Here is a 125,473-nt window from a genome sequence, read left to right on the forward strand (position 1 = left end):
ACAAATATAATATCACATAATCCTTACTCATTTTAGAAAGGTGGTTGAGAACTTCTTTTAGTCTACCATTAAAATAATTTATTTTGATGGAGGAGGTCAATACTAAACTCTAACAAGTTACTTTATATCATGTGTTATACAATATCTTAACTCACTACTGCACACACATACTTCAACTAGTTGGTTTTGTTGAATGAAAACATCAACAAATAATTGAAACTAGTCTCACCCTCCTATACTAAGTCTTTATATAATTGATCTCTTGGTCAATAGTCATTTAAACTATCGTCTATCTTATTAATTGTATACTCACCCAATTATATAATACAAGTCACTATTTGAAAGAATATTTTATAAATTCCTGAACATTCAAAAACTCAAAAGTTATTTATGTTATTCCTAGCTATGCTCGTATGCTTCGTATAAGTTAACATTAAGTTTAAGGTTGTGCATCTTCACTGGGTATTGAATATCATACTTTTCAGTACTTTAATCTTCAAACTCATAAGGTCTTTATATCACGTCATATTTATTGAGACTAGTTTTCCCGTCAGAATCTTGCTCGTTTAACAATACAAACTATTATAATAATCATCTATCATTGGGTTCATATGAGTACACTTCAAACCCCCTTAAGTGCACCTCTAACAATATCAACAAACAATTCTTCTCTAGATCTATACTCAATTATTACATCAATTTAGCAACACCTCATCCCTTCTATGACTTCTCTATCCATCTCTCCGCTAACTTGAAGTGTATCAACCTGATTAGGTATGTATTACTAACTCATCACTAATTCTTATTTTATCAATACAAATTAATAATAGCATCGTGCCTAAACATCATATGATAATATATTCAAAAAATAACATATTCAAACAATACCAAATCCTTAATCTCCACAGTACCACAAACTTTTCACCCGACTCTTCTGAACCCACAAGCATCACCCAAGTCGAAAAATCTTCACATTGGCATAAAACCATATGTGAAGAATACAATACCCTACTTCACAATATCACATAGATCCTTGTACTATTTCATCATATAAAATATCATTGGACGTAAGTAGATCTAAATTAAACAGAATCCTAATTGATCCATTGCTAGATACAAAGTATGTTTATGATCCATTACTAGATACAATCCATGTTTAGTAGCTAAAAGGTTTCACCAATAATCTAAGTGTTAATTTATAAAGATATTTAATCTAGTTATTAAATCGACGATAATTCGACTTATCCCGAGGATGTTTACCATTCAAAACAAACATGTATGTCAACTAGATATTAACAATACTTTCTTATAAGAGATCTTAATTGAATATTTATTTATGTAGCAACGTCGTCACTTTATAAACTTTGTCTATACTCAATATTCAAACCATATATTATAAATTATGAAAAGCTATTTATAAACTTTGTCGAGCTTTTGAGAGAGCCTAATGTACTGAACTTGATTCATTTTTACTATCAGTCAACTTTGTTAATTCTAAATCCCATAGCTCTTTATTCCTACGATAATAAAAGAACTGTATTATGTCTACTGGTTTATGTGGATGATAATATCATAACAGACAATAATTCTATGGAGACCAAATAATTCTTTAAACAATTGATAAATCAATTCTCGATAAAAAAATTAAACCTTATCTATTTTTTGAGAGTGTAAATAATGTTTATATCTTCTAGACTTTTCTTATCTAAAAAGAAATGCATTCAAGATTTATTATTAAGAATGAACATACAAAATACCAAAGAAGTTACGATCCCACTCTTCTCCATTAATAAATATTTAGTTTCTTATAATATTTATCTCTTATATATTTAAATATTTTATTTGTAATCAACAAATTATGCATCGACCCTCCATGTGCATTGGTCATTACTAAAATATTTTCTATGATATTTAAAAAATACTTTTAATTGTGCACTTCTTTATGAATACTTATCCTTTCATCTTCATACAAACAATACTATTTAATGAGTATAAGTAATGTTTGTATCTTTTAGATTTTTTATTTAAAAAAAGTATATTCGGGATCTAGTAGATAATAAAAGAGTTACCACCCTACTCACCTCATTGAGTCTCTTAAATTATATGATGATAGTCTATTATAGATCTGATACAATATTTATAAGTATTTGGTTTCTTATAGTATTTATTCTCTACATGTTGAGATATTTTATTTACAATCAATAAATTATTATAATTCATGCATCAACTTTCCATACGTATTGGTCATTACTAAAATATTTTCTACGATATCTTATAGAAACTTTCAAACATAGACTTCTTCATAAATACTTATCCTTTCATCTTCGTACCTTTGTCGATGTGAATTAAGTAAACAATACTAATAATAGAACATCTACATTAGCCCATCTTATTTTTCTTGGAGCAATCATAACTAATCAAAGTTTCAAGAAATAAAACACAAGATCTACAACTAAAAGTAAATATCGAGCCATCACTATAGAACTCAATTAGGTTACCAAACTATTACACGGACTTGATATCACCTCCCTATCCACTCCAATAATATATTATAATAATATTGGTGTTACCTATCTATACTCGCAACCGATGTTCTAATCTCGCATGAACCATATTACCAAAAGACTTTTGCTTTATTAGATATCAAGTTATAAAATATCAATTATAAGCTTCTTATATTCATACTTTTAACTAGTCGATTCTCTCACAAATTAACATCTTTAATGAAAGCTTAGGTGCAGGATCATATTAAAAATAAATACTGAATGACAATTTTACATTCCTTCGATATATGATCGAAAAAAATTTCTTCTTAAAAACTTATATAAATAAATATTACTTTAAAAAATAAATTGATCGAACTAAATTTTTTACTTAACAGAACGAAATCAAGAATATCCCTACAATTTATGCACGAGTATTCAAAGGCAACGTCTGCAAGATTTACAAGATTTAATTTGAGCTGGGATTGTATCTTTGTGTCGGATTTGAGTTAACTGGGAGCTCTAATAGGGATGAATGCTTAGATAGTCCAAGTCAATAAAAATAAGAAGAAAGCTAATCTAATACTAACTAATTTTTCCTGCCATTTGTAGGTTGAAGGTAGCTTTGATCCCATTGCCACAAGTCACAAAGTATATATCTATCATTTTGACTTCAAATATTATCACGATGAAATATTAATTTGAGCTGTCCCACCTTGATATTTATTTATAATGAGAATCACACAACTTGACATTATAAAACAGTGTCGACATAACGTGTTCTTATTTAAAATCTTGTATTACTTGATGTACTTTTGCATAGTTTTGCCATATATATATATATATATATATATATATATATATATATATATTTGACCAAGTACGTGGATTTCTCGTTTGACTGGGTTTGATGAGCAGACACCAACGACTAATGAGACTGTTCTCTACATCCTGAGGAGGAAGACGCAGAGCTCAGGGCCGCCACTGATGTCGCTCCCCTTGTGCCTCAGTGAGTCTGGATTGATCAAGTAGAACGCTTCGGAATCTTTGCTTCCGACGACTCGCTCGAACTTGGCTCTCATGTACATAACCTCAGACCCGGCTGCTGCTCCACCTGATCCATCACACAGCTTGGCTGGTAGAAGAGGAGGAGACGGAGGCGGAGGGAGTACCCCGGCGCCCACCGACACAGGTTGGACCATGCTCAGCACGTGGAGGTCTATCTTGGTGCAGCGGCGCGAGACGGCGTAGCCGCACCGGTGGCCGTTGCAGTACATCGTCCACAAGGGCTCATCCCACAGTGGACTGTGCTTCTTGATGCTCTTGCTGGTGGCGGCAGCGGGAGAAGGTGAGGCGACGCGGTCGCACTCGAGGAGGATCCTCACCATCCCGGAAGCCATCTCCTTCACGAGGTCGCACGTCAGCATGGCCAGCTCAACCAGCAGGACCGGCTCCGACTGCGACTCGCTTTGCACCGCGAAGCTGACGCGGCCCTTCTTGTGGCCGAAGAACGTGCCGGCTACCACTCTCCCGCGGCCCGAAGACAGCGTCGCTCGAGGTCGCACGACGGGCAACGCCGGCCACTGGCACGTAGGGGAGATCAAGGAGTGGATTCTGGGGAAGAGGGATCGGACCATGTCGATGACGACCTTCACGAGACTGAAGGACCTGGTCGGCCTCGCCCGAAGGAGCGGGAGGTAGTGGTGCGGCGACAGCGAGCCTTCATGGTCTTCAGAGGCAGAGCTGGAAGAGGCGCGCATGGTGGCGGCAGCAACCTCCGCAGTGCCCCTCAGCTTTGGCCTCCGAGGTGGTGGGGGCAACATCTGTTCCAGATAGGGCGATATGGCAATTAGAGTGGCCCTGGTGCTGCTGCATGCATGAATCACCCAAGTGGAGTGCAATGGAAGGAGGGCCAGGAGTGGGCATGCGCTACGGAAAGAGACGACACAGACATGATGGCCTTTTGAAGATTTGCAGCAACAACGAGAGAGGAAGGGTATAAGCTTTTGGACATGATGGCACCAACAACAAAGAAGAAAACCTTCACAAGTCAACTTAATCCATATCTTCTCATTACGTGTTCTATCATGTGTTGGCCTAAAATTATTGGAGATGATACACTGTGATGATGCTGTTAACAGTGACAGGGCTCGTTTGATTAATGAGGCTTCATGAAACAGGCAATCGGAGTGACGCAGGAGATGACACCGAGCTCTGCTCCTCGCTTCTCTTCTTTGCCTTCTCTGTTCTTTTACAGGTAAAACGGGCAATAAAATTAATACCATCTATTTTTGTGAGACTTAAAAAATGCTATTATATTTATTAATAGGGGTTTATAGATGATTAAGCGAGGATAATTTGAGCAAAATTCCGATCGCTTCTGTCCCCATTTAATGTCACGGGAAGTGAAAGCGTGAACTCACCTCCGGTGATCAGATACCAGCATCCCTTTTCTTCTTCCCGACGCAACCCTCGGTCATTCGCACCTCCATTTCCCGCCAAAATCTGAAACCCTAGCCCCTGGTTGGGGGAAATTCTGGCGGTGGCAGCGATGGCGCCGCCGGAGGGGTTCAGGACGGGGGACGAGGTGGAGGTGAGCTCCGACGAGGACGGTTTCCGCGGCGCCTACTTCGAGGGTCGGGTGGTCCGCTCCATGCCCAAGCTCCGACGCTACACCGTCGACTACGACGCGATCGTGGACGACGCCGACGAATCCCGCCGCCTCCGGGAGATCGTCGACGCCCGGCACGTCCGCCCCCGCCCGCCGCGCCGTCTCCCCGGCGTCGGACGGTGGGTCGCGCTCCACCAGCTCGTCGACGCCTTCCACAACGACGCGTGGTGGATCGGGGTGGTGTCGGCGGTGCCCACGGGGCGCCAGAGGAGGTACCGCATCTGCTTCCCGCCCAGCCGGGAGGAGATGGAGTTCGGGACCGATGAGCTTAGGGCTCATCTCGAGTGGGTCGACGGGGAATGGGTTCTTCCCAAATCGCTGGCGCCAGAGGAGGTACCCCCCTGTTTGTTTCTGCTTCCTTCAGATCGTGCTTGTTCTTAGGTCCATTGAAATGTTCCGATCAAATTTATGGTCTCCTCTCCTTTCCCCTTCTTTAGCTTTACTTTTAGACCACAGATAATGATATTCTTGGATTATTGGACTTCCAGAGGTAAGAAATTGTGCTTTTTTAGAAGACCCAAAAAACTCTTGTGGGTTTTTTATTGCAGGGAGTGCCAAGGACACCGTATGGTATAGGAACTCAAGTAGAAGTTGCACGTCTCAAAGAAAGTGTTCCTGTTGCTTGGTTCTCTGCTGTTGTTGTCAAGACAATTTGGAACAATTGTTTCTTGGTGGAATACATAAACTTAAGAAAAGACGATGGTAAAGAATCGATCAGAGAAATTGTTGATTCACAGCATGTCAGGCCTTGCGTGCTCCATGTTCCCATTGTCAAATTTGATCAGCTAGATGGGGTTGAAGCATTCTATGAAAATGGATGGTGGCCTGGGGTGATAACTAAGATCAATGCCGAGTCATGGTACACAGTGAAGTCCATACATTGGGATAAGGAAAGAGAATTTTGTCACACAATGCTGAGGCTCCGATATGATTTAGTTGATGGGCAATGGACCCAGAAACCTCAGGTAGGACATTTTTTCTTAAACAACTTTAAATTTGGCTTTTCCTTTTGTGCTCCATTCTGCATTATCAATTTGGGATCATATTAAGTTATTTATGCTTGTGAAACTTTCCAGAGAAATATCTGATGATGCATATTGCTTTTTCTTTGATTTAACCCTTAAATGCAAATTTGCAAGTGAAAACATGTAATACCTTGTTCCCATGTTTTGCTAATCAATTAGTGTTGTATGAATTCTAATATCTCTGCAGCTTGTTGTTCTTGATGTTGTTATATTGTTGCTTATTATGACAGTCATACGGTAGTAGGTTGTACATCAAGTCACATTTCTCATTACCAATCTGAGCAGTTAAAAATACACATGTTGGCTTTGTATAGCAATTGATTCCTTGAGTGGTCAGGAATCACTCCTGCTGTTTTATTCTTTTGATATGGACCTTCATATGAAGATGGATTGTTCAGTGGGAGTTTCAGTGACACCTTTTGTGACTAGATAATTCTTTTTTCTATTAAGTTTGGACTTCATAGATATACTTCAGGTGTCTTCACTTAGGATCCAATTTGGTCTTAGGCCATTGCATATAGTTGATCTCACTTTAAGATCAATGTCATTATAAGTCAAGGAACCTTCACCCACCACTTTGTACCATGTATCATATCTCTCTATGAATCAAGTTTCCATGTCTATGGACATCTAGTGATCAAAGATTTGAAGCTAGTTTTATAGGCATTTCAGATCTTTTGTTTGAAATAATGGAGAACCACTGTATCATAATTTGATGGTTCTAGACTGCTGATTCATGGCATGAGTTGATAAATAAGGCTAGGTTTAAAATATAGTTCACTTGTTGGAGAAAGAAACAACTTATCTGCTAGGCCTTAATAAACAACGATCAATGTTTTAATTTTTACTTGATATAATCCTTTACAAATCATCATACAACGTTGATGGACCACTACTACACCATATGTTCTCGTCTTGTTAGTACAAAGCATGTTCTTTTGCTGCATTGGACCACCAAATAGCAAGGACGAATGAAAAAGAGACAGGGTGGTGATTTTTCTGGGACTTTGGAAGTTTGGAGGTTCTAAGTTCTTACAAGGAGAATGTTCCAAAATCAGAAAAGTTAGTTGTTGAACCTCAGAGCAAGGTTTAAAATTTTGTACCATACCGGTGTATCGAGTTTTACTCGGTACGGTATGTTGTACCAAGCGGTATACCCAAAAAAATATATAATTAATATAAAATATATATTTTTTAAATAAAAATATAAAAATCAATATATATAAATATAAGAACAATATTAAAAAAATTAAAAATCAATTGTAGCCTTGGCGATGTCACCCCCTCTTCTCCTCGTCGCCTCGTTTGCAGCATTCAACGAAGAAGGTGGTGAAGACGTTGAAGGCTGCAGACGTCTCCGGCTTTCGACGAAGAAGAAGGCCGTAGAGTCATAGACGAGGTGATGAAGGAGACTGTCTCTTCCGTTGCTATAGCTACCGCCTCCCCTGATCCCCGCGCCTCCGGATCCTCCTCTTTATGACTCTCCTCGTTGTTACCTTCTGGATCGAGATCGTCGAGGGAGGGCGATGCTGAATCAGGATTGAGAAAGGGCATGGAAACAACTTCGCATCGAGGTTCTCCCGATTCTCCCTCTTCTTCAAACTCCCTCTCCTTCTTCCTTCTTCGACACTTCTCCCTCAGCCTCGTCGTAGCCAGGCCACTATATTGAGCGGACCACCCAGTAGTGGGCAGTCCGCGTATTGGTTCACGGGCGAACCGGTACATATCTACGGGCGGTACGATTCGAAATCGCAAACCTTGCTTTAGAGTCAAATTAAAAGGAGAGGGAGTTTGTTAGTACAGTCAATTTGTCTGCTTTCCTAATATGATCCTGTTTATTTCAAGCAAAAGGAATTCTAACAATTAATATTACAATAGATAATTATGTCTGATAGTGAGGGTTACAGGCACAATGGTCTCATTCAAAGGTACTGGTTACCTTTAGCTGTTTATAAATGCTTGCTCTCTGTGAACATATATAGCTACTTCACAAAGACAATGAGTGATAAGAGACATGTAAGCAAATTCTAAATGGAGAATTACAGATGATACTAGAACATGTGAAAATCATATTGACCTGAAAGTTCTATTTAGAGGCAATATAGGTTTAATTCATCCTTTTAATGAGGAAAAGCATGGCAATTTGTTTTCTTTTTAAAGGGAAAGTCAATTGTTTCACTTGATTGATAGTTAGCTATGACTATAATATCTATTAGAAGTGCTTGTGAAGATTTATCTGTAAATAAATAAAAAACTACTTCGTTAATTTTTTAGGTTTTCTACAGTATATTCTATGACTAATAAGGTCTACCTGTTTACAAGATGAATAGAATGAATTGTCAAATGAACAGAAAACTTTATCTAACAATAAAAATCTATTGTGATTATGCTCTCATGGTCTTAGATAAATTCAAGCATCATAATTGGGTACCCAACTCATTAGGGATACAAGAAGAGAACCATATATAACTGCTTATTTGATTTTTCCAATTTGAGACTGTTGAAACAGGGTTTTTCTTCCAAATGGGTTGATCCTGGTGTCATAAATGGTGGATTTCTATCAAAATGCAGTAAAGGGGTTGCGGCAGAAGTGATTTATAAAATAGAGTAATAACTGAATTTTCATTTATTGGAGAGGTATTTAGTATAGCTCCGTAGCCAAAGGGGGGGGCCGCAGTTTTCCTTGTTTCTTCTCTGTCCTAGAACATCGGGTAGTGAGAAACTAAAGGGCAAAACTTGGCACCATGGTGAGAATTGCTTCTTTGCAAGTTGGATAATCATAGTTTGAGGTATAGAGACACTCTCTGCATGTAGGGGTAAGGCAGTGTATATTGATATTCCTTGGCATTGATGGGATTCTTGTGGACTAATTTGCCTCTTTCTTTTTAGGCTTGTTAGAAATCTTACATGAGCTTTCTCAGAGCTTCTACAAGGATAGACAGAAAGAAACCACAACTTGTGGCCAGGAGATCCATATTCGTCACTGTAAAATTAATGATGGATGTAAGAAAAACATCAAAGCATCATTTTTTTATTGTCTAATCAGAGCTGCCATGCAGTCCATCTACTACAAACATATGATATTTAAATTGCAAATGGACACAGAGTTGCAGAAGGTCTTTTCTTGTTTGATTTAGAAGGAGTAATCATCACTTAACCATTTCTCTTTGTTTTGGTTACCGAAAGCCTGTAATGTACTTATTTAATTTAGTGTAATTTAGTTTCTTTCTGTTGTTGAGCTTTCATTAGTTTCCCATTTTGTCTATATGGCTCATTATGTTTTGAACTGGTTGTGCAAATATTTAGTTTTTGACTTTTAGTTGAGCAGTGAGCAGTGCTGGAGCCTCATAAAGAAACCCTAAAGTATTTAGAAAATACAGATAATTATGATAAACTCCTCTTACCATCCATATTATGTCTAGTTTAACAAAATTCACATATCATGCAGTGTCTGTCATCTACAAAGTCTGACATGATATAATTGTTGGATTCTATTACGATGACATGTCTCGTGGTGGGTTTACTAAGCAGAATACTAACATGATTTTATATTAATGGACATAAATAATCAGTACCAGCATTTCTGATGTTATTCACATTTTGCCAATATGAGTTAAAGGATCATATGCTAAATTTATCTGTACAATTTTCATACAAAATTCAAGCATGCATTTTTCTGGTTCATCCAAGTTTTGCGATATTCAAGGCCCTAACATGTATCCTCAGTTGACTTGTTTAACTGAAATTTTCAGAACATGGTGATGATGGACATCGGAAGAGGAAAAATGGTGGAGGTTAGCAGTGACGAGGAAGGATTTTTAGGTGCTTGGTTCACAGCAACCGTACTCGAATCAATGGGAAAGGACAAGTTCCTTGTGCAGTATCATAATCTGAAGACGGACGACGAAACCCAGCTTCTGACCGAAACTGTGGATGCTCTGCACATCAGGCCCACTCCTCCTGAGATTCCTGTAGATGGCGAGTTTAGGAACCTGGAAGAAGTGGATGCATCCCACAACGACGGCTGGTGGGTAGGGGTGATATCTAAGGTTCTTGACGGTCGTAGGTACATGGTCTACTTCAGGCCATGGAAGGAAGAGATGGAGTTTGGGCACGACGATCTGCGGCTTCACCAGGACTGGATCAATGGACGATGGGTAAGGGCTTCAACAAAATTGCTTTGACTTGATGGGATGCCTGTTGTTTACAGCAGGATTTTGGAAAGCCAGGCTTAGTGAGAAGGTGTATGGTGCTTCAGTTGCATCTTCTGAACCATTTTACTGATAGAATGAGAGAACGAAGAATGAAATTATAAGGATAAAGCAAAAGGCACACTTCAAGTAGTATCATGTGAAGTCTATTTATACATAATGAAAGAGGATATTTCTTTAACTGATAACAAAGAGATTTCCTCATGCAGTTGAGGAAATCTCATCTGATATGCAGTTGAGAATATTTCTCTCTTATCAGAGAAAATCTCTCTGTTATCATGTCCTCGCAAGATCGAGCTCCTATCAAGGATACCGATCTTGGATCGATGAAACAAAAATAGTTTGCGTGCTAGAGGCTTCGTGAGTGAGTCTGCAAGTTGATCAGCCGTATGAACATGAGAGACACGAAGTTGATGTCTGACAACTTGATCTCGCACGAAGTGAAAGTCGATGGCGATGTGTTTCATGCGCGAGTGGAACACTGGATTGACACATAAGTAGGTAGCTCTAACATTGTCACAATATATTGTGGGAGTATGAGTAAAGCTGACTTTGAGTTCCTTGAGGAGATTTGTGATCCAGTTGAGTTCAGCAGTAGTGGTAGCAATAGCACGATATTCAGCTTCAGTTGTAGACCGGGCCACTGTCTTTTGCTTCTTAGAACTCCAGCTGATTGGATTAGACCCAAGAAAGATGACATATCCTGACGTGGAGGTTCTATCATCAAAGTTTCCCGCCCAATCAGCATCAGCAAAGGCATGGAGATGAAGTTGAGTGGTTTTGCGGAGAAAGAGACCATGATCAAGGGTCCTTTTAAGATATCGCAAAATTCGTTTAACCGCAGACCAATGTATAGCAGAAGGTTGGTGCATGTATTGAGACAATTTATTGACTGCAAATGAGATATCTGGACGGGTGAGAGCCAAGTATTGTAAGGAGCCAAGTACTTGCCGGTATTGAGTTGAGTCCGTGATAGGGCTGCCATCACATAATTTGAGTGATTCACCAGTAGAGAGAGGAGTAGCAACTACTTTTGCATCCTGCATATTTGTCGTTGATAATAAGTCTTGAATATACTTTCTTTGAGAGAGAAAGAGACCGGAGGATGTAAATGTTGCTTCCATTCCCAGAAAGTAGCTCAATGGTCCTAAGTCTTTGAGGGAGAATCGATCAGCCAATTGATTTAAAAATGTCTGAACCTCCAAGGGATCATTGCCTGTAACAATAATATCATCTACATAAACTAGAAGATATATTGTATTGCCATGATGTTGTCGGAGGAATAAAGAGGTGTCAGACTTGGAGTTGATGAAGCCAATTGATATCAGAAACGATCCAAGTTCAGTATACCAAGCTCTGGGAGCTTGACGGAGACCATAAATGGCTTTTTGTAATTTGCAAACATGTCTCGGATACTGGTGATGAACAAAGCCAGGGGGTTGCTGCATAAAGACATCTTCAGTTAGAGTCCCCTGTAAAAAGACATTGTTAACGTCCAGTTGTCGTAAGTTCCAACCTCTGGAGATGGCCAAACTTAGAATAAGCCGAATTGTTGTGGGTTTAACTACAGGACTAAAAGTCTCTGTAAAATCAACTCCAGGTCGTTGATGAAACCCTTTGGCTACTAATCGTGCTTTATATCGAGCAACGGACCCGTCGGGGTTTCGCTTAATTCGGAATACCCATTTACACCCGATGATATTTTGTGCAGGATGAGAGGGTACAAGAGTCCATGTGGAGTTATGTAGAAGAGCATCATATTCTTCACACATAGCTTGACGCCAATGTGAAGATTTTTGTGCTTGAGTAATTGTGGTGGGTTCACTGGTCTCAAGAGAAGAATTGGTGATAGTATGGAGGTCGAGAACCTGACGTGGTTTAAAGATATCACTTTTTGAGCGTGTTGTCATTGGATGGCTAGGAACTGCAGGTTGTGTTATTGGTAAGAGTGGTGGAGAGGCATCGACAGGATGCAAGAGAGGTTGAGATACATCGATGGCACTAGGTAAAGAAAGTTGTTGTGTTTCTGAGGATACGACTTCAGTGGTAGGGGATACTTGTGAAGAAGGGAGGGGAGAAGGAATGGGGGGAGTGGAGAGTTGTTGAACCGGGAGAACAAAAGAGTATGGATCTTCAACAATAGGACTGGATGGTGTGGGAGGAGGTTCGTTTGAGGGTATACTCCAGGAATGAATATTTGTCGGAGTGGTATGAATGGTAGGAGATTCATGGTTTTGAAATGGAAAGGCAGATTCAACAAAAACAACATGCCGTGAAATAAAGACTTTTTGAGATTGTGATTCGTAGCACCGAAAGACATTATGCTCAAGAGAATATCCTATGAAGATGCAAGCTTTAGATCTTGGCGCTAACTTGTGTGGGGCATAGGGACGTAGCCACGGATAACATAAACAACCAAATATTCTAAGTTTTTGAATGTTTGGGGATTTGGAAAATAGTTTTTCAAATGGAGACTGGTATTGAAGAACTGGAGTGAGCAAACGATTAATAAGGTAGACAACAGTTTGAAAGGCGGCAGACCAAAAAGTTGGTGGCATGGAGGCTTGATGTAGAAGTGTGAGACCAGTTTCTACGATATGTTGATGTTTACGTTCAGCAGAGCCAACTAGTTGAGGAGTGTGTGGGGGTGACTTAAGGTGTTGGATGCCACAAGTTGAGAGGTAGGATGTGAGGGCTTGAAATTCACCTCCACCATCAGAGTAGACTGTTTTAATTGTAGACTGAAAGAAGTTTTCAACTAGCTTTTTAAAGTTGGTAAAGACTTTTGAAACTTCTGATTTATGACGAAGAGGATATAGCCATGTGTATTTAGTAAAATAGTCGACAAAAATAACATAAAAGCTAAACTTGTGAAAAGAAGTGACAGGAGCAGGGCCCCAAACATCAGTATAAATAATTTCAAATGGTTTAGAACATGATATAGAGGAAACACTGAAAGGAAGTCTATGACTTTTATTATGAAGACAAGCATCACAATAAGTGGCAACCCTATTATTTGTAAGAGTAGGAAGAGAATAACGAGAAAGTAATTTATTTTGGATAGGGAGAGAGGGATGACCGAGACGACGATGCCACACATCGATTGAAGCTGCAACGGAGGAGTAAGCAGTGGGCTGTTTTATTTGTGGAAGTGACGGCCATTCATAAACATTGTCCTTACTCTGGCCTTGGACCAATGATGCCCTCGTGCTCAAATCCTTAACAAGAAAAGAGTTAGGAAAGAATTCAATGGAGGTATTATTTTGTTTGCAAAATTGAGAAACGAAAATGAGATTTCGTTTAATGTAAGGTGCACATAAAACATCATCGAGTGTAAAGGTTGTGGTAGGTGAATTAAGCAATGTAGAACCCGTATGAGTTCTACATAAAAGTGGTAGGGGATACTTGTGAAGAAGGGAGGGGAGAAGGAATGAAGAGGAGGAATAGTTGGTTTGGAGCTCATAGGTTCAGAAGGTGTCTTGGTCAAACCTTTGTTGACAATCTTGTTATACGAATTGCCCCTCCTTTTTTGAGTGACTTGAGCTGTGATGGATGGTATCAGAGCGGCGTTCTCCTCTTTGAGTCTTTCAACCTCACCCATCAGCTTCACGTCAGGCCATGGAAGCTGCTGCTGCATCATCATCTTCCCACCTTTCATCGCTGCCAGCGCCTCGTCACTGACCCTCTGCTCCAGATCTGCCAGATCTGCTCTGCTTCCGCGTGCTGGTCCATCGACCAGCTCCTGGCCTTCTCCCTCCAACGCCTCCGCCACCGCTATCCTCGACTCCGACAACATTATCCTCACTGCTTCCGAGAGGACCTTCTAGGTGCAGGCCTCCCAGCAGCCAGCATCCTGCTCTGCCTTCGCAGAGACAAGCAGCCTTCGATCTGCAGTTGTCTTGCACAAAGCTGATCACGCCACTGGCTGCATCACTGCCCAGAGTCCCTCCTATAGAACTGCTGCATAGAAATCTACAGCTTTACACCATCTTGCATAGGTCTTTTCCTTCAACGAAGACCTTATTCTTTCACAGATCTTATTTGCCACAACCTCATGTGACATTGATCTATACTAACACTTCTTTCTCCCTGATCATATCTTCCATATGTCATCATCATCTACCTCTGATGCTCCCATTACTGTTCCCGCAGGGAACCATAGTATCTTCCCACATACAAATCTTATCTCCATAAATGCAGCAACCCTCATCCCCTTCAAATTATCCAACGGTGGTAACTACGCATCATGGCGTGCTCAATTCTCTAATATACTATTTGGCTATGATCTTCTAGGCTATGTCGATGGCTCTCTTCGTTGTCCACCGGCGATGCTCAACATCCCAGGCGCATCCGATCCAGTACCAAATCCGGATCACAAACTATGGTTACGCCAGGATCGCCTCATTCTTCAAGCAATTCAAGCCTCGGTCGCTGGATCCCTTGCCCCACTCATTTCTTCATGTGACACTACTGAAGCTTGGCGCAAGTTGCAAACCACCTTGGCCAATCGTTCTCGCACTCGCATTCTTAGTCTTCTATCCAGCCTCATGAAGATAAAACAAGAGGGAAGTAATATTGCTGATTATCTACATAACATAAAGGTTATCATCGATAACTTGGCCTTGGTAGGTCATTCCCTCAGTGATGAAGAAGTTACTGTTCATATCCTCAATGGCCTCGGAGACGAGTACAAGGAATTGGCAGCAGCAATACGGGCGCGTGATTCACCAATCACATTCGAAGAACTTTTCGACAAGCTGATTGACTTTGAGATATATCTCAAGCGCGAGGACAAACCGCCAGGACCATCCATCACAGCTCAAGTCACTCAAAAAAGGAGGGGCAATTCGTATAACAAGATTGTCAACAAAGGTTTGACCAAGACACCTTCTGAACCTATGAGCTCCAAACCAACTATTCCTCCTCCTCATCCTCAACATTCCAATCACAACAACCAAGGTGGGGCAGTGCTGATGAGCAGCACTAGAGATGCTGTAGTGGAAGGGAACGGACGTTGGCGCAAAGTGGCAACACCAATGATGAATTGGCAACAAGAAGAGAGCTTGCTCTAGGCAAGTGGCTCTGATACCATGATAGAAATAATAGAAGATAAGAACAATAATTGAAGAATGAGGCGATCCTGGCGTAACCATAGTTTGTGATCCGGATTTGGTACTGGATCGGATGCGCCTGGGATGTTGAGCATCGCCGGTGGACAACGAAGAGAGCCATCGACATAGCCTAGAAGATCATAGCCAAATAGTATATTAGAGAATTGAGCACGCCATGATGCGTAATTACCACCGTTGGATAATTTGAAGGGGATGAGGGTTGCTGTATTTATGGAGATAAGATTTGTATGTGGGAAGATACTATGGTTCCCTGCGGGAACAGTAATGGGAGCATCAGAGGTAGATGATGATGACATATGGAAGATATGATCAGGGAGAAAGAAGTGTTAGTATAGATCAATGTCACCTGAGGTTGTGGCAAATAAGATCCGTGAAAGAATAAGGTCTTCGTTGAAGGAAAAGACCTATGCAAGATGGTGTAAAGCTGTAGATTTCTATGCAGCAGTTCTATAGGAGGGACTCTGGGCAGTTATGCAGCCAATGGCGTGATCAGCTTTGTGCAAGACAACTGCAGATCGAAGGCTGCTTGTCTCTGCGAAGGCAGAGCAGGATGCTGGCTGCTGGGAGGCCTGCACCTAGAAGGTCCTCTCGGAAGCAGTGAGGATAATGTTGCCGGAGTCGAGGATAGCGGTGGCGGAGGCGTTGGAGGGAGAAGGCCAGGAGCTGGTCGATGGACCAGCACGCGGAAGCAGATCTAGCAGATCTGGAGCATAGGGTCAGTGACGAGGCGCTGGCAGCGATGAAAGGTGGGAAGATGATGATGCAGCAGCAGCTTCCATGGCCTGACGTGAAGCTGATGGGTGAGGTTGAAAGACTCAAAGAGGAGAACGCCGCTCTGATACCATGATAGAATGAGAGAATGAAGAATGAAATTATAAGGATAAAGCAAAAGGCACACTTCAAGTAGTATCATGTGAAGTCTATTTATACATAGTGAAAGAGGATATTTCTTTAACTGATAACAGAGAGATTTCCTTTGAGGAAATCTCATCTGCTATGCAGTTGAGAATATCTCTCTCTTATCAGAGAAAATCTCTCTGTTATCATTTACATGTATATATGTAACAATCACCCATCTACTTCAATGATGATCTACACCTTATCTGGTTCTATCAACATGAATCGCATCTTCCTTTTGCTCTTTCTACTAATTGGAGGATAAACTTGAGCACTTTTGATATGACCGCGATCAACTTTCTTTGTTCGAGTTCTTTGAGGTGGTGTGGGGGCTCTCTCCACGACCCAATCATGTGTTGCCATGTAGTTTTATATGAAATCTAAGAACGATCTGGTGGAGGGTGTTAAACGGAGCCTTCTTTTAGCCCATCGTTCCCGGTCTATCTCATCCGAATCCGATCCGATAACAACTGCCAGAAGCCATGTCAGCTAACACATTATAAGTAGCAAGATTCTCGTATAAAGGTTAAATAAATTCTTTGTTCGCCAATATCAAAAGAGCGTCTGTAGTCCAAAGGTTAGGATAATTGCCTTCCAAGCAATAGATCCGGGTTCGATTCCCGGCAGACGCATTACTAGTAACTTTTCGAATTTTAATATATATATATATATATATATATATATATATATATATATATATATATATATATATATATATATAAAGAGTAAGGCAAGATAAAATAATCTGTGTTTCATTTAAAAGCTTTTTATAGCTTCAAAAACTCTATTTCATGACCCGGGTTTATATAGTTATACATTATATTTAGATTGAATCACTCTTTTCCAATAAACTCTTTTAAGAATCAATAGTTAATTTGATTTATTCTTCTACATGTCTTTAATATATTTCACCTATGAACATCTTTATAATTTTTTTGATAAGTTTAATTCTAACATTCTCCCTCCTTAAAGTTATTCTATTATCAAGTTTCTTTCAAAGTTATTAAAATATTTTTAATTTTAAAAAAATTATATGTATATCGACTACTCATTCACTTGTTTTGTGTAACTCCACTTCTTTGTTTTTTATATGGTCTCTTATAAAATAAAATCTTGTGTCGTTATGTTTTGATTTTTCATGATAGACTAAATTCTTGACTAAGATAATAACTGATTTGCTATTAACATAAATTTTGATTGACTTCTCCTACGACATATGAAATTCTTGGAGTAGTTTTCTTACTCAAACTGTATGGCAAACATAAGAAGATGTTGTATATTCTGCTTCACAACTCGATAGAGTGATGATATATTATATTTTTTTAAGACCATGTGAATATAGCTTCACCAAATAAAATACAAATCTAATTATACTTTTATGATCATCGTAGCTTCCGACGCAATCATTGTCATTATATATAATGAGCTCCAACTTTTTAGATGATGAATAGAATATGTCATATTTAGTTGTCCCTTTAATATATCATAAAATTCTTTTGACGACCTTTAAATGAAATGTTCCAGGAGCTTCCATGTATCTACTATTAAACCAACTCCAAATAGTATACCAGGTCGAGTGCATATCAAATATCTTAAACATCCAACTAGACTTTTATAATAAGTTGGATTAATTGATTTGCATTCACCTTGGTCAACTTGGTACCATATTTCATATGTGTATTTGTAGAGAGATAAATACTAATTTGACATCCAGTTATAAATTTTTTTATTTTATTTGAGTTGCTAGGGAGATAAGTAACATTTTTATCTCTAATCGAGCAATTGGTGTGAATATTTCATGGTCGATCCCATATTATTGTTTGTATTCCTTTACAACCATTCAGACTTTATATTTCTTCATTTTGCTTGTGCATTTCTTTTTGTTTTGAAGATCCACTTAACACCGATTGATTGGTGGTCTTTAGAAGTGTAGTCAACTCCCATGTATTATTTTTATTAATAGCATAATTTTTCTCATTCATAGCTTGTCAATATTTTTCTTCTCTATAAGCTTATTTGAAGGTTAATGGATCATATCCTATAAAAAGATAAAATAAATAAAACTCATCATCGTTAATATCAATCATTCGAGTCACATCATATAGCTATTGATTCATTCTTATCCTCCTATAATTTGACTTTTTGAATCATTTGACCTAACCGATCTAGGTGATGATTTAAGTAAAGACTCTTCGATCTTGCTTGTATTATATCATCTTCTTCTAAAGTTGTTGCTTTCTTATGCTGCTCATTATATTTTTAGTCCCAAATTTGTTGTTCATTAAATGCTAACATCTTTTGACATCACAATTTTATTTGTGATAGGATCGTAGAATTTATAACCATTGGAATTCTCAACATAATCTAACAAAATGTATTTTTAACTTTTATCCTCAAGTTTTGCTCTATTTTCTTTTAATATTTTAGTAAATGTAACACTTGTGAAAATTCTCAAATAATTGGCTCTTGATTTCTATAAGCTTCACTTCTTCTAGTGTAACATTATCAATTCGTCTAAAACCTATTAAGCAAATAAATTACATAAATAACAATATCTCTTCAAATTTTTTTAGGAATTCTTCTTTCCTTTAACATGTATCGAACCATATTAAGTATAGTTCTAATTTTTCTTTCTAAGACACCATTTTATTGAGGTATGCATGACATCTCCCCAAGCAACACTTCCAAAAATTCTCAAATGATCAATTCTAAGTTTATGTAAGCTCCATACTTCTTTTGGTATAATATTGTCAATTCATCTTATCGAAACCAATTAAGTAAATAAACTACATAAGCAACAATATCTCCCAAATTTTTTTAAGAATTCTTCTTTCTCGTGAGATGCATTAGACTATATTAAGTATAGTCATAGTTTTTCTTTCTTAGATACCATTTTGTTAAGGTGTGAATGACATAGTGAATTGATGTAAAATTTTATTATTTTTATAAAAAATTTTAAATTCATTTGATATTATTTAATACCCCTATCTATTTTTAAATATTTAATCTTATAACAACTTTATCTTTCAATCAAATTCTTAAATTATTTAAATTGTTTAAAACTTCTTTCTTTTCCTTTAACATGTAAACCTAAGTTTTACCACTATGATCATTAGTGAATGTAAGAAAATACCTACTTTCTCTAAGTGATACTATATTGATAAGATCAAAAACATTGAGTGCACTAGATCCAAGTCAATGTCATGTTCCTTTTGTTCTTCTTAATTTGAAAGACTTTCTTTCTTGTTTTCTCATAATATATATTTCATATAATTTTGATGTGTGATCAATTCTTGACAATCATATCACCATATTATACTTCTCTAGAAATTTTATAAGCCTTAAAATTTAAGTGAACATATTTATGATGTCATAATATAGAATTGTCCTCAATATTAGTTTTAAAACAATTTGATTGATAAAAAATACATAAATATAAAGAAAACATTATATTCTTCATTATTTTTTAGATTAATGTTTAATTCTTATCACGAATTAAAAGAATCATATCTTTCATCTCAATATCATAACATTTTTAAAGTAATTACCCTGAAATAAGTTATATGTATTTTAAAAAAATAGTTGTTTGATGTTACACATGTGAATTAAAACTCTTATATCTAGATATAATGTCATAGATCAATCTTCTTTCAAATTATCATAAGTCATTAGTAAAACATAATTTTTGTTCTTCTCTTTTTTAAATAAAATTTATCTTATCATATTGATTGTTAATATTATAATAATATTCAAAGGAGTAGTGCCCATACCTTTTGAAAACATAACATTATATTTTAGATCTTTTAAAATTTTTGTCACGTCCACGGCCTCGACCACAAGCTCCACCACCTTCATTGTTTCGAGATTCTTGATTGATCTGATTTTTGTCACCTCCTCCTCTTTGTCTACGACATCTTTCTTTTTGAGATTTTGATTTACGTTTGTTTAAAGGAGTAAACTTAGTTTATAATGCTGGTTCTATACATTTTTCTTCTACTCTTTTTTTGTAAGCTTTTGTTCATGAATTTAAAGAGAACCCAATAGTTATTTTAAAGATATTTGTTCTAAATATTTAGACTCTTCAATTATTTGTTATAATTTTTTAAACTCAGCTCTTAAAACTTACAAACCAAGCTTTTTTACCTTATCCACGCTACCAAATACTTTTTGAAACATTTCCTAAGCCTCTTTTGAAGTATTTACTAAAACGATGATCTCAAACATTGCTCTTTTTCTGTTTGATTTGATTCAACAAATCCTTCTACAAACTTCCATATAAGAAGCTTAGAAAAATCTTCATTTGGATATACTTCATTTGAATATATCATATGAATATATATTATAATTTTCTTTTGTCAATCTAAAAATTTGGAGTTGAATGGTACTTAAGAAATACGTCATAGCTAAACCTAAGCTCTAAAACCAAATATTGAACCAACTAAAGAAAAGAGATGGAACTATCACACAAAAAAAAGAGTAGAACAAAGTAAAATATTTTATATTTCACTAAAAAACTCTATATATTTCATGACGTAACATATGAGATTTATATAGACCGCAGATACAATATGAATCACTCTTTTCAAAAAAATTATTTAACCAATAATTAATTTAATTTATTTTTTTATAAGCCTTTAATATATTTCATCTCTTGATACAATAAATATCTTTATATTTTCTTAATAAATGTAATTCCAACACCAAAAACTTATTATCGGAAATGTTACCTTAATTATTTTTTTACTAAAAATAATCCTGAGCTTCTTTTAGAATATCAAGAATCTAAACATGAGGGCAAAAGATCAAAGAACATGAACAAAGGTCATCTGCTCAAGAACATGCCAAAAGTTGCAAGGACAAGTAGTTGAAGGCAAGAACAAATAGCAGGAGCTTCCTATCATTTACAAAATGCATGTGTTCTGAAAGGAGTTGTCTGCTCATATGTACAAACCATAATAACGAGAAAACACAATGCAGATATCGGCCTCCGAAAAATAAAAGAAGAAAAAGGAGAAATAAGTCGTTTAGAATGAGGTCTGATGAAGGTTACTATCTCTGGGATTGCAGGATTTGAGTTTGAATCTTCAGAAGTCTGCTCGCTTTCAAATGGTAATCTCATCAAGAAACTGGTTCCCCGTTACTGCAATCACAAGTAAACATGCCACAGAAATTAGTAACAGAATAGTATAGTTCAGACTGTTCTTGCCATGATCAGTAGTTGCATTTATCGCTATGTGGGTGGAACGATACAAACTATTTTAGACATAACTCTTCCAAATAAAGATTTAACATAGATAATTACAAACAGTGAAAGCAAAAGAGCATCATACTTTGGAGTTGCTGAGTAAGGCATATTACGGCCATTTTCCGAGGCCTTCTTGTGGATTCGAACGGAGATCAATCCACTGCCAATCCTTAGGGAAGATTCAGGGGAACCATGAAATCCAGCAGTAGAATTGCCTCCAGAGAAAGCTCCTGTCAGAACCATGCTCCTATCAGAACCATGACAATAGTATGAATAGAAGAAGCTTCACCAAATAGATGTTAGCTGTGCAGGATCCAAGTACATCATAACTTGCAATAGCAGAGCTCCTATAAAGTTTAAGTATCGACACGATTGAATGATTAATAATTTAGGTGACAAGTAAACCAATTAGTGAAACATATAATGCCATTATTCCACTGATCTCCACGGGTTCATAATCGAGATTTTTGTCAGTTATTTAATGATTATATTGGAAAGGCATAACCCCAATATCCTGGAAGCTTGTCGAACTTTTCATCATAAACTTCTGCAACTAAAGAATACAGAACCTACCACACAAAATGTCCTATTCAATATGCAATCATCAAATAACTAATTTTTAGTATAAAAATAAAAACACTTGATCCAAAAATGACTGTTTCATGATCCATAGTGCACAGGGTAAGCAATATACCATTTTGCGGACATAAATAGAAAGATACCACAGTTTAATCCTAAGAAACTATTTTAATATTTTCACCTTCAGTGCTTATTGCTATATAAACAACCAAAAGTCATAAACCAAGACACAAATGGTGGAGACGCAAAACAGATCGAGCTTGCTTTAATTTATTTCCAGCCTACATTGGACCTGGCTGTTTCTAACTTATATAATCATGCATTCAGCATAATATTCATGAAACTGCATAAACTAATGAGCAGTTTAATGTCATTAACTAAATTCAAGTCAGCTTACATCTCAATGCACCAAGATCAAACTTAATTAAACCTTAACCCAACCAAATATTAACAAAGATGAAATCAAACTAATAAGCAGTTTAATGCACTTAACTAAGCCAAATCAAGTTGCATCTGAATATGCTAAAATCTAAATCAATTAAACCTTAAGAAATTGGGAAAAAAATTGATACCAATATCATAAATAATACATGACAGTAACAAAAGGAAAGCTATGGTAGTGAACATCATTAAACTCGATACATGATTGAAGAAGACACATAAACAATCTGAATCAATTGTCAGCCATAATTTGGGGTTAGATATTGCAAGGAAAACAAAAGCTATGAGCATTGACACCATAGATGGCTGTTTAGGCATCTGAGAAAGGTTAACCATCTTTATCCCATAGCACCCAGATATTATTATTGGCTTAGAAAACAAAAATTGAACATTGATTCTGTGTCCAGCTGCACCACTTTCAGCTGCCCCTTCTTTTGATAGGACCAGAGTAAAATCATCCAAAACCATTCTTAGAATAGTTAAAGACACAAAATCCACAAATGCCTATTTATTAAGCTCAGTAAGCTTAAACCATATTCAACAAAGTATAATATAGTCTTTGTATGGTGATTAAGTTGCCGGTCATACATGTCATTGGAAAGGCTTAAAATTAGACAGATGGCCCAAGTACCACATGGAAATCTTTAAAAATAAACTCCTCTATAAAATGAAAAGATTCTATTGAATGAATGGGATAAAAACAGACAAAAATTTGCAGCAGGTAAGCCATATCGACCAAATTAACCCAAACGACGTAACTGAATATAACATACAGTTATAGAAGTTGCAGGAAAAAAGATAATAAAATCGCAAGTGTTGATCAATATATGGATTCTAACAAACATGCACGACGATATGCACCAAGGTGGTCTTAGATTCATAGCAATTCTTTACTCCTGTCAATTATCATTTCTAAATAAAATTTCCTTCAAGGAGGATTTCAATTCTATACTAGTGAAGCCGAAGCTGTATTCCCATTTCCAAAATAGACAAAAGAAACTTCTCAAATGACAGAAGAATCGTTATCTAAATATTAATGTCATATTCCAAGCAAATATATTTTTCTTCATATTGTTATTATACATATCTTCTTGATGATGTCATGACTTGGTCACTCCGGAATAAAGCATAAACTATTGGTACATAGTTTTGCATATCAATATACATAAACCTTTCTGTTAAAATATCCTCACTGTCAATTCACAGTGACCAAAAGATGGAGTGATCGACTCATTTGAAGACCAGGTGAAAATTTGTTTCTTGTTTTATTGACTCTGATTAATCATGTTATTCTGGTGCAACCTTGGACTTGATTTATGGTAGTATCACTCTCAACATCCAACACACAGAAGAAATAACAGATAAAGAGGGAAAGGAAAAGCACAAAGCTTCAATTTTTCCTATTCTTGTTCAATATTGTGTTGTTAGATCAGCAAGAATCTCAGGTTATGTATGTATGGATATCAAGCAGAATAAACAAGTTATTCTTGTGCCTAGTGGTGGACTAGTCGACAAATTCCTTTTCTGCGCCAATGCACATAGACGATGACAATTAGTAGAATACTCTATCTGTGCTATTTGAAGGGATCCAACATCAACATTTGATAAACAAAGGACATGAATATATATGTCAAAGAGGAACGAATTCTTCAGAAGATTGTGTACCAGTTAGTAGATACAATTTGCCAATCGTGGTATTATAAGTAACAACTTTCCAGATAATTCATGGGCATCGAAAATCAAGGATGCAGTATACCTTGCCAGATTATAACAAGGCAGAAAAGAATGGTAACAACCAAGGCACACAAGTTGCCATTAGAAGATGTCGACTTGGCATTCTTCATCTTCAGTTTCATTCGCTCGATCCTTGCCCGCTTCATCATGGCAAGCTCAGAGATCTCCCTTATCAGCTTCTGATCAGCAGCATCCAAAGGTGGTGACTTGGGAGGCCGGGGAGGTTTTGGAGGCTTCTTACAGCCCTTCTTTTTAGTCTTCTCGGCTCCCACCTTCTTCTCCAACAGGTTTGGGCCTTCCTCTCCTCTGTCTCTCTTGTCCACTGAAGCTTCAGCATTTGTCAGAGGAAGCGCAGAACAACTTGTCATAATGTTTGCTGATTTCGCAGCTTCTTCAACATGCATGAACCCATCGATGCCCATAAGACCACCCCATCCCTTATTCATCACTCTTCTCCCCTGCCCCGCACTCAAGTCCACATCTTTTGCTCCCTCTCGTTGGTTGATTAGTGCATTCATGCCACTTTCCAGATCCACAACAACATCTCTCTCGATTGATCTCTGTGCATCCATGATAAACAAAATTCAAAACTACTAATCACAAAAGAGGCTTCTTACTCCCTTATCCTTTAAAGCCGCAACGCAACCTATACAATATCGTCAGCATATCTACGAATAACCATTTAGAACGCCGCCAATCATCTCAAAAATCACATCTTCCTGCATAAATCAGTTAAATTTAGAATCATGCCCCAAAGAAAGACAAACTCTAATGCCTGAAATCGAGAATTAACATCCCAAAATCTCAAAATGCAGCTGATGCATCTCCTAGGAAACCCAATGTTCTTCCTCAAACCGAAAAGACCAGATCTTTTATCTTCGAAAAAAAATATATCTTTTATAGGAAAGGGAAAAAGAAGGAGCTTTGCAAGACAAACGCCGCCAAGATGCGTCAAATCGGACAAGAATTTATGCAAGAACAACCCCCCTACCAAACAACCAAGTTAGATCGGCAGCTCATACCATTTTTTCCCCATGAAACGAATCATTCGATCAAATCCAGATAATGGCACCAGCATATCGCCCACTCCACACAAAAAACGACACAACTCCTCCTCAAATCCTAGAGAGAAAGGGCGAGAGATTAGGGTAAAGAAGACGAATGGGATTAGGGTTTCCGTACGAGGAGGATTCGAAGGTGTGTCGGTGAGGCTCAAACAAAGTAAATATAAAGACGGAAAAATAAATATAAATTATGAAAAAGAGAGAGAGAAGAGAGAGGCGATGAAATAGCAAGGAAGAGGAAGCCAGCAGATGATCCGCGGGAACTCGGTGATCTAAACCGGTTCCAACGACGCAGATGTGGACATCGGATCCCTTATAGGAATGTTCTCAAGTTTTCTTTGGATAACGCCACGTGACACACACTGTCAGGTCAGCAGCTGTGGATGCTAAGAACGTGCCATGTTCCGACATAAGATATATATATATATATATATATACTCGATTAAATTGATTAAAAAATGTGCTAAAAATTGAACGTTGACTTGAAGGAAGTTTGACCGCTCCTGCTCACATACCATGTTCTTCCCTCTCCTGTTCAAATCACTAGCCGTTGAGCTTTCCTTGATGGGGAGCTCCCTCCGTCGCAATAAATCTCCACAAGGATCTCAATGGATCAGCAGAAAATCTAACAGAAAATTCAGTAATAGATTTTGGGGGGATCTACCGGTCAATCTAAGAAGCGCCGACAACGTGAGCCGCCATGTCGAATCCAACTCGATGCGCGGCGTGTCGGTATCTGAGGAGGAGATGCTGTGAGGACTGCGTGTTGGCGCCTTACTTCCCCTCCGCCAACCCCCATAGATTTGCCTGCGTTCACAGAATCTTTGGGGCCAGCAACGTCGCTCGAATGCTGCAGGTTTGTGTTCTTCCTCCAACACTTCTCCTTGTGGTTGCAATCACCAGTTCATGATCACAACTACCGTGAACTGCTGCAATTTCTATGTTATTTTGATAGAATTTGCTGCACCTCTAAGACTTATTTAATTTGATACAAGGGAAGAATTTAGCAAGGTTCAAATATAAGAAAAAGAAGAAAAAACTGATGTGAGTCCATCAAAAAATGATGTTGCTAATGATGATGGTGTTTTGGAAGGAGCTTATATCTGAATTAATATTAGCAAAATTAGTGTAATTTTAGCGGTGGTGAACACCTGGTTTTCTCCCAGTAGTGATTAGTTTCTTAGTCCAAGTTAGGCTGCTAATGTAACAATCCAACTATCTCAATGCGATTTTTTTCATTAAAAAGAAAATATATTACTTTGCAAAACGGATTCAAAAATCTCTCTTTACATCAGAGTATAAAGATAAAATGAGTCATTCCGGTCCCGACAAACTAATTTTATAGGTTAGACATTTTGCCAACTAGTTAATAATCCTACTGCCTTCACATCAGAGTACAAAGATTAAAAGAATCATTCCGGTCCCAAAAACACTAATTGTATCGGTTTGACAATTTGCCAACTAGTTAACAATCCTATTACCTTGCCAGTATACTTGTGAGAATTTGAAGTCCACAGTATGTCTTAGATGTATATCGTCGTCTTTGGATCTGCTTCAACATGCATTCTTCGCATTTTTATCTCTTAAAAAGATACTGGAGACCTTCCCTGATTGCAGCTGCCTCACTGTATTGTTCTATTGGAGAACCTGCAATCAACCAACAAGTAGTTATCAGTAACATCACTAATAGAATAACGTATACCCTCTTCATGATGACAATTCAACCTTGCATGTCTAGAATTCTGTGGGAAATATTTCCTTATAACCTTAAAGACACCCTTACCAAGTCATAAAACTAACAGTAAAGGCATTGAAGTTGTGTGCCACATTTTAAGAAGATACTGACATCAGAATGTGCATCTCGCAGCAAATTCCAGTGGAGCACAGAAGACAAGCCGCAGATGCCATTGCGATGGAGGCCTACTGGCGTGTGCAGGATCCGGTTTATGGGAGTGTTGGGTTCATCTCAATGTTGCAGAGGGAGATTAGTGTCGTTCAACGTGAGCTAGCTGAGACACAAGCTCAGATCACCATGTACGCCTCCCAAGCACAGTCCCAACCCAATCAAATAGCTGCGGCCCAATGCTTGGTGGAGGACGGGCATTTGGTTCCAAGTCAACCACCCTTCCCTGGTCTCTACCAGCGAGATGACATCTCACAGGAGACCCTGCGAAGGCATTTTTAAAGGCTCTTATAAGATGATGCAAACCAGAATACCTGTTTTCTTTTTTATTCTTCTGACAATTGTTCTAAGATGTTGTTAACCCTCAAAGCATGAGCAGAAGAAATAAACAATAACAGCTTGTTGATGCTAGACCAAAAGCATTGCACTGAAGAAATAAGCTGAATGAGTGAAGTCTCAAGATAACAATCGAATCTACTTTGTCATAAGCATGCCGCTATATTCTATTCTACGAGTATTTTCAGAGAAATTTGGGCCAAATAGAAGTACAAGGAATCCATGGTTGGATACTCTTTCGAGAAGCATATTGTATGACTCCCAGTCTAGATAAATTGACAACGTCATCCAACATATTTCTGGTCCTAAATATCAAATCAAATTGTAACTAAAATTGTCATGACCCATGACCCATCAACTTTGTTTAAATTGAATCACTGGTAAAAAATACTTTTGTCTAAGTTAATGGTAGGAATTCATCTAATCCTCATAAACCCATTCAAGCCTACTCCCACTTTTGATGTGGGATACATTACAATCTTCCCCATTCAAGTGTCAAGAACCAACATAATCCAAAATCAAATCCTATCATGGTGCATGAGAGGTCCAACACAATGGTAGATCCATACCAAGATGTACCATACAAATCCATCCACAAATAGTCCTTTTCTACTCAATCCCCTCATCATACTCAACACTAGGTCGACTCTAATATCTTAATTTTGTTGAGCCTACACCGCTGGATAAAGATACATAAACACAAATTAATGGTTGCAGGCACATGTAAAGCTTATAAGTCTATTCAAATCTTTTCTTAATTTCAACATAGCACTAAATTAAGACATTAGAAAAATTGCAACTTCCCACTAATATTTCAAAATTATCATGTTTAAATGGAGTAATGACAGATCAAGTACCTCAATGAAAGAAAATTTAATTTAAACATTGGGCAACTCTTCTACCAAAACTGCTTCCTAAAGGAAGAGATATGTCCCTAGGCTGCTCATGCGAAGAACACAGTTCATGATAATTGCCAATGGAATTTTCCACAAAGCAACACAAAGTTTAGGGAAGGGGAACTCAGTCTTCCCATCACAGAATTACTATCCATCCTAACCAACTCGATGGCTGGATCCAACACCAGCAGAACAAACTGGAAATGCAAAAGTCACCCATGCCTAAATTTCTTGTCTGATGCTTTCAAAGACAATTTCCACCTTAAGTGACATATCCAACCAAATGAACATGAAATCAGAACCAAACATCCGGTCGATGACCTTCAGATATTCCCTAAAAGAAAAATGGAAAAGAAAAAAAGGATCTTTTTTTTTTTTTCTTTGGAAGCATCTCTACAGCACACTAACCCTAAAAATCTACTTATTTTCCACTAAATTTGTGAAGAATTTCCATCCAAGATCAAAATTAGCAACGAAAAGAACGCACATAAACTCTCAAACTTAAAAGCCTCAAGTCGCAGACAGGGATCGAGTGCCATGAGACCGATCTCAAGCAAAAGGAATCGACATGATAACGAAGGAAAGAAGGCAGGGACGGACCGATCATCTCGGCGACGAGCTTGAGCTCGTCCTCGGCCTCCTCGATAAGCTACTCGATCTGGCCGCAGCGACGGCGCTTCTCGACGGCAGACGTCGAGGCGGTGAAGCTCTCAAGAGGGTGGACGGCCTGGATCTGCTTGACCGTGCGGGTGTGCGTAGGGAAAGGAGCAGTCTCCGATCGGGCTATTACTACTCATCCCAATTTTTATACTTTCACAAATTATATTAATTTTTTTTTTTTTATATTTATAAAAATAAAATATTTAATTCGATTACTTCAATAAAAGTATTTTTTTTAAATTTTTAATCTTATAAAATTATCTTTCTAAAGGTGCCAGTTAATATTCTCCTCACTCCCTTGGAAGCCTCCGTGGAGTCTGTTATCGTGATGGCAGTAAAAACATGTCTCATGTTGGCAACAGGCAGAGAGAGGGCAGAGAAAGGGCACCATGAACCCATGGCACCCCCTCACATGGATCTATTCTCAACCTCCTCAACATCCATGTGCTGTGCAGTTGACACAGTTACGTCTGCTTTGTTTGTTACCCTCACCTTTGCCTTCGGACCCAGCCATCCAATGCCTCGAACGCTTCTCTCTCCTTGCTGTAAAGTCGGATTCACATGAATTCTATCCACTTGCACATGTACATTTCCTTCCATCACTCAAACAAGGGGAATCCAAAGACTCTCACGAGTGTAAGTAGATGATGATGATTGTTCCAATTGACCTCCACCCTGACGGATGTGGCTCAAACAGATGTACACATACATAGAGTTATGTCCCAATCCACCAAGACCAATATACATATTATCTTTCCATAAATTACAGCGGTAACTCAGTTTCTTGATCGATGAAATAGGTGGAATGCAAATATGAAATGGTGTGGGTAACATGTGAAGTGGAGCTCCTTCGAAAGAGAAGAAAGGAGAAAACGAAAGCCAGAGAGTAGTGCACATACTAAACAAAATGCGGAGCTACCGGCGACAGCAAATCAAAGATTAGCAGCAAAAATAGAGAGGAGAAGAGGAGGACCTTCGGCGATCGCATCCGATTCATATCGGCCCCTCCGTTTGAGCCGGTGACGGGGCTCCGCCGACGGCAGAGAGGGCCTCTGCGATCACGCTCATGGCCCGGACCTGCATCTCGAGCGCCGCGATGTAGTCCGATACCTCCTCTAGAAGCGATGGCAAGGGCAGCTTGCGGCAGCCGGGGACCAGCCGGCCTAGGACCCTCGCCTTCGTCTTCAGGGCCGGCGGCTTGCTCCTCTCCGCCGCCCGGGCCGGCCCGACGGGTTTCGGTCGGCCGGCCCGCGGAAGGACCCTGCGCTTGAGCGTCCGGCCGCAGAGGATCGCGCGGCTCCACCGCGTCCGGCCTCGCGCCGCGGCCGCCAGCGCCCGGTCCGCCGCCTCCCGTACGGCGCGGCTACGCGAGTGGTCCGTGGCCGCTGACGCCGCTCCCGTAGCAGATGATCGGCGCACGCGCCGGAGGGCCTCGATGAGCTTGGAGGAGTAGGTCTTCTGCTCGCCCTCCGTCTTCCACTTAACCAGTGATGGCTCCGCCCGGCGCTTCCGCTTCCTCTCCCTTCTGCCATCCTTAGCTGCCGAATCCCCGTCCCCATTCGAGATCGTCATCCCAAGCCTCAAAGACCTAAATCCCTTAAGATATCCAGCCAAGTTCCAATCTCCTGCAACACCAAAACGATCAAATCGATCAACAAACACCCAGGTCCCGTGGCCATATCCTCCATCAAGAAGAGCTCGATTCACCGGACGATACCAAGATCCAAAGAACCGAAAGCAACAGAAATCGATTAGGGTTCTTACCTCAGAAATCCTCCAACGAAAGGGAAAGGGAAGGAAGTACAAATGCGGGATTCAGTTCCGATCGACCGAACTGGCCCGGAAGAGAAGGGGGAAGGTAAGCGGACAGCGGAGGAGGCTGGCGGGGCAGTGTTATATAGGAAAGGGCGGGTGGTAACAACAGGACACGTCACGACGAGCCTCGGCGCCTGTATTTATCTCTCACGTTAATTGACCATTTTACCCGCGCCGTCGCCTCACCCAACGCTCCGCAGCGGAGCAAACGATCTCCTTCGGCCGTTCCCTTGCCATCACATGGCCCAGATCGCGCCATTAGGTCGTCGACGGCTGCGATGTGGCCATCGACATGGCAACCTCCCTGATTCTGCTGTCACCAGTTAAGTTGACCGTTGCAGTAATACCCAAGTAGTAAACATGATTTATCTCTTCACAAGTAAGTAGTAAATCAATATATTCTGAGATCAAGTTTGCGAGACTGCCTTGACTCCCTGATATGCTTCCTTCTTTACCAAGCAGATTTGACCGGCTTTCGTTGTCCCTGTCACTCGCTCCCGACTGTTGCATAAAAGTGAACAGGCATTACGAAAGTGCGCGAGTACGGCAACAGAGGAGTGTGCTTTTGCTGATGGCTTCTTTTCATCTGCAAGCTTTAGAAACGTGGGTGTTGCAGTTGCTGCAATCAATGTGGAAGTGGATTGCCGTCATCAGGTGAATTGGATGAGACTACTCACTCGTGAACACTTGAAATCAGGTTACCCCTTCCATGTTCACCTCGCATACCGTTTCCTGTAGGCCACCGGAGAAGGCAATGTGGTCTCCGGTTCCCTTGTGTGAGCAATTAGCAGGTTTCCAGACAAAAATGTCAGTAGTCAGCTTAAATGTGTCTGGTGGTGGAATGAGTTCATACATCCTCCCTGCTCCAGTCAAATTGTCTGCAGTGGATGATCCTCACCCTGTTGCAATTCAAATTGGATGATCCTCTCGTCTTTTCTTTGTTCTCGAGCTCATCTCCTCTCTAAATCTTTAGCAAAGTCCAGCTCTGTTACCTTATCTGAAAACCACATCGTGAAGGAAAACTAGCTAAAGGAGAATGTTGCTGTTTAGCTGCATTCTTCCATCGATTTACTGCACCAAGTTCAGATGACCTTACAGAACACGATGTTTGAAACTGTGTGATACAGTTCTGACATATCAGCGTCGGCTGCTAATGGCTTTGACCATGGTGAAGTACCAACAGGAAAAGCTGTCTCCATGTTTCGATGACTCAGGTGATGATGATAAAGGATATGAATCTCCACATCGATGGGCATAACTTGCTTCACCTGATACTTGGAGATGAGTTTGCCAAGGAAGATGAGAAAGCACAACTCTGGAATCTCATGATCAGAAGCTCAAACCCACCTGCAACATCAAGCAAATATTTGCGAGTTACTGATCGAGTCAGCGAGACAAGTTTGTACAAACCTCCATTATTAACTCTGTCATGATGAGAATCAGAAAAAGGAAGAGCAGCTTCTCTCAAGAAACTGTTTTGTTCCCATTGATATCCATGAAACTTTATTGGTTTGTCAAACCCAATCTCTCATTTCAATATAGCAGCAACTTTGGCTGGTCATCCTAAAAGGATCACCAAACTTATATCTGGTGTGATTCATATACCAAATGGGATTTCTGATACAACCAGACAAAACATAAATACTGCTCTGTAGCTTATACTGAGATAATGCTACAGACTTGGTCATATCTGCTGTGTCAATAATGGAGAAAAATATATGATATACGATCAAGTGAGATTCAAATTCAGCAACATCTAAGTTGGCAGATTCAATCAGAGTCAGATAAGAAGAAGGACAAAAGAGTTTTGTATTTACTTCTTTTCTGATGGGTGCTGACAAAAGCCATGGATAATAAAGTGATCATTACTCAGCCAACTTGTTTGATATGCAACAAAATTCACATGCATGGCTATCTCATCTGCCGAGGCAACAGTCTTGCAAGGTAAAGACTCAGTAGCTTATTTAACCCATGAACTGTGTCAGTCATATATTTACTTCACAGGTGAAAATACCATACTGTAGTGAAGCACAAACTCCAAAAATGGTGGATCCAGTTTTCTCACATAATCATATCAATAATGTTCTTTTCTAAGTCCATATCTACCCACTAATCACAAGTAGTCTTCCACTCTATTTTGTTTCCATTGCTTGCAATGATTAGCTGGTGATGGAGACACACAAAGAGAAGTGGAGCTGAAAGCATACAAGCTCCATGTGATGGTCTCCATGACAGGCCTTTTCTTCACCCTCCTCCTGCATGATCATGTTTCCTTTTGCCTCACCCTGTTTGCTTAACTTTTATTTTATGTTCTTCTTCCTCATTGGCAAAGAGAAAAAAAAGAAAGAAAGAAGAAATGCTGTCATATTCCAGTTCTTGACATTTCTTCCTTTTCATGAGTAGAGAGGATTCCTTCGCATTGCCCACAGAGAAAGACATCTCTGAAGCTAAAATCTAACCGGATAATATACCCCCAAATGGCAGAAAAAGAAGATTCATGAAGGACCACATTCCCATGGTAATGTAGATGTTCTAAGCTGGTCCGAAGCTTTGTTTTCTCTTACGTAAATAATCCAAGATTAATCTTGAACATGACCATAAACCTAAAAAATCACTGTGAATATGAAGGAGATCGATGTCTCATCTCGTTCGGGCACAGAAACAATAGTTGCATGCATGCTTATACGCTTCCGATGAACATAACATCATGGTTTGCTGAATTGCCAAAGTAGTTTCTGAAATTAGGGTGGAGATCATCTGCTTGGAATCTTTTTACCTCTCGACATCTGACATTGTTCCTTTGGGAAGGGACGAAACCCATTCCTCAGTCGTCTGAGGCGACAGCCACCGAGACAGTACCGCATAGGAGACAACGTTGGGACAGATTAATCTTCATCTTTTCTCCCTCCATCGATCGGTCACAAGGCCCACCACAACCTGTCCGTCCATCCTCAACTGAGCACTAGAAATCTCTGACTGCTGTGGCTGAGCTGAAAAACTAGGGTTCTTGACAAGCTTCAAACAAGTTTCCACTCTCGGTGAGATCGGAAGCTGTGGCAAGCAGGGATTTCTTTTCAGACCCACCTCACGTCACAACTGGGAGCTGCAACAGTCCAATTCGCAAGCTTTGCAAAGCCAGATGAAGCTGGTATCTTATCATCACCAAAAGCCAAGAGTGATCATTGGCCTGGAGCCTACCGGTGCCAGATCTCGAGAGCCAAGCTGTACCACATATATCAATGGATGACCGATGGAACATTTGCTTTGTTTGTTGATGTTAAACATAAATCATTGTCGCATATGATCCCAACAAATTTTCCTTCGCAACTCCCGCAAGAACAGTTGTAAATGCAATAATACCTCTCATCAAATGCCAGACTTTCTTTCCTTCTGTGGCTGATGGGGGGGACAGGAAAAGCAAAGAAAACACACACGAAGAAATAAAAAGATTGCCCTGATCCAAAGAATCATTAAGCATATTGCCTGTAGAGAGAGATTCGGATAAAGATCTTTAGATCATGGGATCCAGCTGACAACCACTGCTCGAATCTGCTAATTATTAGGGACAATACAGATCATGAGCTCTCTCCTCCCCCCCCAGCATTTGTAGTCCTTCCTAACAGCCAACTTTAAATAAGAACCACAACCAACCTATGGGTCCTCTGCAAGAGCGGTGACACAGCTTTGTTCTGGTACGACCCCCTTATTTCCTGTCTAATCTGCAACGAGAGCAATGAACACGCCCTAAAGCAATCATCATTTTACGTGTGAAGGCCGGTGCATTAGGGCCTCGTAAGAACATATCAAAATGATTGCCCATGAGAGATGTGATGGATGGCATCTTTTCCCGGTGCAACGCGATGATAGGATAAAAGCCTATGCCTAAGTCCGAGGGGAATCCAGTGGTGTAGCTATGCATGCACGAGCACTTGTCGCCGTCATACGATAAGATTACTACTGCACAGGTATTCTGGCGCAATATAGATAGATGTCCCTGGAGAAGATGATCAGGTCGAGGACAGCAGAAAAGATGAAGATATTTGATTGATCCATGAGACCTCAGATGATGACAAGAGATATGATTGAATGCCTATTCACGTTAGACTGGAAACTGTTTCGACCACAACTCCGTGGAGCATCGGACAGTGAATAGTGAAGAGACAGAGAGAAGAACTGCTGTTTGATGTTTGCTGCAATGCATTTCCATGAACGAGAAGAACTTAAATTATTATTTAGATAGAAATAATAAAAATATTAATTAAGTTGAGAAATTAATTAGTAAATGCATCAAAGCATAAATAATTGTGAAAGATATTGCATTGGATAGTACAATGATACCAAATGAAACATAATATTATCAGAGGAAACAATATTTTAGGTATCCAACTCAAATCTAAAAGATATTGGATCCTCATAAGTAACTGTTTGTGTGTTCAAGGGTCATATTATAAGAAAAATTAAAATAAGTAGTAAATTTGGCATCTAGTTGGATATTAATAAAAATATTAATTTAACGATGATGTATCAGATCCTCTTATTAAGAATTTGAGGTAGTAAAATCTCAATTGACATATTTTACATCTCACCAAAAGTTTAGTCTCACATCATCTAAATTTCTCAAAAACTTTAGTCTCGCATCAACAGTTGAGAGACTTCTCTTTTTAACTCAAAAACTACGACTACGTAATCGTTGAAACAAAAACAAGAGGAAGAAATGAATAACTCCACTACGGGAGAATGAAAGAGGCCGATAAGGGGAGAGCTAAGAGACGAAGGAAAAATATAATGCGAGGACTATCATGATTTTTATATGATGAAAATTAATAATCTTTATATTAATTTAAGGATGCTCGAATAATTTAAAATTAATATTTCAATCTAGTGAGTAAAATCACAAATGCAAGAAAATCTTAATTTAGATGTCCAAATATTATAAGTTGAACCTTTTTTTTTTTGGTGTGTCGATGATGTATTCTTAGATGTTGATATATATATAGTCAAATATCCAATATTCAAAAAAGAATGCTAAGCACTAACAAAGTTCTCTCTTTTAATCAATAATTAAATATAAATATTATATTCTAATGCAACAATTGGTAAATGACAACATAAAACTACACTGAATGACATACAAATATAAAAGAAATAATATATCACCTAAATTTCAACTTTAGAAGCATGCATTCAAAGTGGCTTGCAAATATGAGCAAGAAATGTGTTTCTACATGATTTGTGAAACCATTAAGTAGGATACTCTTTAACATTTCACAGGCAACTTTAAACAAAGTGGTTTCTTTGATACTGAAGTTTCTAAAAACTGTTGCAAAAAAAGAAGAAGGAAGATTTAGCTATTTGAATATTGTTTTATTTTCATGCTATTTAAGAACTTGCATACAAGATTACATTTGTTACAACCCACATTAAGAAAAGATTAATCATGTGGCTGTAGAACTGCTTATTACCAATGACATCTTACATAGAACATTGTGAAACAACTACAGCTTGGAAGACTTTGAACTTCGACTTAATATAAACTTCTGCATGGCTGCAAATTGTTCCTTGGTCATGCCATTATAATAGCTATGAGCTCTCTCCTGAATATTTTGTCAGAAAAGAAACATGTAATGAGACCCAAAAATAGTTTAGGAACCGAAAAATAACTGGATAAGCTATTAAAGTAAATGGTAAAAGATAACAAGCTGCACTGCCTGATTGCTATTTTCAAGATTATATACAGAAGAGAAAGGTTCATTGTTCTGGAATTCCATTGCAAGAATTTTATCATCCTCTATTGGCAAAGAATCAGTCATGTAGCCTTAATGAAGTCCGAAAGTTGGTGCAAAGGAAGGCCCATTAGGATGAATATCAGCCATGAGCAAATGCATGGAATGGATAGAAAGGACTTGTGATCCATGGGGGATGTCTAGTTCGCCGACTTGTTTTGCCATTGGGATTTTGACAAACAAACTACACTTTGTCAATCAAACTACACTTTGTCCTAAGATTGTTCCTGTGAAGTTTGAAGGTGCATCAGCATCTGTTCAAAGAGATTCCAGGACTTGCCATTACAAGAGCTACATACACAGGTTGCCCGATCCTACATTACAAGCAATTAGATCATTATACAACATAGTAGGTCCTAAATTTGATCAGTTAATCTAATTGACAATTTTTCCTTTATGCATTTGAATTTGGATTTGAAGGCCTATTAGCCAAATGTGACAGAGAAATATAAAGAAATTATTAAAAGAATCACCTTTTCAAGGGCAAGAGCATGACCCAGATCCAATTTGAAACCATCATTGATGACTGACTTGTACATCAACACCATGTCCCTGTTGTTTCTTAAAATGGCCAGTGCAACTTCTTTCGCTTTCTTTAACACCTCACCATTGTCCACAACATGGTTGACGAGGCCCCACTTTTCTGCCATCTCTGCAGTTATGGCCATGCCAGAAAGTGATACCTCTCGTGCTCTACTTATTCCGATAATGCGAGGGAGCTTTTGTGAAAGGCCCCACGATGGAAATATTCCAAACCTGGGACAAGATTTTTTTTTTATCAGACAAGAACTCAAATAGCAAATAAAAATAACACCAAAAGGTTCCATGACAAGAATACGAGGCATTCAGATTCCGAGAGCTTCAATATAAGACCGTCATTATCAGTTGAGTGACTATTGACATCAATGCATCTGATTGTGCCTGTAAGCTTCTCATGGTTACGAATTCACAATAGCAGACACCTCCATTTATTAGATAACAAGTATGGAGCTTACATCTACATGTATAAGGTAAAGAAAGTTTAAAACTGGGAGTCTGTTAACAATGATTAAATGGATTTAGTGAATCATGAATAACTTGGCTGTTTGCACAAAGTTAGTGCTACTTTGGGTACTTATTCAGTCTGTCAAATATTACAAATAGCTAGGATGACAAAGTTGAACATTGTCATTCACTTATTGCAATCAAAATTGGTAAGACACCTATTTTAGCAATAAATAAATGATCAACAAATTTTCATGCCCAACCAGTCAGGGGAGGTGCCGTTGGAGAATACCAAGCACAAAGCTTGACTTAGCTTTAACACTATAAACTGAAGGACCTCATATATCATACAATCACCTGACTTAAGCTTGTCACTTAAAACATAAAATAAGTGATTAAGCTTGTAAGATCAAGTGCAGAGAGAGAGACAGAGAGAGAGAGGGAGAGAGTTCCTATAATAGTAGAAAACTAACTACTCGCAAATGATGAGTATCACATAGTAAAGCAAAGAATTCTAAGTTTTGAATTGTTTTTTATTTTTTTCATGAATGATTCTTAAGAACATGCATTTGCTTTTATAATCCTCTCATCTGAAATTGATATTAGCACTAATGCCCTCCAAAATAGTTTATGGTTACATGAATTCCCTCTCCTTCACTTCCCATTTTGAAGCATTAAATTTTTTACCATTAACTATAAAAGAATAGCATCTCTGATGAGTCATTCCAGTGTTTAGTGCATTGTTGCACCAGTGATAAGTCTTTAAGTTTGAGTCCATGCATGAGCTACACCTACGCTTGAAGCGCTATTGCATAGTTATTGGTGAATTTCATTTTTTCTATGTCAAACAACGGGCAATCGAGTCTATCTTAGCTTCAATTAAATAAACTAGGGATACAATCAAGGTTGGTAAAAGATTAATCAGGGGACTTGCATGGACAGACATACATATAAATTTGATAAAATTTCGAGAGCATTGATGCGGACATATGACAATTGTGATGGTGAATTGAGAACATACGACATATTTGTTTCAAATGGATCATCTCCTCTTCTTTTTTTCTTATTTGGAGAATGACAAATTGGTCGAAATTGACCATAATAAGCCAACTAAAGACTGGACCAGCTGAGGCTAGAAGAGTCAAGCAGCTTTTGACCAATTTTCACCAATAAGTTCGACAGACTGGTGGAGCTTTGCTAACATGTATCTCTACAATTATCTCTCCTACCAAACACTCATAGTACCCCCTTAAGCTTCGCTAACATCATCGCACCAATAACCTTCTCTCAAAGACCTCAACTAAACACTCTATCCGAAGTCTTCAAGTTGGTGCCCAAAAAGTCCTCAAAGCAATGGGAGTCCTCATCGAAAATGCAAAATGGTATATAAAACAAGATTTCAGGTGTAACAGTAGCCATGTATTGAAGAATGAATCAGAAGTAGCTGACCGATTCGCATATTTGCCTTAGCAGGGGGAATCATATCCTCATCAACATGCACGGACGGACCATGGGAGATTAATCACCAGGGGTTAGGACATCATTCAATGGTTCCATTAGATTTGAAATTAGGCATTTTCATCAAGATCAGAAAATAGAACAACCTAGCGCGGATGTACATGACATTATTAGTCGTCGTCTTCGCCTTCTCCCTTTTACCTTCAACTAAGGGGGCCGACACAACAATTAAAAGCACTATTTTTTAGATCTATTCGACAGGACTGCTCTACCTATTAGCTCGGAAATCCGTATAAAAATGCTAGCTTTCAGTTAAACCCTCATATACCAAGGACCAAGATGCACAAACGCCGGTTACCTGGTGTGGGTGTCAATGAACTTGGCGTCCTTCCCGGCGACGAGGATGTCGCAGGCGAGGGCGATCTCGAAACCGGCGGTAACGGCGAAGCCGTTCACCGCCCCGATTATGGGCTTGCGGCAGCGCTCCATCTGGGCCACGGGGTTGGCGTCCACGTCCTTGACATCGCCCTTGAACACCTCCTCGGCGGCCGTGAGATCGACGCCGGAGCAGAAGGCCCGGCCCCTCCCGGTGATCACCAGCGCGCCAACCGCCGGGTCGGCGTCGAGCCGCCTGATGGCGGCGGCGAGCAATACCATCATCGGGCGTGTGAGCGAGTTGAGAGAGCTGGGCCGATTGATGGTAATAACGGCGACGCCCGTGGGGTCGCGCTCGACGACGATGAGCTCCGCCGGTGGCGCGGCCTCCATATCACGGACGGATGGGATCCGACGGTCAAACGGAGCGGCGGCTGCTTTAACGAGATATATAAGGACACGGTAGCCTATGGGTATCACATACGTGTGTTCCTTCACTTACCCTTTCTGTTACGTACTCGAAACGTATTTGTCTGACTACTGGCGAAAAGTATGGGGCCAACGGTGGTGTCCACAAGGCATTGGCTTTTGTGTCTGCGTATGGGTATGACAATACGTGGAGAAGTCTTCTCTTCACTTTCACTTTCTTTTCTTGACGTAATGATATATATATATATATATATATATATATATATATATATATATATATATATATATATATAACTTAATAGCCACAAGTGATATATTGATCAAAAGATACTAATTAAAGTGTTATATTATTGGCTCACTTGAATGTAATTTTGTGCAAAGTGTGAGAATTCCAATCTGGTTTTGTAAATATCAAATCAAGAAGGAGACCAACACAAAGATTTATACGATCGGATTCTTCCATCAGCATCGTCAATTTTCTGTACATATACGTATTTCCATTCACATCATGTATCTCCTCCTCTTAGCTATATAGGGTTTTGTATATACGTGTCTCCTTCCTCCTTCACTGTAGACAAGCGAGGTCGACTTTGCTCTCTCTCTGATCTCCTGTGCTAAAAATGAAGTGTCTGTTCTTCTTCTTCTTCTTCCTCATCACCGTCCTGTCTACGTCTTTGCACGTGCCCGTAGCGACTGGAGCTGCGTCCATCGCGAAGACCATCGTCGTCAATCCTAGCGGCACCGGGGATTTCAGAAGCATCCAGGAGGCGATCAACTCCGTCCCCGACTTCAACAACCAGTGGATAAAGATCCACCTCGCTTCTGGAGTTTACAGGTTCGATCGTCACTGTTGCTGCTGCATGGGGGTGTAGCATTAGGAGTACTAGTTCTTCGGTTGATGAGATGGGGGGGGGGTGGGGGTTGTGCAGGGAGAAGGTGGTGATAAGCGCTTACAAGAGCTACATTCTACTCGAAGGAGAGGGAGCGCAGAAGACGTCGATCGAGTGGGGCGATTACGCCAGCGACTCCGGCGGCCACGACACCACCAGCAGCGGAACGTTCACGTCTTATGCTTCGAACATTGTTGTTGCAGGGATAACCTTCAAGGTCTCGTTCGCTGTTGCGCTTCCTAGTCTATGCACATTACTGTGCTGCTGTGCCGCACGAACAAAAGGTTCACGCGTAGGCCTGCATGCATGCGAGAGGCACAAGTCTATATGATTCGATCTTTGGTGCAGAACAAATACGACGGATACAGCCACATGAAGCAAGCGGTGGCGGCGATGATATCAGGAGACAAGTCGTCACTATACTCATGCAGCTTCATCGGGTATCAGGACACTCTCGCTGATTTGTTCGGAAGACACTACTTCAAAGGTTGCTACATTCAAGGCGTGACATTTCCTACATCCATAAGGATGGCTCAGTGAACAGCCCCAGTACTAAGGGAAGAGGCGTTCTGAGGTCCGAGTTAGGTGCACATCCGTCCATAATAATAAATAGCATGTTTGTTGTCTGGTTGTGTTCTGTTGGTGTTGTAGAGATACTGTTTTCCTTTTGATTAGTAAAGATGTTGACTGTTGATCGATAGCATAGTAAGTTCTGACTACAATTTGTCGATAGCAAAGCTTGAACAGTTCAGGTAAGTATTTGAACAGTTCATGCAGTTTTGGAAAGGAATAAAAAAAAAGCATCATCGATCAACTCGTATGTTCGAGTTGAACCTAATTGCTCTTTCGATTTATTGCTCCCAGAAAACAAAAGCAATCAATAATATTCGATTATCTATTGGATATGCTTGAACCCACCGGTAGAACGTGTATGATTATGCATGCAAGCATGTTAGCTGAACCGAATAAATGATTAAAGACAAGCACTTTGGGTCCTCGGTCAGTCCTCAATGTTCGAAAAACACCAGAGCGTAGGGCTCAGGAGAATGAGAAGATCATGCCAAGAAGCAAAATTGACCAGAAAAAAAAAGAAAATGCTGATGTGTTATCAAGCCGAAAGATGAGATCATTTGGTGTACAGAACATCTTCCCACGGGTGACGGTAGAGTGGTTGCTTCAGCCTTTTCTGATCGAAAGTATGCCTGAGATCAAACATTAAAGAATTCAATCAATTAGGAAGCGAGTATTCTATCAAAACTTGGTAAATAGAGAAGAACAGCTCCTTTGAATAAGAGGTATAGTGTATGCTAACTGACATATATATTATAAACATCATGCAGAAGCAACCCATTAATTAAGCACACTAATCAGTGAAATGGATTCATTTATCGGCAACAGTTCTATCTTGTATGCACTCACTGTAACACTTTAAAGATGGGTTATTGTTCAAGCAGCTGACTTCCGTAAAAAGAAATTTGTAAAATCCATATTCTTTGGTTACTCATTTCAGCATTAGTGGCTTTATTGGATTCATAAACTTAAGCTTCATCAAAGTAAATGGAACAGCAGGGGTGAAGAATTGGGACAAACGAGAAGAAACTTGAATGGTTGTACCAACTTACCCGATCAGACCAATTGAGCGTGCCAACACAAAGAGACCATTTAGATATCCAATCTCAACGATCTCATCGATTTCTTGTTTGCTAAACATTCCGCTGCCAGCTAAAAGATCCAAGAAAAGAGATCCGATTGCACCATCAACATTCAGCACCAAGTTGTTTGCCTTTGAGAGAGTGTACGCCTCAACTTGAACGGCATATCCCATGTACTTTACAGATGGGAAATGAGTGTGAGCATACTGTTGCAAAAGCTCCACTCTCTTATCCCTGTTGTCTCTGCTCTTGATCCTATTACCAAAAAGAAATATTGATTGGTAAACATGAACAAAAGTCTCAGGTGGGTAAGAAAACTGGTGGAAATGTAAAGCATATTCGCTAGACAAAATACTTGTTAAGATCTTTTTCCTTTTCGGAAAACCAGCACGACACGATCTTAGTATAATGAAGTATCCAGCACCAAGACAGACATTCATGCAAGAAGCCTGAAGATAGGAGATCCTTTTTTTGTTACACACTATCTGTTGCTTTCCCAGAAAAGCAACTTTAGTTGAAATTTATGTAGATGGAACAATAATATTCTTCAACTGAATCTAAAATGGAAAGAAAAAACTTAATGTAATGCATGATGTAGAGCAAAAACGACATGCAAAATTTCTGAAATAGACACCAACTTTCTAAACAAAGTTAAGTGGTCATAATTATTATTACATAATTAATTAATTTATTATTTGCGTAATGTGATCTAATATCTCTGCCTACAGAGTGAAATCTTTACAGACAAGTTTGCAGTGTACCATGCAATTATTTCATACATAACTAGAAAATTGATTCAGGTGATACTGATTGTAATACTCGATTTGCAATTTCTTGGACTCCATCATATAATAGTTTACAATTTAACAAGATTGCATACCATTTCCATCATGATATCATCAATCATAAATTTTGCTCCAGCAGCTTTTATGTAATTCTTACAGACTACAAAACTCATTCTCTAGTTCCTACCACAATTGTCTCCAGACTACAAAACTCATTCTCTAGTTCTTACGACAATTGTCTCGCAAATTTTTATTTATCCTAACTGAGATTAACCCTAAATGACAAATCAACGAGTTACATGACGGTTGTCCTGTAAAGAACTTGAAATGAATTCCATGGAATACTTCCTAGTACTTAAATCTTTCCAACTTTATATTAGTATTTGAAGATTTTATTCCATAGCAATATGAATCAGCCAAATGTAATATGATTCTGTAATTTGGATAGTGGATTAGTCAAACCCTCCATTGAATGTAATTAAGTAGTTAGCAGGTATTAGATGCCATAAGAATCATTATCAGAATCACTTGACATGATCTGCAATATTGTCAACAGTTCCATATGCGACGATGATGCTTAAGGCATTATGTACCCTATTCATCAATGCAAATGGTATTTATAAGGGTAATAAAAAGAGGAAGATGCTCCATGCACTTCATTAGCTGGACAAGCTATTTTACAGTGATGTTCAAAAAAATTCTCAATGTATAATCATCTGATAGTGTATTTGTTCAACTATTGCAAATAGAAAAGCAGTTCGTCAAAATATGCATCTGGCAGTGGCACAAGTACTTGTAACCAAGTAAAACAATATGAGCTTCAGTTAACAGCAAAAATTCTACTGATAGATTTGCAGACAAATTATTAGAAGCTTAGATGCCACTTGTTTTCTAACATATACCTGTGTCCTATTCCTGGTACACGAATGCCCTTCTTTTTCATACCTTCAACAAATTCATAAGGTGTGAGGCCCTGGCAAAATAAGTTGCAGATGTTTCAGTGATACCATAAATTGAAACAAACCATCAGGGTTGTTAATAGAAAATCTAGACGCTAACTATATACACTCACTCTGTCACATGCATCTTTAAAGTATCGAGCGGCATCGTCTATTGCACCACCAAATCGAGGACCGATTGTGAGCAACCCTGTATTTTAAAAGTTATTTCCCATTCCAATGACCATAAGCAAAGGTGTCAATAAGACTATTAACATGAGATAATAATCATATGGCAATATGCACCATTAACTTACAAAACTCACCTGAAACCAGACTCGAAACTAAATCTTTTCCAGCTCTTGCGGTAACGATAGTGTTATGAGCACCAGAAACGCAAGGACCATGGTCAGCACATAACATGACACAGATCTGACAATCGCAGAAAGCTCCAAAGAGTGAGATCAAAAGTCTATCGATACCAAGAAAGAACTAAATTGGGTTTTAAATCCAGTGAACATCTTATACAGTCAAACTTATCAAAATATATAAAACATTGAAAGAAGACTTGGTTAGCACAAATAATGGAAAATTGTATCTTGACAAACCTCAATAAATTGTGTGCAATAACGTGGAAGACTACGCTTGAACCATAAAAGAGAGATAACATCACCCACACCATAACCACGTTGGATAATAGTAGACATGGGTACACCAGCATAACATGGTTCATCACCTGTACATGGGCATGAGAATCAGAAAATTACTGGGCATTAAAAGATGCAATCTGTATGGAAAATATAAACCAAATTCATTAATCAAACCTCTGTCATCTGAAATGGTGGAGATAATATGAGTTGGAGCCCGGACTTTCCCACTTTTGATCGCAGATTTAAGATCCTCAGGAATTTGAGGAGGTTCAACTTCAGGTACAGGAGCAATCTTCCCTTCTTCAACCTATCCAATAAAATATAAGAAAACAGTAATAGAAGGTTCACTTTTGATGGTTCTCCTTGCTAAAACAATCTAACCAGTATAAGCCAATCTTCTCCAATGCACAAAATGGCATCAATTAGTATCACAGAAAGAATTGAAGCACAATAAGGTACCAGTTTCTCAAAGGTTTCTTTAATTGCAGTCTCAAATGCTTCATATGAAGTAGGAACAACTGCCCCAGCTTCTCTTAGAGCCTGATTTTTGGCTTGTGCTGATTCCAACTCACCACCACTTTTTGCACCCTAGATTATTGAATTCAGCAAAGGATGAGAGAACACCTTAGTAATGAGCACCATAACCGGTTATAATCATATAACAAAGACTAAACGATCATTTATGACTCACAGCATGACCAAATTGCACTTCTGACTTGAACAGGCGTGCACAGGTTCCACTAACCCAAGCGACAACTGGTTTATGAACTTTTCCTTCTTTTAGGGCCTCAACTAGGGAGTACTCATCTCTCCCACCCAATTCCCCCAGCACAACCATCATTTTGACCTGATTAGATCCAGAAGCAATATTGAAGAAAAACAAATATCAAGGAAACATGCATTAACAATTATTAAAATACTCATATTACTAAAGCTGGGACATTACAGCTTGTTGTTGTTGCTGATGATGCTTGTATTACTGTAGAATCTACAATATGGTATACAATTATTTCTAACACTGTGTCACATGACATTTTGACCAGAGATTGCATTAATGATCTAGTTTACTGAAGAGCTATTCTATATTATTTGAGGAAACTAAATTTGTAAGGAATTACCTGAGGGATGTTGTTAAACCGCAGCACGTGATCAGAAAGAGTTGAACCAGGGAAAACATCTCCTCCAATTGCAATGCCTGGAAATTGCATTTAACATCCAGGACTAAGATCAAGATTGCGAAAAATAAGGTATATTGAATTTGAAAGAACAGCAAACAGCACCTTCATAAATTCCATCTGTGACACGTGCAATTGTGTTGTAAAGCTCATTTGACATGCCACCCTGTAACCATACACTAAAGTTCTTATACCTGAACGGTGCATAGGTAATATAAAATAAATGAAAATCATGTTTAATTCTTAATAGCCTCTTGTTTAAGCACAACCAAAGAAAAAGGAACAGAGATGACAAACATTGTCAATTAGTGCAAGGAGAATAATTACCATAGTTATCTCGAATGTGTAACATTCTGGCTCATGGTAAGAATGCAAGTATGTGGCAAGAGTGCAAGTATTATGCCAATTAGCTAGATTCATGTTTCCACATAAGGATAGGGTTGTAAAATCAGGATACAATCACCTGGTCTACAGTCTGTTGGAAGGTGATTCATTATTTAGGGTCATAATTCCAGTCATTTAGGTACTTGCTCCAATACATAGATACTTTGGATTTATTAAGCAATTAATTACGCATTAAATTGTTTTCATACATGAAACAAAAAAGTTTTTTAATCATTGATTGTTTTTCTTAGTGATTTATGCTTGCTTGTTTGAGGTTTTCAGAAAGGATTCTAGGGTAGGGAAGTTTATGTCTTTTGTTTGTTCACATTTATAGAACTGAATAACATTAATTAGACAGGCTCCTCAATTATGACATTTAAGATCTTATAATATAGTAACACAAACAAAGTACTGTAGAACAAGGAAACCAGATTACAGATCCAAGAAAATGGATGGATCCAAAACTATGAAATGCACAATTTATGCCATTAGAATAACGACTATAAGTTTAATTCTATATCAGATATCTATATTATCATTTAGCTTAGCAACTTGAAATTAACTGAGACATGAATGGTTTTCCACACAATCTGTCAAATAAAAAGGATAGGCAACTTATGGAGCATGGACACTTTCATGTAATGTATGCATTTTGGGCTTTTCTCTTTGATGCAAACAATCTTCTATGATGACTAGAATCCCAAGCATTTACAACTTAATTTTTCTATTTCATTTCTATTCCTTAAGTAATATAGAAAGGTTGGGGTTTAGCCTCTAATTTGAAGCTCAATCTTCATACCTAAATGCTAACAAAACTTCTCATCATGTTCAGTTTTAGAAACTAAGTTATTCTGAAACCATTTTAGTCTGAATGGTTTATACTAATAATGGCTCTTAAAAAAATTGGTTCTTTCATATAAGTATTGTGTATTCATAAAGGCTTCTTAATCAGTGGTGATCTAATCACCGATGCAGATTATACAAAGAATATAAATATGGATCACCTACCATATGCCTTCAGAAACCAGTAAAATCAGTAACTAAAAGTCAGTTTCAAAAGAAACAAATCTCAGTCTTTATGATTCCTTGGCTTTGTCATTAGTCTCTTCATCTTCCACTTCCCAATCACCCATGAAGTTATTAATTCTACCAATTCTTGTTTATCTCAAAAGCAATGCAAACCTTCAAAGGGAATAATATAGAGATAAAATGCAACAAAGTATAACCATCAAATCATTTATAACTCTTTCCACTGTGTCTCAAGTATCTTCCTAAATATATATTTATGTACCTCCATGCTTCTTTTATCTTCAACATGTCGAATTATAAACTAGTTCCAATATAAACCATCATATACCAACAGTAAGTTGATCCATTGATATTAACTCATTCCCATTTAAATAGGTAATACCATATCCGATTTCCTCAGCATATATGTCTTGCACTGTAGGTAATCTATTTTTGATGCCTTCACACTATTTTTACATACTCCTTATTTTCAATTGGTGAAATATACATTCCGTGAAAACTCACCTAAAGTGTGGTTTTCCCACATTACGAATCTTGCTTCCCATCTCTGGAAGCAGCTTCATCTGTCTTATATCCTCATCTTTGTTAATCTGTAATTAAGCAATGTATGGGTTGCTACAAAATCACATCACACCCTATGCATCCTTCTGAAAGTAAATAACCATGCTAGATTTGCATGACGGCACCTATATGAAGTGTGCTGGATCTGATGACTAAAAGTGAGCAATCATTCTCATCCATATTCTACATTCCGATGAACTTCCAAGATTTATCAATTAATTGGCTCAGAAATGACTACACGTGGGTGGGTCATTTGTGCCAAGGGAGTCATAAAAAAAATCCTTGTAAAAGTTTAGTCATTAAAAAAAATACAAAAGAAAATATATTAACTAAATAAATGAAGTGCTGAAACAACCAACTTCTAAATATCTACTCATGCATTTCTTATTGAGCAAATGTTGAATTAGTTCATAAGTTTGTATTAGGTGATTGTCACATAGGCACCAAGATCAACAGGTAAAAAATCAAGACAGTTTGAGCTTGAAAAAAATTGAAACAGAAGGATAATCCTGAAAAAAAAAGTTCAAAGTCAGGCTTTCCCTCCATTTTAGAGAACTTTCGAATACTATGAGCAATCCCAAATACTTCCAGGACTAACCTCACATGTTGGAGGATGGTATCAAAGTCACTAATGGCTATTACTGACTATCTTTGAATTCTGCTGAGAAGAGCAGTTTCATATATTTAAACTACAATCCAAATAGAAGTTCTACTGAATAAGAATCACTAACGAGAATAGTGATTCAATAAATTAAAATTATGTCAGTTACACCAGAATCCAAATGGATATGAAGAAGTCATTTTTGGAAATATTGCTGAAAGGAGGCTATTCTGAAAAGATAACTTTAATAAAAGAAGGTTACCCTGAGAAAAGATTCAATGATCCACAGATGTTATGGTTGTGCCTTTGAGATAGTACTAGAATACTAGAAATTACGTGTATTTGGAAATCTTGAGCTTATTATGTAAACTACTCAGCAATAGTTAAAAACATTATTTTAATAAAAGAGAAGAGATCTTGGCATATCATCTACTAAGCTGCCTTCCATAACAAGTTGAAAGGAGTAACATAATGATCTCAATCCAAATAGTAAATCTATTCAAATTCAATTTAATTACAGAGGTACTCCAATCCAAACCCAAGTTCCAATAAAGTATATAAATGTTTTCTTGGGATAACTTTAACTCATATAAAAGACTACTCAACAATAGTAAAACATTATATTGATAAAATAGAAGAGATATAGACATATCAGCTACTGAGCTGCCATTAAAATAAAGGTGATGGCCTGATGGAGTTTGTCTATTTTAATAATTATCACAATTAACAAAGACACATCAGGAAAAACAAATTGAAAAATGACAATATTTCCACCAATGAGAACATACCGATTTAGACACAAATCCAACAGATCCAGGCCTGTAAAGCTTGCATTGGATTATATTGTCAATTGTTCCTGCAGTATCACCAATCTTAAAAGCTCCAGCTTGAATTCCCCCAACAGTGGCTGGACCAATAAGCACCTGAAATCAACTTTGGAGAGATATTAAGCAATAATATTAAAATATTATGCACAGAATCTATGCAGAGTAAAAAATCTTTCACATGTTATACAACTTAACTAACAATTGATCAGTACAGGTGATTTCAGTACTGGAATTTAAATTTTTATTGGGGGTAAAAACATTTTCTAGGATAATAGAAAAACAAATATTTTCCAAGCTTGTTCATGTCTCTAACCTTGTTATTAGCTCGTGCATAAGCAATTAGCTGCTTTGTATCTGATTCTGGAACACCTTCAGCTATAATAGCTACTACTCTAATTGTTGGTTGCTTCAGAGCTGACATGGAAGAGGCAGCTGCACTGCGTTCATAACAAAAGCATAATATTAAGAATAACAAATGCACTTTCTTCAAGCATACAACAAAAGCAAGATTACCAACCTTCTAAATGATGCAAAGTTGATAAAAACATCGGCAGTTGGGTGTGCAGAACATGCTGCTTCAATCCTACAGTAAAACAACAAGGAAAGTATGACAGTGATTCAATTGTGCTAATAATTTAATAATGACAGATATAAAGTGACAGTTCACTTAATTAAAATCAATAATAATCAATCTTATGGTGTTATGCCATGTAGAACTCATAGCAAAGTTAATCACAAAATTAAAGATTATCCATCTAAAACACATGCTTTTAACATGTATGCAAACATATACATAGGTTTGTTTACAACCTTATTATCAACTATACCTTATGCAATGGTATATTTCACATTGTCAGCCATTGAACCATAATTCAGGTGCCAAAACATGTATCTCTGGCTGTGTGAGATTATGGTAGTCAGTATGAAAACATTACCAATTTATCACGTTAATCATGTCAACAATTGTTAGGCACATGTCCTAAATGATGTGTGATAAGCTCATATTTAGTTCAAATCATTTTAGGGACCATGTCCAGAATGCAATCCTTCAGAATAAAGTATATAGAAAGTAATGCTAAAAATTCTTAATGTTTCTTGCCATATTGTAGATCTTTCAGTACATATATAATTTACTTAAAGTCAACACAGGCCTTGCACCAACAGAAACAATATCTGCTACCAATGCAGCGAGCTGAATATAAACAAGAATCAGAGAGAAGCAATCAGATCAATTTGGTGCTCAGCTAAAAGCTAAGCAACCAAATCATCATGAAAAAATTCCATGACTATCAAAGTACTTGTTGACATAAATTTCTTACTCACATTGAATGAACAGGAATTGCAATTTCTTCCTGACCAAAAAATAGCTTTTGAAACCCCTCGGATCCAGGATTAATTATTCCAGCAACAGAAGGTGTTTCCCTCCCTGTAAACAAGAAACCACAAACAATTTAAACGAAGTAAGAGACAATCATCAATACTAATAGCATAGTACATGACAAACAAAAAGAAAGTCAAACAAACCACAAAGGAAGTCAAAATCTAGCATCCGCTGGATTGGAAGTTGCTTATAATTGTAAAATAGAGCTTGAGTATTCCGCGAGAAAATTTGTCCAGTAGCCATATTTGAAAAAGCCAAAAAAAAAGACACCCTGTATATAGGTAAAAATCAGTTCCATTATCACAAAGACTGTAACACTTGAATTTCCAGCATGTATAAGAAAGGTAGTACCATAAGTAAGGATTTAAAAAGGAGAAACAACTGCAAATGGTTGAATTAAACTATTCGCAATAAGTAATTTGCATTTAAAAATAGAGAAACCATGAATAAGGTGGAAAATGATATTACAAGAAACAGAGAGAGTGTGTGTGTGAAAACTTCAGATATTTGGTAATTACCATAATTTTAGTACTTAATCTTCAGATATTTGGTAATTACCATAATTTTAGTAATTAATGATCTAAAGGCAGTGATTCCAGTTCAATATCATTGTTGTTTTGTTCTCCAAAATAAAATTGCTTAATAACATCACAAGTTTGCCAATAAATTTCAGGGTAAAGAATCACATGTAACAAATGGCAAGAGCCTTAACCTAGGTAATGGAGGGCAACGTCAAGATGAAAGATTTTGAAGGTAGTTGAAGGCAGAGTTAATTATTCAAAACTTATTGTTTCGTAGGTTTTCTCTACCTGGTTTTTTTGTGCACAGTCATTTTCGTGGGTATTATCTATCTGGTATTCAGGCAGACAATACTTCTTTCCACCTTGTATTGATTTCCGAGATGGAGAAAGAGAATGTGAAAAAGAGACCTACTATTTAATGTTCCTATGCAAGTCAAATCACTGCCCACAGAAGGATGATCCTGATTGGTGATGAATGAAGGTCTTGATGTCTTCTCAATATTACAGTAATGAGCAACAAAATATAGCAAATAAAGTCTATGAGCAGAAGAAGTATGGAAGAGTATCCTGGTGCACGAGACTACCTCACAATGTGTCCAGTTGTATACAGCCTTACCCTGTTTCTCCAAATGGAGGAGGTTGTGCCCATGAAATAAAATCATGTACACGATCAATTTCCCACAGAATAATAAAGTACTGGTGCCTTAGTTGGTTGCCAATAATTAATTACTGGCTCATAACAATAACATCATTCAGAAGATGAATAAACATTTGATGAGGTTAGATATGTCTCCATCAGGGCTGATTAACATAAACAGAATGAGGAATATAAAAAGTAATACAGGAAAAAAACCAGTTCAGACATTTTGGCTTGTTGTAGTTATTGTAGGGAAAAAAAAAAGAATTACACAAACCTAGGAAAGTAGAATAACCACCGCTCAAAAGAGAATTTTTCATGCAGACTTTGCAAAATTTTAAAAAGAATATTGGTAATCATAAGACACAAAGAATGAATTAGTTTACAATACAACTCTGCAAACTGGATGAATGAAATGTGATAATGCAGGTGGAGTGAGTTGTTTTTCGAATGTCATGAATTAAATCTAGCTTACAAGAATCTAATGTCAAGAACTTAAAACGGCAACATAGGAAATGTTAGGAGATATTCAGCAAACCCATCCCTCACAGGTGCGAGAAATTCAACAGATTTCAATAAAAAAAATCACCCCTCATAGTTGCAAAAAGATTAGCAGATTTTGATAAACAATTGAAAAATTTTGCTATTGGGTAGAGAAAAGCTGGATGGTGAATTAGTGCTCTAAGAGCAGCCAGTTGTGACGAGAGTTGCGATTGATAATGTAATGCATTTACCAGAAGTAATGGGGATACATGATGCTAAAAAGTCTAGCTGCATCATTCAGTTCTATTCAATTCTAGCTAAGAAAAGGAATCTGGTAATGTGTCCCAAGGTACAATAAAAGCATGTTATTGATCACTATCTTTACAAGAATTAACTAAGCAGTTGCTAAAGTAAGCACTAAGAATAAAACTAGAAAATTTAACTTTCTATTCTATTTGAAAATTAGCTTCGACACGGATGGCTACAGAATAGAACCTCGAAGACTTAAATTGAGTCAACACTGCATATCCACAACGACAAGAAAGATACAACCGATCCTAAACCGAAAGAAATAGCTCAAAAGCATTTTCAAAAAGATCAAAATGTTTGAAAAGGATCGTATTCACGAAACTTCAAATTCAACCCAAAGCAGAAACCAAAAATGATCTCTTCAGAGAGAACCCGCCCGATGTAACCAGAGAGGGAAAGGTGACTCAATGGAGACGACACACATCTGGATAATCCTAATAAGGCAAGGCTAAGTAAAGGAAACCAAAACGCGAGAAGCCTAGAGCGCAATTCAATTCGACACACATCTGAATCGCCAGATCTCTCATTTCCCAGATGCAATTCGACACCTCGAGGTTCCAACCCAGAACAAGACATCCACAACGTATTCAACGAAAGGGGGAGAAGGGATGCGAGGCACATGGAGAAGCAAATCTACCTCGGATCCGATCGATCGTCGCGGCACCGGACACGGAATCAAACCGGGAAGGCAAATCACGCGAGGACTCAGAGACGTGCTGGGGCTCCTTAAATAGAGAGAAGGGAAAGGATGGGAGAGCCGTCACCACGAGCACCCAACCCCACACCTACCCCGACATGAGAGCGGCACGTGCTACATCAGCCAGCCTAACCAACAACCACACTGCTAAGTCTGAACCGGAATAGATCGAACCGGAAACGTACTGTTTGGTTTGGTACCAAAACCAAACCGGGGAAATTACAATTTACTAAACTTTTCATGTTGTAAATTAATAAATCATAATATCCCATGACGAAAAGAAATTACAAATTATAGTATTACTGTTTGAATTACATGTGCATGCCACTTTAATTTTAAGAGCAAAGGTTCCGGTTTGGTTCAGTCAAGAAACACTTCGGGTTCGATCAAGGGAGTGATGGATTCCGGTTGGGTTCGGTTCGGGTTACAAGTTTAAATGCCAGCCCATAGTTTAGGTGGAGCAATGAGAACCAACACAGAGTTAAAGCTGATGGCGGCTGCCGGAAGTGATTACATGTACTTGAGAAGAATGGGGCGTGGGCGTCACGTGCCAGGTGTAGAGAATATATATATATATATATATATATATATATATATATATATATATATATATATATATATATATATATATATATATATATATATATGGCAATCTCGATAAGCCAATGGCAATTGGATGAGTGTAACATTAAGGACTCAACTACTCCATGCTGAGGGCAGGCGGGCGTGAGCACCTAACTGTGTGCGATTTGCCACTGCTAGCACTGTATTTTGTGAGTATTAATGAAAAGGCCAACGCTCCGACCAACCAAATTGGTCTTTTGACTCCCGACGTAACGTTTGATCATGCGATGTTGGGTGATCGGATGGTTGCGTCGGTTAACGTCAACAGGTGACCTAATTGGGTGGAGAGTTTTAGTATTTATTTTTTGTGATGGATGGAGTGCGATTTAATCTTTAGGGAATCTAACTACTTGATGGAATGGATCATCTGCTTTTTGACCAAGCATATTTTTATTCCCTTTTTATTGTCATTTCAGAATTGTGTTTTGTTACCTGAAAAATTGGTTTGAAGTACATATTGTCTAAAAGTAGCAAATTTATCGTCATTAAATTTAGTGTAAGTATATATCTATCCCACTGAATACTATGTTTTTTCATATATGCATTATTATTGTTATATCCATATAAGACTTGAGATGGGATTAATTAACAATATGCTAGCATTTATTACTAGTGTTTCAAATTTCCACATCTTTTTTTGTTTTTTTCAAACATCTACTTGAACCATCTACTAGGCATTGAGCCTTGAAAACCTAAACATTTAGATTGTTTTCTTTTCCGAGTATCCAGAAAATAATCATTCTAAAGTACAACCCAAAACCAAGAAATAAAAAAGAAAACTTCACTACCATACCCCTCCCTATCCAAATAGGATCGACAGTGACTGACAAGGGAAGTGATGTTTAATGATTACCGGTGGGCAGAAGCACCAGCCATTGGCGGTTTAGTATACACCAGTAGCAGCAGTCATTTGTAAATACCAGTGGCAAACCTCATTTTAAGTAAAAGATCATACAAGCACATACTCGATGGATATATATAGAAAACACAATATGGTAACACCAAAAAAGGTCAATCTTTCGCCCATCCTGCTGATCCAACTGCTCATGTTTATGATCATGGAAACAGAGACATCAATTGCCAATATTATGACCACTACCAATTACCACCAAAGAACAGTAGCCAAGGGGAAAAAAGAAATACCTATTTAGGAACATGTTCTAGGCAATTGCTGCTACAGAAATTATTGCACGTTTGATTAAAAATTATAACTCTAATCAGCCTGCACATATTAAGAAAGATGGTTTTAGAGGCATCAAAATTTACAATTGTTAACATCAGAAGAAAAAAGTGATTAGTAGACTGACTAACGATCAAGCAGAGGGTCCAAAATGATTGCTACAAAAGGAAAAATAATCCAGTTCTTTCTAATGAAGCCTCCTTTTCAAAACTTGCTTCCGTGGTTCCTTTTTAGTGGATACTGTGCTTGATCCCAAAGAAACCATCCCCACTGCTAACTGGTATAAATCCTTCAACCTGCAGAAATCGGATTGTGTTCATAAATTGAAACAGCTAGTTGGGTGGTTAAACACCGGAGACAATGTTGATGTATGCAAATTATACAAGCACCTTGGTATGCTGATAAAGAGAGCAATAACAGATACTCCGACAATCAGAGGAAACACCGGAGCTGGAGTTGGTTCCTGCATGGTATTAAAAATACAATCACTTTAGTTATTCCCTAAACAACACTTACATGTGTTGCCATTGCCAAAACAATTGCATTGTCAAAGCTTTTGCGACAAGATTTTTCCCCAAAGTTGCAGGTTTTCTACATAAACTAGTGCATTTTCTGGGACATGTAATGACTACTTGTATATCAAGCTGTTGTTCAAATCTTTGAGCTGTTTCAAGTCAATGTTTAAAGTTGCCTTAATCAGTGTAGCAGCTATTAAGCATGGCCTCCAGTTACTCTCCATGTGCCAAGGCATGACTAGTGTACCATTTTTTGTTGGTTCTCAAACAGAACCAAGCTGTTCCTGTTGCTGCTTGACTGAGGCTCTCTGGTTTGCTTGTCTGCTAATGGATAAGTTTGACAGTGAATAGGATTTTTGCTATATATGTAATGCTTGTTTTATTTGCAGTTCTACAGAACCATATTTGTTCTGCTTATTGCCAGGTTCTGACTCTCATCCTTTATAACTTGGTAATTCAATTTAGTTAATATGTCACTTAGCTAAACGAATCAAAAAAAAAAAAATCAAACATTAACAGGCCAGCAATTTCGAGGAATCAAGATCAGCATGTAAATCAAAAGCAAAGCCATTTATCACTATGTGCCTCACCTGTTTGTGATTTTCTTCTTTGACATTATATCTGAGAGGGCCAGCATGAATTTGAGGTTGTTTTTCCAAGTCAACTTCCAGTATTTCGGATTGAAATCTGTGAGAACTTGATGGGAATCGAGACCGGAGCTGCACTAGGTGCTTGCCCCTGGGCAAATCACGCACTTCGAAGTAGAACGAGAGCGGCAAAGGAAAGACTGACTCAACCTTAGATGGGTCCCTCGCTAATCTGATCTCAACAGAAAGATGTGGCTGTAGATCTTCAATGTCATTTCCTTCCACATGGCCACTTAAAATTGCTATATCTGGTTGTTCAAACACCACAAAATCCAAACCTCTTACGTCCTCACTTCCAACCTGCCAATAAGAACATCTGATAAGACACAGGAAATGGATATTTTACAGCAGTTATTCCATATTTCAAGCATTTATAATTAATTGTTAACTAAACAAGGAATAACAATGACTTAGACTGGCTTTAAGTAGCAGCAGCCACAGAGAAACATAGCTCATTCACTTCTGCATTTATTGTTTAGCTGCCCACTCAGATAAATATGTAATGAAACACCATAACTACCTGACAGTACTCATTTTTCCCTTGGAAAGTCATCAAGCAAGAATGTTTTAACAGGAAGATTGAAACTTACATCAGAACATATCAATAATAAATATACATGATGGTTGAGGCATGCTGTTTTCATAGGTATAGTTGTCAAGTCGTCTCACAAGTATAACAGTATACATCTTTTATGGAGAATGATTCCTAGAGATACTAACATATCTTGTTGAATGCATAGAACCTTTTAGATATCTGTATTTGATTTACTGATATTACAAAGAATTTACAGGATTATAAAATGCAAAATCAGCTCAATATGATTGTTTTAGGCATCAGTTTTATATTGCTCTCCAATTAGAATGGCAATGGTCCTCAAACCTATGAATCTCAATCCCCCAGTCTCCTGCCAACCTCTCTTTACGCCACACCTCCCTCCCACTCCCACTCTTATACCTCTGACATGCAAAACTCGCCCTCAATGCCTCCTCTGCCCCCTCCATCCAATTTGAAAACAACAGCAGCAGCAATGTTATCAACCTCCCATCGCCAATAATGGTCCTCCTCATCAACATTAACCTAGTTTGGTGTTATGCCAACACCACAGAGTCTTCTTGCATCCCCAGACATGAACAAGTTGGGTTTTGGTGCACTGAACATACATCATGTACTCAGGGCAAGGATGACATTGCAAACCAACGGTTACACCCACCCCATTGCAATTCCTATATTACTTTATTATGAAGTTCTGATTATTGAACCCACCATTCAGTCTTCTTTCAATCATATTCCCACAATTGTTTGCAAAATAGTCTTCTTTCAAGTTTCAACCACCTTTCAGTCTCTTTATTTTCCTTTTCCCACACTAGTCCACCGGCCAGAAGGTACACAAATCAAGACGTGAATCCTTGTATACTATAAAGATAATTCCATATCTTGATGACAATAAACTACAAAATGAGTGAAACACAACGCTGATGCAGTGACATTATACATTTCAGCTGTGCATTCAAACTGAAAATTTTTATTCCTTTTTCTTTGCAATAAAACATGGTTGCAGTAACTTTTTCCCATTTGATTATCAAAATATTTAGTGGTCCATACTATTCCTTTTTTTTAATTAAATTATTAGTGACCAATTTGCTCTCCACCCATGCACCATACGTTGGCATCCATGTCTAAAAGTTTGTGACGTATCCAACATAATATTGGTGAACATTCAAACAGCACGAAAATATCCGAAAAAGCACTTACCATAACAGCAATAGATTCAGGTGAAGCCCGTTCAAGTGTTTTGACTCCAAGGTAGTCCTTTGCTACTATTTTGACCATATATGTGGTGTCAGGCAGAAGACCCCTTAACCGGAAATTCCCCATATTATCAGTTGCTGCTTCCTCGTAATAGCCTTTGCTTTCTGATCGTGCTTCAACATAAACACCTTCCTTTGGCTGACCTGAGAGTAATGATACACTGCCCATAGCACTACAAAGGGAAGCATTTTAGCATAGAATAACACATATTTAATAATGTTATATAGCATATTCACACATTTGAAAGTCAAGATTCAGATAGCATTTAATAATGTTATATAGCATATTCACACATTTCGAAATCAAGATTTGGATAATATCCCCTCCATATAATGTATTAAAATTACAACATATCCTAATTGAAATATATTGAACCATGCATGAGTTTTTTTCTCATGTTATAAGTTCTAAAGCTTACAGTTTGATAAACATTACAGTTGCAAATAGCCAAATATGATCACTATTTTTTATGAATGATCTATGACATAATGCCTTATTTAGTCAATTAATATTTAATAGGGTTTACGGCCAATGAGAATGACATGAACGTTTGCAATCTCCACAATCAACATATTAGTTGGACATTCATTAATTGTTTGTGTAGCATGAGTACGATATGAAGGATGCATATTTCTATCTCCATATACATGATGGATTGTACATCTTTGATACAGCACATTATGTTTGTATATTGAACAGGTGCCTATATGGATTACCAGATTGTCAATGTTACCTCAATAGAGCAACACAACCAAAACTGATTACTTCATATACTAGGGAGTTTTTTTTTCACTTCAAGATTTCTACCTCATTGTACATACATATCCTTCTCTTATCAACAAAATGCAGCCTGAGTGGTTGTAATATGCACCCACATATGCATATTTGGTCATATGGCCACCCTGTACAAAGTCATGCAGCCTCAATATGTTGTGTTATCAAATATGTTTAATCTATTGCACAAAGCAATATGCTTTTAAGTATGAAACTATGATTACTTATGTGGTTTATATTTCCTATTTATTAGTATTTTTTACAATTATTACTACTATTTTGGTACTATTATTCAAGGTTCGCAATACCGTACCGGAGTTTCGACCTGGGCTCGGTACCGGTACGGTACGGTATACCGCTCGGTACACCCAGGTGTACCGAGCGGTATATTCAGGCGTGCCGAGCACTGTAGCAGTGCTACAGTGCTACAGTACTGCTACAGTGTCGGAACAGTAACATATGGTCCACGTACCGTAAGGCTGTCGGACCGGTACTGCAAACCATGCTATTATTTATGGTCCATAAATATAACACTTATAACTTAAGCCTTTTGTGCATTTCTTATAACATATTACTTACATAAGTTGTAAATGATATCCTATAAAATTTCTGTTTGGTCATACCTGATATTTGCCTATTAATAATTTAGACTTGATTATGCAGTTTTTTATACTTAATTAACATAATTATGCGTATTTTAATTAAATGACATATGCGAGCAAATATGCTTCTGTATGTTGCATATTTACTATGCAGTCTCTTGACCACCTGCATACAGTACTGCTCTTTAATAGCCCTTTGATATTAAGGAATCTAGCTGATATTTTCAAAAGCTAGCTCTGATCTCATACTGTCCATTCTCATCTTTCATTTGTGTTTTTAAACAAATGACTGGTTCTATAATTAACAATATAACACCTTAAATCTATGTTATCTTAATTTCCTCTAGCTAGCATTTATTACATCATGATCTAAAGTCAAAATGCCATCTTAAAGATGACCTGTAATGCAAAACATGCCTAACCAATGCAAGTCTGTTTGTTGTTATGAAATTTTATTTGGATTCTTCAAGCATGTATCAGGATTCCTAACCTGATCTCAGAATGATGACTGTATTCAATGTTTGAGTTTTATTTAATCACTTATATTTTGAAATGTATAAGCAAATGATCATATTCTTTTACAGCCAATCCACTAGCTTTTAAGGAACTTTGCCCACTTGAACCAAAACCTAATTCAACCCAAACCTCAACTCAACCTCAAGCTTTTCCTCCAGAAAGAAAAAAGAAAAAAAAAATTGAACCCTAATTTTTATTTTCAATGCACTTTCTAAAACTTTGAATGCATTTTCCACAAGAAATAATCATGTTCTGGTTATTGAATATCTTCAGAATATATTGCCTTGATACTTGGCTCAATCATCAAATTTTGATGGTGAATAATACCCCCCTCATAAGCAGGGCAAGGGAGGGAGAAAGAAAATAGTGATGTCAAAAGTTGGAACAAAACTTTCTCGCATGAGGCATCTCAAGTTTCTTTCCATGAAACTAACACATAAAAAAAAAACGAGCTCAACAAGATGCCACACTTATGGTCAAAGATGCAGAATCTCCAGCACTAGTAGGAAATCCTCGACTAACCATAGGCATGTAAGGGAAGGTATTGTATTCCAGTACTGGATTTTTGCTGAATGTGCAACGATTACAACAGAAATACTACTGGCTATCAAGGAATACAGCTATGCACTTATGAATATAATAATATCTTGGATACCTTATGCTAGCCTCCTCAGTGTCAATTATAGATACTTAAGTGATCAGAATAGCATGTACTGTAGAATGATCAAAATGTACTTAATAAGATTGTAATTATTAACAGGCAGGTTTACTGCATAAACACCATTAAAGGCTCCAAAGAGGGTCGACATAACAAGTGTAACCCTGCAACCAAAGAGGATGTTTCCATGACTGGAGAAAACCCATCATCCAAAGCACAAAGCAAAGTTACCATCCTAATGCTTGCTTTCAAATATTCCTATAGATCTTAAATATATGAACCAAGTATTCCATGATCATGCATCAAATGTTCTCAACCCACATCACCAGGATTTCCTCCTCACAAACTTATATAATTCTCAATAGTCAATACAAAATATATTGATGAACTAGGGAAAATGGGACTTGTTTTACAGGTATCAAGAGGGGAGCCCCTTCATCCCTAGAGTCAGAGGTCTCAGAAAATGTAGCAAAACTAGGCAAACTATTTTTTTCATGCCAATAACACTTTTAACAAGTACCAAAACTATATTATGAACAAGTGCATGGTAAAAATGTGAAATAAACTTGCCCAGAAATCAATGATTTCTTTTATAATACACTGGCACAGATTACATCATCAATGAAACCAAATTACAAGAGAAATATAAGGTTTGTGAAAAGGATGAGATACCAGATGCAAAAATGAAATCGACGAACCTGTAAGCAACACGTGTTGCAAGAAATTTAACCACTTTAGACTCTCCAGATTCTAGTTCAATTGCCACAGCTGCAGGAGAGAAGGAATATTCCTGCCAAAGCAATAAATCAGAAGGAAATTCTATTGCTGTTTCTTTACGGAAAAAACAACAAGATAAAATAGCAAACTAATTCAAAAGATATACAACATAGCAAGTCCAACTGGCCGCTCAAGAACTTGCCACATTTAATTTAGTGGCATACAAAACCTTGACATCTGAACACTAAAGTTTGTGGAATGTAATTAACAAAACAAATATATATTAGAGGACACTATAATTTGAATGATACAAATTGGAGATCAATTATCAAAATGCATTTGTACATATTACTCAGTAACAGTTGCTTAACAAGCATGTGGTGCTCCTCGCGTGAGAAATTTCTTTTTTGGACTTTAGAGTCTTAGACAACGAAGAACAATGGAACTTTGATTTAAACAACTCACCAAATGTTTTATGAGAATGCATAGGTAAAATCAGGGTTATCAATTTCAATGTGTACCATCCGGTACGGGAGGTACGTATCGGTCCGAGAGGATATCGGTATGTGGACCATCCTCTACCGAGCGATACTAGTGTTTTGACCGGTACTGAGGCGTACCGACCGATACCGCCCCGGATTTCAATCATTACTGAGGCATATTGGTCGGTACACCCTAGCGTGGTAGGTGAAGATATTTTTAAGATTTTAGGGTGTGTCGTCGTACGCCCTAGCATACCGACGGTTTGTACCATACCGAGCAAAGCTCGGCATGCCGGTACAGACCAGTATTCAAATCCCTATGTAAAATTGCTGCAAATGAGAATGCATAGGTAAAATTGAGATAAAGTGTTCCCCATAATCAGGTGCAAAAGCAAATAAATCACCAAAAAACCAAGCAGATCAATGGCCCAAATGATAAGGAACCAAACCTTAGAAATCATTACAAGAGAAAAACCAACCTAGAATTCGGCAACTTATCCTATCTTCTAATTAATTTAAAGGTACAAATTCTAAATTAAGAGGCAAATAAAGAAAATCTAGTCAAGAAAAAAATGCTCCTTGCTTGAAAGTGAAAAATCACTTTGAGATGATGGATAGAGAAGGAAAATCTTACCATAAAATCAAACATATATGTCATGGAGATTCTTCCAATAGGAGTATAGTAATGATGGCCACCAATATATCAACAACAGTAGACCCAAAGATAGCTAGTCAAGCTACATTAGTTTTCAACTCTACCTAAGTTACGAGTAATTCATCCATATGCTTGGTTTTCCTTTTTAGGAGCAAACCATGCATAAATACCTCTAAAGTTCCAAATATCATGGATGTTCATAAAGACCTTATGAACAGATTCATTTGAATATAGTATCTATGCATAGTCTCTTTTTATCTAGAGCCAAAAGATGAGGTAGAATCACTATCCTAACCTCATGTTGGTTTTTTTTTAATTTCCCCTAATTATGATCTTCCTTGCTAAAAGGATGAAATGAGCCATGATATCGAGATGGATTTAACCTCAGCAAGATATTGAATCCAATGTAGTAAGGAAGTTTTTAATAAGGAACAGAATTAGAATTCTTATCCATAACAAACAGATTTAACTGTCTTAAGCCAGAAGTTAGCTGGAAGAGCATTCATCAAGTTTTTAAACTTCAGAAGGGCACTATTGTCTTCACAACTTTGAGCAGGATTCAACTATCTAGTTTATATGAAATCACACGTGAAGGGAAGGGAAAGTATGACATATTCCCTTCTCAAACTGTTATCTGTAAGGACAAATTTAACTTCTCCCATGATCTTTTACTTATGTAAAACTTGACTAAGTTGATTGACAATTTGTTGGAACACTGAAAAGAGGTCTTTCCTTTTTGTAAGAAAAAAAATAATTGGACAAAAGATGAGCTAAACTCTAAAGTCTAAAGTACATTATATGGTTCAATGAACGGTCTCATGCCTTGGGATTTTGCTGAAATGCAAATTTAGGATTATTAAATTAATGGAGCTATGCAACTAAGTTCTGCCAGTGGACTCATTGTTCTCAACTCCATTTTAGTGTACAACATGACACTCATCAAAATGAAAATAGTTTTGTTATAAAATGAATGATTAGGTGGTAACTTATTATTATGATCACAACATTGTGATACAATGAAAAAATAGCTCAAGTGCAAATGGCCGACAAGGAAATTACAATATTCTGTCAATAGAGCAAAATGGATATACAATATTCATTGTTTTCTCTAATGTGAATGTCCTTCATAACTCTGAACTATCTGAGATAATTATCAGAAATCTCAAATAAGAAAAAATTAAATAATCAATACATGGAACTTCTGAGTTATGACCCTTGAGTAACTGATGTATTGTAATTCCAAACTACTTATCTCTTCATATGAAAACAAAAAATTATTTGGAAAACCAATCAGGAAACACCTATTAATAAAATAAAAAACATAAATAAAATATGCATGGAGCTTCTGACCATTAAGCAAACTGATGTATTTTAATTCCAAGCTAATTATCTATTCATATGAAAACCAATATATATCTGGAAAACCAATCAGAAGACACCGTTAAGAAAATAAACAAACATTATGTTTGCAAAGTTAAAACACCTTTAGCAATGGGCGGAGATAGAAACTTCCAGGAAATAAATCGACAAAGGTGAATGTTCCACCAGCACTGCTGATCGAGTTGTTCCTGTAACCATCTTCACCACTCAATGATAATAAAACAGAAGGGAATAGTTCTCCGTTCTCCTTTTCGTCATGTATGTGCACTACAATCTGACTAAGCTGTTCACATGTAAAAGAACTAGGTCCAACTTGTTTAAGATGATAACCTGGCTGTAGAAGCATAAAAAGAATATGAGAAGATAATAGTAAAGAGAATCACAGAGATTCTTCTACGTGGAAACTACAAAAGCAGTTCATTAACAATGAATATCCAAGTAACATGAATCTGGAACAAGTTTAGAAACTTAAATCTCACTAGAATATTTCAACAAATATATGTGAAAAATATGCTAACACATTTACATAAAATATTTCATGGAATAAAAAGTGACAAGATTTTGAGACGCAGCATACTCAGAGTTCTCTTTTGGATTTAGTACCTTCCAAGATGCTTTAAAGAATCAGGCACTCTATTACTGGTACCCACCAGAAATAAAAAAACAGAACTAAGGACCAATTGCAAGATAAAAAAACCTAATGCTAACCTTTGAAGCTTCAACTTTGTAACTTATATCATCATACAAGGGCCCAGCAGTAAAAGAACCATATATTCCAGTCTCAGTTTCAAAAGCTAAATCCCCTTTCTGCAAAGAGACATAACTGCTGCTCCCCATGGCAGTGATTCTTATATTAACACCATCTAGAGCAGGAGATACTGATCCTTCAATATACAACCCAACTCGACCACTAATCGGAGGAATAGAAGCTTGACATCCATCAACAGAAACTGATACCTGCCCGTTTAGATCGGTAAACATATATCAAAGCATAAGTTCATGAATTTAAATCTGATATGAATTAGGAAAATATGTATTACTTACCTGCCTCTGCCTTGGATAAAAAAGTATCTTCTTCTCCTGTCCAGCACTGCAAAATGCAAATGTATTTAAAGATTAAGGTATAAGTAAAAAAATGGTCAGGTAATCATAGAAAGAACTTAGTTCTGATCATCATAAGTGTAGGCATAATAGGAAAGGCTGAACATCAGAAAAATTAAATAGCAGACAATTTTATAACATAAAATTGTCTGTTATTTGATGAATCAAATAGATGCAGAACATTTTGCTAGCAAAAACTTAACAGATATTTGAATTTGTTAAAAATGTTAGTCCTTGTATCATCATTCTAAAAAAAAAGAAATTCTTAGATATACAAAATTTAGGTCCTGATTCATTGGATTGGAATTCCAAGTAATATATAGTTCATATAACATGCATATACATATATGAATATTAGTATATGGTTGAGAGAATTAGTACTGCAAATTATGAGGCAATTATTTTATGTATAAAGCTGGTATTCACTACCTAACATCATCAGTGGATATTCATATGAGATCAAGAACATGGATGAACCATATATTAGAACATGCACATCTAGCTAAATGACAAAAGAAGGATGCAATAACATGCATCATTGGTCAGCCATGTTGTTCATATTCTATTGTCCCAAGAAAAAGAAGGTTGATGGTCTAACTACTGATCTGATTAGAGAAACAAGGTCAGTTGCTAGTTATCTGAGAGTAGTGATAGTAATCGGAAAGATAAAGGTAAATTGCTATGTGCGAAACCATTGTTGTGCAAACCAAATTCACATAAACATAATAGATCCACTCGGTCTCATATCAGATAATTGCTCTACAGAGTATAGATTGACTCCATAAGTATATGATGATAAAAAGCCATCATCCTTGATACAATTCTGTCGTAGCATGATAATCTTTTAACATATTTTCCAAGGACTGCCAGTGCCAGCCTAATGTGTTATCATGAATACTCCAACTGATCAAAATAGTCTACAAGTTCAAGCTGGACTTCATAGCCCTCCATAATAACCAAATCAGAATCATATAATTACCTGGTATCTTGAGGAGAAAAGATAAGATCCTCTCCAAGGTCAGACCAGATTGAGTATTCATACACAGCAATGTTCCTTTGGCCGCTCTTATCAGACGAAAATCTAGTAGAGACAGTATCAGAAGTTCCATCTCTATCAAATACATCCAGAACAATGTGCTCAGATAAGTCAACCGCATCTCGGACCAAGTCTGAATCAATGTGAATTTCTCCTTTAAGAAGGTACTTCTTTCCAGTAAGATATATGGGCTATTAAAGAGAGAAGGTTAATCATTTAACAAAAAGAATAAATGTTCATACTATGAAATGTAGAGCATCCAAATATGAATTCCCCACAATCAATTAAATCAACAAAAATATGGGGCCACCTCACCGTTGGATCCAAAGAGTTAAATTTCAACGATGAGCTCCCAAATGAAATGCATGAATTGACAAAATGCAGCTCATGCTCGCCAGGAGTCTCAATGCAAATCTTTTGTGGCCCTTTCTGCATTCAACATTGCAAATCTTAGAAGCCTGATTATACTAAAACCTTGTTATTCGAGTATTTCTGTTATGGCAACTCATACAAGATACCTTAATTGTAATATCAAGACGAGATGAATCAGGTAGGAGTATGTAGGCATCAGTATCATGTGAGGATATTAAGTTAATCCAATAACCTCTTTGGACAAAGACAATTCCTGTCATGTCTTGGGTACCCACATCTAGATCAATAAAATTCTCATTCCAACACCATGTATCCTCCTCAGGCATTGCCAAGGAAGAGATATGCTTCACCTGTACAAATGTCAAAGCATCAATTGTGGATAACAGCAACTAGAAGCCTGAAAAGATACACTATGATGATTGCTGATTAATTATATACAACCTGTTTGTGTTCGTTAATAAAGATAAATTAGGTGTCATACAGATCAGTTAAAGTTAATTATCTTATGTCACAGCAAATATAAGTATAGCTCAAGAATTACACACCTCAAGTCGGTACTTTCCAGGAAAAACTTTCATAAAAGTGAATTCACAACTCTCATGTGTCAAAGCAATGGTTTTTCTTTCCTGCACACTTTCACCAATTACCCTAACAAGTGATACAGATAGATTAGGGCTGCATTTCTCCTTGCAAAATACATTTCCATGAACATTGACCTGTGTCTGAATATCAGAGGACAATGACGCTTTCAGAAACCCACTTATTCACAAGTTAATCTTTTGAAATAAAATGAACACTTACACATAAATTCTTTAATAAATCAAGGTGAAGCTTCAAATATAATGAACGTAAGTTTAAGAATATAATCTGTGCATCAAGATAAAAGAAGATTTCATACCTGAAAAAATTCTACATTAAGTAAAGGACTGTTGACCTTTACATCAACATATGATGGTGAAAACAAGAGGCCTGAATTCTCAGAATCTACAGCCAGGGCAGATAATCGATATTCACCTGGTGGAACCTACAAGTGAAATTATTTAACTATAACTAAGAAAACATTTTTTAAATGAATAACAAAGCATCGGCAGAACATTCCACCTAAAGACTAATGAAAAATGAGTGATTTTAACTGGAAAATGAATATGCATAAATTGAAAATTTTGCATACACTAATAAATGTTTAAATTAGCCAAAATCTAAAAGCCAAAGCCAGTCATTAGAAAAAAGGTCTCACATAAAACTGATTCAGAACTCTGATGAAACTATAGTGATGATGCAAAGAAGTCTATGTAAGGTCTCGCATAAAACTGATTCAGAACTCTGATGAAACTATAGTGATGATGCAAAGAAGTCTACATATATACCAAGACCTTTTTGAAAGAAAGATGCACATGCATAATGGTTCAAATAAATCCATAAAATTGAAAAAGAGGAAGGATTAAATTATGGTTTCCTTAATTTCTTCTCTTCAAAAATAAGTTAACCCAACTAGTGATTGTCATTTCAACAGCTGCAGAAAACAAGTGAAAAAATATATTAACTTCTCTGTTCAAACTTCAAATAAACATGTACCATGAACAATTTCAATATTCCATAAAACTAATCAATATATAGAATGATCAACTAAATTATCATCACCCAGACCTTTTTCCTACAATGTGTGAACAGTTGTATGATACAATTTCTGTCAAAACAATTATTAGAGCTCATCAAATGAATTCCATGCTAATTATCAACCAGCAAATCATGTATGGTGTGATTTTGTGCTTTGTTATGCCAAACATCCAAATTTCATGTGCCAAGTGGCTTATATGAGATGAGTTTGACTTGTGCAAGCGCATAACAAACACTTGCATACCATTTGTTATACACAGATATACATCATTACCCCAGAATAAATGATGCTTATGCCACCATAGTATGCACCTCTGCTTAATGCTAGTAATTATATTTCAAACAGATGTCTAATGACAAACCCACTAAATTTAGTGCTAATTCCTCACTAAACCAACTTTTGTCAAAAATTATACTCATATGACAAAGGAACAAGCCCAAGATCTTAGATATGAAATGCTAAAAGAGTTGATGAATGAAATGTTTTAGACAGAAGCAATAAGCATTTCGAGATATTTTGAGATGACATAAGACCCAAACTACAAACAATTGTCTTCAGTTAGTAAATTTGCTTTCTTTTCCCTTATTGCAATTGGGAATGATAAGGAAAAGGATTTTCAAGATAAGAACCCCAGCCTAAGAAACAATCTATAATGTAAAAAAATCCAAATAATATATATCATGTCAATCTCCGTTCTTCGACTTCAAGAAAGATTATCTACATCGAAAACAATAGAGCAATCAATGTTTTAAAGTGCATGAATGACATTAACCAAAGGAGTAGCTCATGTTGTTTAAAGTCTTCAGACTGCTGTAAATGTAAATGCCACAAAGTTTTTTCATAAAAATGAATTGACATGTATAGTCTATTCTACATTAATGTTTTTATAACGTGAAAGTTCTGGGGAAGGACATGAATAGCACACAGCAGTGGCCGGTGAGTACGATAAAAGAGCTCCACCTGACACCCAACCTAAATCACCAAGCTGTTTAAAGAAGGCAAGGTAGTGTATCTGTGTTAGGGAAGGCCAGACAAGATAAACGAACATACAACCATTCCATTGTACCTATAGCATAGATGAGCTCCATAAATGCACAGAAGTAATGTGCATGAGTATACACATGTACATGCCATTTTATATGCAAAAAAAATATATCTGTATTTGTACCCAAAGATTCTGTGAATTCATACTTTTTTCTAGAGGATTTAGGTGCCGTCATATTAAAGTTGTGTACCATAAACTAGTACGACTGGAAAAGTAATATGTTCATAATATTTGAAATGTAAAAAAAAAGTATTGGTCATGGAATGTATTGGTGGCATAAGGATTATATTAGATAGTTTGTTATTTTGGGTTGTGATACATATTTAATATCAGACTCACAATTGATACATTAAATGAATTAGTTATTTCTGCCAAGTAATAGACTGTGAATTTGACTGGATAAATAACAATTATAATAGAAGACCTTGAATCTATGGGCTCATTTTAATTACTACAAAGTAATTTTTTTAAGCTTTGCTTGAAGAATTATAGACAGGGTGTGCTGCATTTCTCTCTCGGTTTACATCAATAAACTATATAATAAATGATAACATTGGATCCACAATTTTGTTGTTCTGAATCTGGATTGAATATCACAATGATTCGAATCACACAAGTATGAAGAACAGTGAACAGGAACCCAAGATGACAGACCCATTAAATATAATTCATAATCAAGTAAAATGACACTAGAAGAGTTAGTACAGAGAACTGTTCAGGGACTCACACCGATAATTTGCTATATCCAAGTGATATTTTCACACATACCTCAAAACAAAAACTTCCATTTTCATCTATTAGTTTCCGTTGTGGCTTGACATTCTCTGGCCCATGTGATAGTGTCACCTATATAAAAGAGACAAACTATGAAGCAGCATGGTAATCTAAAAAGTGAGAAATGATTTTTAGATATGACCTACCATTGCCTTCGAATCTGGAGAAATTGTTCGAACAACTCCACAGATATCATAGTAATATGCTTTTATGTCCTCAATCTTAGCCATATTTGGCAAAACCTAGTACCAGTAGTAAGATGTCACATGGTTGTTATCAATAATTTAGAAGCAGAAGGCATAGCAAAGGCATAAGCATGCTTATAAGCATCATCATCTCAAAAGAAATCTGAAACAGTATTGCCATGAAAATGCTGAAAATATCTTACCAAATAATTCTCGAGTCTATTAAATTTATAATGGTCCTTCAGCACAGCGATCGAGTAATGTTTAGACGTAACCTGAAAAAGGCATGGCACTCCAGTTGCAATAAACATGAGACATAAAGGATTTGCCAAGTAAAAATACCTAGTTGTCAAGTAAAAAATACATTTCGAAGTTATAAACCCATTGTCCTCAAATCTGTTGTAACCAGAATTTGTAACATATTTTACACCATAAATAGTCACGTAATGTTTCTTTTGGATGAGTAAGATTCCTCAAATACAGCCATCACAAGGGACTTTCATGCACTTTGTGAGGTACCCTGATCCAAAAGAACAATACAAGGGAAAAAACTGATGCTTCAATAAGTACAAGAGAAATATTGACATCACTGCTGCATGGACATCAATGTGAGGATCATAATGCACCACAAAGAATACACACAAAAGATATACATAACATGCAGACCCAAACAAAAGAAAAAAATAATATCCAGACTGGAAATCACTTTAATTCAGTGTTACAGTCTTACAGAAAATAAACATAAAAAAATAGCACTCTTATGCAAAATTAGATTACGATAAATGACAGATATCTTTCTAAAGCTTTATATGACCTTACACGACAACATAGCCTAAAAAACAATCTCTGCATGAGTCAATGTTTGACATCCTGAACTACTACATATCATAAAACACACATAGACAGACAAAGGAGGTGGGTCAATAGCAAAGATCACAACCATGACATTTTAAAATGGTTACAAGACACACCTGAACACCAACCAAGTTTGGAAAATGTTGGCAAGTGAGTATTAATAATGTTACAGACTAAGAAGATTGGATCATAACTTCATAAGAACCCTTCTGTATTAACATATGAACTGAGTGTAAAATACTAGAATGACCAATTGGATCATTTAAATAATAAACAAAGAGGAAGTATCTACAACACCTGATCAAGCTTGTAATATCCCTGAGCATCAGTAATTGTCTTCAGCTGGCCATCTACCAAAATTTTAGCACTATCTACTCCAGCACCAAAGTCATCAATCACACGACCACCAATAGAAAACCCAGTAACCTAGTCATGAAAATAGCAAATAATATCAATGCTACAAGCAATGTTGAAGCAAACATCTGAGAGTGTTGAATAAATGGAAAAGGTAAAAATTCTATCGAGAGAGGTGTTAAAGAGGAGGCAACTAATCGCTAGAATATAATTTATAAGTATATAGAATTACATAAGCACAAGTGCAGAAATATGTTCATGAGTAGAAAAAAGAAAGAAGTACTTGTGAGTTGTGACACATTACTATTCAAAGACATTTATAAAGGCAGCAAGGGGTGGCTAACATTCCAAAAGTTCCATATAATCAATTCAGATCCTTAAGACAAAAAGTACTGAATAATTGCACTTGTTGTCTTATATTAATTGCAAGTCATGGAGATCAAAGCTAAACTTGCAACAATAAATTATCAACTGTAAACTGGAGATACGCCAAGCTAGTAAACCTAAAGCCTCAAAGGAGAATCTGATAGATTGTGATTTTATCTGCCTCCTGCTCTTCCAAACAAAGTGAATAAAGTAATACATCTGAATGATTTATGTGGAACTATGAAGGAAATTTTTCAAGCAGAACTGCTGCCATGACCATATGTGACATTATCGTACACTACCAGCACTGGTTGAAAAAAATATAAAGTAGAATATTTTGTATATTCATAAATCCATCCTTAATCCAAAACAAAATAAGCATATACTCCCACTATCCATCAGATCACAAATAACGGCCAGCAGCTATCTGCCAGACTATCAATATTTCAAATCTTATGGTTGTAAGCAATCTCCAATTTCACCTATAGAGGTAAACAAATATCCATCAAATGAGAGTGCAAGTCCATTAAAGAACATTCGGATAATTTGAAGACACAGAAGCCTAAACTTTCAAACTGTAAAACAAACTTGTCACAGATTTTTCTGAAATAAAATAACCAATCTTTGAATTATCATAGAATTTCAATTTATTTTAATTTGGGTTGCATTGATCATAGTCAACATGGAAGAATTTGAAGGGCCTTGAAACTTGAAAGATCATTGCTCAACAACATGATAAAATGGTTCTCCGTCTGAAAGTTTATTTTTTTATGAAATATCTATATTATTTTGATGAGTTCAAGGCATTATCTTCTGTTCTCCTGAGTCCTGATTCTTAAAACCTTTTCCTTCCCTCTTGACTTCTTTATGCTATGCACTTATTTCACTTTCCAAATAAAATAAGTTGGTGAACTTCCTGAGTTTCCAAATAAAATAATCAAGCCTGTTGCTTTAGACGTTTCAACCATAACAAATATCTTACATGTTAAAATTGGACTTGACCAATGTGATAGATGAGTTATTTTTGCATTAAAATTCAATTTCTGTATCTCATAGCTACATAAAAATAACCAGATATACAACACTGTATAATTAACATAACTGATAGAAAACCAGCCGAACAATCGAGATTCATTCCTCTGTTGGAGAGCATGCATTTAACACAATGAGCTGCTGTGCAATGGCATGCACTTGCCAGGCAGTGCCTGTAATGCTATGATTGTGTCAGCTACGTGCCAACAACAAAAATATTGGCATGATCAAAGATGCCAGCCAGTACAAGATGTCATGATCAGCATGGATTATACTTGTTTGATCCCAGCAGTACACTTTAAAAATAAGGATCTATGACATGACAAGCACAGCTTCAAGATCAAGCTGGATGCATGTTACAAATCCATTGAGGTCCTCAGACATTTGCTTGATGAATTAGAGAGTTCTGTTCAGACTCCACAGTGTATCTTCAGCTGTGGAACAATCAAAAGTAAGTGTTATCTTCTACGTGCCTATATTATTGACTTAAACAACACCATTTGTCATGTTCAGTAATACTTGCATGTGGTTCCCATGAGGCATAAGCCACAAAGCAAACCATCCAAGCTAAATCACTGTCTTTTTTTCCCAAAAAGAGAAATGAAATTACTTTAAAAGCCTCTTACAGACCATCAGATGCCCCTCAGAACACAAAATATACATAAGATCTTACAGCCAATCCTGCCTCCAGATATAAGAACTCAGATCTTTGAGCAAATTGAGAAACCCAAATATCACCACAATTACCCCCATGAAAAACATGAGAATTTACACTCGACAAAACTATTCAGTTAATAGAGGGTATTCCTAATGCAGTTCATCAGAAACCAGTGTGGAGGTTCGGCCTTGTTCAAAATTTTCACAAGAAGCTCAGCTCTGCAGTATAATCCACAGAGATAACCAGAAAATTAACACTAAATAATGAGTAGACAAGTATTCCAGCCCGGAGTTTACAAATTAATTATGCACTGCGACTTATTTCCATATATTGATCGAGCCAATAATGAACTTAATGGTAAATACAACACAAGGTCTCACGCATATGACAAGAAAAAATTTGATGTGAACATCAGCCTGTACCTAGCAAGGTGGAATGGCAGGTGGAATTGGATGATAATACCAGCTACATTTCCCTTATAAAAAAACCTTCCTAAAAGCAAGGTATACAGTTTCGAATAATACCGCCCGTACCGGTCCGTCAGTTGACCGGTATACCGAACGGTATGCCGCTCAGTATATAGTATCGTACTGTACCAAGCGAATGTCGAACAATATGATATTTCAAACCTTGCCTAAAAGTATGTGTTATTAAACTGCGACTCTTGCAAGTTACAGAATCCTAGTTATTTCTCGTGATCATAATAAGGTGATTTTAAAACTTTGCCAAACACAATGTAACATTTCAGTTAAATACAATTGATTTCACTTCAACAAAGACAATTTGTTGCATAGCAACATGGGATTAGTCAGATTTAAATCAAGGTACCATGAAGGGAAGATGATCGCGAAAGAATATAGAGATAGAAACAGTTGGGGCTTAGGATGATGTCAACAAAGAAAATGAACTTTGATGGAGCTCAATAAGGGGAAGGATCCATGACCCAAAATAATTGGAGACTTAGGCTCCATTTCTTCTGCTATAAAGTTTATTCTCAACTTCCAAGCATGTGTCATCATCTTGTCTTCAATGACAAAGCATCTCTATTTATAGAGGTTAAGGGTTTGATGTTATCTTGCACAAGCTGCAAATTTTCATACTACTATAGCAGATGGAACATTATCTTTTTATGGGCTTATATTGGTTTGAATGAGTGTACCCTACTTAGGTCAAGGATGGACTTGGGCAGCATCATCTATGGTGCAGAGTCTCATGCACCTTCTTAGAATTTGAAAGAAAAGAAATCCAATCATGTCACTGGCTTTCTACAGTATGTATTTTTTTTAAATTAATAAGGCTTACCAAGGAATTTGAAAGAAAAGAAATCCAATCCTAGTTATTTCTATGCCAGTATGTATTGAGTTACAAAAAAGCTTGAAAAAAACTGAATTTAAAAGAAAAAGGTAACATCTTATACCAAGTTCCCTGAGCCACAACCCGGTAAGCTGTATTGGATCATACTACTATTGCAAGCCTTGAAAATTACAATTAGAAAGAAATTAAAAAAGAATATGGCCAAGATTATTGGTGCACAGAGATGTTAAAAGTTTACAAGAACCTTACAGGATTTTTGGAATTCTTGGATATAATAATAATAATAATAATAATAATAATAATAATAATAATAATGGTTCTTTAAAATGAATCTAAATATAAAATAAAACTTTTCACACCTGAAATTTTTGGGGGAGCTGTTTATGATAATGCTCAATAGACACAATCGCTGAAGAGGGCGAGACGTCAAAAATTGTATTCTCTCCTTTATAGTAAGGCAAAAGTTCATAAACCCCTATATAGTGATCAGGAAAAAAAGAAGATAAGATTTAAATAAATATGATTTCATATAAGGAACAAAAAACAGTGGCATGCCCATATTGATAGGATCAAAACAATTTCAAAATAAAAGCATTACTGCTTCTAGTTATCAACAAAACAAAACATATTTATTTGATTAGAGACTTGTCTAATGTTTGTCAGGTTATATACAATAGTTTCAGCATCCAGAAATTCATTATGAAGAAAGTACATAACCATTTTAACTTTGTAAAAATGGCAGTGAAGTTCTAAAGAAGCATTAGAATTGCCAAGTCAATAAAAAAACTTCTAATACATGTCACAGCAAACAGAACATGCAACAACTCAAAGGCACATCAGTATATCCATAGTAGGTATGGGCTATAGCTTCAGTACACTATCAAAGATTTACAAAGAAACCAATGTACAAAATTCTGTTGATAGATAGACCTATGGATAAGCCCTTCTTTCATTCTCATATCTAACTTAAGATGGAAAGTAGGAATTAAGTGTTGAATTATATAAGATCCAGCAAGAAGTAGAGCTGGCATGTTTTGTTTTGGCTTCAAACTACTTTCAGCAACACCAAGCTGGTCTAGTCAATTCTGACAGGTTGATGAGATAATCTACATAAAACTTGATTTAGACAATAACGGTGTTCCATGTTTTGGGTTATAGCAGATATTTAAAGAAAGATCCAACAATTTAAAAGTAAAAGCATAACGGCCCTATTGTTCCGATGGAGAGAAGAACCTATAATTAGCTTTTTCGGGAAATTTCCAAATGAACAATTTCAATGATATCTTTCAATTTCTTAGGTTACTATGTTCAACTCTATGTACTCCTCCATCCGAAGAGTACATTGAATGTACAGAAATAGCTATAACAGAATTTCTGTTATTCGAGCATGAGCTTGTTTAGCTTATAAAAGAAAATGGATCATTATTTCTAGATTCCATTGATATCAAACTCTACAAACTGATCTAAGCTAACACCGAGACACCTCGAACCTCAAGCCTTATTACTGATACTCATGCAAATTGCAAAGAGAAACACATCACCTGGTTTGGAACTTTAGCTTTTGCTTTGACTAACAATGAACATAATGAGGGAATAAATCGATTCTCACTAGGTAGCTGAATAACTTTAAACCATGATCACCATTTTGATATCCAATTTCTCTAACAAGTAATAACATTACCTTTTGCTCTATTCTATAATCTCATAAGTACCAGTAATGTTTGTTGAGGTTTTGACTCTTCTATTATTATTAAGATTTTTTTTTATATTTTGTTGTCAGAACTTAAGCCCAGGATGCAGATAATTTGTCTAAAACAGCATATTATCCAAAAAGCCTAGAAATTAGCACTCATTTAATTCTCAAAATATATTAGTTTAAAAGTCATAATTTATCTAAAAACATTGGAAATGGAAAATATCAAACTGCACATAAGGACTTGACAGACAATTAACATATCAAAACTTGAGGTAAATATCTAGAAAATGAAATTAACATTAATCCCATCCATCATCACCCAAATCTATGACTCTTACCCATCCAACATCACCAAAATCTATTAAATTTTAAAATGGACCAGTTGATGGGGACGAGTTTTGGAATTTGAAGCAGCATTCGCAATTTTGCCTATACTCAAAGAGTATATTGTCCAAAAGCCACCATACCAAACTGGTTTTGAGTCCCAAAAACATAAGTCTAGGATCAGATCTGAGGTGGAAAATTGTCCCAAACTAGCAAAATCATAGACCGGATTCATTCCAGTTCATTCATGTAGTAAACACAGATCTCAAGGATCAAATCAATCAATGGAAATAAAATAAAGTCCGATCAGAAATTTGCGTTTTGGCACTTGACACCTTGTGCAATCTTGACAAAATCGCAGAAAAAGAGGGAAAACTGAAGAAATAGAAGGGTATGGAAGAGGCGAAAGAAGTTTTTGAGGCAACTCTACATGGTTTTTGTCTCTTTTATATTTGTTTGTAGTCTTTCATCTTTTGGATGTCTTAGTAGCACCCAATGTCAGCTTGGCTGACTTCCACATTGCATCAATGGTTATCATGAGTCATGACAACTGAAGAAAAAAAGTGTCGAGGGCACTTGAATACATGATTTGAAATGCAACGGTCAGCACTTGTCTCTATAAAATATCTTACTAATCAATCACATGTTAACATACAAACATATGACTGTACTCAATATTCAGAAAAATACTAAAAATGTTATATAGCAGGTACAAGCCACTTAACCAAACAAACAGAAGAAAATAATATCCACCTAGCAATGAAGAAAGTTACCACAAGGTAAAGATTTAAACAGAAATCTCCCTTCTTTATCAGACACAGCATGGCAAAGAGCACTCTTATGCCTAGGTCCATTCCCAGCGCCTTCCGGACAATGCACCTCTAAGACATCATCTGAATATAAATACATGTGAACACCCACAATTGGATTTCCCTGCAAACACAAATAAACACATTGAGATAATTAAGCTTGAATAGTTATGATGCCAGAGCCACAATCACTACGTTAATACATAAAGCTACTTCATCTTCAACAATATAATCACTATGTTAATACATAAAACTACTTCATCTTCAACAATATGAATTGCTGCAATAATCCAGGAGTTTCCATTCCCAAGAACCAAGAATCTTTTTGCTAGACAATAATAGCATTTGTAGGCTAATTTTTTGTATATGTTTCAACAACAGGCATCCTAGCTGACATGGACTAAGTTTCAACTTCAAAGTATGTTTTTTCTTTGTCATATGTTCTTCCTTCAGTGCAATAGACATACTACAAGTGATTTTCCACTTGTATGTCAGGAAAACTTTGGGGAACTTTATTTGTGCCCCCACTCTAATTTTACTCTGACTTTCACTTTATTTCCACCACCTACCAAACACTTGAATAACTTTAAATCCTTGTCTTAAACTGAAACCATTGACATGTACTCCCACAATTTCCCAAAAACGGACCAATTAGTCTCATGTATGCATGGCATGGCAGGTTAACCTCAAACTATTGAGGTACACCCAGTACACCAATGTACAAACATCCATTAGAAGCGGAAGTTAAGATACTCATTAAGGAGTACTTTTAGGTGAACAAAGGGTTCTTATTATAAACTGAATGAACAAAAGATCAGGAATCAATATCTCAGGGACTCAATATGCTATTGCTATCTATTTTGTACATTTTCCTTTTATTGGATAATTTCCTAAGATTCATCTTAAGTATGTACAAGTATCAGGTTGCAGCTCGTTAGCCTTGTTCGGCTAACCTGTATAAGTGGAATTCCTAGTTGACAAACTTCTCACTAGGTAGTCTCTTTTATGATCAATAGCTCCTAGATTATTCCACTATTAAGCATCAGTTGCAGTACATATCCAACTTCATAGCTCATGGTGTACTGGACTTCTTCCACGTGCCATGCATGCTTTCTCAAGAGAACATTCCACGTGCCATGCATGCTTTCTCAAGAGAACACAATGGACGACAAAGAAAACATATCAAATCAATTCTAAGTAATAGACAAAAAATATAGGAAAGAATGTAGTAAAAATATACATATTCATGTATATTAAGGACAATGAAATGGAACTATGCCCAACTACTAGCATTATGTCAATGCAGCATATCTGTATTTTGTAGAATAGCTAATGCTGGTTGAAACCTCTATGATGATTTACATTATGGCACAACAATGCTGACATTTCAAAGTCTGATTGGATGGAAAGAAAGCTAATTAAAGCATGTAAGACAATTTATATTTAATGGATAGTACTTTCAAAAGAGACAGAAATAAATCTTCCTTCCTTGCTTCTACTTTGCATTAGGTGGCAGCTGATATGTGCTATTAAAACTATCATGCATGCCATAAAAGATCTATAAATAGTCCATCACACATAGCTAGGAATAGATATCAATTGCCAGACATTAAATCCTGGCTGACTAGAATTTCATTTACTTTTCCTCTTCCATTTCACAATTGACCATTGGGTGAGTGGAGACCAAGAGAATGATATGACAGATTCTACATGGATTTATCTGGGAAACACAGGGCATTTACTGAGGCCACATCTCCAGTAACACATATTGGAACAGAATGTGGCAAGAAGATAGAAAAAAGGTTAAAATTAACAGATACAAGCAGCAGATAACGTTTTAGCCTTTGAAATAGATGCCCTGGTCAAAAGAAGGTCAACATACCATGTGCCATGAAATCACCAAGGGAGATAAAGTTTAAATGGAATCTTGACAAGGAGAAACAGCAAGACTCAAAGATCAACAAAGGACCGAAAGGAAATGTCTATACAATAACCAAGATGATGAAGTCTCATTCGTGTATAATTACTGCAATACCTGTGCAACCACAAAACCTTGAAGATCATATCCACGAACAAAGAAGACATCATCCACCACAGCATTTCCAAAGCCTATATTCACCTACACAGACCAACAACTAGAACCATGTACTTAACAGTTTAATGTGCATTGCAGAACAATTAAATGTAATAGCAAGTATATTAAACCTCTGGTGAGCCTCTAACTTCGACTTCTAAATTTGGATGTGTCACGTGTAATCTGTAATTTCCTGCATCGTATGATGAGAATAATTAGGAAATTATTTGAAAAAATAAACTTATGTAACAAAAGGTAGTTAAATAAGATGGAATATTCAATTCCAGAACAAGTTAATAGATGCTTCAATAAAATAAATTGATGACAATTTCTTTAACATCATTTAAGCATATTACAAAGCATTAAATTGATTCCAATTGCTGCTTAAGTCTCAGAATTTTTTTTTCATAGTCTAGAGCTGCATCTAATCAAGTTACAACCATGATCTAAGTCTGGTCTCATCGATATGTAAGAAGAAGAAATCTTAAGATGACATTTGAGCAGGGTTGAAAGCAAGAATTGAGCAGATTTTTATCTGGCTGCTGAACAGATCCAAAGCACATTGCCAATTTCAAAGATATTTAATTTTTGCAAAAGGTTCAGCAAAATAATTGCATGTGCAATTCAATGATTTGAGCAGATCTTATTTGCAAATAAACTTTATGTTCAATCCACTGTACATTTCCATGTTTTACATTTTGGTCATAAGTTCTTTTCCACAATCATTGCCTCCATCCAAGGCAATATTGGACATAGATAAAAGCACGGCTAAGTTAACGATGCTCCCACCAAAACAAGGTCTGAGGAGGGTCAAAGCAAAGATTGAAATTTCATACCGTACCCGAGTTTCAAGATTAGCTCAGTACGGTATGGTACTTACTGTATACCCAGCGGTATACTTCGGTATACCGCTCGGTATATATATATATATATATATATATATATATATATATATATATAAGTACAAAAAAATCTTTTTCTGCGACATCGCCTCTCTTCTCCCCACGCGGGGCGACGTCGTCGAGGCGATGTCATACAAAAAACGAGGCGACATCGCCTCTCTTCTCCCCACGCTTGGCGATGCCACAAAAAAATGAGGCTACGTCGCCTTTATATATATATATATATATATATAACCGTTTTTTGCTAGGCAACGTCGCCTCTCTTCTACCCGCGACACCAAGAGAGCGACGCCGATCTCCAGGTTCTCCTCTTCTTCTCCCTCGGTCACCGCCCGATTTAAGATAATAACCGGACAGAAACAACCCCAATCGACAGTACTACCCGGTAGCGGGCGGTCCATGTACCGATCTATTGGCAGACCAGTACGTACCGGGCGGTATTATTCGAAATTAAAAACCTTGGGTCAAAGTATACACGTCTTAATCTTATACTTACCATAACACCAAGAATCTTAGTTTCTAATTCAAGACACTCATCAAGCTAGAAATGACTCTCATACTTAATCATCTTTACTATGTGAAGGACACCCTTCCCCTATTTGGTCCTTTTGCAATACATGTGTCCAAATACCTATCTTTATATATAATTCGAGAGCCGGTATGGCATCATCTGTATCCTGTATCATAGCTAAAGCTAAAACAGAAGACATTTATTTCCTATCTCTTACTTTTTGTACTTGCCTGCAATTTGTTTGTATCTTATGCAGCTCCTTAAACTTGGACAAGTCGCAATAGTCTGCTAAATTTAAATTCTAAAATATGTAAATTTGTGCAAGCGAATAGCTAGTGGGAATTTCCCAAGCCCAAATACGGCTTTAGTTCTCCAATGAGTACAGAATAGAAAAACATAAAGTGACATAATATAAAAGTCAATGTAATTGAATGTAAAACAGAAGCTTAATTAGCTTGTTTGACAAATTTATCTACTCTGAAGTTAAGGTAAAAAGACATAAGAAAAGTAAACTTGTCAAACCTGGAATGATGTTTGTGAATGAATAACCTCCTATTGCCGATGTCAAAGAAGATGCAATAAGGTCATCCGATATTGACAATAGCTCAACTTTTACACCAGAAGGTCCTCCATCTTTTATGGGACAGCTTTCACCGCCAACAGCACCAATGAGCCTTCCCGATAGCGTGAACCTACAGAAGTAGGAAAGAAAAAAATAAGAAGTATTATCAGGCTTTATGGACAAAAACAACCAAGATGCTTTCTTTTGACAATTAAAAAAAAGGAATTGGGAAATCTGTCTGCATGGCCCATACCCTGTGAGAAGGAAATTGATATCTGCATTTGCATTACAGCCATCTTGGTCAACAATAACATTGACCTGCAGAGTTTAATGACCAGTAACATTACATAAAGAGCATAGTTTGACAACTGAAAAAAATACATCCTGCACAGCAGATACGAGGTTCATATAATCAACACTAGAAGACTGAGTTAACTTGTTTGCCCATTGACTCACATTATCAGGTTTCCATGACCATCCATCAGGCCCCTTTACTCGGAGAACAAATGAACCCTGTTAAATGAGGTAGTAGCAATCAAACATCATATAGAAGTAACAAAATATGCAAAACAACATGCTTCAAACCAAGAATTGCAGTTTTGGCTAGCAAGTGAGTTTAATACTACATCAGTTCTGGTATTAGCAATTATCTACTAAGGCCAAGCTATTCTCATGCCAGGGTATGCCAATCAGATCACATGACTCAGTCAACCAGTAATCTACTGTTGTAATGTTAAAGTGTCTTCCATAGCAGGGTCTGCTGTACCGAGTCATACCGCCCGGTACAGGCGGTATGTACCGGTCCGACAGGTTGTCGGTACACAGACCGACTGTTACCAGTCTGAGAGTACTGTAGTACTGTAGCAGTATACTGTACTCAATACACCTGGATGTACCGCTCGGTATACCGTACCGTACCGGTACTGAGCTCAGATCGAAATACCGGTACGGTACAGTATTGCGAACCTTATTCCCTAGAACTTCTGGCAATATACTCATAAAATTAATGTATTTTTTAACAAAATGTCTTTATTCTGTAATAAAAGGTAGTTGGAAGACTTCTTTGTGGTTTAATAAAATAAGGAACCATCAGCGACTCTTCGTGTTAGGTTTGAGAAGTTAAAAAAAGGTAATGAATGTGTAAACATAATGACAATGCATCAAATTCGATGGTTTAATTTTGCGGTGTCAAAGAAGAAATAATGAAGGCTCCAAATGACAGAGTATGTTGACAATTTAGTAGGGTGATCCCAGAATGTTGCTTAGCACAATCACAGAGACAGAGACTTATTCATTTGTTCATACTACCCTCCAGCAATGCTACAAAGAAAGATGGCTGAATCCTATGAAACAAAATTATAAGGTAGATCTAGAGTCTGAATACAGTTCCTTTGCAAGCGCTTGTAGCATGAAGAAGTGATACACTGAGGCATTAAATAGCTGATGATGAAAAGAAAACAAATATTTATGATGTAAAATTAAACTTCCACAGCAACCAAAACATTCCCAACAAACATAGACAATGATACGGAGGCTTCAGTTCTTGGCTATCGACAGGAAGCAGGTTCAGACTTCAAACTTCAATCCAGCTTATAGGTTAAGACAGAAACATACCCAACAAATGAGCAATAACTTCAAGACCATAAAAAGCAAATGTATGTTTGATACTTTGATATAGACAACAAAACAGAAATCCAGACTGAATTAGATGCCTACAAAATTGTTTCTTTCTTTTTTTGTCCATCTTTGTATCATAGCAAATATTGTTGGTTCAGAGATCATGAGTAGCACTTTCTTAGGAAGTGTTGGGATGGATGACTTCGGTATCCACAGGCTTGATAACAGAAACATTTGGAATGGAATCAAAGGCTACTCAGCCTTTTAGGCTGAAAGCGGCTGTATGAAACATCACCACATTCCATAAAAGTGAATGACAAAAAAGAGCAGTTCAAATCAAGGATGGTGCTCCCTCATGCCAGTACAAGACTGGTGCGCTATGGGCCATCGGCGTGAGCCTCATTGATGTGACACCAACACAGACATGCTAGTGGAATAGACTTACCAAAAAAATGAAAAAAAAGGCACAGAAATCAGTAAATTGACAATTTTACTTGAGCTGGTGAATCACATGTTTGATTCAGATTCAAAGAACAAGAAACATGAGAAATAAAAAGGGTTCTCTGCCTTACAAGTCCATGCCAACATGATAATGAAGAGGTATCTGTATGTGGCATGCCAGAACAAATGGACCAACAAGTAATGGTCAATACGGGAGTCCATGAATAGAACTATTTCATGTGATTTTCAAGTTTAAACAAGAGCTACTGCTTTTTCCAACTATCAACCAATTCATTGGAAAAATAGAAAAAACACAATAACATCTTGCTTCAAAGATGGTTTTTAACTTTAAAATAAATTTAAATGTATGAGCACCACAGTTATCATCATCAAGAATTTGGATGAGCAGCACAAAAATTGTTGATAATGATTTAAAATGACAAGCACTAGAGCTGGTTATGTTTGATAATATATGAAACCAACAAAACAAGGAAAAATTACAGCCATCACAACACCCGCAAAAGGTGGAAAAGATAACTTGTATAGGTATCCCCAATACATTAGATAATAAAGTGCAGTCAGATACCTGAGTCTTCCTATTCCAGGCAATGGTGCTGAACACAAGAATATATAAACACACAAGGGATATCCCATGCTTTATAAAATTACAATAATGGCATGCAACTCAATTGCTTAAGAATAAAGAAGGATAAGCAACTTGTCATTCGTCATGTTTACGTTTATATAAGTAACAGTGGTGCATCATAGTCTATCAGGTGTAGCTTATTCAGCATATGTATAATAAACGGAACAAACACTAATAACTACAAAATATCACACCTTGTCATAAACTGGGATAAAATAATAACCATTGGGAGCACATTGTGTCCGCTCCTTGACCAACCCATCAACCGTGCACAGTTCAACCTAAATCAAATTGTGATGTTAGATAATCCACAGTCCAGACAGGAAATACACAATATACAAACAAGTCCCAATAAATCTACCAGAAAGAAAAACACACTACAAAATATTAAATAAAATGAAATATTTATATTTTATATATATACAAGAAATACGAAATAAATAAGCAAGTAGCTGCCAGAAATTCGAATAATATAAGTAGATTCAAATCGAGAAATGAGCCTAGTAGTATAATCCGTGGTTCAATTATACAAACACAGCATGCACAGTAATATCTAAAACTCAGCAAGGCTTATAGTAATTTACTCACCACGGACACACAATGAACTAACAATTCAAAGAAACACAACAAAGCAGAACATTAAACTCTTAAGAACGTACCCTTATGTGTGAATAATCCAACTTTGCATCCGAAGATTTTCTTGATTTAACCAATGGCGAGCTCGCCTGCGAGAACCACCACTAATTCGTCAATAAAGCAAGCGAGAAAGCAAATTGGCCAGGTTAACACGATCAAAAGAACGAGGAACTCTCGAACGTGGATTGGATCCGGGATCCTAACCTCGATGAATCCACCGCAGCCATGGATCGCATCCGCGGCAGCTGGTGAGGCAAAGAGAGCGAAAAGAAAGCCGAGGACGAGACCACCGATCGCCATCGCTCTCGATCTGGATCTTGGAGGTCAGATCCGCATGAGATCGAGGATGGGAACAAAGGGATCGAGAACGAGAACTCCGATCGACGGAGCTTTCCTCCTCTCTTGACCGGCTTCGTTGAGTTCGATCCAAAACCCTAAGCCTTCGACCGGACCCGGCGAATGAGAGCAGTGCGTCTGATGGCTTATATGGTGTGAGTTGACGATGTGACCGGTTTGATCATCGAAGAGGCGAACCCGTTTACCTTCGATCGGATCTTTCGAGGAGGCCGACTGCAAATAATCATGTGGTCGGTCTAATTGGCGATAGGGCGAACCGGTTAAGGTCCGGACCGTCCGACGAGAGTGTCCATAGTTGGGGTCTCTGATATCAATCACATCAGATTTCAATCAACCGAGTTCTCAATCGTAAAGCTCAGTGAACGATTGGTTGACAAGCGCCAGCAGCTGAGCCGTGGTCACCGACGTGGCTAATTCTCCACCACCTCCACAAATCCTCGTAGTATCTCCATGTGACCAAAACACCCCCCGTATCGCTTCAACACCCGCGGCAGAAACCGCCACCATCCATCGCACGTGCGAATTTTAAGGGTACAAAAGTAATTAGACCTGTAAAACTCGTGTGATCCAGACGCGCGCCTTTTAGCCACTTCCCCATGCCGTTTTATCCAGTGGCCGAGGAGGGAGGCAGAGAGAGTAAGCAAGGGTGGGAGCAATGCAGCTCTTCTCCTCTCCCAAATCCCAATTCCCTCTCTTCCCTTCCCCTTCCTCCCCGAATCCTAACCCTAACCCGAATCTCATACCCAGATCCTTCGCCCACCTCCCGATCCGATCCTTCTCCTCTCTTCCCCTCCTCAGATCTCCTCCCTCCTCTTCCAAGACCTCATCACCTGCCCCCCTTCAAGAACAGGTCCTCTCGTCCGTGTCAGACGACGACGAGATCGAAGAGGACTTGGAGGACCCAGATGAGGGGGGCGGTCCAGAGGGACTCCTCGTTGTCCGTCGGCCGGTGAAGGAGGGTCTCGAAGAAGCGGCGGTCAGTTCTTTGGTGGAATCCGACAAGACGAGCGGGGGTGAGGAGAAAACCACGCCTTCTTCGAATATTGATAGGCGGCTGTCGGAGTTCGCGAAGAAGATGCCGATGTTTGAGCCGGAACGGGTCGTAGGTTCCGGGGAGAGGCCGCTGGGGATTAACTTGGAGTTGGCTTTATATCGAGCCAAGGTCCTCATTAGGAATTTCCAGTTTAAAGAAGCTGAAGAAATTCTCCTTAAGGTACCTTTTTTTCCTTTTTATAGTTTGGTTTGCTGCAGTTGTCGTTAAATGACGAGTTTAGATAGGAATTAATTGGTTTAATATGGGCATCAGTTTATTAGATTCTCGATGCAAATGGATGTCTACATAGTCAATAATGTTTACCTGCAGCAGTTGTCCGTTATATTATAAGTTTAGATTGGGTCCTAATGGTTTTAAGATGGGCATCAGTTTATTGGATTGTCAACGCAAATAGATGTGTACTTAGTTTTCTCCGTTTACCTATATCGCGGGTGCCGCAAGATAAACACTATGAAATTTTTAACTAAAGATAAGCATAAAAAGTGTTTGAGTGTAGAGGTCGCTTAAGAGGTTTAAATTATACAATATATTAAAGTTCCCTCCTTCCATATTTTGGAGATCTACATTCTGCAATGTTGCAGGGTTTAAGCTGCTGTTGTATCAAGTGCATAGACCAGAAAATATATTTCTTTGTAAAATCCTCTGTATTTTTCTATAATTATTTATTGGTTACTAGTTGTCTGATGATCGAGACTCATATGTGTTCTTCCCTTGACCAGTCAATCCTGATTGTTGACTACAATTAAGTATGTAGCTGAAGTGAAGAGTTATGGCATCAAATATATGAAAAATATAAAATGATGGCATATAAAATATGAAGAAGGCTATGCAAGATAGGTAAGGTATGCAAATTAATGCTTTCAGAGTCCTGTCCTTAGAAGAATTAAACTTTACGTAACATGGGTTTTTTTATGGGAAGAATATCAAGCTGCACTTGTGCATCAAATTCAAATGCCTGTTTATCAAGCACAAGTGTCTATATAAAGCATGGAAACCACATGAAAATTCGAATCTTCCCTTGGCCATATATTAATCTTTAGAATTCCGTTTTAGCATTGCTATTGGACATTGCGCAAATTGATCATTTGAAACATTAAACATTTATTGTTAATATATTTCATGGTATATTTATTTGCCAGAATAAAGAAATGTCATATAAATTTCTTATTCCAGACACCAACAATTCGTGGGGGTTGGATGATACATGACTCTAATATGATTATTCATTGAGTTTTCTAAGCAATTATAACATAGTGCATCCTCACATTTGTATTGTTGAAGCCTAGATTAGTTCTGTTGATTCTATGTTTCGTTTGAACACAGTGCATCTCATTTTGGCCTGAAGATGGACGAGCCTACGTGGCCCAGGGAAAGCTTTTATGCAAGCAGTCAAAATTTGCAGAAGCTAGGTCAGTTTATGAAAGAGGTTGTCAAGCTACACAGGGAGAAAATTCCTATATTTGGCAGGTTGTTTAGCATTTTATTTTAGTATTGCATGAATTCGATATTTTACTACTCTTGTATCTCTTAGATACCTATTACATGTGTGAAGTTAGTAAACGAGAGCAAATATGTTGGTTATGGATAAATATACAGCGAGTAATAGATGTTTAAGACTTGGATTGCTTCATTCATATGTTTTAAATGTAAGTTGTGTTAAAACAACACATAAGATTAACTGGATATTACCTCAAATTTAAATTTGATATCTGTGGATATGAAATTCTTTTTCTTATTGATCTTGTTTGAATTCTTAAGATCCAATTATGTTCAGAAACAATACATGGTTATCTGGAGATTGCTGCTAAACTTGATGATCCGCTAATTTATGAGAGAGACAACCGAAGATGTTTCTTGTGAATGTTTTTTACAGGTCATATCACACTCCATGTTTTAAGTTGATTAAATCTTTTTATTTTTTATATCTTTTTCAGAAGCCATACTAACATGTAAGCAGCTAATGCCTTACTTTGTATTGCTCTTCCTGAAATTAAACTAACTGCATTTGATTCTGTACTATTCCTTTTGATGAATATTAAGTTATTCAAATCTTGCACTTTGTCTTTGAACAGTGTTGGGCTGTCCTTGAAAATAAGGCTGGAAATATACGTAGAGCAAGAGAACTGTTTGATGCTGCTACTGTAGCTGACAAGAAACACATTGCAGCTTGGCATGGATGGGCAGTTCTAGAAATAAAGCAAGGAAATATAAAGAAGGCAAGGAATCTTCTCACCAAAGGACTTAAATACTGTGGTGGAAATGAGTACATATACCAAACTCTTGCATTACTTGAAGCAAAAGGGAAGAGGTTTAAGAGGGCAAGGTATTTGTTCCAGCAAGCTACCAAATGCAATCCCAAAAGTTGTGCCAGTTGGCTAGTAAGTTGTGTTTTGGACTTTTAACACTGGGCTTGTTTAATTGCTACTTATTTATGGATGAAAATTTGTTTGACTAATTCACATGGGCATCTCTTGAAACAGGCATGGGCTCAGGTAGAAATGCAACAACAGAACAATTACACTGCTCGAAAGCTCTTCGAGGTGACAAATTTTTCTCCAGGTTATTCTTGGTCACTTAATTTACCCTAATCAGTACTTCTCTTCTTTTTGACAAAATGTGCACCCTGCCTTGCATATATGAGGAACTTGAAGATCATATGAGGAGACAACATTTTGTGTCAGTTGACACCATAGGTCATAAAGAAAATCTGATAGGGTTTTGTTTAGCATCACAATAAACACAAGAAGTAAAATGTGACACCGAACATGTTGGTGTCTGTAGTATGATTTCATTTGTATGATACTGACATTTCACCTATTTATCCTTCTCCATACCCTCCAAAAAAAGACAAGAAAACCAAGAAATAAAACGACAAAAAAGGACAAAAAGGGAATGATGTTGTCAACAATAGTAATTCAAAATATTTATTTGATCATTCAACAAGAGAGAGCACGGATGACTATTTCCAGTGCATGGTATGATCCTAAGGGAATAGTGCTCTTGGAAGTATAGCAAAATATATGTTATTAACTCGAATTGCAGAAAAAAAAATGAGCACCACAAAGCTAAAAGCAGTTAAAGGTAATAATTATGAGGTCGTTATTCAAATGTTCATGTTAATTAGCAATCATAGCTAGACATGCTGACATGGCTTTATATGCATTTAATGCTTTTGCAAGGCTATAATTCAGCTAGACAAGACCATTATTCAACCTAGTTTCATAGTACATATTTCAAAATCGTGAAAATTATAATGTGTCACGCACCAGACTTCAATTTATATTTAATTTCACATACCGGACTCATACAATATATTGTGTGTCAGTATATATTGACTATTGAGCTTCAGGGAAAGACTGAAAAATAAAAGAAAACTATACTATAGGATTCTTTCTTCCCTTTTCTTGACATATGCAATCATATTAGACAACAATAAAGTGAATTTAAAGTTTTAAACTATCAAATAATAGAACACCAAATTGAAACATATATCAAATAAAGATTGAAAGTAGCTTCTAGAAACAGTGCTCCTACCACCAAAATGAATGATGTGAGTCAATGAAAGGTGGAACGAGGTCTTCGATATGATGAAATTGTATATCAATGATGTGTTTGCAAGATCCATGCACAACACATATTGTAGGGACATAGACTAATTTCTCTAATCATTTGTATGAGAGTCAATTGTGAACTTTTTTTGTGAATCAAGGCACATTTCGACCAATTACATTTGCAACTGTTGCATGTTGTGGTTTGTGACAGATCCACACTGCAAAATTTGATTTTCAGTGTCATTCCTCCAAATTATAATGATCCCTTAGTTGCACCAAGAGGTAAATATGGTGTCAGACAAAGAAACCGGTCAATGAATTTATATAAGTTAAACTAAAGGAGTTAATTTTACTGCTAGGATCCACCTGATATATAGGTTGATATTGCATTGTTATCGAAGAATATGGCACCACTGTTTCAGGTTTGTATTTTTCAATAGCTGCAGTGCTTTTCAAGCATCGAGTTCTGCTCAAAAGGCCCTTCTTATACCTTTTTGCATATTTGAACATTTGAAAATCCCTTGGCCAAATGTTGCTTCAGACGGGTTATTTTTTTGATGCCACCAATGTAATTGTAATGGATACTTGACCAATGATGATGTGCCTCCATGTGACGGTCATATTGCCATGCGGATCAGGATTTTTCTGCCTTAGCACCATTTTCCTACAAAAAGGTTGTCAACATATGTCAGATCCACAAATTCATAATCATATCAAAATTAAGACTGAATCCACGAAAATCTAGCTTAGATTCATGAAGATCTAGCCCAGATCCAAATGGATCTAGACCAAATCTAGCCCAGATCCAAATAGATCTAGACCAAATGGAGATGGATGGTCGATGATCAAGGCTATCTAGCTTTGATCCACAAAGATCAAGCTTAGATCCGTCTAGATCCAAGATAGATCTGAATGGACACGACTAGATTAGGATAGATCAAAGCTAAACCATTAGGGCTAGATTCAAAAATCTAGGCTAGATCCATGTGGATCAAGGCTTGATAATCATGGATCTAGTTTAGATCAGCAGTCAAATCTCTCGATAAGTCTAGTAAGTTAAGCCCTCAATCAGGTCTACATGTAAGAGAACCAACCTAATCATGCAAGATTAACATTTGTCCTGACCTATTTACATGAAATTTAGAGATTCAGAAGTACCTTGATTTAAAGAGAATTTGGACTAAATCTGGAGATTGAATCCTCTTCTTGCAGAAATCAACTTCCCCTATTGTTTTGGAGGGGATTTGGAGAGATTCTGGTGCCCTTTGGGATAGCTTAGGAAGAGAGTATGAGGGAGTTTATGAGAGAGAGAGAGATAGCCCAGTATCGGGCTTGAACCACCTGATTTTATCTGTTATGCATCTAGGTTGACGGTTGGACCAGTAAATTCCCAATGTACCATATGGAAACAGGCAATATTTAATTACTTGGGAACTTTGCATTCTCTATCATGTCACTTCACCCAGTTTTCCTTGTTCATCTCATTACATGCTGCAAACATTCAACTGGTATATAGCAACTGTTGTCTCAAATATAAGTATGCATACTCATTTTCTTCCGAATATCTTCAATAGCGTCTCTTAATTTTTACACTCAAATATCAAATATATTGGTTCATCTCATATCTTGGTGCAAAGCTTTGCGTAGTTCTTAGCATCATTTTTTCTATTTAGAGAAGCTGATAGTGGCAAGAACATTAAAAGGCTAATTATTTTCACTTTCTTAGAAATACTTAGGTACTATAGGTTGTTGTCCTTTAGGCATCCATCTTGCCTATGTAGTTTGGAATTTCTTCATTGTGCATTCTTGCATCATATTGCCATTTCCGAGATATATCTTTCTTTCTTTAATTTTATATAGCACTTTATTTACAGAAAGCAGTACAGGCCAGTCCAAAGAACAGGTTTGCATGGCATATTTGGGCATTGTTCGAAGCAAATCAGGGTGATATCGACAAAGGAAGGAAACTTTTGAAGATTGGTCATGCAGTAAACCCTAGAGATCCTGTCATACTTCAGTCTCTTGCCTTGCTGGAATATAGGCATTCATCTGCAAATCTTGCCCGTGTCCTGTTCAGAAAGGCATCTGCACTAGACCCGAGGCACCAACCTGTTTGGATTGTAAGAAGTTTTCTCTACACTTCATATTTACCAATTTGGTAGTCTGATAACTATATGGAGGTTGCATACAGTAACTTGATGATAATAATTTTGTTCCTGTTGTCGTCCAGAAGTTAGGAGTGGTAGACATCTTTCTCTGAGATAATAAAGCTCATCAGTACTTTTCTCTAAAGATTTAGTTAATATATTATCTATGTGTTGTCATGATAGTGTATGTTTTATATGGATTGCCGTGTAGATTGCCACATGTCCACATGGGTCGAACATAATGTGCCAGAAATTATGTTACAGAAAATTAACAACACACGCCATGCCAACTCGTGCTGTAGATACTGGGACACGTGTCAGCCAGCACACAATCATTTCATACCAAAAAGGGACCACAACATTTAAATGCCAATTGACTCATAGGATCTCAACAAGCAATTCCTATTAATAGAAAAACAAGTGCCAATATGTATCAGACAAAAAAAAAAAACATGGAAGAGCAATTTAAGAGGCCTGTAATGATCAACATCAAAAGAGACATGAGCCAGCTTGATATTTTTGGGTGTTATAAAACGATGAAGAGATTTTGTATATTTGTTACTTTGTATCTTTGGGTCAGGGCAAATCATATACCTAAGCTAAGAAATTTTGAACTTTCTATTACATTTATGTTGAAATTTGTGTTGCTGCATGAGCCCAAAGGCAATCCTTGATTCTCCCAACCGCAAGTACAATTCATTAGACTGTTTGGGATTAAGGGAATCATAGGGGAGCAGGACTCGACAAAGTGAGATGCCTATATCTTTCTTAGGCAGTCTATGTAGATTCTTTATTTCTCTCATTTACTAGGTGTGTAATTGGCAGCCAAATCTTAAAGGAAAAAAATGTTTGAGGAAAAAATATAAACTATAATTTGAGAAAACTACTTACAGAAGATATTTTAATTGAGAAATATAGGAAAATAAAATAAATATATGTGGAATGAGCAAGAGTCACAATAATGAATCAGCAAATGGTAGAAACAGGACGAAGAGTAAGTGATGCATGTGCATTGTAGTCACTATCTGGCACTAGGGGTCTGGATGTGGTGTAGATGTATTTGATGTGGATTTTGTTACCTAGAAGCTGATTACATTTTGGGTTCAAGTGGTCTTAGCATTTAGGAACTTCCAGTAAACATCAGTGATGTTCTTTCAGATTTTATCACTAATTTTAAAATTGTAAGTTATTTAAGTAATTCATTATTTATATTCTAGGCTTGGGGATGGATGGAGTGGAAAGAAGGAAACATTAACACAGCAAGGGAACTTTACCAAAGGGCTTTATCAATTGATTCAACTACTGAGAGTGCTGCTCGTTGCCTTCAGGTAGAAATAGTATCATTATATGGTTTGAAATTCCAATATTATTATGTATCAATTTCTAAATTGGATTACCTGTGCTTTGTTCTCAATGATTGCAGTTTTCTTCCCTATGTATTTTTCTGTATAACCATGCTCTGATTCCTCTCCGCATGTGCTTGCTTTTTTCAGTAATATATAAAGTTTTCACATATGAAATTTCCCGAAAAATTACTATTGACATATGAAATTGATATCAAATATAGTTATCCATAGTAGTTTTTCATTTATTTAGCCAACAGTATATTCTTATGCAAACCAAAGATAACCTGATTTTAAGATAACCTGATTAGTGTAAATAGATTAATTTGTACAGAAAAAAGTGGCCTGGCATAAGACATGTTGGTAGGCACATTGGCAACAAAGGATATTCTGCAAAACTGAAACTTTGGTCGATTGTGCTAGAGCTTTGGCCATAAGCAACATCCAAATAGGATTGCAACAATGATGCTATCTATTCATAAGAGAAATTTGTAATGAAGGATTTACTATTAGCAAAACCAAATCTGTTCTCAAATTTTGGCATGTCAGCTAAGGAAAATAGATTTTACATTCCATAAGATCTTGTAAGCAAATATACTAGGCTGAGATTTGATGCGTTATTTTCATATCGAAGACATTTATTAATCGTGCCCATGATTCGTGATTTCGGAAACAATGCATATGTTGGACAATAATTTTTTATTTCAAGATACAACAAAAGCCTACCAATACTGCCATTTAGTTCAGGACTGTAAGGTAATTACTAGTGACCTTTTCTATGATTATGTAACTTCTTATCGCTTAACCTTGTCATACGAAAGCAGCTTCTCCTGTTCATGTGGAATCTGATTGGTGTAACATTGCAGGCATGGGGTGTCTTAGAGCAAAGAAATGGCAACCTAACAGTTGCTAGAAGATTGTTTAGATCTTCACTAAACATAAATTCTCAAAGTTACATAACATGGATGACATGGGCATCATTGGAGGAGCAGCAAGGTAATCCTGTACGAGCTGAAGAAATTCGTAACCTTTATTACCAGCAGGTGAGTGACTTCAAGTTATCCTACTTTACCTTTATATTGTATTCGTAACTGAAAGTTTGTAATGTTATATTATCTTGAAGATCATGTCTGTTCTCTTTGGTTTATTTGCTTCTCAAAATCATAAGGATTGTTTCAATAATCAATACAAATATACTTGATATATTGAGCTTAGAGAGATAAATAGATGGAAATGGATTTTTTTTCAGTATCTAGTGAGCTGAAACCACATTTTTCTTGATATTATATATAAATCATGTGCATTTTGTTTCATATTAACTTTGATATGCTTCCTAGATCATCACCAATCATGAATATTATTATCCTCCTGCCTCACCTATAACTTTTCCTTAGTCTAAAAATCTTGGATTAGTGTTCCTTGACTAGATGAAATTTGCACCATATTTTGGGCCTTAGCTTTATATTCACCTTTGCATGTTCAGAGGAAGCATCTCTCATGTTACGGTTATCAACTAAGTGCCTAGAGAGCCTTTTTTACTTTCTTCATGCAGCTCCCATTTTTGGATTTGGGGTTGATGTCATTGGTAATGGATCTTCTGGGCAGAATATATTTATTTAGATAGTTCACCCCAAAAAAAAAGGGGTAAAATTTGTTAATTTGTCACTTTAGTCGATCTATAACTGCTGATTCAGTATATACCAGCCAGGTCTGTATACGGTAGACACTGTTAGCTTTGATGAAGACTGGCTCAAGCCAAAATGAAGCTTGAGAGCCCTATGCACAGATGTGATGTAGTACTAGTTGGGAGAAGGGAAGAGAGTAAAAAGAGAACAGAAGAGGAGAGAAGAGAAGATAAGAAAGGTAGAGAGATCTAAGAGGATTAACACATGATGATTTTCATTTCAATAATCGTTCTCTGCTGAATACATTAGAATTGTTTTATTTGTAGGATTCAAATTATCATGAGTCCCAACTTCCAACAACTATATCAACTCAAGTCACATTTCCAACAAGTCATAAATAATTTCCAAGACAATTACCCTACCTACAGTTCCAATAAGTCCAACCAAATTTGGAGATAATAACTCATCCCATTATTCCAACAAGTCAAACACACTTCTGAGACTATACGTAAATGAAAACACTTATTCCCTAGTTGCCATGTTTGCACCTAGATTAAATCTTTATTAAAATTTTTAATTGGGTCTCCATCAGTAGATCTGTAATTAGGCCCTTGTTTAATCTCATGATGCTTTGAACTTGCTACCTGGGGGATGGGATTTGGTTCATGATCCACAATCGTGGAAAAATCCGGGCCCAAAGGCTTGGAAACAGAATCTGAGCTGAGTGTTATGAGGGCAGGTCATGTTCTCGCTTTTGTCCGCATCATCTTTAGGAGCTTATAGCTTCCATAGGTATATAATTGGATCGTTAAGGATTGCTGGTTATGCTGTAAGCTAATCCCACATCATTAACTTGTTAAAAGAAACATTTTGCAACTCCATCAGTACATGTTCTCCATTAGTCCTGTTAGACTTGATTTCTTTCCCAGTCCCCTACAGCATTAGCCTTCGTGTATGCGAGCCGTCAGCCACATTGTTCTACAAGTTTCACAAATTTTGGACAACACACTCCAATTGCTCAACTCTCTCACATGCATAAATTGACTATTAGTCCATAACACATCCAAGTAGTTCATGCACCCTTTCTTTCAAGTTGGGTGATGTACTCGTATCGCAGCTTTCTATCTGGTTATCAAAATACAATCTCTAATTTTATTGTATCAAGTAGCCACTTTCACTGTGCGTGTAAGGCAGGCAGTCAGTTGTTTTATTTACAGAATACACTGCATCGTATTAATCATAATCAACATGCTTTATGTTGAAAAGACTTTGTGACTACTCTCTTGAAGAATGCAACATGTTTTGTTAGTTTTTTTTTTGGAGAGTCCTATTGCCAGCTGATAGGTTTCTTGTCTAAGTTCCCTTGCTTTTGTTGTACAATTCAATGATCGCACATTGAATTCATCGAAATATGTATAATGTTAGATTAACTTGCTTGTTGACTCACCAGCGCACAGAAGTTGTGGATGACGCTTCGTGGATAATGGGCTTCGTTGATATCATCGACCCTGCTCTTGATAGCGTAAAGCGACTGCTAAATTTGGATCAGAGTTCTGATCTGAAAGGGCAGGAAATCCTGAGAAGCTTGGAAGAAGCAAATTACAGCTCCAGTGAAGCTTCAAGCAATCCTGATAACCGTGAGACGGAAGTCGCGGAGTGCATAGGTTCTCATGACAGTGATTTTGACTTGGATGGTTTTGTTGGAGAAAGACTGTCCCTTGATGTATCCGACTTGGACGCTCTGATGGAAGCTTTTGAGCATAAGAGAACAAAGTCTCGTCGACGACGAGTAGGGATCTGGGAACGGAAAATTGTTCTGGTTCAGCATTGAGCTTTACCATTGACAAGTAAGTAATCATCCGCAATGCATTTGCAGTCGCGATCACAGCAAATGCGTTTGATTTGGAGCTCCGAGGGTGGATCTCTTCTTCTTCTTCTGCTTATGGCCTTTGGGTAAGTGCTTGTCCATCTCACGTTTAAGATTACGTAGGGGAATCCTTCAAGATTTCAGCTTTCTTGTAGATAATTTGGATCTTGTGTGCTTAAAGTGTTGTTTTCAATGGAAAAATCAATCAGAACAATTTGACTGTGTTTTTCAAAGTCTATATTGCAACTCTTCTTATTTACAAAGAATAAGTGATGAAGAGAAGAGAGACGTGATTTTATGATCTTGCTACCGATAGTTAAAATCTTTACTATCATTTTAATGATTGCGTTTAATATACCATCACACTTTATACTGCATTTATTCTTTATATATCCAATTTTTTTCACAGTTCCAAATATATTATTTTCCCTCGCAAATGTTGATATAGTATAACATTAAAATATATTCCTTTCATCAACCTTCATTCAGGTTTATCATAATCAATTATATAATTAATATTAGTTCGTTTCAATTTCACAAATAATATAAATATCTATTATATATGTATCATTACAAAATGTAAAGACTTTATAATTAGTCTTAATTACTATTTATAATTTCATCGATCTTTATTACTATTTACTACCATGGTCTCCGGGAGTAAGAACCGAGGTATATATCCTCTCTCTGTAGCATCTATTTCTTGGGTTTGATACCGCTTTCGAAAGAATCCCCACCCCTACCACAAGCTCAAAGTAATTAACACGTTATAAAGATCGATCCCTTCGAGCCACTCTGAGGTTACAATCCACTGCGAGAGCTTCTCAAAACGTAGGAACTCGCCAATATTAAACTACTAAGACCAAAGGCTAATTTGTATTGGTTCATGGAATAGAAGTCTGCACGCGACCATGACGTAGGCAGTACGACAGAACTATATAAAAGAAACCCGATCCATTAACATCTAGATTAATCTCTCATCAAAAATAAACAAGACTAAAATTTATAAAAATCTAATGAGTATATCAATATCAACTTCAAGTTAAGTATTTTGATCAATGATTTAATTCAAATGACATCCATACCTCAACAAAGTCTCCCATCTTTATGTTTTGATCGAGAATTCACGCTGATCCAATAAAGTATCTGATGAGGCAGCATCAAAATTGTCAAATGGTCTTGATCTTCATGTTGGGAAATAGAACGCAACAGAGTGATCCATCGGACAAGAAACCATAATCTATTCATGCATTCTTGTCTTTCTAAAACTATTGCAACATATGGAGAATTCCCAATTTTCCAGTAGAATTGATGAGAAACCATGTGTCAAAGTCAGCACTACGTGACCATGATATTTCAGTCGGTGCCCGGAAACAAGTATGTCTAACATTTCGCTCAAATGTTCCTCCATATAATTATGCCATAACTGCTCAAATCGAAAAATACTAATTAGTGGCACAGACCCATTGAAGCAACTTCTTAGTTTCTGAGCTAATTTTGATCTTATCATCCTTTATTCGCCGATGAAGACCGGGGTTCTTCTTACCGGCTGCCAGATAAGTTCGCAGGAGCGCTTCATATGCATTTAAGTCGAGACATTTGAGCCTCCTCAAACTTTTGCAGAACTCCTCTAGCCCCTCAACATCCTTTGCTTCCTCAAAAGCTTTCAGAAACGCGTCCACCTTATCTTCATTTAACTTCCACTCGTCCTGTTTCACCATTGATGTCGCCGTCTCCAACCACCTGAGAGCCAAACCTGTGTCCTTGTTCTTCAAACTGTAATCTAAGAACCGATCACAAGTCCAGAAATCAGGAACTGCACCCCTTTCTGAAGCCTTCTGCCAAATAGACTCAGCTTCTCGAATCATATCTTTCTTTAGGTAAGTTCCTATCATCAGGTTTGTCAATCTCAGATCATACGCTGTGTAACCAGACTCCCATTCTTCATACAAAAGCTTTAGACCATGAATATCATCAAGCTTACTAAGAGCCTGAAGCATTTTGAGATAGCTCATGTTGGTAGGGTTTGAGTACACTTCCTTAAGAGACATCCATATCCTTTTTACCTCTCCTAACTTGCCAATACCTGCATATAAACTGATTAAAAAGTGAAAAGGCATCCAGTCACGTTTATCTACAAGTCCTTCGAGCTGCTTGAGAGCTGACTCAGCTTTCATGGCCATACCAGCTGAACTATAAATGGCAGCCAGGGTACTATATGCGGACCACTGTAGAGTAACTTCGCCTCCCTCTTCCATTTCTTTTATAACGCTTTCTACTGATACGATGTCATTTAGTGAAGCATAGCAGTTCATCAGGATGCAGCACGTTAGATTATCTGGGACAATGTTCTTTGACTTCATCTCTTGGAACTGGGTAATGGCGTTCTCAGGTTGACCTAACTTCATGTAAAGGGACATTAGATTATTGTGGACCAGAGTACTCGATGCTATGTTGCGGTCCTTCATCTGATTGTAAAGAGAGATTGCTTTATCTGCATTTTTCCCTGAGCAATAACAATTCAAAAGGGATCCATATGTTCGCTCATTTTTGGCAGGTTCTGGCAATTGAGAAAAGTACTCCTCTGCAGATTCAGTACCCTTGACTTTTGATATGAGATCTAGGCGTATTGCATGGTTGGTGTAAGATATATTCATGCCCCTTGTACCGGACATCCACTCCATCAGCTGTTAAGAAATCAAAAGATTTGTGATATTGTACATCCATGCAGAAGAGTTTGAGATGATGTATATAAATTATGAATGATGATCGCTGCCTAGTTCACAGTAGAACATCAGAAGCTGCTTCTACTAGGAACTACAGACGATTTAGGCATACAAGTGATAAAATGCAATACCATGTCATGCCTTGCGAATGACTTGGCTTAACATCACCTTCACTAATCACTAAGACCAGCTCAAGAGCCCATTTTGGTGATCATATATTTTGGTATATATTATTCCAAGAATGTGCAGTAGTGAAGAAAACCTTAGGAAGGAGACATGTCATGTACAGCATGATAAGAAAATCCAGAGCTCAGAAACAGAAGATGGAGTAAAATTCATAAAAAGATATGAATTTGATCCCTCAGCTTAGTTAGAGCATGAGTTTTTTTCGTCATTGATCAGATGGTAGTTTCACACAAAATTTATCTTGAAGAAATTAATTGCCAGATACAGAAGTGACCACAGAGCACAAGGGGAAACACTCATACTAAATATATACTTTTTAATGCAAACTGGAATTGTTTGGTCACTTTTTATTTTTATGACCTCTTTCGCCTTCTTTCTAACAATCAGTTCTAGCTTTGAAATGCTTTGGTATTGATCAAAGGCTGCATCCTCTACCAGCTTTGCAACTAAATTTTGATGTGCCCTATAACATGAACCATCAAATAATTCTTGTACTTTACAAAGAGAAGAAGTTTTTTCTTATGCACAGAATTTTGACTTTTCCTGCTATTGCGGACCAGGTTCTCTTAGTTGCATTTACTCATCATTTTATTCTCGAATCCTGATCAATAGAATTTTTGTCACAACTCATTGCAAATGACCTCCATACTGCCTTGTCACACATCCAATACAGCATTTCCATCCACAAGATAAGTTATATGTGCTTAGCTCTCCTTTGTTGACAAGGCATGTGTAATTTTTACCACAGTTTTTTATAATAAAAACAATTTCGGCATTAACAAACAGTTGACAATAAATAAAATACATGCATTGCACATGAATATATGTCTCTTCAGGTCTTGAACTATAACAAAAACAAATCACACTTTTAAAGAAGAACATAAGTTGACATGAAAACCTTCAAACAACCGTTAGTTCCAAAAGTGGGAGCTTTTTTTTTATCTGAGGTTGCATTTTAAGGTACTCTTAACCTGGTATAACCAGACCAGTTATTGCACATATTGCAACTATTAGAACCAAGAACGCAGTGAAATCTGGTATAACATCAGACAATGAACAAAAACGCCCAAAGAAAAGGATATAAAGCAGAAGGCATGACCCAAAAATGAACAACAACAATAACCAACAATGCAACATTCACCGAAGGACCAACTTTTTTACCGATGCTTGATAGTGTAGATAACCTGGACATGCAATGATGTGAACAAAGACCAAAATTTGATACTCTAACGAAGTGGATAGTTGCATTCATAAGGACAAAAGGAACAGAGTTAATGAAGGAACTTTTATCACCTCAAGAGCGTGACTGTAGCGGTTGTACTTGCGGAGTTCCTTAACATACTTCATGAGCTGCGTGGCCGTTACCGTTCTCCCCTCCCTCAGCCACTTGTTGAGCGTCTTCGTCACGCTACCCGCCGGTGCTCTCCCCAGCGCCGACAACCGGCGGTAGAGGGGCTTCGACTCCTTCCTCTCTCCTACTTCGGAAGCTCTCGCTTCCGCCGAAGAAGGCGATGGCGATGACGCTGCGGACGCGGTAAAGAGCCTCCGCCGGGCCGCGGCCATCGCCCAAAGCAGCGGCTGCATGGGACTCTTCGCCATGATCTCCTTTTCTTTCTTTAGGGCTCAAGACGAAACGAAAGAACAAAAGATTGGAGGCGGCGACGCCACGGAATCAAAAGAGCCAACGCGTGAAGGGCACCGAAAGGAGGTAGAAGGGTTTATATTGCCATCAAGTCGGTCAAGTTAACCTCGCCGATGAGCGCAACTGAGCGCTCTCGCTCTCTCTGATAGCGAATTTGATCTGATACTGTCAACCCTATATTTTTTTTATTAAAAAAAATTTATTACATTAAATAATCTAATAAACTTAAATGAACTTTTAACCTCAAACAATTGAAGAATAAATCGACTAAAATTTTTGAACCCATTTGAAGTGAGATTAAGAGCCACTTTGTGTGATCCAATCAGGATTCAAATTAGTTGCTTGTATACCTGTTTATAAGATACTGAATTCAATCTTAGCATGAAAAATACTGAATTCACTTTGAAGAAATCAACCTTTCTCTTTTATTGCTTGCATCATACCAGGAACAAAACAACCCTTGCACCTGACACAAATGAGCAAGATTAGAGGTTTTTCTCCCAATAAAAGGTTTATTAAAATTCATATCAGTTCAAGTTTTGTGATATTTGGTATTCAAACTGAGATTTAGAATCTCAATCCAATATCAATTTTGATGTACTGCTGAATTAATAAGTTATCAATATCTCTGACATGATACCAACTTGTATCATACAAACCACCAGATAGATATCAACTTGTATCATACCAACTTGTATCACTGACAACAGATAATATAAAACACATACAGATAGATATTAAGTAATATGATCACAAAAAATAAAAACCACCATATTTTCAGCACTCCGATCTGAGAAATGCCTCAGCAGCTTGTCATTAGAAATAAGGTACTACATCGGTAGCATTACTAATCATGATGTTCTGAGTCGTGTGAGGTTTGTAATTCCAATGAACAACTACCTAGAATTACAACATAGAACGAATCCTGCAATTATTAAGAGAAGCAAGTTTTCTTCCGAAACCATCAGAAGCCAATTGTCAATGGTATCTATAGAAGCAATCTTCGATGCATGAGTCCATCCAAAACAGGCATTTACTTAACTTTTGGTTCCATAATGGTTCAAGAAAACTACATAAACACCGATGATCTGGCAACCTTCCAACTTGCTAATTACCCAAACTTTTCTCTGCTAAGGCGCTGCAGATGATAATTAATAGTGCTCGTGGCATTTCTGGGTTTCTTTTTCTGCAGAAGGATCAAATCGTCAAAAAAAGGAAAAAAAAACTTGCAGATATTGGTTTGTTCAACTATATCTAAAAAGTAAAAAGGAGTGCAGAATTAGTCCATCTATGGCATTTATAGAATTGTAAAATTGCTGTGACAAACTCGACTGCGCACCTGAGCGTCCACACAAGTAAGCAACATATCCTTCTGTCGTACACATTTATCATCGTTGTTTTTGTTCAGAGACAAGCAGCCAAGGAATGATAGCATCTCCTTCATGCAAGGCTTCCCGGCAGTTCCAAACTTCTTCGGATTTATGTACAAGCCTCCAGACTTCCGTCCCATGTCTAGCTTTAGCCTGCACATGAAAGAAAATAAAGACTCCATAGTCTCAGGAAACGTAAGCACGAGGATCGTCACACAGAATATGAAAAACAATACACTAGATTCTAAACGTCGTTCGACAAAACCTTCTAACATCGAAGTGATTTCTAAATTACTCGACGTACATGAATTGAAGAGAACATTCAAGCACAAGATTCGTCACTTGCGTGAAATTTTTTTATAAGACTGAGTGTCTATGTTATTCTGTTCAAGATATGCTTTTATATATGTATATCTTTTCGCAGGCACACATCAAGAATGTTATAGCTTGACTATTCATGTATGACAAAAGAAATCCAAGGTACTTTTTATTAAATCACGGCACTAAGAAACTTCATAGAGAAGACATTTACATGCATATCCCCATCATCTTTCAGTAAAAGTAAATCTACCTCTTTCTCCCTGTTTCCACCTCAAAATTCAGATACTTGCAGCATATTAGAAATCCATCTCTTTTTATTGGCAATATAGCGTTTCACGAGCAATCATTTCACAATCATAAACAAGAATAACTGAGTGGTTAAAGGCCGAAAGGAATATTGTTCGAGCTGCTTAGGAAAAGATGCGGGTTGTCAAGGATTTTATGTGATCACCAAGTAGATTAAAAGAAAGTTGTTATAAGATAGTAGTTAGATTAATCATGCATTATGGGTCCGAGAAAACAATCCTAAAAGAATTGGAGCTGACCTTTCCTCCTACTACTGTCTTATCCTTTTGAAAAGAAAGGTTCCATATAATGCATGTCATAAGCACAGAATTTCTCCAAAACTCGAACTAAATGTCAAAAGAACTACTTCGATATGCTATCAATTCGCTTGCCATGGTTCATCAAAGCACACGCATCAAAGATCGAGAGCCATGCGAACTTGCAGAGATATTACCAAGATCTAATACGAACCATCTATGTCTTCCGATGGCAGATAGGTATTTCTCCTTACACAAGTCCTAAAAGCAGACGTAGCAATCTAAAAAGTGCTCAAAACTCTGAAACAGAGGGTGAGAAATATCAACGATCTAAAGATACTTAAAAGGCACATAAACAGCAACCACGCACACCACAACCCCACATCACACTTCAATCAGATCGAACTTTGTATGCCTAATCCAACACCGTTAAACTGCTTTTCGCTACGAAACCAAAGAAATCTGTAGGTAGATCGCATAAAAGTGGTACGATCATAAGAAACCAAGATGAAGGCATTAGGGTTTAGAGAGGCGAATGGGAGGAAGCATTACCTCGAGGAGCAGATTGGTCGCCTCGCGGCGGCAGGCACGTTTCAGGAGCAAAGAATTGGGCCGGAGCGGAAACGAGGTTTGTATGGCTTCGGAGAACCCATGAACAAGCCGCAGACGTATTGATCATCTGCCGTTGATTCCTTTGGGTCGGTGCATCAGACGGATGTAACCAAAACAATTTTCTAGAGAAGACCCCTTCCTCTGCCTTTATCCATTTAAGGTCCTTTTTACCCAATATTTAAATTAATAATAAGAAAATCACTGAAACTGTTGGAGGATTTCAAGTGCTAAATGTCCTTCGGATCCTATCTTAATCTCTGAGACTCTCTGTGAAATAAACGTTACCACGGTCTTTCGTTTCTTTTTTTGAGCTAATAAAAGTCCTTAAGTTAATTCATGTACTTGTTCTTAGGCTATTAACACGAATGTTGGATTGCTGTTAAAAAGTATTGAGATAAATATATGACGTCATCAGTTAAAGATCAAATTTTCATTCAAGAATAATTAGATGTAGCTCCAATAATGGATAAAAGAGAAAAATGAGACACAGATATGCAAAGGGGACTGACTTATAGATTTTTTAATTAACTATAGTAGCTTGGGAAGAAATAAAGACCTAAACATATTAATAGCAATTATAAATAAAAACAACCAAAGATATTGTTTTGTACTTCAGATATTTGTTCGTTATTGTTATTTGTTGTTCCTACTGACTTGTGATCTTATACAATTGTTGGAGACAACCCCAGCAACAAATTCACTACTTCACAGAACAAGTTTAACAATAGCTTGAACAAACAACGGGGAAGCAAAGGTATCAGCGAGGAGGACCAAAAGAATCAGATTAACATAGAATACAAAAGAACATTATAGCAGTATGATCCACGGACACTGCAAATTAACAGAAATATATAAGGCGTTTAATGTTTGAATGGGTGGGATGTGATCTAATTATCAGGCTCGCATGGAAATCTGAAGTCACCCATTGGGGGCATTTCTGATTCAGGCCAGTTTGAAAATGTAAGAAGTTCTAAATGAAAATATATTTCAACCTGGATTTCCGCACCCATTCTTGTTCCAGTTGCTAGATATACAGAATCTGAACGTAGAATGATTTAGCCTAACAATTGTCTCAGAATTTAAAGACTCATCTGATTACTTAATCGGAGAACATTAAAAAAAAAATACCTTGCGCATGCAGCAGCTGGTGGGATACCAAGGTCGCCATCTTTTCTTACAGCAGCAGCTAAATAAAGGGATCAACAAAGCACAACTGGAATCTGTGAATACGAGGCATTCCTATCTTTTCATTGGATGGTACTAATCTGGAATTCTGGGGTAGGTTGGATTTCAACAATGGGTAAAAGAAGCATGGTTAAACAAATTGAACAAGTTGGATGCTAGCGCAGATAAAAAACAGAGTTCAAATATTAGCAGTTGAAGTGAACTGTCACAGGAACAAAGTCCACAAACAAAGATGATCAAGCAAATCCAGCATAGCTAGTTAATGGCTTTTCTTCACATTGCTGGACTTCGGATTCTGTTCTGAAATGATCTTCACTACATTGATCAGTGAACGCAACCTGTCCCACACATTGAGGCCATAGAGAGCTTCCACAAGAGATTCCTGAAACACAAAGGCATTCTCCGCAACCGGATACTGTTGAAAATGCAATATGGTTAAGTGCTTTAGCAAAATCAGAAACATTTTTTAGCCTGTCTCAAGGTTTTTTTAATAGCTGACCTGGATGGGTTTTGGGATCACTGTTTTGATAAATGGCCACCACCTATCCACGACCACTGACTTAACTAGACAGCAAGCCCGCAAGCCTTCAACACCAGCAAATCTTCCAAATCCACTGTGCTTTACACCACCAAAGGGCAAAGACTACATAGAAGGCAGTAGAACACAAAGTTGGAGAAACTGAGGCTACTGATTCCATTCGCACCAATAATTTCTTCAAGGTCTTTCAACATTTATGACAAATGCAGTTCAAAATAGCTTACAGGCATTAAACATGAAAAGTCATTGCCAGTTCAGCATTAGGATATGATATATATATTTGTAATTAAACACATGCAAAAATAATCGAACTATCTTCATTTTAGTTTCTTTTAAGAATTATAAAAGAAAGAGATCTGTAGAGCTTCTGGGAAAACATAATTTGCCAATGAAACTATTTGATCTAAATATCACTTTTTCCATCCAACTATATCAGTAGTCTTTAAAGACCACCCAGTGAAAGTTATAACCTGAAATACTACAATAATTATTCCTTCACTATGCTCCCAAAAGCTTAGGGAGAAATATACAATCTACAATATGTTTCAAGGATTAATACTGCCTTGTATGTTCCCTAAGCCAGCCAACCACTATTATAGTAATGTTCTTCCATGCCCTGCCAGTACACCCACATACCAACATACGGCCCATAGAGAACTTTCATGGGCGCTGATGTATACAGCATATAATGTGCATCGGCAAGGTGTGCACCAGCATTCATTTGTTACATATAGTCGAACACTATGCCTCTGCACTGTGCCGATATTTAACCAGTACAGTACCCACAGTTGTACCAGTCCGGGCATGAACCAGCATGCAGGGGCAGCCCGATCTGGACCATTAAAGAAAAAAAAAAAAGAACAGACATTAGGGCTCACATAGCAAGCCTCTTCACCCCGAACATGAGAAGGCCTCTTTGCACCAAACATAAGCCCTTCTTGTTTCTCCCTATGAAGCCTCTCATCATGCTTGCCACACACTGTGTGCAGGTACACTTCCTCCTCTTCCTCCTTCCTCGACTAAGTCCTCTCCTTCCTCTTCCTCCACTGCCTCCTCTTCTTCCTTTCTCCTATTCCAGCACTGCACCTTCCTCTTCTCCTTCGTCTTTGAACCACTAATACATACTGGTGTATCATGTGTCTGCAAACTAGTACCGTTCAGTATGTACTGGTCTGGCCATGTTTAGTATGTGAAACGACAATCCTTGCTTTAATCTGTGTTTTATTTCAAGCTATATGATAAAGAAAACTATCAAAAAATCACTCTATACAAGTTTCCTTATAACACACGAAGTTACAGAATAGATAAACATCAGTCAGCACATATATTCGATCAATGGACAAGTCCAACTATCTCTGAAACACATATACAATTGTATTATGAAAAAAAAACACCAAATAGGTAACATCCATCACAAACATGACAAATATTAAAAGATCTAGTAATAAGAGTATCTTGGTTTGCTTTGGGAATCCATAGTTACAAACTCTAAGAAAGTATTGTTTAGGAAGCAAGAGCAACAGAATTCTGGCTTGGAACAATTACCTGGCACATGTAAGTTGAAGCAAAATCATTGATTGCTGCTACACCACAATGCAATTGGGAAGCTATTGCTATTGCACGTTTCTGATTCCCAGAAAAGACGGCACAACCAAGACCATACTTTGAGTCATTTGCAAGTTTAATAACCTCTTCATCAGAACTAAATTTCATGATTGGGATGATTGGTCCAAAAGCCTGTATATAATTACAAATTATTTCTTAGGAACTAGATCATTGAATACATGGCAATGATTGAAAGATTTTAGCTACCTCTTCTTGCATCAATTTCATTGTATGATCAACATTCACTATAACAGTTGGAGGAAAAAATTGATCTACTGCATCTTCCAAATGGCCAAAGCTTCCTCTACCTGCAATTTCTGCTCCTTTGTCTTGTGCATCATTCACAAGATTTTGAAGCTTCTCAGAGTGTTCTTGCATACATATAGCACCCATATCATATCTTCCAGCTAGTGGAGGGCCCTAAAATAGATGGTCAAACAAGTGAAACGAATTATTCTCTTATAAATACGGCCAGTCATCTCATAGAATTATTCTCTTTTAAACACAGAAACAAAAGCCAACCAAAATCAAAGCATCTAACTCTTGTGCTACATAATCCAAAATGATAATTCAGGTTGGTTATATAACTTTTGCGGTCAGAGATGACCTATAATATATATCAGACACTGCCCAGGAACACCCATCAAGTAGTAAAAATTCGACTTCTAAATTCAGAGATTATTTCTAAGCTGAAATAAAAATGCAATTGATGTAGTAATGCAAAGAATCATCTAAGCATTATACTTGAAACCACTCTACTTATTTTTGCTTGTGAATTAGAGGACAGCATTAATGCTGGAGATACGAAAGCAAGAACAAGGGTAAGTAGGAAGGCATTCTAAAAGAAATATTGAGAACTAGAAACTGAACACATTATAAGAAAAGATACCAACTCATGAATCAGTTCAAGATCATAAGATCATGTTCACCTTCTGCAACCACAGAGAATTTATCTAGAGCTCAGTGATATACCTTTCTTCTGCAATGTTTCTGATTCATAATCACAAATACTGATTATGAAGTGGAAATCTTTGCCGAACCAAATCTAGAGTGATACGTCTTACGACTTTTTACAGGATTTTGTGCATTTTACCCTAGAAGATTGAGAATAAAAAAGTTGGAGAGGAAAAAACATAAGGGGAAAAAAATGACCAAAGAGGAGAGAGAGAGAGAGAGAGAGAGAGAGAGAGAGAGAGAGAGGATCTGCAAAATGCAAAACAATTGCAGATATGTTAAACAGAGGACCTCCAAATTACCTGTGTCCTGCAATGCTCTGGCCCAACCAATCATGACACTATGATATAAGAATAATCTTTTTTAGATAGACATGAGCTGAGGCTTATTAGTCTAACTAAAACAGCCTCAGTAAGTCAGACATGTCTAAGGAATACATGAGAATTAGGTCCACCACTGGAGTGCATAGTTTGCATTTCAGTTAAATATCAGGTCAAGGTACCAAAACAACAAAACACATTTTACAGAACTGGTGCTTTCAGCACCACCTAGTTCAAATTCCAGACCATTCTCTCACACCAAGAACTTTTAGCAATCTCAAATCACATAAATTCTGGTATTGCTTGAAACCATCGTTTTTTTCTTCCCTGCATCAGTAACTTAAGCAGCAGATGAAGAGAATGATATAGACATCCCAATTCAACTTTCTTAAGAGTCCAGTTGTTAAAATACAGCAAAAACAAGCACCTTCATTCTTGGATGCTCATGATTATCTCCCTTCTTCTGATCAGTCATTTAACATGTCTATAAAAGGTATCCTTATTTCACTTCTTTTGAGGGAAGACATTAGAAGTCAAATGAATGAAAAAGATGCATCATCATCTGTTTTTTGCTGAGCAAGAAAGGTTCTACTTACAACAGAAATTGATTTCACGAGTTTGACTATTTGAGCAACAAAAGCAGTATAGATGTCTTTATGGACATAGAATCTTTCAGCACCAGCACAATTTTGTCCACTGGATTGAAGAGCACCCCTCATGGCAACTTGAACAACCTAAAACCTCAAAATAATTGTAAACAGAAAATTAGGGACTTCGGCCGTTGGCAAACAATGCTTCACTTCAAAAGGAATTATAAGTTATGGAAAGATGTACAAAAACAGCATAAGATTTCTTCAAATAGCATAAGTAAAATTAAATTTTCATACAGTAGGCAAGTCTACATCTTCGCACACTATAAACGCATCTTTCCCACCAAGCTCGAGTGTGACTGGTATTAAGGTTTCAGAAGCCTTCTGCATGATCTGAAAGAAAAAGTGAAATGAAAATTATAGATAGGGTAACTAAATGAAAACATAAGACATAATACTTTAAGCCCATAATTTTTAGTTAATGAACCTGAAACACATATGGTTCATTTATGATTTTTCCCTTTAACATTTATATAAGAAATGTTGACCAGAAACCTATAATCCTAGTACAAAGAATGATGATGCTCAAATTGAACAATCAGTAAAACCAAGTTTGATCCTACCATCACCATCTATCAGGGCAAATTTCAAGGTTCTACTTCTATGAATAAGAACAAAGAACCAATGAGAGAATTAACAAATATTTCATGTGTTGACTATTGTCAACTCAATTTATTGTATTAATTAGCAACACTTGTGAGCACCTATGCTTAAAGAAAAAAAAACATGTATTTCTTTACAGAATCCATCATGTTACTTAATAATAGAGCTGATAAGGCAGTGAGATGGCAGAGTTATGAATAATAAAATATGCCTAGGAAAATGTGCAGGATTAAGATTATGCTTAGGTTACAAAGCAAGAGAAGCACATCTAGTCATTGACAGCTAGTAAGGACAATGAGGAGAGGACATGAATTCCTTCTTTATCAACTAACAGAAAATCAGAATAACAAAAATATTAGCAGCAGAAACATATGGAGCTATGCTCAAATATGAAAATAAATTACACATTAGGTAAGTAAGACAAGTGAATGAAAAAATAGCCAACTACTAGCAGTGGCAAGGTATTACCATCTTGCCCACACCAGGTGACCCAACAAAGATAATTTTGTCAACTGAAGATACAAGAGCTTGTCCAGTTTCTGCATATCTGGAGGTAAAAAGCTGCAGCATTAGAATCAATATGGATGTGATTTGCTTTCATCAGACCTACAAATTCCTCAAAGTACATGGATACCCTGTTATTATGTGAACCAGATTATCTGGAGCTCCAACAGCAGCAAGAGCAGCTTGAATGATTCGGAAATAAAAGCACCCAGACCAACTTGCATGCTCTGAAACCTGCAAGTCTCTTTTCCATTTCAGGCAAATGAAAAATTCTGTAACAAGAACTTGGAGATATAATTAACTTGCTAAGTGCAGACTTTATCCTGATTACAAAGACTGGTAAGATGATATATGATGGCCCAGTTCAAAACATTATCAAGGAAGGTACCAATCAAACAATTTCAATAACCCACTTCAGATTAACATCAATTACAGCACGTACAAGAAGGCAAGACAGATGTGTCATTTGCATTTAGAGATCAACATAAATAAACAAGGATTAGCCTGAACTGCATTCTATCTTAACAAGCATTTACCTTAAATACGTTTCATCCAGAATGATCCTGTTCCTGGGCATGAAGCACCAAAACTTTCTAGAGCAAGAAGTCCGATAGACTTATATCAATGACCATCCATCTCAAGTCATTAAAGAGATAAAAAGAAAGGAAAACCAATCAAACCATGCATCAACTTTAGTCATATGGCATGTATTTCTTCTAAAAGCTTAAAAACGCTAAAATACAGAAGCCCCAAAACCCAGATACACTATTGTGTTTATGAAGAATGAAAACACCACATTGTCAAAAATAGAAGTTACTGCAGAACCATGTTGACTATTATCATCAACTGTGACAAAAGTTTAAGGAAACTTCATGTGCTTCACTTTCGGCACAGAACAAGTTTTCTCTTTTTTCTTGTTGCGATGTGATCATTTTTCTGGGACAAGTAAGCCTAGAAATAAAGGCCAAAATTTCATACCATCCAAAACAGAAATGTGAAGAGTCAAAAAGAATATTTAAGTTTTCAAGGCAAAGCATACATTGTAGGCATTTTAAAAATATTATGGTAACAGAAGAATTTCTGAAATATACTACATTGTACTTCTGGTATGTTACTTCAAATCAAAAAGGAAGGGACAACAAACTAACTCAACTAATATACCTTTATCACTGCAGCATTTCCAGAGAACACTGCTGCAAGCATGGGATTGAATACATTGTGGAACGGATAATTCCAAGAAACAATAGCTCCAATTACCCCAAGGGGATGGAATTCCACTTTTGCTCTCTTGTGCAACATTGATCGTCCCGAAGACCTGGAGTTAGAAATTAATTTGAAAATAAATCATAAATATTGTGCACTTCTTTTGTTAATATCTTAATTCATTCCTTTCAGATAAAGTTGCTTTATATGACAATCCTGTCAGTGATAATCAACTACACTATTCCCATGTACAAGGAACAGAGTCAAATTACTCTGTTGTCCAACCTGAAACAAGGTACATTATTCCTGGCAACTATGGCTTTACAATTCAGACAACATTCATCTAACCCCACTTGATCAGAAGACATAGGATTTATGTATGACTCCACACAAAAATATTTATCCTACATATCTATGTGACATACCAGTACTAGGTCCAAAGTGCACACAAGTGATCACTCAAGTGGGACCACAGGTAATACTCGTCAGACTCTTTTGTTACGTTTCCATTCTCTTACCACCTTGTGGGAACATGTTACAATGTTTCTGAAAATGCATGTAGGTCAGCTAAAGCTGCCGAGTGCACATGGTCCATCAGCTGACTGCCCGGCGCACAAGGTCCATATATACAACCTTACACCTTTGAGCAAACAACTATTTCCATGAAACAAACCTTGGACACCTTGGTCACAAAGGAACCACCTTGCCCTCTACTTGCAGGTGATAAAATATATGATATGACAGAAGCATATACATGGTGGCATGCGGATTAATATCTAAGCATATGCATGGGTTCAGATAGCAATCCACACCGATCACAAAAACCAGTGTTCTAGAGACCAATTATTTTATTATTTGCTAAGGAATGAGAAAATACAGTTGACCAATGATAAAAGAGTAAATGCTTCTCCAGTTTGGCTATGGATATGGATATTGGGCAGTTGCATATATTATAGCCTAATTTCATGTTTAGCAGAGATATTTAAAGGTCAAGGTCAAAATCTAAACGTCTTTCTAATAGGAGTAATTAGATCATTTTGAGGCAAGAAATTACTGGGATATGCAGAGGATAAATGCTGACATCTTGTTCTTAAAGCTAGATTTGACTTTGAGTCATCCAGAATATTTATCTATTGAGCCAAAATTATGTACACCATCGATCCTGTTCCATTTCTTTTGAGCTTTTCTCTCTTATTTCTCACTGAAGTTAGTTTATTCATCTCAAAACACAATGTATGGTCTACAGGAACAAGGATGTTTTTGGCAATCACCCCTGCATGTTTTAGAACAATAACTTCTTTTGTCGACTGTCTTCATCAAATAGAAGAAACCAAAGCATTGTTTACCAGAGTAGAGATAGTCCACTTGGTTCTTTGTTCCAAAAATAATAATAAAACATCACAATCGCTGATGACGAAAAATTTAACATGGTGCCACAAGACTCAAAGACTTTAGTGAATGCAAAATATAAGTGTGAAAAAAAAATGTGACAAATATGAAATGAAAACTCAAATTTTAAAAGAAAATGGTCATGCCAAAATAAAGCTGCATGATAGAACCTAGAACATGTTTGCATCAAAGAACCTGATCTTGAAAAAAAATTGCAATTTACATGAAAAGCAGAGAGAGAGAGAGAGAGAGAGAGAGAGAGAGAGAGAGATGCAGCTTCAGTTGACTCAGATGATAATAACTAACCTGTACTCAGGCTTTAGCCATTTCTCGCCCTCAGACAGAAGCCAAGTTATCTTTTCACATGTTGTCATTATCTCTCCCAAAGAAGCATCAACCATTGTCTTCCCAGTATCCCGAGAAGAGATCCTACAGAAAGCAAGCAATCATCCAGTTGTTGAATGCTTAAAGTCAATCCTTTCACATCGATAAAGAAAACTAGAGAATTTAAGGACTGAATGATGCTGTTAAATGACAAAGAATGTGTTCACAGCAGAATCCTCATGAAGATCTATGCTATCAACCATCCATAACCAATCAGAAATCTATGAGCCTGATAAAAATAAATCACCCTTATGCAAGTTTAATTACACAAATCCAAAAAGGTCAAAATTTATATAGTATGATATCAGCATAACCATTTAACATTTAAAAAAAGGTCCATACCTCTTCATTAGGCTACAATGCCCTTTATAAATTATATCATGTTAGATGTTATCGCCTTGGAATAAAACAGCAATACTCTTGAGGCTAGAAAGCAAGTACAAATCCACAGAAATCTCTGCTACATATCAAAAAATTATGAAAAAAATAACAAGAACTTTCACCCAAATTTATTCCTCACTCGCATATAAGTTCTTGATGCTCAATTATATACTTCAGAAGGATTCTTAGGAATTGACGTCTTTGACGAAAGCTGCTACTTGCCCATATCTTTTGTGCCTCTCTGGCTTGTGCAACATGCTCCTTAACCTGGTCAAATCATTGCAAAGGCACTTCTCAACAGTTACCCAAAAAAAAGCAAAAAAGAGAGTTCCAAACTAATTTCATCAATAGTTGTAAAATATCATGCCAAAATATTTAAATTTAGAACCAACCTCAAGAAGGAGAACCTTAGAAGTAGGAAATTAATGAGACATCAAATAGCTTGATAAAAATAATAATTATCAGAAGTAAGAAGATAATTCTAAGGTCTAAAGCATGAGGACCTTATGAAACCAATGTTCCTCCAGCCTAATTAACGGGAATAGGCAAATATCATAGTTGCAACTGAAGCAAACATCAAAATGTGAACTGATATGATCTAGCTGAAGAAAAATCCGAATACAACAAGCATGCTAAATTCATCAAAATCCACAAATGCAGATAGGAGTAAGGTCTTCAGTTCCAACTTGTAGCATTTTTTAGAATCATAGAGCTTGATGCCTCTACATAATAAAAGGTAAATCACAAAAATTAAACCACTAACTCGATAAGGTAAAAGTTCCAAAGTCCATTCCATCAAGAAAAATGAGTAAAACATCTGCAGTTTTGGAAAAACAATGAAACATACATTACATTGTTTGCCTTGAGAAAGCCTGATACAAATACGAATCAAAAATTGCTTTACATGAAGCAACTAATCTTGGTAGAGACGAAAAGCAATTTGTTGAATTGAATACGTAAGCGGCATATAACCAACTGAGATACTTTATTTGATGAAATTACCACAATCCAGAATCATCATGCTCATGATATCAATGGATACATCTATGCAAATAGGCCAACTTAGTCTCTGTTAGAAAGAAAACTCGAATTCATAAAGACAATGTGAAAAGCTATCCACGAATGGAATAGAAAGTTGCAAGATCAACCTCTTCTGGTGTCAAAGCTTCGCAAAAGCCAAGGTACTTCATGGTTGCTGGCTCGTAGCATTGAACCTTGTCTGCTTGGGCCATTTTCCCCTTCCTCGGTATCTGCAACAAATAATATACAGTATAAATATATCAAGATTCATATCTCTCTCAAGCGACCAAGAGATTTGATCAATAAACTTTATAAATGAGGCAAATCTTGACCAAGTTTGAAAAGCCAAAACAGGCTCAAATTAGTCGACTTCAATTTGGTAGTCTACTGATAGGACCCCATGCACAGAAGTAGCATCTCCATCTCAAAATGATAATATTGCACATCGAACTTGTATTCAACTCCTACCACAACTAACACATTTCGAATCCTTCCATGTTTATGAAACTTGACAGACCACCATAAGAACCACAATATCAAACCGGTAGAAGAACCACAAAAATGCAAGTAAAATCAGCAGCATTTGGAGGTTCTCACGTATATGTAGCTGTTCTCCTTGGTCTGGCTCCCATCTTCCAGCACTGAATCAATAGGATCTCAGAAATCACAATCGATCCCCCGCAAGAGCAGAAAAGACAAAAAAAATTCAAGGGAAACGGTCGCAGAAAGTACCATCGGACGCATCGACGTCGATCGAGGGGACGTTGTGGGGGATGAGCATGAAGAGGAAGCGGCAGACCGCGAAGGCGACCCCGAGGACGACCAGGGGCCACCAGAACGCCATTGCCGGAGCTCGAAGCGGAGCTCCCGAGCGACGCAGCACACTGAATCAAAACCCTAGAATGACCGGGAAGTAGAGCGAGGCGTTGTTTCTTATGCGTCCCCTTCCGAGCCCACAATGACGCTTCTGTACCTGTAAAGCTTCGAGTATCAAACTACTTTCCACGAGGAGCTTTTAAGATATTTTGATATGTCTAATTCGGATATTGTAAATATTAAGACCGAAATGAAATAAATAATATCATTTTTAGATGAATTTTAAGAAATTAGGCAGAGTGGTATAAGTTTGTTCTTTGACAGGGGGTTAACTGTAATTTTAGTTGTATAGAGATGCTACGGACGGTTAACGAGACGAGAGATTCGTTGTGTTTTAATGGCTTTTACATGTCTATCAGTTAGAAGTCCGGAAATACCGTATTTACCCCTTCATTTTTTAATATTACATGTATATTCCTTCATAAATTTAAATTATATATCTGCATATATATATATGTATGTATATATATATATATATATATATATATATATATATATATATATACTTCATAGATTTAACCATAGTCTAATAAAATCAAGTCATATCGAAGAATCTGAAATATATTCTCTTATTTGTCTCGTATTTTTTAATATTTTGGAAGAGGATAGTAATATCAAATTAACTACAATAATGTATTTGAATATAGAGAGGTAAATATGGAAAATAATAAAAGGAGAGGGGCATGTATATAATCTTGGTAGACCAACACATCGCACGGTGTCTTGGATTATGTGCACGGATTCCGAGGAGAAGCGCGATGGACGGCTTCGATCTGATATTGCACGAGTGGTCTTTGGACTCCTCTCTGTTCGGCCCCCCTTGGCTGCATATTTATTTGCCCGGGGAATCAGGGACGTGACTTGCACGTGAGTGTTCATATAAAATCTCAATCGTGGATCACATTCTAATTGTATCGGTTGGTAGGTGGAGTGAACTATCTCGGCTGGTAGGTGGAGTGACCTGACAGTAACAATCGGCGTCTTGCGGGGTCCATCGACTCGACGATGGCGCCAACTTAGTCGACCAATCATCGTACGCGTGGCATGTCAAAGGTGGAGACGTCAGTAGCAGGCCTTTTTTATGGGGCGCCAAATTTTCGAAAAATTTATCTAGATTCATGATTTTTTTTTTTTTACCGCAGAACGTCCTTATTTTTAAAATTTTATTTTTTATAAAAAAGATGATTTTACTCTTAATCCCACCTAATCGCCTCTGTGCGTGCTCCCCGTATCATTTAGTCGTCACCATTCGTCTTCTCTAATAAATCTACGATAACCGAAGAGGAGGAAGGAAGCCCACCACCTTGTCACGAACGGTCGTCATGCACCCACAATAACTCCGTTCAATGAATCGTTCGTCGCTCTCATCTACATGTACAGCTACTTGGCAACCTGTTTTGCCTTGGTTTTGAGTCATTTTGCTTGTAAAAATGTAAGTTCGAACAAGTTGCAGCGCTACAAAGCGACTGTTAGGATCAAGAGCACTAAGAAAAGGGGGGTTGAATTAGTGCAGCGGAAATTTTTCAGCGATTAAAACCGAAAGCTACGTTCGTTTGATAAAAAACGATTTCGATGTAAAAGCCGATTCTAAGATTACTTTAACTTAAGATTAAGCGATATGACGTTAAAGTAAATCTACAAAGGCAGTTTGCAGTTTATGATGAAAATCAGAATGCAAGCGCAAACTGAAATGCGACGTTCGTACGATAAAACCGGTTTACGTCTAAATGTCAATTTTGAAGATACCGAACTTTGAGATATGTTTTATAAATGCGCAGAGGGCAGTTTGCAGTTATGATTGAAATCAAAACGTAAACGTAAACTGAAATGTAATGATCGTACGAAAAAGCCGATTTACGTCTAAACGCAGATTCGGAAAGCTCTGAACTTAGAAACTCGTTCATAAAAGCGCATAAGGCAGTAGCTATTTAGGAGGTTTGCAGTAAAGATAAAATGCTCAAAGTAAATGCAAACCGAGATTTAGAGTGGTTCGGTCAATCTTGACCTACTCCACTTTTGGCTTCCTCCACCGACGAGGTCACCGATGTCAACTAGAGGCCTTCCTTCAATAGGCGAAGGCCAACCACCCTTTTACAATTTCACTCCTTTTGACGGGCTTAGGAGATAACCCTTACAGAAATTTTCTCTCCTCTCTTTACAACTCAAAACTTTGAAGAACAGAGGGAGGAGAACTTTTGGCCTTTACAACAATTTTGAGCTCTAAGAATCACAGAAAGATATCAAGATTTCGAGTGTAAGTAGCTGCCTTTCAGTGCTGAATGGGTGGGGTATTTATAGGCCCCAACCCAGTTCAAATTTGGAGCTCAAAACTGTCAATTCCCGGAATTCCGGGATTAGACGGTTGCACCTCCTGACTGGGGCGGTTGCACCGCCTGGCAGAGCTCGAAGACTGAGCCTCTGGGCGGTGCCACCTCTGTCAAGGGCGGTTGCACCTCTCTGCCAGAGCTCGAAGATCGAGCTCAGGCGGTTGCACCTCCTGACTGGGGCGGTTGCACCGCCTGCCAGAGCTCGAAGACCGAGCTCAGGCGGTGCTACCTCCTGTCAGGAGAGGTTGCACCGCCCAGTCTCACTTGGAGACTGAGCCCAGGCGGTTGCACCTCCTGGCTTGGGCGGTTGCACCTCCCACAACAATCAGGGTCCGAATGGGTAGATCCATTCGGCCCAAATTGGGTTTTTCAGGGGCCCAATTGCCCCAAGATTAAGCTAATGGGATCACCTCCCATTTCCAACTTAATCATTGTGCTAACTACGATAAATCCTAAGACAATTTCTGCAGCTTGCTCCGGTGCGTCAATCGCTTCTTCCGGCGAGTTTCCGGCGAACTTTCGTCGATCATCCGATGAACCCTCGGTGATTCTCCTGCGGACTTCCGACAAACTCCTGGACTTGCGACGATACACTTGGCGAGTTCCGACAAGCTTCTTTGGCAAGCTTATGGACTTCTCGGATTTGTTCCCGCAGAACCTCCGACGATAGTCCGAACTTCCGTCGAGCTCTCGAACTCCCAACGTGATCATTGTCATGACTCCGGCGCAACTCCTACTGCATGTCTTACTTTCATCGTAGTTAATCCTGCACACTTATCTCAACATATAGGTTAGACAACAAATGACAATTGACTTCATCATCAAAATCCGAGGTTCAACAATCTCCCCCTTTTTGATGATGATAATCAATTGATAACGGAGTTAACCTTAACTCCCCCTGTCTACATGCCATACTTAAGATAAGTCATTCTTGAATTCAAGACCTAAGAATTCAAGTGACATCTCTGAAGAATGATGTCAATACTTGACATTCATTCTTACATAACAATTTTGAATGATGGTAATAATTCATCATATTGTAAGATATCAACATGTAAAGCTGTGAAGTAAGATTTTGATATCATTACATGATGTACACATTTCAAATATTTTAGCAAGTGTTGCATTTCTATATATGGCATTGTTCATATTTCCCTTGATGATGCAGGCATGGCATAATCATAGCATCAGTGTTTATAGCATCAATTCATATATTTCTCCCCCTTTGTCATCAACAAAAAGCATGGTAGATGTGATACCAGGAGAACAATATAAGTAAGTTATCAAGCATATAAAGGAAGGCATGATACGTATAATGCTTTGAATACTTCTTCTCCTTTTATGTTATAATCCTTTGTGTATGAAGGAGGAAAGTCATTTTATCAAATCCATTTCGGAAAAAATATTTTTCAAAAGAGTGTATTTGATTTTTGTCATTCCAACAGTTAAGCGAATCCGAAAATGAGATGAATTCTTTCATGCTATAGTTTTTCAAATAAAATTATGAAGACAAAACATTTCAACACATGGCAATCAAGTGATTCAATAAAGTTCGAAAAATAATTTTGACTAGTTTATCTATTCGAACACATCAACATTCTTAATCCTCTTCTTATGAAATCAAATTGTTCTTCACTTAGAGGTTTTGTAAAAATGTCAGCTAGTTGATGTTTAGTATCAATGAACTCTATGGTTACGTCATGATTAGTAACATGATCTCGTATAAAGTGATGTCTAATATCAATGTGTTTTGTTCTTGAGTGTTATATAGGATTCTTAGTCAAGCATATTGCACTTGTGTTATCACATTTAATGGGAATATTTTTAAGATTAACTTTGTAATCTTCTAAGGTGTTTTTCATCCATACAACTTGTACACAGCATGCACTTGCTGCAATATATTCAGCTTCGGTTGTTGATAGTGCAACCGAGTTTTGTTTCTTAGATGACCAGGAAACAAGGGCATGTCCTAAAAATTGACATGATCCTGATGTGCTTTTTCTATCTAGTTTACAGCTAGCAAAGTTCGCATCAGCATAAGCAATTAACTCAAAATTCTTTGATTTTGGGTACCATAATCCTAGATTTGTGGTACCATTAAGATATCTAAGTATTCTTTTAACTGCTTTGAGATTAGATATCTTAGGGTTTGATTGAAATCTAGCACAAAGTCCTACACTGAACATAATGTTTGGTCTGGTTGCAGTGAGGTAAAGTAAACTTCCTATCATACCCCTATAAGTTTTTTGATCGAAGCTTTCTCCACTTTCATCAATTTCTAACTTAGTAGAGGTGCTCAAAGGAGTGTTAATAGCCTTTGAGTTGTTCATATTAAACTTTTTTAATAAATTCATAGCATATTTAGTTTGACTAATAAAGATGTCATTGCTTAGTTGTTTGATTTGCAAGCCTAAGAAGAATGTTAATTCTCCCATTAAGCTCATTTCGAATTCAAGACTCATAGTTTTAGCAAAAGATTCACAAAGAGATTCATTCGTAGAGCCAAAGATAATATCATCAACATAAATCTGAACAATGAGAAAATTATTTTCAAAATTCTTGATGAACAATGTAGTATCAACCTTACCTTTTGTGAAATTATTTTCGATAAGAAAAGAACTAAGTCTCTCATACCAAGCCCTTGGGGCTTGTTTTAAACCATAGAGAGCTTTAGTTAATCTAAACACATGATTATGGAGGCTATTATTTTCAAATCCAGGAGGTTGTTCAACATAAACTTCTTCGGAGATAAAGCCATTTAGAAAAGCGATTTTAACATCCATTTGAAACAGCTTAAAATTATTACTATTAGCGTAGGCAAGGAGCATCCTTATGGCTTCCAATCGAGCCACAGGAGCGAAGGTTTATTCGTAATCGATACCTTCTTCTTGGTTGAAACCTTTGGCCACTAATCTAGCCTTGTTTCTAACCACGATACCATTTTCATCTTGCTTATTTCTGAAGACCCATTTAGTACCAATAACTAAATGGTCATTTGGCCTAGGAACAAGCTTCCACACCTCATTTCTCTCAAATTGATTCAGTACATCTTGCATTGCGATAATCCATGAATCATCTTTCATGGCTCCGTCAACACATTTGGGTTCAATTTGGGAGAGAAAGGCGGCGTTCGCACAAAAATTTTTAAGAGAAGATCGTGTTTGAACCCCCTTTGACGTGTCTCCTAAAATTAGCTCCTTGGGATGAGCATCTACATACTTCCAATCCTTGGGTAAGGATGTTTCGGAAGTGGATGCATCCAAGTTGCTAGTTGGAGAAGGGGTTTCATTTAAATTCAAGGAATCAAAATTAACATCATCATCAAAATCATTTTTCCTAATTTCGGAAATCTCATTGAAAACAACATGAATGGATTCTTCGATAATTAAAGTTCTTTTATTGAAGATACAAAAGGCTTTAGAAACCGAAGAATAACCAAGAAAGATTCCTTCATCGGATTTAGCATCAAATTTTCCTAGGTTATCCTTTTCATTCAAGATAAAACATTTACACCCAAAGACTTTAAAATATGAAACATTGGGTTTCTTGTTGTTCCATAACTCATAGGGAGTTTTGGTTAGCAGGGGTCTTACTAGAACTCTATTCAAAATATAGCATACAGTATTTACGGCTTCGACCCAAAAATATTTGGGTAGGTTGTGTTCATTCAACATGGTTCTTGTCATTTCTTGTAAATTTTGATTTTTTCTTTCTACTACTCCATTTTATTGAGGATTTCTAGGAGTAGAGAAATTATGGTTGTATCCATTGAGTTCACAAAATTCTTGGAAATCATGGTTTTGAAATTCACCACCATGATCACTTCTAATTGACGAAATCATAGAACCTTTCTCATTCTGAACAAATTTACAAAACTTAGTAAAATATCTAAGACATTCACTTTTATGTTTTAAGAAGTAAGTCCATGTGTATCTGCTATAGTCATCCACAATGACGAGGGTGTATTTGGTACCTCCTAGGCTTGATGTGGAGATTGGTCCGAACAAGTCCATATGGATCAATTGTAAGGGCTTAGAGGTGCTTACTTGATTCTTAGATTTGAAACTACCCTTAATTTGTTTACCTAATTGGCAAGTATCACATACATTATCTTTGATGAACTTGATATGAGGAATTCCTCTTACAAGTTCTTTAGATGATATTTGAGTGATTAGTTTCATGCTAGCATGACCTAATCTTCTATACCATATCCAAGCATCCTCATTCAAAACAGAAAAACACATTTCATTACACAAATCATTGATGTCAATAGTGTATACGTTATTTTATTTCAATGCAATCATAGATATGTTTTTGTATGGTTTTTCAATGATGCAAGCATTAGATTCAAATCTGACAATATATCCTTTATCACATAATTGACTAATGCTCAAGAGGTTATGTTTTAAATCATCAACTAACAAAACATCTTCAATAAAGAAGTTGGATTTGTTACCTATGGTTCCTTTGCTAGTGATTTTACCCTTGTTGTTGTCTCCGAAGGTGACATAGCCTTCGTCTATGCTAGTGAGCTTAGAGAATTGAGATGGATCTCCGGTCATATGCCTTGAGCATCTACTGTCAATGTACCATCTCTTGCTCCTAGCTTGTGATGGTTTAGTTTTCTACAAGAAAGGATGATTTTTAGGTACCCATTTGCTTTTGGGTGCCTCACAAATAGATCTATATTGTCTATCATGTTGCATAGAATTTATCATGGTTCCTTTAGGAACCCAAATCAATTTGTTTGGACTAATTTTCTTGAATGGACAATAATGCGCCTTGTGTCCAAATTTGCAACAAAAGTTGCATTTGTTTTGGTGTCGAACATGTAAGATGGTGCCTTTCATGAAGGTGGTTGGATTTTGGTGAGAACTTCTCACAAATCCAATTCCACTTCTTTTGGGAACGTGACCCTTGTTTGCAAGGATCATGTTCAATGACTTGCTACCAACCTCGAATTTCTTCAAGGTGTCCTTAAGTAGCAGGTTTTCTTTATGGAGAGTTTCTAGATCATGGCATTTGATGCATGAATTTAAACTATCATGATATTCAGTTTTTAACTTATCAAAATCACAAGTAAGACTATCATGCTCCTTTTTTAGCAATTTGTATTTTCTATTGATAATCTTGCATTCATCAAATAAGTCATGGAAGGCATTTAATAATTCATCGAAAGATAAATCTACATCTATTAAATTCGTTACCTCCTCTCCGATGGCTATTAAGGCGTAATGAGCAACTTGCTCGATGTTGGACTCCTCTTATTCGGACGCGCTCGAATCATCCCATGTTGCTTTGAGCGCCTTCTTCTTTGATGTTCTCTTTTTGACTTGGGGACAATCACTCTTGTAGTGTCCCGGCTTTTTGCAATCATAGCAAATAACTTGGTCCTTCTTGGGTTCAAGTTTGTTTTTTGTGTCATTCTTAAACTTGTTTCTTTTAATGAACTTTTTAAATTTTCTTGTTAGAAGTGTCAAGTCATCGTCACAGTCCTCATCACTTGAGTTTTCTCTCAAGTGGTCTTCTGAAGTTTTAAGTGTCATATCCTTCCTGTTCTTTGGAAGGATGTCTTCTTGCTCTTCATGAGCTTTACAAGTCATTAATGACCCGATTAGTTCTTCAAGAGGGAAGTTGTTTAGATCTTTCGCCTCTTGAATAGTAGTGACTTTAGGATCCCAACTTTTAGGAAGGGATCTTAGAATCTTATTTACGAGCTCAAAATCTGAAAAACTTTTTTCGAGTCCTTTTAGACCGTTGACGACATCTGTGAAACGGGTAAACATGTCGCCAATAGTCTCACTCGGTTTCATCCGGAAAAGTTCAAAAGAGTGTAACAAAAGATTGATTTTTGACTCTTTCACTCTACTTGTGCCTTCATGAGTCACTTCGAGTGTGTGCCAAATATCAAATGCGGTTTCACAAATCGAAACACGATTAAACTCGTTTTTATCAAGTGCACAAAATAAGGCATTCATAGCCTTTGCATTAAGAGCGAAAGCCTTCTTCTCCAAATCATTCCAATCGATCATTGGAAGAGAAGACTTCGAAAAACCGTTTTCGACAAGATTCCAAAGTTCAAAATCCATAGAAATAAGAAAGATCCTCATTCGGGTCTTCCAATAGGTGTAGTCCGTCCCATTGAATATGGGTGGACGTGTAATAGAATGGCCCTCTTGGTTTCCGGCGTAAGCCATCTCTCTTGAGTTTTAATCCATTTGAGAGTTAACCCCGCTCTGATACCAATTGTTAGGATCAAGAGCACTAAGAGGGGGGGGGGGAGGTGAATTAGTGCAGCGGAAATTTTTCAGCGATTAAAACCGAAAGCTGCGTTCGTTTGATAAAAAACGATTTCGATGTAAAAGCCGATTCTAAGATTACTTTAACTTAAGATTAAGCGAGATGACGTTAAAGTAAATCTACAAAGGCAGTTTGCAGTTTATGATGAAAATCAGAATGCAAGCGAAAACTGAAATGCGACGTTCGTACGATAAAACTGGTTTACGTCTAAATGTCAATTTTGAAGATACTAAACTTTGAGATATGTTTTATAAATGCGCAGAAGGCAGTTTGCAGTTATGATTGAAATCAAAACGTAAACGTAAACTGAAATGTAATGATCGTACGAAAAAGCCGATTTACGTCTAAACGCAGATTCGGAAAGCTCTGAACTTAGAAACTCATTCGTAAAAGCGCAGAAGGCAGTAGCTATTTAGGAGGTTTGCAGTAAAGATAAAATGCTCAAAGTAAATGCAAACCGAGATTTAGAGTGGTTCGGTCAATCTTGACCTACTCCACTTTTGGCTTCCTCCACCGACGAGGTCACCAACGTCAACTAGAGGCCTTCCTTCAATAGGCGAAGGCCAACCACCCTTTTACAATTTCACTCCTTTTGACGGGCTTAGGAGACAACCCTTACAGAAATTTTCTCTCCTCTCTTTACAACTCAAAACTTTGAAGAACAGAGGGAGGAGAACTTTTGGTCTTTACAACAATTTTGAGCTCTAAGAATCACAGAAAGATATCAAGATTTCGAGTGTAAGTAGCTGCCTTTCAGTGCTG

The 125,473-nt window shown here is 37.2% G+C and overlaps 10 protein-coding genes and 1 non-coding gene across 18 annotated transcripts; 4 read left to right on the forward strand and 7 right to left on the reverse strand.

Moving 5' to 3' along the window:
* Positions 1–3,174: 3,174 nt before the first annotated feature.
* On the reverse strand, positions 3,175–4,463 carry LOC135596930 (protein MIZU-KUSSEI 1-like). The gene has a single exon (XM_065089220.1). The coding sequence runs from the start codon at positions 4,304–4,306 to the stop codon at positions 3,428–3,430; it is 879 nt and encodes a 292-aa protein (XP_064945292.1). The 5' UTR covers positions 4,307–4,463; the 3' UTR covers positions 3,175–3,427.
* Positions 4,464–4,573: 110 nt separating this feature from the next.
* On the forward strand, positions 4,574–10,523 carry LOC135596929 (protein AGENET DOMAIN (AGD)-CONTAINING P1-like). The gene is made up of 4 exons (XM_065089219.1): positions 4,574–4,740; positions 4,813–5,487; positions 5,703–6,119; positions 9,932–10,523. The coding sequence occupies exons 2-4, from the start codon at positions 5,035–5,037 to the stop codon at positions 10,361–10,363; spliced, it is 1,302 nt and encodes a 433-aa protein (XP_064945291.1). The 5' UTR covers positions 4,574–4,740; positions 4,813–5,034; the 3' UTR covers positions 10,364–10,523.
* A 6,456-nt stretch (positions 10,524–16,979) lies between these two features.
* Positions 16,980–17,051, forward strand: TRNAG-UCC (transfer RNA glycine (anticodon UCC)). The gene has a single exon. It is a non-coding gene; the product is annotated as a tRNA-Gly (tRNA).
* Positions 17,052–21,283: 4,232 nt separating this feature from the next.
* On the reverse strand, positions 21,284–31,195 carry LOC135596931 (transcription factor bHLH149-like). Of its 4 annotated transcripts, none has more exons than XM_065089224.1 (8): positions 31,042–31,195; positions 30,251–30,902; positions 26,964–27,649; positions 26,147–26,408; positions 25,998–26,074; positions 24,441–25,137; positions 21,750–21,894; positions 21,284–21,559 (listed from the first exon to the last, which is right to left on the reverse strand). In XM_065089224.1, exon 2 carries the CDS (start codon positions 30,847–30,849, stop codon positions 30,271–30,273), a length of 579 nt encoding a protein of 192 aa, XP_064945296.1. In that variant the 5' UTR covers positions 30,850–30,902; positions 31,042–31,195; the 3' UTR covers positions 21,284–21,559; positions 21,750–21,894; positions 24,441–25,137; positions 25,998–26,074; positions 26,147–26,408; positions 26,964–27,649; positions 30,251–30,270. The 4 variants fall into 4 exon arrangements, with proteins under 4 accessions (XP_064945296.1, XP_064945295.1, XP_064945293.1 ...); XM_065089223.1 differs by having other exon boundaries at positions 29,218–30,902; XM_065089221.1 differs by lacking the exons at positions 26,964–27,649; positions 30,251–30,902; positions 31,042–31,195 and having other exon boundaries at positions 26,147–26,377.
* LOC103970888 (LOB domain-containing protein 24-like) lies at positions 26,183–27,667 on the forward strand. The gene is made up of 2 exons (XM_009384808.3): positions 26,183–26,338; positions 27,350–27,667. Exons 1-2 carry the CDS (start codon positions 26,183–26,185, stop codon positions 27,665–27,667), a joined length of 474 nt encoding a protein of 157 aa, XP_009383083.2.
* A 5,240-nt stretch (positions 31,196–36,435) lies between the features above and the next one.
* LOC135596934 (probable enoyl-CoA hydratase 1, peroxisomal) lies at positions 36,436–40,123 on the reverse strand. Of its 2 annotated transcripts, none has more exons than XM_065089225.1 (3): positions 39,676–40,123; positions 37,349–37,631; positions 36,436–36,686 (listed from the first exon to the last, which is right to left on the reverse strand). In XM_065089225.1, exons 1-3 carry the CDS (start codon positions 40,083–40,085, stop codon positions 36,588–36,590), a joined length of 792 nt encoding a protein of 263 aa, XP_064945297.1. In that variant the 5' UTR covers positions 40,086–40,123; the 3' UTR covers positions 36,436–36,587. The 2 variants fall into 2 exon arrangements, with proteins under 2 accessions (XP_064945297.1, XP_064945298.1); XM_065089226.1 differs by lacking the exon at positions 36,436–36,686 and adding an exon at positions 36,734–37,189.
* Positions 40,124–41,888: 1,765 nt separating this feature from the next.
* LOC135596935 (ATP-citrate synthase beta chain protein 1) lies at positions 41,889–53,714 on the reverse strand. The gene is made up of 17 exons (XM_065089227.1): positions 53,582–53,714; positions 51,138–51,265; positions 50,937–51,039; positions 50,131–50,196; positions 49,927–50,050; positions 49,575–49,709; positions 46,317–46,377; positions 46,155–46,231; positions 45,728–45,883; positions 45,496–45,624; positions 45,211–45,343; positions 44,995–45,122; positions 44,713–44,818; positions 44,521–44,597; positions 44,351–44,421; positions 42,634–42,918; positions 41,889–42,213 (listed from the first exon to the last, which is right to left on the reverse strand). Exons 2-17 carry the CDS (start codon positions 51,235–51,237, stop codon positions 42,138–42,140), a joined length of 1,827 nt encoding a protein of 608 aa, XP_064945299.1. The 5' UTR covers positions 51,238–51,265; positions 53,582–53,714; the 3' UTR covers positions 41,889–42,137.
* Positions 53,715–55,391: 1,677 nt separating this feature from the next.
* LOC135581844 (uncharacterized) lies at positions 55,392–85,604 on the reverse strand. Of its 3 annotated transcripts, none has more exons than XR_010481069.1 (28): positions 85,334–85,604; positions 85,153–85,218; positions 84,688–84,774; positions 82,246–82,302; positions 82,043–82,107; positions 81,750–81,919; positions 79,946–80,007; positions 79,776–79,859; positions 77,705–77,864; positions 75,271–75,386; positions 71,485–71,613; positions 70,536–70,607; positions 70,294–70,389; positions 70,142–70,219; positions 67,609–67,734; positions 67,256–67,432; positions 66,857–67,060; positions 66,654–66,767; positions 66,282–66,529; positions 65,246–65,291; positions 64,910–65,158; positions 64,305–64,535; positions 61,666–61,757; positions 58,361–58,589; positions 56,551–56,907; positions 55,835–55,908; positions 55,577–55,741; positions 55,392–55,487 (listed from the first exon to the last, which is right to left on the reverse strand). XR_010481069.1 is itself a non-coding variant. In XM_065089228.1 (27 exons), exons 1-27 carry the CDS (start codon positions 85,427–85,429, stop codon positions 55,633–55,635), a joined length of 3,594 nt encoding a protein of 1,197 aa, XP_064945300.1. In that variant the 5' UTR covers positions 85,430–85,604; the 3' UTR covers positions 55,392–55,632. The 3 variants fall into 3 exon arrangements, 1 of the variants encoding a protein (XP_064945300.1); XR_010481068.1 differs by having other exon boundaries at positions 55,573–55,741; XM_065089228.1 differs by having other exon boundaries at positions 55,392–55,741.
* A 482-nt stretch (positions 85,605–86,086) lies between these two features.
* On the forward strand, positions 86,087–97,287 carry LOC135596936 (protein high chlorophyll fluorescent 107-like). 2 transcript variants are annotated; one of them, XM_065089230.1, is made up of 8 exons: positions 86,087–86,699; positions 87,864–88,007; positions 88,613–88,918; positions 89,021–89,099; positions 91,952–92,211; positions 93,456–93,566; positions 94,448–94,624; positions 96,657–97,287. In XM_065089230.1, the coding sequence occupies exons 1-8, from the start codon at positions 86,142–86,144 to the stop codon at positions 97,035–97,037; spliced, it is 2,016 nt and encodes a 671-aa protein (XP_064945302.1). In that variant the 5' UTR covers positions 86,087–86,141; the 3' UTR covers positions 97,038–97,287. The 2 variants fall into 2 exon arrangements, with proteins under 2 accessions (XP_064945302.1, XP_064945303.1); XM_065089231.1 differs by having other exon boundaries at positions 86,088–86,699; positions 89,021–89,080; positions 91,966–92,211.
* A 763-nt stretch (positions 97,288–98,050) lies between these two features.
* On the reverse strand, positions 98,051–102,075 carry LOC135596937 (pentatricopeptide repeat-containing protein At4g01990, mitochondrial-like). Its single transcript, XM_065089232.1, has 3 exons — positions 101,978–102,075; positions 101,279–101,801; positions 98,051–99,760 (listed from the first exon to the last, which is right to left on the reverse strand). Exons 2-3 carry the CDS (start codon positions 101,582–101,584, stop codon positions 98,519–98,521), a joined length of 1,548 nt encoding a protein of 515 aa, XP_064945304.1. The 5' UTR covers positions 101,585–101,801; positions 101,978–102,075; the 3' UTR covers positions 98,051–98,518.
* A 3,747-nt stretch (positions 102,076–105,822) lies between these two features.
* Positions 105,823–116,189, reverse strand: LOC135581848 (aldehyde dehydrogenase 22A1-like). Its single transcript, XM_065089233.1, has 14 exons — positions 115,941–116,189; positions 115,806–115,849; positions 115,337–115,438; positions 114,328–114,455; positions 113,730–113,852; positions 111,993–112,146; positions 110,962–111,065; positions 110,796–110,874; positions 109,962–110,057; positions 109,671–109,808; positions 108,008–108,220; positions 107,741–107,932; positions 106,157–106,300; positions 105,823–106,072 (listed from the first exon to the last, which is right to left on the reverse strand). The coding sequence occupies exons 1-14, from the start codon at positions 116,050–116,052 to the stop codon at positions 105,917–105,919; spliced, it is 1,785 nt and encodes a 594-aa protein (XP_064945305.1). The 5' UTR covers positions 116,053–116,189; the 3' UTR covers positions 105,823–105,916.
* Positions 116,190–125,473: the final 9,284 nt, after the last annotated feature.

Source organism: Musa acuminata, chromosome BXJ1-11 (genome assembly GCF_036884655.1).
Source record: "Musa acuminata AAA Group cultivar baxijiao chromosome BXJ1-11, Cavendish_Baxijiao_AAA, whole genome shotgun sequence".
In the NCBI taxonomy this organism is placed as follows: domain Eukaryota; kingdom Viridiplantae; phylum Streptophyta; class Magnoliopsida; order Zingiberales; family Musaceae; genus Musa; species Musa acuminata.

Excerpts from the sequence above, each read along its gene's own strand:
- LOC135596930 (XM_065089220.1), bottom strand. The coding sequence starts at position 4,306 with ATGTTGCCCCCACCACCTCGGAGGCCAAAGCTGAGGGGCACTGCGGAG.
- LOC135596929 (XM_065089219.1), top strand. The coding sequence starts at position 5,035 with ATGGCGCCGCCGGAGGGGTTCAGGACGGGGGACGAGGTGGAGGTGAGC. Across the intron at positions 5,488-5,702 it reads AATCGCTGGCGCCAGAGGAG|GGAGTGCCAAGGACACCGTA; the intron begins GTACCCCCCTGT and ends TTTTTATTGCAG. Across the intron at positions 6,120-9,931 it reads AATGGACCCAGAAACCTCAG|AACATGGTGATGATGGACAT; the intron begins GTAGGACATTTT and ends TGAAATTTTCAG.
- LOC135596931 (XM_065089221.1), bottom strand. The coding sequence starts at position 24,990 with ATGGATGCACAGAGATCAATCGAGAGAGATGTTGTTGTGGATCTGGAA. Across the intron at positions 21,895-24,440 it reads CCTTGTTATAATCTGGCAAG|GAGCTTTCTCTGGAGGCAAT; the intron begins GTATACTGCATC and ends TGGTTCTGACAG. Across the intron at positions 21,560-21,749 it reads CCTTACTCAGCAACTCCAAA|TAACGGGGAACCAGTTTCTT; the intron begins GTATGATGCTCT and ends TTGTGATTGCAG.
- LOC103970888 (XM_009384808.3), top strand. The coding sequence starts at position 26,183 with ATGTCGAATCCAACTCGATGCGCGGCGTGTCGGTATCTGAGGAGGAGA. Across the intron at positions 26,339-27,349 it reads ACGTCGCTCGAATGCTGCAG|CAAATTCCAGTGGAGCACAG; the intron begins GTTTGTGTTCTT and ends TGCATCTCGCAG.
- LOC135596934 (XM_065089225.1), bottom strand. The coding sequence starts at position 40,085 with ATGGAGGCCGCGCCACCGGCGGAGCTCATCGTCGTCGAGCGCGACCCC. Across the intron at positions 37,632-39,675 it reads TTCATTGACACCCACACCAG|GTTTGGAATATTTCCATCGT; the intron begins GTAACCGGCGTT and ends ATCTTGTCCCAG. Across the intron at positions 36,687-37,348 it reads ATGCTCTTGCCCTTGAAAAG|GAGAGAGCTCATAGCTATTA; the intron begins GTGATTCTTTTA and ends CAAAATATTCAG.
- LOC135596935 (XM_065089227.1), bottom strand. The coding sequence starts at position 51,237 with ATGGCTACTGGACAAATTTTCTCGCGGAATACTCAAGCTCTATTTTAC. Across the intron at positions 51,040-51,137 it reads AGATTTTGACTTCCTTTGTG|GGAGGGAAACACCTTCTGTT; the intron begins GTTTGTTTGACT and ends TCTTGTTTACAG. Across the intron at positions 42,214-42,633 it reads CGCTCAATTGGTCTGATCGG|GCATACTTTCGATCAGAAAA; the intron begins GTAAGTTGGTAC and ends GTTTGATCTCAG.
- LOC135581844 (XM_065089228.1), bottom strand. The coding sequence starts at position 85,429 with ATGGCGATCGGTGGTCTCGTCCTCGGCTTTCTTTTCGCTCTCTTTGCC. Across the intron at positions 70,220-70,293 it reads CTCCAGATTCGAAGGCAATG|GTGACACTATCACATGGGCC; the intron begins GTAGGTCATATC and ends TCTTTTATATAG. Across the intron at positions 65,292-66,281 it reads TTTTCTCCTCAAGATACCAG|TGCTGGACAGGAGAAGAAGA; the intron begins GTAATTATATGA and ends TGCATTTTGCAG.
- LOC135596936 (XM_065089230.1), top strand. The coding sequence starts at position 86,142 with ATGCAGCTCTTCTCCTCTCCCAAATCCCAATTCCCTCTCTTCCCTTCC. Across the intron at positions 86,700-87,863 it reads CTGAAGAAATTCTCCTTAAG|TGCATCTCATTTTGGCCTGA; the intron begins GTACCTTTTTTT and ends GTTTGAACACAG. Across the intron at positions 92,212-93,455 it reads GGCACCAACCTGTTTGGATT|GCTTGGGGATGGATGGAGTG; the intron begins GTAAGAAGTTTT and ends TTTATATTCTAG.
- LOC135596937 (XM_065089232.1), bottom strand. The coding sequence starts at position 101,584 with ATGGCGAAGAGTCCCATGCAGCCGCTGCTTTGGGCGATGGCCGCGGCC. Across the intron at positions 99,761-101,278 it reads GCTACAGTCACGCTCTTGAG|CTGATGGAGTGGATGTCCGG; the intron begins GTGATAAAAGTT and ends ATTTCTTAACAG.
- LOC135581848 (XM_065089233.1), bottom strand. The coding sequence starts at position 116,052 with ATGGCGTTCTGGTGGCCCCTGGTCGTCCTCGGGGTCGCCTTCGCGGTC. Across the intron at positions 109,809-109,961 it reads AAGATGTAGACTTGCCTACT|GTTGTTCAAGTTGCCATGAG; the intron begins GTATGAAAATTT and ends TTGAGGTTTTAG. Across the intron at positions 106,073-106,156 it reads TGATCCCAAAACCCATCCAG|TATCCGGTTGCGGAGAATGC; the intron begins GTCAGCTATTAA and ends CATTTTCAACAG.